We start from the raw sequence: 144,179 nt of genomic DNA on the forward strand, positions 1-144,179 counted from the left end.
ATATAAGAAAGCCCTACAGTATATAGAACTAGTTCAGCCTACTACTCTAAACTCATAGAAACCAATAAAAATAACCCTCGCTACCTATTTAGGACAATAGCTAATCTACCAAATAAGGCAGATTCAGCAGTATCAGCTAACTTTAGTAGTGACATTTTCATGGACTTCTTTAACAATAAAATTAACAACATCAGACTTCAAACACAATCAAACAGGCCGCAAAGAAGTCTGGTACATAAACAATGTGTGCACCTTTTCAGTGTTTTTCAATTAGTTAATGAAAAAGAACTAAATAAATTAATTATCAAGACAAAATCAACCACTTGTCCGCTAGATCCCATCCCCACCCAACTAGTTAAAGATTCCCTAGACGTACTGGCGGAACCAATAATTAATATGATGAACACGTCCTTTGCATCAGGTGTTGTACCTGACCAATTTAAGGTAGCGGTTGTTAGACCACTGCTTAAGAAACCAAATTTGGATCCACAAGTTCTTAACAACTACAGACCTGTCTCAAATGTTCCATTTCTATCTAAAATTCTTTAGAGAATGGTTGCGGCCCAAATTCAGTTGTATCTGGATTCAAATAATATAATTGAGAATTTCCAATCTGGTTTCCGCCAAGGCTACAGCATTGAAACTGCATTAGCAAGAGTTGTAAATGATATTCTGTTAGCTACTGACACAGGGAATGCAAAAGTGCTTGTGCTTCTAGATCTTAGTGCTGCCTTTGACATGGTTGACCATTGTATTTTGTTACACAGGCTTTGTTCTAAGGTTGTCCTATGTGGAACCGTCCTTAAGTGGTTTACCTTCTATTTAACTAACCGTTTTCACTATGTTCAAATATCCAATAATTGTACTGCTTCGTTACTGTCACCAGTCACATTTGGGGTACCACAGGAATCAATGCTGGGACCAGTATTGTTCTCTCTGTACATGTTGCCGCTAGGTAAGATAATATGAAAGACTAATATTAACTTTCATTCCTATGCTGATGACACTCAGATATACATTTCATTTACACCTAACAACAACTTGTCAATTGTCACTTTAGCTAATGGCATTAATGAAGTAAAAACTTGGATGTGTGAAAACTTTTTGTCACTCAACTCAAACAACTAAAACTGAGGTTCTGTTGTTTGGAGGCGACAGTGCGGATAGCACTGCTATAACCTTAGCACTCAACTCTGAGGGTTTAAAATTTTGCCTCAATGATTCCACATGTAACCTAGGCGTTATTTTAGACAAGGCTCTCATTTAACTCTCATCTTAATGCAGTATCGAAGGCGTGTTTCCTAAGGTTAAGAAACATTGCAAAACTAAGGTATTTTCTCTCCACTCAAGACACAGAGAAACTAATACATGCTCATGTATACAGCAGATTAGATTACTGTAATGTACTACTATCAGGGAGCACCTATTGCACTTTCAACACCTTACAGCGAATTCAAAATGCGGCAGCTAGAATTGTTACTACGAGTAGAAAGTACAACCACATAACACCTACAGTATACTTAGCACTCTCCATTGGCTTCCTGTTAGGTACAGGGCAGACTTCAAAATTCTTTTACTTATTTATAGTGTTCTCAGAGGTCAGTAACCTGTCTATTTAATGGAGCTGATTAATGTACAGTATACAATCCAAGTCGCCTACCTAGATCACAGAATGCAGGTATTCTTCTTATTCCACATATTAATAAAAAAAACAGTTGGCGGTAAAGCCTTTAGGCCCCTAGTTTATGGAGCAGTCTGCCAGCCTACGTACAGGATTCTGAGTCAATCTCCAGATTTAAATCCAGACCGAAAACCTATTACTTCAGCCTAGCCTACTCACACCTTACATCATAGCCCGTTGCAACTATGGCTGCTGGTGCTGCTGTACATGTCATTGTGTGTCTATGTGTTGGCTTGCCAGGGAGATACATCTGTTCTGACCAAACTATCCTATTCTTCTCCCCACATGTCTGGATGGTGCCCGAGTCGGGCACCATTTCAGTTGGATGCTGCATCACTGCCAAGTTTCCAAGAGGGACATCACAAATACAGCTAGCATTTAGGAGGTATTTTCTGGTCTACAGAGGTCTGCATGGAGTACTGGCACACAGAAAGACATGATGGAAGGCTTATTACTCCACACTTAGTATTTTTTTACATTGTATAATGTTAGCATGCTCAGGGGCGTTGGGCAGCCAGTTGACCTTGGACCCCTAGAAGTTATATTCTCCTTACTGAGAAATTTGTGGTTCCTCTCCTCCGTTGTCTTCTGGCTTTTTCTCTTTCTGTGTCTTACAAAAGTCTGGAGACCCCTGTATTTAGTAGTAGTGATTATTTTTCACATGCATAACCTACGCCACTCATTCAAAGAAAAAAACAAAAAAGAACAAAGTAGGTCATTAAGGAGAAAGAAAAATGGAAATGTTTTGATTACATAAGTATTTAAACCCTTTCCTGTGGCAAACATAAACTAACTTAGCTGCACAAAAATATCTAATAGTTCGGGGTGCAATAACAGTGGTTCAGATGATTTCACAATAAATGCACTAAAATCTGTATGGTCCTTCAATCCCATGGTGAGTTTCAAGCAACGAATCCACCATGAATGCTAAGGATATTTCAAAACAAATCCAAAGCAAAGTTGCAGAAAAGCACAAATCAAGAAGGAGGTATAAAAACTAAAACAAAACACAGATTATACAGTATATTTGAGTAAGATGTTGTCACCCATCCACTGCCTAGATCTGTCTGTCTGTTCCACCTAACAGAACACCCAGACAAGGAGAATACTGGTAAGTAATGCAACTGTAAGGCCAACCTAATAATATTATGGAACAAATATCAACTGTGATGTGGCTAGCACCCAGCTCATTTTAGTTGATTAACTCAAGGACTTCTATTCTCTCTCCAAGTAACCTGGCAATCTGATCTTACCAACCACGTAGCTGCAAGGAGTCAAAGCCAGGATTTAAACCATTTTTCAAGATACAAGGCCGTATCTTTACAAGACACCTTACAATGATTCCGTAAAGTACTATCACGATCGTCATCCATCCTTCAGAGGGCGCTCCCACCTTGCATTATTTATTGTCATTACGTGCACCTGTCCCCTGTTTCCCTCTTATTATTTAAGTCTGAAGCCTCTGGTGTTCAGGGCTCAGCATTGGAAGACAGACTCCCGGAAGCCCGCCTACCAGCGGGTCCTGGAGTGGCCCAACAACACAGGTTTCAACACGACGTCCTGAACCTCTGAGTCTGGGGCTCTGAGCGCCTGGCCTTGTTATGGTTTTAACTTCTGTGTTCCTGTTCCTGGTTCCACGTCACCATTCCCTAGTTCCTGTTTTTAACTATTTTGGTCTTGGATGCAAGATATTTACAATGTGCAAATATAACATACCTTTTGGTACAGTATAGCTTCCTCTATTGGATAGAGTTGATGAGCTTTATGTTTTCTTGAGATGTGACAAAGAACAAGACAGGAGCTTGAGTTTCTCCCTACTCAGACCCTACTGGAGGTGTCTGACTCCTCTCCTGTAAGAAGGCCTCTCTCCAGTTCTTTAGAGCCTGGTTGGGGGGAGGGTACTCTTGAAGAATTTTGCCTGCACGCTGAACATTCCCAAGAGCCATTCTGTTTACCGTACAAAACCATTGCTTGGTTATCTTTTGGCATGTTTTTCCTGGACATCTTTGAACAATCAAAAGAACATTGTGCCACTTTACACCTGTGTATCTCAATATTTTTTACATCACAGCATGCCGGCATAAATATAAAAAGACTGCAGTACAATGCCCCTCCCTCAATCCCATCACTGGTTCATTAATGAAACTTATTTCATTGTTAAATCTGTTTTTCTTAAAATGTTCACTCAACTTATCCTGGCTGAAACTGCAGAGAGTGAAACTCTAGTTCAGCTGCTCAGACATCCTGTAATTTGCATCCATCTTGAAAAACTTGCATCACACATGATCAGTCTCATGTACACACTACAGAACATGGCATTACAAATTTTCCATGCAATTTGTGGTGTTCTAATGAACAGTGTCGGGAAACCATTCAGAATGTTTTATTGATCAATGCAAAGATGCACATTCTCACCTGGGTGATTATGAGAACGGTGAGGTACAGTAGAATGGGGTTTCATAGAGCTAGTGGTGTTTGAAAAAAATTATAATCCATTATATTACACCCATCTTAAGTAGAAACTAAAGATAGCTTTAGGAAGTCTTTAGACGTAGACGTGTGCAAAAACCTAAAATAATTATGGACAGCAGTCATTTGCATGTTGTGTACACATGTTCACCTTTAACAAGTCCATTAAATTTTCCATTTACACAGAATCTCATGTTTCATCTTTTATTTAAGGAGGCAAAGCAGGAATGACAGGATACAGGAGTAATCAATTCATCTACTTTAGGATAAGCACTAAAACAAATGTAGGCACAATTGGAAACAAGGTAGTTAGAACTGTGTATAAGAAACATCTTTAAGCACCAATGTGAGTGCACATAAACACTTGCTTCAACACAGACGTTAAAGCACTGTGATGGTACTTTTAAAGTTTCCATATCAAACAGCTTACTGCTTTTTGTCCTCCATATTACTGCTATATGGAGGACAGAAGAAGCAAACAGGTTAACTTAATCTCTCACATTCCTAAGGACAGCAGCAGGCTTTTATTCTTGAAGATGAGCAAATTTTTCAAAAAAAACATACATTTACGATTGGTCAGTAGCTGTTTCTTACCAAGATCAGAAAGTTAGCATGGCTTGGGACTGTGGGTAGAAATCAGAGCATCCAGAGAAAACTTCAAAATAAGAGAACATGTCAATTCCAGAGAGAGAGGCCGGTTCAAAGTCAAAATTATGAAGCAACCTTTTGCATCACTGCTACACCCATACAGAGAGTCAGAAACCTAACTTATCAGTATAAATTCTTATTGTATTTGACAGTCATCCACAAACATGATATGACCATAAGTGATAGAGTGAATGGCCTACTCTCACAATTAACATTTCTCAAGTTCTTCAAAAATGCACAGAGGCACATACATTTCTTTTATAGTTACCAGCCACATTCAACTCAGATGGTATTTGTTGTTCCCAACATAAAATAAATCATTTAACGAATACAGATATTTGCTGTTCAAATTCTACTTTACGTCCAGCAATAGACAAATGGTAATGTCTCATGAAAGTAGGCCAGATGCCTGCTGACTTCTCTCTTGATCAAATGAAACTCAGAATGCAGATCTTAAGTAAAAAACAAAAAAATATACTCACTAAAATTAAAACAGACAGCTTACAAAAATACTATATATATATATATTTTCCCTATAACAACTGAGTGAGCTTTCCAAGCCCCTTATATAACATTTACTTTCTCAGAAAGGCGTTCTCCCTTAAAGGAACCACTCACAGCTATGCGATATTTGCAATTATACAATATAAGGGAAACAAAACATCAATATGTATTAATACAAATAAGAAATCCAATTCATTTTCTAGCTTTCGTTTTGAAAATACAAAAATATAAGGTATTCATTTAACTAATTATATACGACTTAACATGATGTAAGCTTTCCCCTTAAAGTCAGCGGCCCTATTATTAGAAAATAATACATTTTTTTTAAATCATCCTATCCCAGAGTTATTGAGACCTTCAATGGGATGATTTGCAAAGGTACAGCAACAAAGTCGGGATAGAAGACTGGAAACACCTTCTCTGCAAATCTGTCATGAAAAGTGTAGATATGAGTCCCATCATTGGGATCAAAGAACAACACCTCTCCTCTGTCATAGTCCAGCTGCACTCTGATCTTCTGGGGTTTGTTCTTCAGAGTGAGTTGTTTTGCTGGTGAGGTCAGCGCACTATAAACCTCATCCATTTGACAAATAGTCCAGAAGCCTTTGTTTGTGCTCCCAGCAGTTGTTGCCTTCCTGTTGACAGACCCTTTGGCCACTCCCAAGGCCCAGTGCACCTTATCTCCCACCTCCACATCCCAGAAGTGTTTCCCTGAGGTGAATCCCTCAGAGCCCAGCACAAACCCATAGTGTTTGAACCTCTCTGGGTTGTCGGGAAGCTGCTGTCTCTCTCCTCTGCATTTCACGTTAGTAAGGTCTTCAGACAGCAGGAGACCTGACTCTGCAGTGTTGGGGTCTAGAGTCACAGGAGCTGGTTAAATAGGTAGAAGATTGAAGACATGAACTTTATCATTTAACTCTCACAAGGTAATATTGTCATTAGCGATAAACTTTCATCAGAATATCAGAAAAGCCACAAATAAGAGATGCCAATTCAGCCCATTTGAGTTAGAACATGTACTTGAACTGGGAAAAACCACTAACAAGTATAAGATTCTGTGAAACTCTTCCCGTAAAAGCATATTTTATAAAAATTTACAGATAAGAAATTTTAAAATGCAACAGAACTGACTATATAATCTGATAGCAATGTAACTTATATATGTTAGCATCATATAGCAAAAGGTTAAGCATTTGCAAGTAAAATTATTGCAATGGTCATTTATTTTTATCCTAAGCCATTTTCCAGGCACACATCACTGTAACAGGCCAGCTGGATCTGGAGTGTTAAATAAGGGCCTCCAGAGGGATACAGGGGTAGAGCATACAGTATAATGATCAAGTATGCACAAGGATAGTAGGAAATTAGTGTCAGCTGTGTGTGAACTTAGTATTCTCTGTTTAAGGGTCTGGTGAATGAGCAGTCCTAGTCAGGTCAGATTTGGTTTGGACCCTCACTGTCAGGGAGGCAGTGAGAAACTTTCCTGAGAGAATGAAAGATCAGAACCCTGGAAGGGGGCCGCTTCTAGCAGCAATCTGGGAAGGGATTGGAGATTGGTTGAAAAGAACAGTTAACAATATCTTTCTGGATAATGCCTTCACAGTATTACAGGTCGCACGGGGGTTAATGCGACAGATTTCCCTGCACTCAGCTACCACTCAAGGGGGATCTGTTATGGTGACCACTATGTGATTTAGACAGTTAGTATTCTATAAATTTGTATTTTATTCTTAGCCTGATACTGTGGCCTATTGTGATGGAGCCAGGATCTCATTAAAGCATCATTGATGGCAAACTGGCTATGTAGTGACACCTTTGTAGAGCAAACTGGAGGAGATCAGTCCAGGGCTCTTGCACAGACAGTCACACTCTCACTGCTTTTATCTGATTGAATCCACAATTCTCAATGTTCCTCCTGTACTGTGAAAACCTGTAAATCGCCCTCCCCCTTGTGATCCTGCACCCAAGTACTCACTGTACTGAACAATCCTCAGCATCTCCTCCCAGACTCTGTACTTCAGAGAGCCCAGGTGCTTGGCAACATTGATCAGTGCTCCTGAAACCAACTCTGGATCCTGCAGTGTGCACTGAGCTCTGCAATAATATTCAGGAGTCAGTGCTGCTGTTGGTTTAAACTGCTGTGGGTTAGGACTCAGTACAATAGAAAAGAGGGAGACAGACTGGACACATACCTGCTCTTTGTGTTCTTGTAGTTCTGGAAAACAACAACATGACCAGTCATTTATTGTTCTCATTAAAAAAAAATGTTTTTGCATTTTTGCATTGTACATTTGAGTTTGACAATGAATAATAATACAGCAGCAATTCTAATACACTAGGTCAGAGTTCCTGTTGCAGTATACATCATTCAGTAAAACACTTCTTTAATTTGCATTTCTAAACTGATTTAAATACACACCACCAACTTTTTAAATAATAACAGACCATGGAAAGGTGAGCATGGTCTACAGCACATGAGTTAAAAATTAGATAAAATTGCTAAATATATATATATATTAAACCATCCAGTGTAATAATAACTATTATGTCCATTAAGTCTATGGTTTATTTATTCCAGAAAACAGTATTATTTTTAATTCTGTTTTAATTTCTACAGCCACCTTCCTTTTAATAAGCAAGCTGCCAGTCTGAAATCAGAAGACTTGTCACAGAGATGTCTCATCTCTACCTGCAGGAATGAAATGTCTTCCACTCCCATCTCCTGTTCTATGGCTCTGATTGTGTCTGACAGGGATGAGATCTCTCTCGTGAGACTCTCAATCTTCTCCTTCATCATCTGGCTCTTCTGCCCCTCTTCTTCCCTCAGTGCAGCTATCCTGGCTGTCTCCTCTTCTCGCAGAAACTGGTGAAGTTGCTCAAATTCCTTCTTTATCAGTCTTTCAGTTTGCTGGACCTGAGTCTGAAATTGAAAAAAAGCAAGATGTATTTCACTGTGGCATCACTGTTGGAAAAATTATAGTTGAGTTTGGTGCATTTTAAGACGTTCAAAACTGATAACCTTGCTGTTTTCTACAATATTACCTTAATGTGCTGTGCTGTCTCCTCGCTTGTTTCCTTAACATTTTCTGAAGCATTGAGTTTCCTGTGCAGTTCCGATAGTGCTGCCCTGAGCTGCTCCTGGAAGGAAATGAGAGTTTACACTTTGATGGATTCGGAAAAACACGGAGGTCAGACTCAGTTGCTACCAAGAGAAACTCAGGGGTCAGAGATAAATCCTGTCAGGTCATTACTGAGATTTTACAAATAGATGGAGTGCAATGTTTATTGATCCTTAATATGGTTGAACCGTCAATTGCTGAGATATTGTCTTTTGGAGATTACTGGGTGTCAGTGTTAAACAGAATCAGAGTAAGAGTTGGTAATATGTGTTTTAAATGCCAGTCTTTTATTAATAATCAGAGAGTGTGTACCTATGGATGGTAGCGCCTCCAATTGTCAAACAATTTCTTATCTGGACAATGTATTGGATTATATTGTAGTAGTGATTCTTCTTGACAGTAGTCCATAAGAACAGAAACCAGAGCACTTATGATTCCTGAACAGACCTGAATAAGACAAACTCCTCGTGAACCTTTTACTGATAACTTGCTGATAGCTTCATAGCTGGCTTTATGAAGTCATACTTAGCTTCTAGAATAAAAACTTTTCTAAAAAGCATACTGTGTATTATCAAAGTTAATTTCATCTGTTACATTTAGAATAAACAATTCAGTTTATTTTTGCCCAAGAGCAAAAGCAAGAAACAAAATATTAATTTAAAACAGGGGCTCAGCACAGAGGTATATTTTCTAAGTCTGGTGCAGTTGCCCAAAGTGAAAGCAAGAAAAGCCATAGGAAAGCATGTTGAGAACATATTTCAAAATGTAAATTAAAAAAATGTATTACAAAACCATGGCAACAGTGTGAAATTACAACTGCATGTTTGCAAATTTACCATAATAAACCTGATTTTAAATGTATGTCACAAATGCAATCATTTTTTTCTTTCTAATAGCAACACATACTATATGTACTGTAGGAGCTGTACTCTTCTAGGTGGTGCGGTGGCTCCGTGGTTAAGGACCTATGGCTATGGCTGGAAGGTTGCCGGTTTGTATCCCGTGGCTGGCAGAGGGATCTTACTCTGTTGGGCCCCTGAGCAAGGTACTGTACTTAACCACAACAGCTCCAGGGGTGCAGTATAAATGACTGACCCTGTGCTCTGACCCCAAGCTTCTCTTCCTGTTTGTGTGTCTCATGGAGAGCAAGCTGGGGTATGCAAAAAGACAAATTCCTAATACAAGAAATTGCATACAGCCAATAAAGTGATCTTATAATCTAGTATAAACTTTGAAAAAGGATGACAACCAGCATGCAGAAATCAATTGCATCATTATTTTAGAAATAATTTGAATGTTCCTTAATAGTTTGGGTTAAAGCTTTGCTGTCAATCTGTTTGCTTTTAATGTTGAGCACACCATGTATTATCAAAGTTACATTTGATAAATATGGAATCAATAATTCAGATTATTTTCGCCAGAGGCATCATCAAGAAAAAGATAAGAATTTAAAACAGGTGGCCAGTACACTGGTAAGTCTAGTGCATTTACCAAAAGTGAAAGCAAGAAACCCTATAGGAAAGCAAATATCACAAATACAAGTCTTGAATATTTTTTCCATGTAAATAAATATGTAGAAACTGTAATCCGGTTAAAACTAAACAAAACTAAAAAAGTATGACAGTCAGCATGCAGAAATCAATTGTATCTTAATTTTAGAAACAATTTAAATGTTCCTTAATAGGTTTGGTTAAAGCTTTGCTGTCAATCTCTTTGCTTTTCATGTTGAGAAACATGTTAAATAAATTAAAATTCCAAAAAGAAGAAAAAACATTCTTTATTCACTTTTGTGAATCACCTTCACCCGAAAAGGAGCAATTATCTCTCAATGCTAAGAACCATCTATATCCCATGAAGACAATTGTTGTATCAGAGAATACAAGATTCCACTGCATCCTGTGAAAATGTTACGTTCAATCATTGGTTTTGCAACTAGGTTTGCAGTGGGTGCTGACTAACGTATTCTAACGTACAGTAGGCCTGGGTTATGTATAGTGTTGTAAAAAGTATCTTGCCTCACTGCATCTATACACACAAACAAAAATAATGAATGAGTAAAGTGTCTAATGTGAGCAATGTCTAATTTAGCCTTTAAATTTAGAAATACATTCTTTTTTACCTTTCTATTCAGTACAGTCTCCTTCAATGGCTACAGCACATGGTATTTGTGTTTTCTTGATTTCTGGCAAGCGTCACAGACAGGATCTTCATCATCCAAACAGAACAGCGTGAGTCTCTCACTATGCAGACTGCAGAGCTCTTCAGATTCTACTGGAGGTCTCGGAGTCCGCTCCTGTAAGTTCTCACACAAATTCTTTATAGCCAAGCTGACTGGGGGCCGGTCTCTTGAAGATCTTCTCCTGCAGACTGGACATTCCAGGGAGACCTTCTGCTCCCAGTACTGCTGCAGACAGGCTTTACAGAAGCTGTGGCTACATAATTCAACTTCCGTAAATTGCTTCTGTTCCCAGAATATTCTCATGTTCACCAGAGTCTAGGTTAAAGAAGCAAGATATTTATATGTTTAGGCAGGTAGATTCAGCACCAACATGTGGAATAAAATTTACACTCATTACAAACTGATTACAAACTAAATTGCACTTAAAAGAGTATCCTTAAATTTTTTATAAGAATTTCCAAAAATCAAATGCTTTTTTTACTGCCAAGGGTAACTATTTAGCTTTATTTTTTTTTTTAATATTTGAAATAAAATGGACATGTTGTTGTTCAAATGAAAACAGATGCAGGAGGGGGATATTACAGAGTAATACTGTCACGCCCTCTGCAGCCAGAGGGCGCTCCTTCTCTGTCCTGTCCCTAGTTTCCTGCCTGCTGTCCTTCCGGTCCCTCTCTTTCCCTTGGGCTATATATTTCCGGGTCTTGCACTCTGCCCTCGCTCAGCATTGACGTTCGGATGTCCTGAGACCCGCCTAGCACCAGGTCGCCCCACGTCCGCTATCTGAGGGCATAGGTTTCTATACGGCACTCCTGAACTCTTTGCACTAACAAGCCCGGGCCTTTTTCCCGTTCCTCCGCTACGCAGATGGGTCTTTATCCGCTCTCCTGCTCTCCACGGTAAGTCTCTTTGGACGTCCGTGACAAATACCCAAATACAGTATTTCTACCAATACTGTCACAGTCGTCATCCCTCCTCTAGAGGGCGCTCCCACCTTTCTCGTACTGTTCTTAGTTTTATTAGTGTCAGCTGTGTTTCATTCCCTTTCCCTTATTTAAGCCCGGTGTCTCCGTAGTTCCGGGCTCAGCTTTTGAAGACAGACGCCCGGAAGCTCACCTATCACCGGGCTCAGGAGTGGCCCGAGGGCACAGGCTTCATCACTGTGTCCTGACTTCTGAGTCCGGGGCTCAGAGCACCTTGCCCTGTTATGCTTTTAACCTTTCGTGTTCCTGGTCCCAGTTCCCTGTTCCTGTTTTTAACCATCTGCATCTCCAATGGATCTCCCAGTTTCTGTTTTTTGGACTGCACCTTACTACCCCTTTGAACTTCCTCTGGACTCATTCGCCTGCGCTCCCCCCATGCACCGGATCACCTCAGTCACTGCCTCCTGTCATCCAGACCTTACCTCGCTCTGCCTTCCCTGAAGTCGTTCTCCAGATACTTCCAGATTATACCATCACACATAGGGTCTTTTACAACACGCACTATGGGAGTTAGATTCGGCTCCCGTGACACATACAAACCAATATAAAACACGTGTGGCTCTATATAATTAAAACTTTCATTAAGACATGGGGGACTGCTTGATAACACAGTGGTTAGCATTGCTGCCTCATTGTGCTGTAGCCCTGGATTCAGTTCTGGACCTTGGGTGCTACTTGGCTGGAGTTTGTATGTTCTTCCTGTGTTCACATGGGTTTCCTCACACAGTCCAAAGACATACTGGTAGGTTAATTGGCTTCTGGGAAAACTGACCCTGGTGTAAGTGTGTGTGAATCTGTGTCTGCCCTTTGATTGTCTGGCATCCTGTCCAGGATGTACCTCACCTTGCGACTGTTGTTTGCTGGGATAGGGTCCAACTCCTCTGCGACCCTGAATTGGATGAAGAGGTTAGAAAATGGATGGATGTCCATTGACAGATTTCACGAGTTACGTGAAAGTGAACTTGGCTGCTGTCAAGTATCTTCTGAACTTTCATTGTAATCTTTGTTAGACTTATAGAAGGAAAATCCTTTTCTACTAACAAGCACGCCTCCCAGTGGTCCTTTGGCATATTTCTTGTCACATTTGTCACATTTGCTCAGGGGACGAGATCACAATGTTCTTCTGCAATTTGTTTAGCTTGTGCAATAATGTTTTTGAAAAGCAAAAAGTGAAGTGTACAGGTTACAGGTCTCAAGTTGGTACAGATTGGTTTGTTATAGTTTTTTGTTAAAGAGGGAGATCAGGGATGATTCTCTCAAGAAACTGTTGAGGTACATTTTCTTTAAACATTCCGTTCAGCATTAAGACAGTGGTTTTATTTTGTATTTTGATCAATATTTGAAGTATAGGTCTCCAGTCCTGATTTTGAAGGGCCAGAATGTCTTTAGGATTTCTAGATCTCAGGTACAGCAACACCTGAAGATCTGGATGAAGCTGTTATATTTATCCAATTAAGCCATTAATGAGCTCCAGCTGGGCAGCAAAAAAATATGACTGTCAAGAGTGTGCTTTCACATGCATGAATCATTCATGTTGACATAATTCAAAATGACCAACTTTGTTGTTGAGTTTATTCTTTCTCTATTGGTTAAGGAGAACCTTGTGAAAACTGTGCACAATAAAGTACAGAAGTACTTTAAGAATACAGCATCATTTTAGTAAATAGTTCTGATCTCAAGAATAGCACACAGCAATAAGAATAGGACTCCAAGAGATTGTAAACAGTGGTAGTGCCCTCTTTTGGACAGTGAAAACACTGCAATACCACAGTCTTTCCAACAGGAAGAAAACAGAAACAATAAAAATATAAATAATGGCAACAGTGTATAAAAACTTTATTAACAAAAATCTGGCTCTTAATGGATCCATAACCTAAAAATCAGAAATTTAATTATGCAACCAGAAACAAAAATACCATTAAAGGATTGCAGTACTGCAAAGTATAACATTGTAGTATATTACAAAGTATATTAGCAAATATTCAAATATTATTGTTTTACGGTAAACATTAAACTGTGAGGTCAGACACCAAGATTTCATATCATCATTCCAAACTGCACACAATGCTGATGATATGCTGGAGACTGATATGGAGCAAAGGTATTCATGCTGTTTTGATAAGGCTATTCATAATATACAGTATGTAGGGTGATAGTGGGCTTGGTGTTTATAAGCCCTACAAATCTGTAGTGGAATCTGTAAAGACTGTAAAGAGTACTGTATTGTTAGGGCATGCCAGACTCATAGGAAACATTTAACAAATGGAGACATAAACCACAGGACATTATCAGGTGGTTTCAGGGATCAGTGAAGCTAACCCATTTGTTCTGGGTAATACAAGAGATCCGAGAATAGCATGAATGTAATTCAGTGATTAAAAATCTGCACTCAATCCCAGTAAAATCTGTACTATCCATGTTTTTCCTGTTGTTCTATGCATGTGATTATCAAATGTTTTGTTTGCTTAATTGATTGAACAGTACCCGTGAATACAGAAAAGTCATTTTATTGTGCTGCATCTCATTAACCCTTAGAATATAATTAACTGCATCAAACTGAGCACAGACTATGATTAATTTACAGTGGTCTCTTTGGATAATGGTGTCAGCCAAATAAACAGCCATTCTCATTTTTATCAGGAAGCTAATGGATTCAGAAATCACCTGCTTCAGCCTATCCTCAGCTGAATTAAAAAACACAAAATTCCTCAATTTAGAGACTTTTACTGTTTAGTAAGTGTGGCATCTGGCAGGCTGACCAGGAACTACGATTCAAGATTGTGCAGAGTGGACGGACTTTGCCACATAGCATCATGACATTACAGGCCTTGGTTTGGGGTTTTGCTCTTTTTAATAATGTAATATTATTAATATGGAGGTGTTCTTGGAGGATTATATCCATGCTCACCTCCCCACCCACAACCACTCAAATGAAGCTAAGAAGCAAGCGGCAGCTGGGGAGGAGGAAATAACAGATTCAAACACTCTGCAAAAAAATGCATCACTTTAAAACCCATTTGCAGGACGAGTTCAGCGATCAAATCAAATTGGCAGAAAGCAGCTCAGGTGGAAAAGATTAGCGCTGGATGTGAGAAGCTGGATGGTAATGCCCACTTCTCTGACAAGTCTCAACCCGTATGGTGGTGAGGTGAAAATTAGTTCCTGCTTCATTCCTTCAGACATACTGTAGGAGCTGCCATCGCAATAAGTAAACAAGATCACAGGTAAACTGAGATGAAATACTCTGCCACATACATGGCACCAGTTCTGGGGCTCACTGGCTTGTTAGAGGTTCCAGCTGCAGCCAGAGTCCCCCCTCAGCCCTGAGGATCAGATCTGGTTTTCGGCGGACCTCCACTGTCTTGGGTGTGACCCGGAAACGGCGCAGGGTCAGGGCAACCACCACCCTCATCTCTGCCATGGCAAAGTTCTGACCGATGCAGTTCCTGCACAACAAAATTACACAAGGAGAGGGAGAGACTTACAGTGAGACAGGCTTCTTTTTCTTGTTTTGTTTCATAATTTAGCATGATCATGAAGTGAAGGAGACATGGAGACATCTGTGTTGCAAACTGGTGTATGATGACACTGTAATCACCCTAGATCAGTCACTAGAGACCACAAGACTAGTCTCACCGAGTGCTCGTTCATTAATAATTGTATAATTTATAAAATGGGCATAGACTTCACATTTTGGGTAATTAGTGATGGTTTGACAATAAATAGGATTATCACTGTGTTAGTGGAGATTGGGTTAGGAAGTAATCTATGGAAACTGCTTTGGGCCATACCCTTCAGCAAAATCTTCTACACTTTGAATTGTTGTCATTGTGAGTTTCATGTGCCCTGTTATCTGGAAATCAGAAAACCATCACCATGTGACACTTGGAAATTCCTATTGAAGGACTGGACAAGACATCTGATAAGATCCAATGCTAATTGCCTTCTCTACACACAATTTTTAACATGCAGTCCTCGTATCATGCTATAGTCTGTATAGAACACTGAGACTGGATGTGGGGGTCTTCACCATGAAAAGACACCCCATAAATGTGACCTGTGAAGATGAATGCCATGCTAAAAAATCTAACCAAAAGAGAAAAAACATTCAAATGTCTGTCTGCCAAGCTTTTTTCACACAACTGAAATTTTGTTTTACTCCTACAGTATGTATTTGTTTCACTCTTTCTTTCTGCACTTCAGTATGGAAGTCACTTCAGCTTTCTTTTGCACCTCTCCCTAGTCTAACCTCTCCTAAGAGTAACTTTTTCAGAAAATCAGGGCTTGGCGTCCCTTGACTTTAACAATAATCATCAATGCTTGTACAGCATATGTTAATACCCAGGAGGATGGGATAAAGCTGTAGGAGGCAGGATACCATACCTTGGTCCTGCTGAGAAAGGGACAAATGCATAGGATGATCTGCCTTCTGAATGCTCTGGGTCAAACCGGTAGGGATTGTAAACCTTTTAAAAAATGAGAGGGCCAGTAAGTAAAAGCTTTCTACAGTATTTCTATTTTCAAACCATCAATGGGTAAGGAAGCTTGATACTCTTCGGAGGCTCACAAGATAAAATGACATCTTGTGGGCTGATTCTTGATGATGAAATGATTCATCTGTGTGGGGAAACCCGTAATTCCCAGATCATTCCCAGATTATCCCAGATCAGACACCACAGCTGCATGAAAACTCAAAGCTATGTGTTTTCATGAACTAGAATGGTGGAAAACCAACCAAGCTCCTATTATCTAGCATTCTAATTTTGGTGAAATGGTAACTAAATTAGTAAACTGAGAATGGTCATGAATCATGCCAAACTTTAGGGTAAGCTCATGTCAAAATATAATGCTAAAAATAATAATTGTCACAGAAATTGTACCAAATGGTACACAAGAATGGTGAACACTGAAACATTAAATACAGATAGTAAAATATAGGTAAACAATGAACAATCAACATTTTTCACTCAAAATTACAAAATATTATTTTGTATTTGCAAAGGTTATATGGAACCTGGCCGATTGGTGCCTTACTGATAATGTGATAAAGTGATAAAGAACGTGATAGAGGTACTCACATCTGGGTTTGGCCACACCTTGGGGTTATGATGAGTACCATAGATGCTGGCAAGGCAAATATTTCCTACACATGAAAATAAAACACAACATTAAAACAGACCCCACAAGCCAATTGAATATTCAGGATACATCCAGGATGGGCACACACAGACACAAAAACAGACACGCACACACTCCCACCAGGGACAATTTTCCCGGAAGCCTATTAAACTACCTGTATATCTTTGTCCATGACAGGAAACCAGTGCACCCCGAGGAAACCCACAGAAATACAGGGAAAACATGTCATCTCTACACAGATCGCACCACAGGTTTGGAATTGAACCCAGGGCCCCAGCAACGCAAAGGCAGCTCTGAGGACCAGTGTGAGAGAGCACTGGCACTTAGGAGGATCTGTCACCAAGCTTTTTCATATCCTTCCACCAAGAACTAAAATAAAAGAGGATGAACTGTTCTATTCCAATTCATCTTGTAAGACAAATGCAAAATGTATGGTATTAGAAGATTTATCACATGACTCCAATATAAAAAGCCAAACATAATAATCATTGTATACTATCCAATCTACAACATTACAACAAGGTACTGTATGTCTTGCTAGAAATCCCGCATTACTTTTTTTAAATGGCTGGAATTAAATAGATCCTCTGTGATCAGATATCGCCGCTAAGCGTGTTGGTTATTCATCTATTAATCAGCGATTGGTGGATACCTGGAAGTCTGCAGTCTCCAAGCAGAACTCTGGCTGAGCACTGCCGAGCCTTGGCAGGACAGTTATGTGGGAGCTTCTAGACAGATGTTTGACGGACTGTATAAGTCAATCAGAGCCATGTGTCTGTCCTCCAGTTGACACTAGAGTCCATGTATTCATATCCAGCAGCTCTTCATTGCTATTTTAAATGTGAGTAAATGGGAATCTTCCTAATTATTAGTATTATACTGCATATGTCTTAGATAAAGTGCTTAAGGGTCACATTTGAGAAGGGAATAGGAAGAAATACAGTGATCAACCCACAGATCTGCCCTCAGCCCTCACCCTTAGGCACCACTCGTCCTCCTGGCATCTTTATGTCCTCAGAAAAGAGACGGGTTACGGCGGTAACTGGGGGGTACAACCGCAGGCTCTCCTTGATGCACATGGTGATGAAGGGGAGATTCGTCAGGTCATTCCTGTACAGAGGGCACACCAGAATCAGGGGCTCCACAGTGAATCAGGGATCAAAGGCCACAAGGGTGAAATTAAGAGGAGGCAGAGCTCAAGAGGAACTTATTTACACAAAGAGTTGTAGGTGTCTGCATTTAGATACACTGTCATGCTGTCAAGGGCATTCCTGAGATCTGAAGAAACCTTGGATTGATATGTTCACATTAATTAGTTTCTAGAACTCCTCTGCTGCTACTCCAAACTGTCCTACTTGTATCTGCTTTCAGCCTTGGTCTGCCTGTCTGATAGTTCTCAGTAAACGATGCCACAAATATCTCCATTGCTTGCATTCTTATGCACTATAACTGTGCATACTGCCAACTGTATTTTTAAAAGCAATAAAGATCAGGATTATGTTATGTAAACTGAGCGTAAGAAAAATAAAGCAACCCCACCCTGCATTGAAAGGTGAGTAATGCAGTACTCAGCAATTAGTGAGTTATTTAAGTAAAATTGAGATCTGATTATTTGAATATTTGATTGTTATTTGATCTATAGTGACACCACCAGTACTGAAAAGTTAAGGAACTCAATTCTTCTAGTTCCCAAGACTAGGCTCTGAATCTTGGGAGTCTTTGATTTCTATTCAGGAATGATCTCTTAGGCTTTAATTGGATCCTGCAAGTTTCCACTTCCATATTTTCCCAAAGTCTTTCAATTTCTTACAACTCACTTTAAAAAATAGCTCTTTAATTTACTGTATTCCTGCGAGCATTCATGGTTCTAAAGTTTTTTACTGCAAAGCACCTTGAGATGATATGTCAGGAATGTATATTGTGCTATATTGTATACAATAAAGATAATTAGATCTGGCTCTGTATTTTAATATACCAACATAAAAAAATGGCTGTGGAGAACTACTTTTTTTAACCTTAAGCTAACATACCATTCGATAAAACAGAAAGAATATTTTGAGAACAGTAAAACTACAGTTACTCAGCCATATCACCCTGTGACTCACAGCTGGAAGCCCACTGTAGCTAAGCAGGTGTGAGCCTGGTTAGTGCCTGGATGTGAGACCTCCTGGGAAAAACTAAGGTTGCTGCTGGAAGAGGCGTTAGTGGGGCCAGCAGGGGATGTTTGTCAGTCCTAATGCCCCAGTATAGAGATGGGGACACTATCTGTAAAAAGGTGCCATCCTTTGGATGAGGTGTAAAACTGAGGTCCTGACTCTCTGTGGTCATTGGAAATCCAAAGGTGTTTCTTGAAAAGAGTAGGGGTGTAACCCCTGTTCTGGACAAATTTCCTATTGGCCTTTACCAATCATGGCCTCCTAATAATCCCCATCTATGAATTGGCTTCATCATTCTGTCCTCCTCCCCACCGATAGCTGATGTGTGGTGAGCGTTCTGGCGCACTATGGCTGCCGTCGCATCATCCAGGTGGGGCTGCACGTTGGAGGTGGTGGAGGAGAGTCCCCATTACCTGTAAAGCGCTTTCAGTGTAGTGTCCAGAAAAGCCCAATATAAGTGTAAATAATAATTATTATAATAAATTAGTTACTTCCCCCGGTTACACCAAAAGAGCTATTGTATTTTATTTCTGCTTTGTTTTTTATATAGTAGTTCAGAATTGTCAATTAATCAATATCAGTGAAATGATTAAGACAATACACACCCTCTGAATATAAAGAAAATAAATACGGTACAGTATGTCTACAGAAACTTTAGCAAAATGAATGTTCTTTCATGTCATTTACAGTAAATGACTTGTAGGAGATGAGCTTGTTTCTTTACAAATTGCAGTATATTAAACTGATGTGAAACTGCAAAAGCTGCAAAACTTTTGCAATCAGTGAACAGCAATATTACAGCTAGCTCGTGGTGAGGAACTGTGTTCATTGTGTCGTCTGGCACAGCGGCTGGAGAAACGACTTTCCAAATACTTGCAGGCACATACAGCTGTCAGAAGATGGTGCTCCTGTACCAGCTAAAATAGAAGGTAGCAGCCTATAGGATTCGTCTTGACCAAAGGTTAAATTACAGGCATGTTACTTAAAACAGCTGTATGAACACATGAGGTCATGTAAAGTGCTACTTTTTCCAGGACCATATACAGTACATACGCTTTATAGGCCATATCAAAAAAATTATCAAAATATTTCAGAATCTTCATCATCATTGTTATTATCATTCCAATCAAAATAATGATTATAAAAAATAATCAAAGATGAATTAAAAAAAACACCTGCATAGAGATCAAAATGGACACTGACCACTCAATCTCCTCTGTGTCCCGGCCCTGCAGAACAGAGTTCACTTCTGCCCGACACTTCTCCTGGTATTCAGGATATAGAGAGAGGTTGTACAGCACCCAAGAAATCCCACTGGCTGTAGTGTCATGACCTGTGAGTGAGAGACAGGGATTTTTGACTCTGCACTCCATTTATGTTAACAAATTTAAAAGACAATGGCTTAATATATTATATTAAAAAAACAGCTACCAAATCAAGTCAAAACCCAGGTTACATCTGTTCTGGAGGACAATCTTACCTTCAAACATGAACGTATCAGCCTCGGCCTTGATTTCTTCATCAGTGAGCCCTTTACCATCTTCATCCTGGAAATGGAGCCAAAAAAATATCTAAGTACAGGCTTCTATTGAACAAAATGAAATCACTTGAAAATGCAGAAATGCACAGAGCCCAGTTTAGGGTCTGGTTTGGATAGGTAGGCCTGGGCTCTCATGGCAAAATGGTGGCTCCTGAGATTTCTTTCATTACTCCACTTGGGGCTGGTCTTCCTTTCAAGCTCTGAGGAACTTGTGGAACCATGTTTCTAATGGGTAGAGAAAGTCGGAAGAGCTTGTCCATCCTTTGATAATTTAGTTAGAAATGTAATTTAATGAAACACCCAAATCCCAGGTGAATAAAAAAATAAAAGTCTTGGGGTACACTACTGTGAAAGACATAAAAATTGCACATGCAAAACTAGAATATGAATCACATCCTTATCCATAGGAAACCTGCAAAACCTATGGGAGATCACCTGCTTTAAATTAAGCATAGATTGCTGGAGCAGTATTTATCATTAATAGTTATCTTTTACAAAACAGTTTGATAAGTCAATAGACTTCACACAAATTTACTGAATGTCCTCTTATTTGCAGTTTTTCCATTGTTCACATTTTACCCTTGAAAGCAGAAGGACGTCGATGAAGTCAGTCACTTTTCCCTTCCTAGGCCTGTAGCTCTCCTCCTCCCCCAGCTGGTGTAGTTTGGCTCTGCGGCGCTGCACTATGTCTGCAGTGAATCTGTGCACAAGGTCACAGGCCCTCTTGAAGCGTCTGCCATCCTCCGTGCGCCAGTACACAAAGTCGAAGTGGTGCAGTAGACAGTACTCCCGTTTCACCACTAAAGTACTCAGCTCGTAGATTGCTGCTATGTACTCACTGGGTTTCCTGGTCCAGAGATTCACAGAGAGGGAGTCAGTCTAACACATGCCTTGCTCTGAAACCTGCACAATCCCAACCCTAGCTACAACCTGCCCAATTTTCAGCTCTCACCTCTGCAGAACATTCAGAGCTTCTTGATCTGGACTGAAATCAATTCAGCATCGGCTGATCCTTGCAAACGCTTTTTTTTCTGGTTTGCTGTTATAGTCTAGAACTCTATGGGATCACCTCAATCCAGATTTCCCCTAACCTCACACTCTGTTCATTTCCTCAAGAGTTTTGAACACATGAGTAAGAAGTGTAATAAATACTCTACTCAAGCAGCAAAAGAAGTATCCAGTAGGGCAATTTCCATCCTTGGATAATAGATGTTTTTTGTTGTGCCAGCAGTGATATACTATTAGTGAGGTTTTCCCTGGCAAAAATAAGAATATAGAGAAAAATAATTCAATGGGATTGAATGGGATTGATAACCCAGCCATGTTATCAAAGCAGACATCCTTCAAGAAGTGGCTGGATGAGATCCTTGCATGAATTACCTACTACAGACCAAACAGGCTAGATGGGCTTAATGGTCCTCAGTCATTTACAACTGTTCTCGTTTTCGTATGGACTCACTCTTGGCAGTTGCTGTCATAACTGAAGTTGCACTTCAGCAGGCTGTCCAATGTCATCAGGCTGACATGCTCAAACATGTCAAAGCTTGTTGTCCCTTCAGAAAGCAAGCGTCGCCACTTCGCCTGGATAGAGGGCGACAACGCATCTAACAAATACCGCATTTCACTCAAAAAAACAAAATGTAATCATGAAACATAAGCAAAACAAGTTCCTGTATCCTTTTTCACAAGGCTCTTATTATTGGATGGCCCAGAAAATCATTCCTTTCAACTCCTTTTATGACTGCTTTCCCTCAGATTTGCTGTATTTTCATATGCTGAGCTATAAATGACTTTTGGATTAAATTCCTATGGAATTTAGCATTCTCTGGCATGTAGCAGTGGCTTGTCCATGCTGTGATAAAATTGCTTTTCTATATTAGTGGGACTAAGCATGAGAAAGCCATTAACAGCTCCTGTCTTATCATATGCATTCCTGTAAGAGCTAAGGTTAATTGAAAATTTGTCCCCTATTCTTTAATAAAATCAGAGCTGAATCTTGAGAGGACAGTGGCAGGGTGGCAATAGCTTGTAAATAATTTTATTGGGTGAATAATGGTATAATTATGCATACATAATTGTATTATGCCAAGAATGTATGGTGCATATTGTCAGTTAAGTGATGGTTAAAAAAGATGAACAGCACCGCTGACACTGGGGCATACAGTCCTGAGCATTTCCCATTGGCAAAGGCAAAGAGGATACAATTTTATAGGAACTGTTATTTATTATAATGTATTATAAGGCCAATTCTATTACACTGTTTCAACAGTTTATTTTGCCCCTTTGACATCATCCATCCATCTAACTGCTTCTTCCAATTCTGGGCCGTGGGGGAGCTGGAGCTGCTCCTGGCAGGCAAAGAGTGTATGAACACCCAGATGGGAAAGCTCTCATTTACATCCTCTCTACTGATCTTATTACAAGACAGCACCCATCCCTGTGTGCAGCTCATGCCAATTTTCACTTGTGAAACAAAAACTACAACAAAATCTGAGTCACGGCAGGATTTTGGCGGTGCGGTGGCTCTGTGGCTAAGGATCTGCACCTGTGGTTGGAAGGTTGCTGGTTTGAATCCCATGGCCGGCAGAGGAATCCCACTCTATTGGGCCCCTGAGCAAGGTACTTAACCCCAACAGCTCCAGGGGTGCTGTATAAATGGCTGACCCTGTGCTCTGACCTCAAGCTTCTCTCTCTATCTGTGTGTTTCATGGAGAGCAAGCTGGGGTATGCGGAAAGACAAATTCCTAATACAAGAAATTGTATATGGCAGATAAAGTGATCTTATCTTATCAAGATGGAGATCGAGTCTGAGAATGAGAACAAGATCAAGATAGAAAGTGAGATCGAGAATGAGCTTGAAATGAGAATGGGATCAAGTTTGAGATCAAGAAGAAGACTGTCTCTGACAGGAGGCTCACATGCATGATGTCGGTGGAATTGTTGAAAATCTCCACGTAGATTTTGAGGATGTCAAAGTGGAAGGCTGGTGTAAGAAGCCTCCGGTGACGAGCCCATTTCTCTCCATTGCTGAGCAGCAGGCCTTCACCTTGAGAGACAAACATGAACAAATCTGTTTGAACAGCATTCTCAAAAGGTGATTTTCAGTGTTTTCAGGACTTATCTTGGCCTGCCATGAAAGGGAAAATGACATGTGTCACATAGAGCAAAATGTCTTTCAAAACTGGTCTTCAAGGGACTAAGTTCAGCTTATTGCCTGTGAAAAGGAGAAAATCAATGAACTGGTGTGAATACTTACTGTAGTTTAATATACTAATTGAGAGCTCAGGCAAAATGAAAACCAGAATACTTTCTGGCCCATGTGGACCCAATTTAAAAATTAATTACCCAGGGACCTTACCTACAGTATATTGAATAATGATTCTTTTTCTTGTCACACTTTACTGTGTACATTTTGCTCAAAGCAGAACAGCCTTTTCCTGTTATTTCTCAAATATGTTGTGTATTTTCCCCTGAGGGGAGCTTGGCTGCGGAAATTAGTCCCCAGCTTGCTACTAAAAATGTTCTCACTGGCAACAAAGTAACAGCTGCTGCCCTCTGGAGGATACTAAAGTACTGGACTTGCTATAGACTAAGCTACAGTACTTAGTACCATACTAAGCTGAGCACCGAATTGAAAGGGAAAGTTCTGAATGCAGCAGCTTACTACTGAAATAATACTCTTATGTAATAATTCATAGCTTCAAAATGTATTATAATATTTAGCTAACTTTGAATTCCAAACACAACACAATAGATCTACATCGCATGTCCTAATTATAAAGAAAAGGTGTCATGAGTATTACACTTACTAAAGTATATAGCGTCTGCAGTCTGCTATAGAGAGTTCTGAAATGTATATTGAAGTAAATATTCATTGGAGGAAAGTGAACTGAAATCTAGGCACATACTGTTACTGTACATATAACATAAAAGGATGTGTTTCTTACAGTAAGTGTGTTCAGTCACACCTGGGTGTTACTCGAATTTCTCAGGTGACACCTAGAATTTGTTCTAATATTTATTCTGACTCCATACTGGTAATTCTTAGAGGGTAGTGGTGATATTGGGGTACAGGGGTACCGTGGGTACAATGTGGTATTTTATGTAGTTAAATGCAAGTGATATATACTTGTAAAGAAAGATTCCTTGGATTGCAGTCGAGACACCAGTAGTATCATTGCCAGAATTGAGGAAACCCAACTAGTTGGACTGGTCAAGATCCACAGATATCAATTAGAAAACACACTGAAGATGAAGTGAAACAATAATAGCATTTGACAAGTGTCAGGCATAACTTTGTAATATTTTGTACACATAAATAAAGCCCAAGCCTATCATAAAAATGACAAGCAGTTCTCTTGAGAGTCTAAAGAATCTCAGTATGTCCCCATTAATTAACAATGAAAATTAAATCTACTGTGATTCACCACATGATAAAATTCAAACAGCATCCAACAGCAGCTGCACTCATTTCTGTGGCGCATTAAAATTGATAGAATATTGTATAGCTAGTTACATGCCTTTATCTGATTATTTCAGCATGCATCTATTTATTAAAAACTAGCATTAACCTATCACAAGCATTCAGCTATGTATAAAATGATTATATATATAAATGTCTACTCACATACCTGTATTACATGTAGCTTACTGGTTTTTATTTAATAGGATGCAGTTCTCTTTTTTGCCTTGTAACTATTAAGATTATAAGGACAGAATTCTGGATTTTTTAATGTCTGTATAAAATTTGGCTCTGAAACTCATGGGCTTGTAAATATTAGCTCAATGTATAATTGCTGTGTATAGAAACAATTATTAATATTTGCCATCAAATGATCTGCTACAAGCCTTAACAAAGAAAAGTCATATTTTTTAATATGATGCATTTAACCCCACATAAAGGTTTTAATGTGTCTTTCTGATTCCCCAAATTGTAAGTTGTTTTACCTAAGGCTTAAACGAATTCTTCTTTCACTGAGTGATTTCGACAAACATCTGTTACGTTTTATCTGAATTACTAGAGGGAGATGTCCCCTGTTCACTAAAGTGAGTTTTACTGAATGATGATTCATCTTTGAAACATCTTTATTCTGAAATAAATAGATGTGATTAACAGTTACTATGTCTGCCATTAGCACACCATTGGCTGACCTCCGGTGCTCTCACTGGCATTCTGTTTTTGGACATTTTACTTCTGGAACTTTCCATAGCCCATGATACCAATAACCAGACAAATAAATCATAGTAGTCAGCAGTTTGTTAAATCATTATTTTATTTTTAATACATATTCCTTATGTTTTCTATACTTATCATTGTTTGTAATCGTGGACTTTTTGATTACGTGTTTTTTTTCTCTCCGTTTTAGGAGTGCACTGCCGTGGAGATGGGAGGTGTTTGTTCTCAGTGCTGGTTTAAATTGTTCACAAAAAGAATTAAAATATAAATTTAAAAAATTATCATATTTTCTTAGTTCCTTAGGACACTTAACGCTTAGGAATTCCTGACTTTGAAAGGGTGGAAATGTAATATTTTTACATTTTGCTTTGCAGTAACAGGTATTAAGACCCGATTCTTACATTGATTTGATTCCTCCTTATTTTAGAATTTTACGCTCTCCTTTTGGTAACAATATGGATCATATTAAAATTCGGATACATACACGTTTCTGTATTTAGCAGAAAACAGTTGTTCTTGTACATACTGACCTGTTGTACATATGAACTCCCATAATTGTAGCTGCATCCAGATTTCAGAACTAAAGAGAAAAGCAATGCATTTCCTAAGAATTAAGAAACATGAGACTTTTTTTTAAGTCTGAGGCTTGGTCAGTTGTGTAAAACAGATTGATTGGGACAAAAACTGCAGTGTTACATTCCCATTAAAATGTTCCATCATGCAGCCTGCCACTCCTTCAAGATAATGACTCATCAACATGCTTCCAACACATGTCTTGTTTTTGGTCTGGAAGTAGTTTAATTTAAGAAGGGTTTGCAAATTTTTTTTTCTTGTAAGCAAATTATGAATCTTGAAGGATCCTAGGAAATTTGAATGACACTAATTAAGTTCTAATTATGTTGAATACTTTAAGAACATACGTTTTGAGTTTTTACGTACAAATTACAGGCGACCATTTGACCCATGTGTCACGAATGTCGGAAAGGATGCCGTGGAATGACTAGGTGAGCAGTAAAGACCCTGTGCATAGCGGTAAAAGGGGCAACATGGAGGTTAGCCCAGGCTCAGGGGGTCAGACGGGGTCAGTCGGTATAGGAACCTATGCCCTCAGGCCACAGACGTGGGGCGACCTGGTGATAGGCGGTTCTCACGACATCCGTACCCTCAATGCTGAGCGAGGAGCAGAGCAGACACAGGAAGTAAACAGGCTACACAACAAGACACACCGGAAAGACATGAATAATCACAGGGAGCTAGGAACAGGACAGAAGTAGAGGGCTCTCTAGGTGTACAGGGTGTGACACCATGTAGGCCATTTGATAGATAGTGGCTATTGTCCAAGAGTCTCATTCAGCTGTTTCTTGAATGAACCAACGGTATTGGTTTCAACAACATGGATGGGCAGGTTGTTTCATTCTCCCACTACTCTTTGGGTAAACAAGTGCCTCCTAGTCTCAATTCTAAATGCACTTCCACATAGTTTCCACTTATGACCTCTTGTGTTTCACTGTTTATTGAAGTCCACTGGATTCTCTTTATTGACACCTGTGAAAATGTCGAATACTTTGAGGCTTCTCACAATCTTAACAATATTCAGTTACTTCAGCCTGTCAGTGTAAGACTTTCCCTTTTCTCAGTATAACAGAAAATACAAAGGGATTTTGAGGCCTTACCTAGCCACGGTCGGAGGAAACCGTAGAAGAGTTCGTCTTTATAAGAGATGGAAGCTGCAAACAGACCACAGATGAAAGAATTCATGAGACATCAAAACCATTTGGCACACATACATTTTTGCAGTATGATGAAACATGTCTCTCCTTCTTGAACAGCGAAATGTAAAAATTAACAGGACAATAACCATCTTAGTGCAAGAATGAAGAAAAAGAAAGGAAGGAACGAGTCACATTTGCTGAGAGGGAAACTTAGGGCTCTACTGGCCACAGCAATGTGCTGAGCAGGTTAACAATGGGGAATTGTACTTTTGCAGTTGAGATAAAATTTAAAAAGAATAATTCTGTTTTTTTTTTAATGTGTTCTAGTGTAAAGTTAAAAGAACCCAGATTTGTTGCATTCCTAGTGCCAAATGAAATGGAGCTATGTGGACATATCTTTCCTTGTTTGTTATCTAAAGTAGCTGCTCAGCTTGCTCACAAAGAATAATTCATTTTCTAGCTGCGTTTGCTGAGGATCTTTTACCACCTTTAAAATTAAAGCGTGTATTTATGTAGTTTGATCAGCTGTGCAATGAAAAGTGTATGTTGGATTGATTAATTTGTAAAGATAGGAAAACGACACCTAAGTAGAAAGAAAGTCACCAAATCACAGAGATCAAATTGCATGCACCTACACAAGCTATAGATGATATTGCTTGATCCAAAACATATCATTGTACAACCTTCTGACTCTCTTTCAAAGTTTCAGCCTTCAAATATGTTTTAAGCAAAAATCTGTACATGTAAATATTTCTAAGTCTTAATTTAATAAGTACGTCTTTTTCTACAAAACAATAATATTCAGAAGATGTGTATTTATGCATTTTGGTTTGCATCTTTGATTTATTGATTGTGACGGGACATAAAAAAAGATACAAGCTGAAGTTGTACACTATTTCTTTTTTGATAAAAATACCATCATTATAATCTTCCACACTAACTAACATAGAACTTATACAGTATGACTACTTCTGTCTGTAATGAATTCCATAAAGAAATTAGTCTACAAATAGGTGCAGAAGGGTTGTTTAACACAAATTAATTAAGAGGCAGGAAATATCACCCTGCAGTGCCATTTTCAATTATTTTATGTTTGCAGTGATTCCTCTGTGATTGCTGGAGAAATTCAGAAATTAGACCAGGAGAAACTAATAAAGAGATCTTGGAGCTTAATTAACCCACAGTTGTGCACTTCATCATTCTTCAGTGTCAGTGTCGGGGGTATACCTGAAGCAAACAGGACAGGTTTGATATAGTCTGGATGGAAGATTCTGATGAGGGAGTAGAATGGCCCAAACCACCAGGAGCATGAATGCTCATAAGTCTTGACAAGCTCATCCACTGCCTTGAGGCCTTCCTCCGTGTTCTTCATCTGAAATGGCAATGGAGCAAAAAAAAATACTGAGTCCAGAGATCACTTTTGCTGAAACAGGGTCACAGGTGTCCCAAATTGCAAGAACTAGAAAATGACTCAGAGTCCTCATTTCAGCAAATATGAAACGATGCAACAGGAAAAAAATCATTAACATCTGCCACCTATGAACCCTCTATGCACTGAAACCCATAAAGATTTTACAGTGCTTGAGTTGAATGAGCAGAATAGATAAATAAGGCAGTGGCCAAGGCCTCTGGCATTCAGACTGTTCACTATCAGCAGACTATGTGTGTGAAAAATTACTTTCGTTTTTCAGTCATACTGCTGACAACATGCACATATGTCCACCCTGAAACTTACCAGAAACCTAAATAAACATAGTAGGGTTCGATTCTGTTCTTTCAAAATGACAGGGTGCAGAATTTATTTGAAGTTATGAGTGTTACCACCTTCCAGTCTGAACGTCTCAGGCCTCCGAAACAAAGATGCACCTATTGAGGACTGTGATGAGAGCTATCTAAGGAAAATCAGGTGTTGCTATAAATGGTGTTGGTGGACCTGTAAGTGGTGCTCCTCCCTCTGGCCTATTATTTCAAACCAGTAAGGTGAAATGTTAGAGTGAAGTCCTGTCTACATGATCATTAAAGATCCCATGGCACTGCTCATAAGAACAGATTGTAGTTTCGGATAAATATACAGTAACTACAATGATTTGGAATGTTTTGGGATGAGAAGTGATATAGAATTGAAAGGGATTCAAAATTTAACACATGTTGCAAATCACCATGCTGTGGCTAAAAAACAGTTGCAATGGGAAATAGATGCAATTCATTATTTTATTAATAAAAGAGCAAAGATGAAGGATCTGATAATACTTTTAGAATACTGTGTACTGTAAGCTTTGTAATTCTTTTAGAAAAACTTCTAGACTTTGAGATAATCTCTGGAGCTTCCATAGGATAAAATAAAGAATACTAAAATATCCACAAATGGGAGGCAGATGTTAGATCTTGGTCCAAGAATTGTATCTACCTATTTCCTGACTGATTTCAGGGTATCAGTTTCAACACTGCAGCAGGACACACAATGCACTTTGTGTAAAGTTGTGTCCTGTTCACAGTTCTAAATACACTTCCTCTTACACTAAAACATGCATTTTCATCACACGTTAACGTTTGCAGACTTAGCGGATTCATGTAGGCGTTCAACCTTTATTAGTTTTGTTTTTTTTAATAAAATCGGAACATATAAAGATCCAATATGTTTGAATGTTGAACCTTTGTGGCTTAGAAGTAGTTGTAGCCGCAGAATTAGTAGCAGTCGTAGCGGTAATAGTGGTTGTTGCAACTGTAGTAGTAGTAGTTATAGTAGCAAAAGTAGTGGTAACAGCAGTAGAGGGAAATATTATTTTGAAATGTGTCTTAGTTGAGTAAGGCCATTTGAAATGAACAGAAAAGCATTGTGAGAGCTGTGACTCTGTTACACTGGGTGCGTGACTCCTGAGAGCGTTAGTGTTAAATGAATGTGGAGGGGCAGTCAGTGTATGGATCCTGTTTGTTTTGTCATTATTTGGTGTTTGCTCAACAGTCACCCATACTACGCTGTGTAAACCGTGCTAATGACTCATATTCCAATCACTCATATGCCAGCGAATACTTAAACACATATATTAAAATGAAATCAAAGTGCTTTTCTAATGCCCTCTCTACTGCAAGCCTCTGCAACCATGCTACCAGAGACAAGGAAGACAATTCCTTTGTGTAAGACAACTACACATAGCTTAACATAAACTAATATCCCATCAACCTCCTCCACTTGGCCACTGCAGGCACTTACAGTATCTCTTGTTGAAGACATTGCATATAATGACATTGAAATACCTGAAAAATTAAAATCTCACAGGAATTGTCTTTTCATCCTTCTCTGAATCCTTTGCATCAAATCAATGCTTCCAAGTGGGCCAAGCTCAAAATGTTTTTTTTTTATTAAGTAGGGAACCAATTTGGAAGTCCTCACTGTCACAATTTTTTTAGACTATATTTGATTGGGTTGAAGCTGTTAGAAATGGCTTTCAAGGAAGAGTAACAAAGAAACTACTGCATTAGTGCATGTGGATTAATTGGATATTTTTTACTGCATTAAATGCACTTCCAAAATGTATTGTTCTTGACCCATCTTGTGATCCAGCAAGTTCTCAGTTATTGCTTCTTCTAATCCCAGTATTTATCTTGCTAATGTAGCTATCTCAATCAATAACAAAAAACAGAACAGAAACAATAAGTCTAAATGCAAACTAGGGAGTTGGGGAAGCTGGATAAATTTCAGCTCCCATTGTTTTATCAATAGGCATCTCAGAAAAGTGCAACCGAAATTGTTTTTGCTCCAATTTTCTTCCTAATCGAATTTAATATTTTTTTTTGATGGGAGGGGGTGGGGGGTAATGTCATGCAGATTTCAGGCTCCTTGCAATGGGTATAATGCAATGATATAAAAATTAAAATGAGACCTTTTTCAGACAGGATACCTTTTCACTTTTATTAAAGAAATAAAGCTTGGTCTCTCAAGATATTTGAATGTACTTTATACACAATACCCTGACTTGCAGTAACTGGAGACCACAGACATTGCCTCAGTTGATGCAGAAACACATGTGCTTTACTTGTGACAGAGCTCACCAAAGCTCATATTACTAATGTCTTAATTTCAGACACAGCACAGGCACCTCCATGCAACATTTTTAATATGCACATTCACAACTGCAATTCAATATGCATATTCACAATTTAAAAAAATTAAAGACTGCAAGTGCCATATCTTGCTGACTCTGCTAATAAAAAAATCTTTTATGCTTCTTATGTGTTATTCCTTAAAAATAGAAACAAAACTTACAAAAGAGGAACATGACATAGAACCCGGCACTGTGCTGTGTTATTGATATACTTTGGACACTGCTGGTGTAGGTTGTCTAGAGCTGAATGGGATTAATATTAAATGAATTTTGCATTCATGCAGCATGTTCCAACAATTACCTCAGAAATTAGGAGAAAACTGGTTGAGAGAACACTACAGTGCATTCCTAAAATCTAGCTAATGCTAGTGTGACAAATCGCACTCGCGCATGCAAGTGCTCCCGCATTCCCACGAGCTCATCTCTCCCCAAACGTACATGCACCAATCTTCTCTGCACTATTTAAACCCTCACCAGTCTTCCTTTCCTTCCCCACGATTGAGGTCTCCTCCCTGAGCTCCTTCTTGGACGTTCCCTCCCGCAATTATTAGTGTTAGATTCCCTGCAATTCGACTCAGCTTTTCTTCTCCGACTACACCTTCGCCTCCCGATTCGGTACCGACGCTACTGCTCTTCCACTCGACCACGTCTTAGCATCCCATCTCTACTCCGAAGTTCCCCTTCTGAAGAGCCACGCATTGGATCCCAATCCTCTGAAGTCAGGTCTACCATGACAGCTAGATTTTCTAGTAAAATGTGTTAAAGTGATAGTTTTATGAAATAGAAAGGAATAAACGTTATCATTAAGATAATAAACCATACAGATTCTGAAACCCTGTGGAACTGATGCTATGTCCATCAAATCGGAAATGGTTCAAAATCAGAGCACGACTTGGAGCACATGATTATCCATCCATCCATTTTCTAACCTGTTTATCCAGCACAGGATCATACTGCCAGTCCATCACAGGGGGACACAGACACACACACACCTTCTCACAGTAGGGACAGTTTTCCCAGAAGGTAATTAACCTACAGTACCAGTATGTGTTTGGATTGTGGGAAGAAACTGGTTACCACTCATGGAAATCTAAAGGGAATGGAACATTAAAAACTAGGTCATGGGTTAAAGTTCCCAGTATGAACACTCCTGTAATAAGCTTGTGCAAGATTCTTTGCTGAGCTTGCCCCAATCAGCCCAGCTGTATAATGGTAGAGCTAGCAGGAGTGGTGTAAACTAAAAAGGTTATTGGAGAAAAATAAGATTCAGAAAGCTGATAGGGGGCTATTTTAGTGGCAGTTATGAGTAAGAAACTATTTTCTCCTGTTACAGTGTCATTTGTATCAGGCCTGCTTCAACTGATAACAGATGATACTATCTCTGCAAAAAGGGGTTGTTTATAATCTAACTTCCTTAACATAAAAAACACACTGAAACTGGTTTCACAACTTATAACCTCAATGAGAGGAGAGTCTACATAGAATGCCAATTGTGAAACTAAATTTCACTTCCTGCTTATGAGCTTGTGCATTTGAAACAGAGTGAGACTTGCTGTTTTTTACTGTTTGGAAACTAAAGAAAAAACTGGTGCAACCTTATACAGCTCAAATGAGCTTGCAGAGATACTTGAAGCAGAAAGAAAGCAGGACTCACAAAAAGTGCTCAGAAGAACTCTTTCTCCTTGCATGTGAAATGTATTCAATGGCTGTGCCCACATTAAATAAAGTTTATTTGTTTTTAATCATCGACTGTGGTTTTCTATTGAGTAAAACTTGGCAAAAGATCTTAAAAAAGAAAACGGATCTGCACTAAAAGTTATTAGCTTTTGTTTGGTCTTGTATTATTTACCAGCTTTAGTGCTCAGTTTTATGCAATCTGGGTGACTCACACTGGAAATTTGAACATTGCTTTCAGTCACGCCTCACCATGAAACTGGTCTAATGCTTTACATCCTGGAACAGTTATAATGAGCACATGTGACAGTTTTTTTATTTATATCTACATGATATAACCAAAGTTGTGCCTGGCAAGGTTGCACAAAGGTAAGCATTGCTGCCTCAGAGCTCTGGAGCCCTGAGTTGAATTCTGGATGTTGGGTACTATCTGTGTGGAGTTTGCATGATCTTTCAAGGGTCACATGAGTTCTGTGCGAGTCTGCCCTGTGCGTGTCTGCCCTGTGATGGACTGTGATGGGGGGGCTCCAGCTCCCCCATGACCCTGAACTGAAAAAAGCAGTCAGAAAATGGGTGGATGGATTACAGAATTATGGCTGTGTTAATATTTGTTCATAAATTTCCAAGATCTGGAAACTGCTCTGAACTGGATTCTCTTCCAAGTTCAAATTTGGTCTGTGATCCCAGTGTAATTAATGTTAATAGTTATACTGGTGTTTACTTATTCAATAAACATGGTATAAGAAAATGGCGAGTAAAGGGCTTCTCATATCAGCACTCATATCAGCAGTAATAAATATTTTGTTATAAAGAGGTTTCTTATCTCAGCAAATCCTTTCAGTATCAATTCTACATACCTGGGATTATATATTATATATTTCCAGTACAGGTGCATGGACCTGGTGCTCATTAGATTCCAAAAGGCTGAACAAGCTCATCAGGAGAGCAAGCTCTGTCATTGGGTTTGACCTGGACTCCTTGGAGGTAGTGGCTGAGAGGAGAATGAGGTCCAAACTAGAGGCCATCATGGACAACTTCTCCCATCCCCTCTTTGACAGGCTGGCAGGAATGAAGAGCACGTTCAGCAATAGACTGATTCATCCACGGTGCGACAGGGAGCGCTACAGGAGGTCATTCTTGCCGTCTGCCATAAGACTGTACAACGCATCCACCTTGCGTCTTGGCAGAGGCAACATCGACAGTGACCTGTTTCTGGACTAAACGCATCTACACATCTACTGCTACATCTGTTCTCTTTCTTTTTCTTTTTTCTTTTTCCCGTTTACAACCACTTTTTGTGCAATATATGCCAGGGACCTGTGCAATACATTTATATTTATATCAATAGTTACATCTATATTTATATTCATATGTGTGATATGAGTGTGATACGATTTTCTGTGTACTGTTCTGTTCTAGTTTGTTCTTGTGCGTCCGGACTGTGAGTAACTCTTGTATTGTATTGTATGTATTGTACTACTATTATTATATAATTCGTTACACTGTGGCTGTGTTGTGTGTGTTAAGCTGCTGTTGCACTGCAATTTCCCTCACGGGATCAATAAAGTATCTATCTATCTATCTATGTACTGAACCACATACCAGCATTTCCTACAAGAACAGCATGAGCTGAATTAAGGCTCCAAACATTCACACCGGTGTAAGGGCAATGCTGTAAGGTGATGACTTGTTCCAGACCTAGAGTCAGCATTTTTAGAATAGCTCCAAGCAAAAGTCAATGTCGGTGAACTTGAGGGAACCTCCCTGCATGAGAACCATGTTTTTACATCATTAGAAACCTGCACCTCCATGCAGGACAAGGACGTTCCCATGAACAAACTATTCAAGTATATCAGCAGTTATAGAACAGCATGGTAATGTACACGGTACAGTATGTGTTAAAACCCAAGATTTTCCCCACAACAATAAAAATAGAATTTATTTATAATATATATAATTTATAATCGGTGATACCTTAAATTAATGGCCGTGGATTACTAATGAGCAGCAGAATGTCTCAGGCACATACTTAATTACTCCTACTTGATGAACTGACAGCAATCTCTACCGGCCCCAAATTCATAATGAACATGGACTAAATTGTCCACTGATATAAAGCACTGTTAATGTATTTTAAAACTTCCTTGAAAAGGTTAACATGCTTTCATGATGCTTCCTATTAAAACATCAAATTGCAATTTAGGAAAGGCTGATCACTCAGTTCGTCTACTCAGAACTTGCAGTTTACAGCTATTGCTTTTGTTAACGGCTCCTGGAATTACAGGAGAAAGTGACTAAAGTCAAATGAGAATCACTTCTGACACAAGCCTTACAATTTTAAGAAGTGTAAAAAAACAAATCACTTTAACATGCATTTTGCAGACCTGCACGTAGCTGTTTGGTAGATTGGCTGTTTCTAAATAAGGGGAAGTAAGTTATGTAGTATAAGGCCTTGATGTAACACAATCACTGAAAATTGTCCATTCTCCTGGAGCTGAAAGTCGCCTCAAACTGGCTGTATTCCATCAAGCAGACAGCATGGGGGACAAACCTCCGTGATAATTTACTGAGAGAAATTAAAAATGCGACAAGTTATGGAGCTGTGAGGCAGCAGTTCTGACAATCACTGTGCCGTTCTGAACAACAAGCGACTAGCAAATAAATGGACCCTTCTTACCTGTGACCTTTCTTATAGTGTTAATGACTAAAGAGCTTTCCTGTAAAGACATACTGTATGGCCTTGCTCAGCTGTCTTTACAGCAGATGTTCAGCACAATGATCATTAATCCCCTGCAATGTTAACAACTTTGCTTTCACTCTTCCTCAGACAGTCACTAATCAGTCATCTTTCATGACCCATAGGAAGCAATAAGTCCACAAAGATATTTTCCTAGAACTTGCAAATTTCTTGCCTGCATTCTGTAAGTTAATAAAAAAGAAAAAAAGAGATGAGAAACCACCACTTCACTGCCAAACCACAGCACCAACATCATCTCACACAACCCTATCTTCTGATCAAGATTAACTTTGTTACTGCTATTAGGCAAAAAATGCAAAAGCTAATGGAGACATTCAATATATGTGTAGAACCTTAAATATCAGTTCATTCGAGAGATATCAGGCTGAGCCTACCCCTAGTTGTATTTAACAGTCTAAAAGGCCATCTAAAGTACTTGGATTTAGACTGAGTGCAAACTTGTGAACGTATTTTCTTTTAACAAACAGTCCCTGCCTTATATAAAGATATTGTTGTAAGATTTTTGGGGGCAACATAATAATGCATCTCTTTGCTTTCAATAAAGGAAATTGACTTTCAGGCCTCCTATAGTTTTCATCACTTCCAGATATTTCAATTAAATAAATAGTGCCACATATACACATAGGCTAAAATATTAGGAACCCCTCCAAATAATGTGACTAACCCCTCTAAGCCGCAGAATTTGTATAGCATCTGCATTAAGTCTACTGGGTTTTGAGTCATATTGCGTATGACTGAGAATGTCAATTCATTTGGTCAAATTTTCCTAATGCTTTGTTCAGTGAATGCAAACGTGTCTGTGGGTGGGCATGTGTTATCACTGTTAGGGACACAAGTTGAAAAAGTCCTGACAAAGATGGTAACATCTGACAAACTGAAATTAAGGGGACACTCTTAATTTATATATCCTTTTTTTAACTAAATTACATCTTTTAAATCACAAATTGCCAAAATGTCTGCTTATGGTCTATTTTTCCCCTTGGAGAGTTTCATGTAAGTGGAAGTTGTAATAGTACACAAGAGATTGAGAATCAATAGTGAAATATTAACTATTGTACCTCTGACACATCCTGTGAAATAAATGGGAATGTTGATAGGCAGGTGCAGGTGAAACAGAGTCACAAAGCTGCCGCAAGGTAAAGACAGTTCTCTTTTATTTACAGTGTGAGACATTATGATGCAATATTCCATAGGATAGGTGAAACAAAAGCCTACGCTCCTGTTTGAGCTTTTCACCAGTCTGCCAGACTGCTTTAGTCCCTCTCTAACAGTATCTTGGCAGATAAACTGCTTACCATTTCCAAAACACAGTTTCTTTCTTATAAACTTTCAAAACTCATACTGTAACTGTTCCACCTATCAGATGGTCAGTCAGTGGTTCTGTCTGCATAGCAGAGGACCAGCTCTCTGTTCCCAGACAGCTTGACCCTAGAAACCTTCATTTCCTGGTTTCTAAACTGTTTCTCAACCACTTGTCATACACTTGTCATATACCAACTGCCAAAAGGTTGGCAGGTCTGAAACCAGAGCATCCAGAGTAAACCCACAGGAACAAGATAAGATCATGCAGATAGCACCCCAGGAACTGAACCTAGGGTCCTAGCACTGGCTGCAAATGCTGCACTACAATTTGTAAAGCGGATTTAAAACAGATGTGCAAGAGGCATCAGACAGCAATGAAACATTGGTTGCTCAGTCAGTGGCACTTACCAGACCAAGATGTCCAAGGAACCAATTGCGTTTGGTTGGCTGAGCAAAACACTTTACCCGCTGGGCATTGCGGGCATAGTGCCACAGGAAACGGACAAGCCTCAGCAAGGCCTTGAACAAAAGAGTGCCAATCAGGAGGAGGAAGACACTAAGCAGGAGTGCCCGTGGGGACGTCGTACCGGAGAGAAGGCTGCCCCATTTGTGCTCCAGAAAAGACAGCATCCTATGAACATAAGGACGTAAAAAGGTTACAAACAAGAGGGTGCCATTTGGCCCATCTAAGTCATTTACTAGTTTATGTATTGATTCAAGGATCAAGCAGGAAGAAAGATAGCCAGTGAAAGGGATAAGCAGCATTTCCTTCTAAAACCTCCCATGTTCCTTCTAAAACCTCCCTCCCATCTAAACCCTCCCATTCAAAGAGGAGAGTTTGCAGTTGATATCTCAAAATTTCCCACTGCGTTCTCCTGAGATTTTGCATAAAACTTTGTTTGGTTTTGTATATTTGGTAACAGAAGGGTAACTTTGCATTTGATAGCAAAATACAGCATAGGAAAAATGTAAAGGAGCTAACAGGAACTAGAAGAAGAAAAAATATTTGGAAAAATAGATATTGGAAAAGTAGCGATAAATTCTACTATAAATCAGAAAGCTTAGTAATTAATCTTGTCTTTGATGCCTGTGGATGTAAATACATATTCACTGATTCAGCAACACATAGAATGTATTATGAATATTAACATTTTGTTTAAAGAAAGTGCTACAGGAGAAAGAACTGTCTTCATTTTCCTATCCATTACAGGTGAAGTCAACAGTCACAGGCAGTTGTTTCAAACTTATTAGGGCTTATCACTATGACACTATCACTATGAACTAACTTTGATTAGTAAGTGAGCTATAAGACAGTTCAGTCTCCTGTAACACTGGGATTGCATGAAATGCTATTAAATACTCATATTCATAGTTCTCTATTCAGGGTGTCAGGGTGAAACACCTGTCCATGACTGCAACCTTTCACTTACTCTATATCAAAAGGGCAGAATGAGAAGTCATAGGACAATGCCATCTCCTGCAGAATTCTGATTGGATGAGGATTAAACCAATAGTCACACCCACAATGCATTGTGATTGCTGCTCTTAAGTTCCATACTAACCTATAATGGTGCTTATTGACAGATGCTTGGATGGATGACTGGCTGCTTCTTGTTTCTGTAAAAAAAAATCTTCATTATCATCATCATTTTCTAACCTCTGACTCCTGGTGAGGGTCACAGTGGAAACAGACTGAGCAGAACACACCAGAATTCCCTTTGCCCAGCAACAGTCTCCTCATGGGAGATTCCCAGGCGTTCCCAAGCCAATCAAGTCAAATAATCCAGCATGTCCTGGGTCTGCCCTGAGGTCTTTTCCCAGTGGCCTAGTACACCTTAAGCTGGAGGCGTGCAGGGGTCACCCTCACACGATGCCTGAGCCAATTTAACTGGCTCCACTCAATCCTCCTGGATTGCTGAGCTCCTTACCATGTCAAGAAAACCCAGCAACCCTACAGAGAAACCTTATTTCCACCCAACTTGCACCCAAAGTCTCATTCTTTCAGATAGGGATATAGATCAACTAGAAAACCAAGAGTTTTGTCTGAAAACTCAGCTCCCACTGCACACTCATTGTTCAGTACAGTGGCTGCAATAATGCTGTAAAAATTTCTGCTGTACTGTAAAATAGTAGTTCTGGAATTTAAAAAAATCCCCTTTGTTCTTGATAAGTTTTCTAGATCGTCTAATATTGCAGATAAAACAGCAGAACAGCTCAGCATAATTCAACGCTACATTTTCAGTTCTTTTTAGACACATGGTTGTTGTTACAACAGAACAAGCATGTTTATTTTTATACTGGACAGACTTTAAGAGCTTTGAACCTACAGACACCCGTTAGCAGAGGAAGTGCTGACTGGAGGAAGAAGATGTTCTGGCTCATACCAAACCTTTCGTTTTCCCTGGGGGTGCTGTGTAAATTCTGTGCCATCTAATTGGCTAATACCTTTTCAAAACCGACATTGTTTCTCAACTATAACCAGGTGCCATAAAAAAACCACAAGGTATTTTGCATTTCTATTTTTAAACATTTCCTTCTTTAAAAAAATAGCAGTTACTCATATTAACTTATTGCATTCTTGTAACCAATGTGTCTCCCCAATCGTCATACAATGTTTCTAATAGAATACAATTTATCTTCTATTGGACTTAACATTTTTTAAAAAGTCTTTCCCATTTTTTGTATAAATTATTAGAAACTAATTACAAATTATTATAAATTACTAGAAACAGGAGACAAAAACCTATCAAATCCATACATGGAAAATGCTTTTAGGTATTTGGTCATTTGATTTTCTTTTTGCATTTGAATTTTGGTAAGTGCATATAAAATGCACTTAATTATTATTTTTAAATTTTCTCATAGCAGAACAGCAGGAGCCAGCTGGGTCTTAAAGGTATGCTCTGATACTTGCACTGGTCTCTATTTCAGTTTTTTTTTCAATCTCTGCATCTGATGACAATTTTTTTATTCTAGTTTACAAGGTGGCTTGTAGTTAATCACGAAACTCAATAATTTTGCCTTTGCTAGATTAAGCTCTACATTTATATCTTTTTACTTCAGTCTTTTCACAGTGTTGTCAAACATTTGATTTCAGAGCAATTAGAAGATGTACAGTATGGTAACTTCCAGCTGACCATGTATTGTCATGCTCACCCTCTCTAGAACACTGTAGAGTAGGCTAGCACTACTGTGGCAACCGGCCACACCTCTACTCAGCTTTTTGTCAGGGCTGGTTGCAGAGGATTCAGACAGGAAGCCTGTTTGACCTGTGGGTAATCACTACCTCCACTGTCTCAGGTGAAGCAGGCTACTTAAAGTCTGATCTAGCAGTGCTTGTGGTATAGATTTTGCTATGACCCTAGCTTTGTACCCCAGTTCATGAGTTCCTGCATTCCTAAATTCTCTAGGTCTCAAGTTCCTGAGCTCCCAAATTCCTGTGTTCCCATGTTCCTCTGTGTCTCACCCTGGATTCCTCACTTTGCCCTGACCATGTCTCCTGGATTCTCCCTGGTATTGCACTGCGTCCAACAGGATAACTAACTTTGCTTGCTTGTCCTGACCTTGATTGCGGATTTCTCTTTGTGTCTACCCAGCTTTGAAGCTTGTTTGGATTGATGACTGTGTTTGCCTGCTGCACACACCATGCTGACTATGCTGTCCTGTTCTGTCCTGCTTGCACTCCCTCGTGCTTGCCTGACTCCCTGCCTGCTCTTGGATTCACCTTATAAACTTAGGACAGCTGCTTTCCTCCATCTTAAACAGTGGACAGTACGCTTCTTTCCTGTTTCTAAAGACTTAACTTTACACCAGAATGACTGAAATGAGCTGCAGGAAGTAGAAACTTCCTTCCACTTTAGAAGCATTGCCACACTACAGTGCCTTTCCGCCTCTAGGTAACAGACTTGAGCTTGCGTGTGTGAGGGTGTGCTTTTGTGCCATGATGCGGACTGGACTGGGAGCCTAAACTAAAGCCTGGATTAAAACAAAATTTAACTAAATGCAAAGTCCAAACGCAGTAGATGCAAAAAATCCATGAGAAACAAATTGAAATTGATGTATTTATTTTTTCATTTTTAGCTATCCCGGAAACTACTAGCTTGATCATTCACTAGACAGAAATTCAATGAATCATTAGCTAATAAATATAAAAGCATGGAAAGGCCTACAAACTAAATGCAGAAATTCAAATCATCCTGTTTGTTTGGCTACTAGAGGCTTAATCTACCTAACCCTTTCCCTAGTGATACCAAACACTGGTACAATCACATGATCTGGGAATTGGTTCTAGACTCCCACAATCTCTATTCATAATTCTGAAAGGAAAGGTAGTTTTATAGCTGTATCAAGTTCCCATAATCTTCTCAGTTACAATCTTTTACAATACTTCCTCTAGTGCAGTAAAATGTTTCTTGCAGCATTTTGACCAAAACTGAACACATAGTTCTGAATGACTTACGTTTTCTTATGCATTTTTCACAAATTATGTATCCAATCTATTACTTTTGAGTTTTCTCTCATTCTCTTAAGATCTAACTAACTACACTTTGAAACAAATCCATTTACATTCTCCCTGTCTTGTTTTGAAATACACAGTAAAAGTGATCATGTCATGGTCAATTTCGCAATGTTTTTCTAATTTCTTCTTTTCTTACTCGAGTTAGTTGTAAAGATTAGCTCGCTATCCCTTTTGGCAAGCACTGCTATGACCCTAAGCACAAAAACAATGATTCACCATCTCTAACATTTCAATTTCAGCATATATACACCCAATTGGCCTATTCCTAGTGTTTGTAGAAAGCTGAAAAAAAACAATAATAATAATAATAATAATAATAAACTTTATTTTATATAGCACCTTTAAAGGTGGCTTCTCAAAGCGCTTTACAGACAACAACAATAAATAAAAAGAATACACAAGATAAAACACAATTACAATATATAGATAGGACCGTGGATGGTGGTACTAAGAAAAGCAGAGGGGTGAAGAATGGAACCAGTTAAGTAAAGGCTTATCTGAAGAAGAGGGTTTTGAGTCTGGATTTGAAGGAGTTTAGAGAAGGTGACTCTCTGATATCCTTGGGGAGAGAGTTTCAGAGCTTGGGGACATAACAGGAGAAGGCCCTGTCACCCATACAATGTAGACGAGCTTGGGGGACAGTAAGGAGACCAGAATTAGAAGAGTGAAGGTTGCGAGGTGGGAAGTAGGGCGATAATAGTTCAGACAGGTACTGAGGTGCCAAGCCATGCAGAGCCTTATAGGTGAGCATGAGGATGTTAAAGTCTACACGGAATTTGACCGGAAGCCAGTGCAAGGACTCCAGGATAGGAGTAATGTGATCATTTGCACTAGACCCGGTCAGGATTCTGGATGCTGAATTTTGGACATACAGTACTGCAGTTTGTTCAAAGTAGATTTATATACCCCAGTGAGTAGAGCATTACAGTAGTCAATTCGAGAGAACATAAATGTGTTGATCAGCTTTTCAGCCACAGTTAGTGAAAGCATAGGGAGTAGTCTAGCGATATTTCTGAGGTGAAAAAAAGATGTTTTGACAGTATGCTGCACATGTGGGTCGAATGTTAAGCCAGAATTGAATATAGCCCCAAGGTTTTTCAATTTAGATTGAAGCTCAAGTACAGAACCATCTACAGATAGGGTTACAGGACTGGCTTTACGAAGTTGATGGGGGGTGCCAATAAGCATGACTTCAGTCTTGTCGCACTTTAACATGATCTCTTCCATGTGATATACAAATCACTTTTACTGTATCACAAAACATCATTATAAAAGTCTGAATTGGATGGTCTGTAGCATCCTTGTATTGCTAAACCTCTTGAAGTTGTATTCTTTAGTTTAATCCAAAAAGATTTAGAAGCACTCGTGGTGCCCCGATTAAATTATTCTGCCTCTCTAACATATTTGATAGAAATCTTTACTTCATCATGAGCTCATTCTTTTTCGTTGCTACTGAAAATTCTGTACTAGCCATGATTAACATTGACACTCCCATCCCATGTAATTACAAGACATTAATTAACCGAGTTTCTGTAGATCACTCTGATAACTAAAGATTAACTAGACTAGTATTTCCGATAGAACAGAAGAAAAACGCATACCCTTGTAATACACACACTAATATTAAATTCACCCCATACTGTGTGTCATAACCACCAGTTCTTCTAAAAGTAACAGCATGTAAATCAATGTTAAAATGAAATACATTGTGATGCATTTGATGAATGTTATAATATAGCTGCTGTCCCTAAGTTGCTCTGAATGATTTTTATGGCTTATGGCTTATGTGATTTTTTAGTCTGATGACCAGATAACACCAACATGATATTTGGAAAACCCTTTTGTTATTAGGTACAGTATATAAAAAAAACTAAAGGGAATAATTGGCATTGGTATTTTATTTTCTTATAATTTTTTTACTAAACTCTCATGTAGTCATTGCTTGGGAAATGTAAAACAAAAATAAAGATACAACATTACGATCGACAACATTGCTTGTGCTGTAACACCGGTTTCTTCCAACCCAGGTCTGTCAGACATTTCCTGGAAGGTGTACTATCATCTTATTCTTGTTCTAACCTACTGTAAGTAGTCTATTAAACAATTAAATTAATTGTTTGCTTAAATGTCTATGGAAGTTTTCTTAATTTCTTTAATTATATGAATTCTTTGAGTAATAACCTGTAAAAACTGATTAGAAGTTTTATAATTATGTATTTAATTTACAAATTAAATGTGAGCACTCAAAAATCAGAAGCTACTAGACTAGAGGTCTCCAACTCCAGTATGGCAGATTTTCTAAAGACCTGGAACTATTTGACTACGATCAGTGAAACAGGTGGTGTGTTCAATCAACAAATTTAGTCCATCCATCCATTTCTAACCACTTCTTCCAGTTCAGGCTCATGGAGGAGCTGGGGCTGGCAAGCAATGGGTACAAGTCAGACTGCACTCTGGATAGGATGCCATTCTTTGCAGGGCACAGACACAAATACACACACCAGGGCCAATTTTCCCAGAAGCCAATTTGCCTAGCACTATGTCTTTAGACTCTGGGAGGAAGCTGGAGCATTCAGTGAAAATGCACACAGACACAGGGAGAACATACAAACTCAACACAGATAACACCCCAGGACAGGCATTGAACCCAGGCCCCCAGCGTTAAGAGGCAGCAATGCTAACTACTGTGACCCTTGCCACCTAACTAGGAAATCATTTGGAACAGAAATCAGACTGCCCGTTTTTAATAATAGGTGATTTGAGATGAACTGTAGGTTTGGAGATAGGCTGCACTACACTTTCCAGGAAGAGTAGTTTTTATATCCTACAACAGGTGCCTACTTAATTGATTCTACAGAATCCCAGGAAATCAGGAGCTATAGGTAGATATACTGTAGTATTGAATCACCCATGTATAAAAAATAACATGGAACAATTTAACTGTGATCATTTAAACAGGTGATGCAACTAATAATTTATAACACATTCAGAACAAAGAAAGGACCCGACTTTGTTTGATTGACCAACGCTTATCTTATTTGATTAATAATTTGCAAGAGTGCTTAAATTCTTAAAAAAATATCTTATTCATGAATATACAGTATCAGTGCAGAATTATTAGGTTGTGGATCTCCAGGACCAAGGTTGGAGATCCCTGTGTTACAGAAACAAATGCACCCACTCAATCAGAAACAATTGGGTTACTTCCTCCTTCCCTAATATAACTTGACATGTTTCTCGCCTTTTAAATTTTCCTCACCTGTGCACTGAGCTAGACTTGATTACACTGATGTTGAGTCTCCCTATCCCCCCACTATATCACCTTCTCTGTTTATTGAACTTGATTTGCGATTGTCATTTCCACACCGGTTCCTAACTATAATTTGAAAGATAAAACCATCCAGAACTCAGCATGACGATTTATATACTAATGTAATTTTTTCAATGTAATTTGTTTTTCAAATTTGCCGTTTAAACTAGAAGAACAATTTCCTGACAACAACTCAAGAACAGTTTGGAGGAAAATTCTGGAAATGACCAACTACAAGGAAAAAGACTCCGCCACCTTACTGAATGACGACCCCAGTCTTCAAGATAAACTTAACCAGTTTTATGCTCGCTTTGAAAAACCTGATGTAAAGGCTTCCTCATTACCTTTACTGTCGTCTACCCCTCTGCCTCCTCCATTTTCTATCCATACCGACAAAATAAGAGCAATCTTAAAAAAAAAACAAAATAAAAGAAAAGCCACAGGCCCAGACAATTTGTTAGCTGCAGCCCTCGGGGATTGTACTGATCAACTGGCTCCTGTGTTTACCAACATTTATAATATTTAACTTTTTCAGCTGAAAGTCCCTCACGGTTTTAAAATATCTACTATACTGTAATACCTAAATCTCCAAAAATCTCTTGCCTCAACGATTACAGACCAGTTGCTCTGACTTCGGTGGCTATGAAAGCCTTTGAGTGTTCAGTATTTAAGCACCTCAGCCACTTCACATTTCTCCTGCTGGATCCTCACCAGTTGCCTACAGGGCCAACAGGTCTGTTAAAGACACCATTAACCTGACTCTCCATTGTATACTCCAGCATTAGGAGAAGCCGAATTCCTATGCCCGCATCCTTTTATTGGATTTTAGCTCAGCATTTAATACCATTAATCCACATAAATTATTCAGTAAACTGATGGACTTGAACATCAACCCTGCTATGTGTCGTTGGATTTTTTACTTTTTAACTCATTACCAACAGACTGTCAGCGTGAATAACAGGACATCTTGAGCAGAGGATGTTTTTTGTTAGGCGACTCAAAAAATACAGTGAACCGGCAACTTTTCCTTCAATTCTACACAGCCATAATTCAAAGTGTTGTGACAACCTCTATTACAGTTTGGTATGGGAGCTTGGATAACTACTCAAAAGGCAAACTGGAAAGGATTGTGTTCAAAGCCGGAAAAATTGTTGGCTGTGAACTCCCTTCCATTTCATCTATCTACTCAAGTTGCACCTCCAATCATGCCAAGAAAATCATTTCAGAACCCTCTCATCTAGCTCAAAATCTCTTTCAGCTTCTACCTTCTTGAAAACGTTTCAAATCCTTCCTCTCAAGGACTGCCCGTTTCAACCTCAGTTTCTTTCCCACTGCCATACGAACTTCGAATTCACGTTGAACTCTGAATTGTATTGTATAATTATGCTGCTACGTGGAAAGTTGTTTACATTTGTATGTGACGATGTTTGTCTTCTGTCCTATTTCAATTTTTACTGTATACAGTATGTTGTATTTATGTTTCATCTGTGTTCTTGCTGTCCAGAAAACAAATTCCACCAACTATTGTTGTGTGGCAATAAAGAATAAAGAATAAAACAGTCTATCCCGATCTCTATCCAATTAAAGACGTCCCAAGTTGTTGCACATGTTAAGTATTGCTTTAGGGTAATAAATTATAATTATATAATATCCACATATCGTAAATCTTAAACTTTGCCTTGATAAAGTAATCATCCACAGACCCAGTAGGTGTTACGGTATTTTCATGAGTAAACGAATAATATACCACAATGTGTCATAGCTTCTTAGAAAGCGATTAATGTAGAACATTTTAACAACCGTACAAGGCAGACTGATCAGGAAAGTGTTTTCGTTTTATAGATAAAAGACGGCGTTAGAATCCTTACCTGCGTTTGCCTATCGACTGGAGATTCTGTGCAGACTAGCTTTCGAAATATAAGAAGAGTGAATAGTGGCTGTGGCTATTTGTACACCACGTAAATTCTCCACCTCCTGTGTTGTGACAGAAAAGGCATAGCGACTTCACGTAGCTTCTACATTAATGTTGCCATCGCAGTCATAACCTGAACTTACCAGCCTGCATTAAAGCTTTGGTAAATAATTTATCAAATACTACAGGAACAGTCCGGTTGTGATTATATGATTTACGTCAAAAACTCTTTTAACACGGGTCCCGTATTTAAAACACTACTTGGTGATTTCCTTACGGCTGCATTAGGGCTCTCCATAACCACGGTTGTAGACCTCCGCACTAGGGCATGCCATTGAGCCTGGGATATCTTTCTTCCCAATATCTTCCGTTTTCTCAGCGACGCGGTGTTTCCTCAACAGGTAGTGGCACTGTATCCAGGTGTCAAAGAATATGCAGCTCTGCCCTGCCCAAATGCGCTCCTGTAACTTTCGAGTTCAGTCTCCTATTTAGACAAACAGAAATTATGACAGACCTTACTTCCAACTTTCGGTATAACTTTATTTCTACCCCGTAAAAGTTAGCTTAATGGGGTGATGAACTTTGGATTCCAGAACACTTGAGAATGGTATAAACTTCCAGACTCGTGTTATGACTCCCCCCGATGATCCCCTGTGCGGCGACCTGCTGACAAAAATAGGCTGCTTTTTTCATCCATCTCCTATTGGATTTAAAATACGAGGAAAAATCGTTAACAATATAGTGGATAATTATTTATAGGGCAGTGTGTTAAGCTTCTTAGATAGGTCGCGATTTAAAAAAGACGGTATATAAAACGCACAAGACTCTGAGAATTACTATCTCGAAAACCTGAAAAAAATCATAAAACTTCACGAAAAAAATCGTGAAAATCAGATGAGCTATTTTGACGTAACCCGCTCTGTCCCAAAACGCAGTCTTGTACTGTACTACGCACTATTTTGTTAGGTGAATTTTTCTGGTTAAATGCTTCCGCTTTGTGGTGATTAGCTGAACTGCAACAGGAGCGTTTTGTACGCAGTGGACGAACAAGAACTGCTTTTTTAGTGTCATAGCCACTACTAATAATAGTCACAAGAACGTGTGATTCGGACAGATGTAAAAATATTAAGCAAACTGTAGTTTAGATCAATTACTCGCGTCTGCTGGAAACCTATATATACGTTGACGATTGCAATCTTCCCTTTTCAATCTCTAGCATAAAAATACAATTCTTGAGGTTGTGTGTGTGTATACCGTATATATTGTTCAGATCGAGCAAATTGAACATTTCCTTCCAAAACGTATTTTTTTCATACTTCTTCCTCCATACAACCTCCATTCATGCTACAGTAGGTCTTACAAAGCCAATATGCTTTTTTATGCTTCAGCTTCGTTCACTTCTTCGTGATTCTGGTGTCCCTTGCGATTCACACCTACTGTCACTCACTATTGGATCTATTTAAAATCCATACATGTATCTTCTAAGCGCTTCTTCCAATTCAGTGTCACGGGGGACCTGGAGCCTATCGCGGCCAGCATGGTACGCAGGACAGGATTCACCCTGCGGGGACACCAGTCCATCAAGACAGACGGTCTGGCACCGCGGTAAAGTTAGCTTTAAGTTCGAAAACGATTTTGGCACGCCTGTAGCGTTTTCACGAAACCTCCTAGAGTTACGAGAACACTTGCTTTATGTATAAGGTATGTTAATGTTTTCACAGCCTTCACTTTGTCGTTTTTACGTCATTTTTTGACAACGCACGAATATTCTTATGTCCATATCTTCGCAAGGGAAACAAACACAAAAAGCCTTCAAACCAAATGCATTTTAAAGACCACGACTTGTGAAAATTTTCACAACCTCTACATAAAACTATCAGTGAGCTAATTATTTTTTTCTGACACTCAGGGTTTTGATTGATGCGCAATTACGCACCATCTGGAACACTGGGGGACCGCTGTGTACATACTGTAACGCTTACGGCCGACAGGCACTGTGTAAGAGCCGGCGTACCAGAGCAGGTGACGTCACCGCCCTTCCCTGTGATAGCAGACTACAGCTACAGGGGTGTATAGAGATCTCTCTTTAGCTCACCGGGCTGGGTCCCTGCTGAGCGACGCGGGAGTCCCGGGTCCCGGGAGTCCCCGAAGGTGGGGGGCCGACCTAATGCGGCAAAGGCGCCCGCCTGAGCCCCCTTTGCGTTACAATACGTTCACAACGCGAGAAATACTGCTCAATAGTTTCATGCGAAAAACCCGTATCTGACCATAGGACGCAGAACAGCACAGTCTCCAATTACCCAGACTGTAAGCACGGGAATAAAGCTTTGTTTTATTTCTGAAACCCTGTCTTTATGTCCTGTTTTCATTCAGGTAAGGGTCAACTATAATACTTATGACAGCAGGTAAAATCGTATTATTTACTCAACAGCTTTTTAAAAACAGCATCCATGATGTTCAAACCGATTTTTTTACACAGAAGACTGCCACAGCTTTGCGTTGTGAATCTCTTTTTCTCAGTGGTTTTATTTAATGTGGCACTATGCACTGGGATAGGGAGGGATGCTGTTCACGAGCCAATAACATTTAAACCACAACACCCACAATGCTGCAACTAAGTGTTTTACACACTAGGCAGGTCCTCTGACCTTTCCAAGCCTTGCTTTGGGTTGTGAAACCTTTTTTAAAATTTTTAAAGGATTTTTTTTCAGTACGGCACCATTAAACATGCAATACACTGGGATAGTGGGGTCTTCTTCATGACTCAATAGCTTTTTAAGCACAACACCCACAATGCTGCAACTAAGTGTTTTACACACTAGGCAGGTCCTCCGACCTTTCACGGCATTGCTTTGGGTTGTGAAACTTTTCTTTATTTTCTTATGTTTTTTTCAATATGGCACCATTAGAAAGGCAGTACATGGGGATAGGAGGGTGCTATTCACAAGTCACTAGCTTTTCAAGCACAACATTCACAATGCTGCAACCAAGTGTTTTACACTCTAGGCAGGCTCTGGAGACTGTTTCGGGCCCTGAGTTTCTTTCGGTGTTGTTCTGCGTTCCTTTGGTCAAATGCAGGTTGTTCGCACGAACCCGTATTGAGCAGTATTTCTCGCAGTGTGAATGTATGTACACAGCGTTCCCTCAGTGTTCCATTTAGTGCGTAATTACGCATCGATGAAAAACCTGAGGTTTACAAAAAGAGAAATAGCTCACTGATAGTTTTATGTTGTGGTTGTGAAAATTTTCACAAGTCGTGGTCTTCAAAATGCGTAAACCAGTAAACCAGACTCATTATATATATATAATTGATCAGAATACTGAACACTATTATTCCTAATTATACGTCTCTATAGCACTATGCTGATTACATCAGTCCAGTTTGAGTATCATCCCATATCTGTACTCTGTTTTGGATGACCTTCTTTTACCTACCTTCAATTTAAGAATTAATCTTTTATGGGGAAATTTATTAAAAGCCTTCAAAAAATCTTAAAATCGTACACTATGTTCTGTTTGTCTATATGCACATATATATCATTTTCTTTAGTCCAGATAATGTAATAGTTGATCATCAGCCCACGGAGAATTAAGTGTAACAATTCTGTCTCTGCCATTGCAGTAGTATTTAACATAGAACCGAGACATATCCTCAGTCCCAGCCGATTTCTTCTTTGGGAGTGAAATTCGTTTTTGTTTGTAGGGGGGGAATTTTCGAAATTCACTTTTTGGAGTGCCCTTAAATTAATGGGTTTTGGAACTAATTCGGGTCCATTGGGCTATACAGTTACTATTCTACCACTCTCATGGTCTGTGACACTCTGACGTGTTTCCGTTAACTGTCAAAGTGAAGAAGACAAGTGGATAGCCCCATTTTTATGTAATTGTTTTTGTCTGGTTAGGGTATTTACACATCTGTTTCTAGGTTTGCTCTGTCACTTAAGACGTGCTTAAGATGCTGCTTACTAATTTAATCAAGTAGTGCAAATTGTGTTTCTTGTTCCGTGTCTGATTTGCAGTATGATTGTCATTTACCTTTTCTCTTTTTTCCGCTTTTGTATTTTTTATTAAAACACTGTAATGTATTTGGCGTATCTCTGGAATAATTGTACGTGGTCTGTTCTATAATTGCTGTTATTTTTTTCTGGAAACGCACGGGACTTTCGTACCGGCGAGTGAAAGGACTTAGACTTAGAAAGCGCATGCACATTTATGAGGGGTACAGATTTCCAAGGGGAACTGAATTGGATACGCCAATGCTGCCGCCTGCTGGTGAAGATTGTGAATGGCATACTTTAGTAGGAGCAAGCACAGCCTTAAAACCACCTTCAATTTTTTGTTCTGAAGTCTAAAATTAACTGCACAGATCTTAGACGTATACTCTAACTGGAATTAAGTGTGTTGTTTTCAAACCGTCTCCTGCGTCAAGGAGCAGACATGGTGTTGGGATTAGTTCCAAGAGACTAAAAGAAATTATATTTTTATTGTCTGCTTAATTTTCCTATTTAGACAATACCTTCCAGAAAATAGTTTTTGTGGAAAAAATGCACGATTGTTCTTCAGGGTTGCACTGGTGTTATCAGTTAACCTGTACGCAGAATAAACAAAAAAACTGTACAAAACGTAAAGCACATTAGCGAAATACTAGCACATCCCTATTAAAAAACTACGGACCCGTGAGAAACGCTAGGCTCTGGTATTCAACAAGTGACAAATACAGGAAAATGCAATTTTAAACATCACATTTCTAATATATTAATTTAAAGTATTGGTTTCACTAACACGGTGTTGGTGTTTTCTTACTGGTTTGATTGAAAATGTAAAATCTTAGCTCCGTCTTTTTAAAAGCGTCTGACAAAAAATGCGCATAATTCCGAAATTTTGAGGAGATTTCTTCGAAGGGTAATTTGTATACGTGTTTCGTAAATTAAAGCGGAAAGGCGTTATGAATTGAATAAAGCTTTGCAAACCAATATTCTATTAAAGAGCCAGATTTGAAATTTAAGAGCATAAATACATATAGTAGGAGCGGAGGCTATTCGGCACCTTTATTTCGTTTGATTGCAGTCGTTTCTTAACAGAAGCCAGCATATCAGCTTCAACATCATCACTTTGTAGCTTGTTCTATACTCCCACAACCCTTTGTGCAAAAAATAAACCTATTCTCTATTTTGAACACACTTTTCTGTAGTTCCTAGTCATTTTATCTGGTTCATGTTTCACTGTTCCTATGTCAAAACGTCTATTGTGTTGACGTTGTCAATGCTTTTGAGCATTTTGAATGTTTAAATTAAGTTCCCTCATAGTCTTTCCTGTTTTTGATGGTTCCTTTAGCCTATCTATGCAGGAGGTTAATTTGAGACCAGTAGTTCTTTTTTGGGTTGAGTCTATCCAAACATCCATTTTCTAATTGCTTCTTCCTATTTAGAGTTGCAGAGGAGTCTAAGGCACAAGGCTGGGTACACCCTGGACAGGACGCCAGTCCATTGCAGGGCACACACAGACACAAACCAGGGCCAGTTTTCCCATAAGCCAATTAACCTACCAGTATACCTTTGGCCTTTGGGAGGAAATCAGACCCAGATGAAACCCAAGCAAACATAGGGAGAACATACAAACTTGATGCAGATAGTTCTCTGGAATTAAACATATGGCCCTAGCTCTGCGAGGCAGCAATGCTAACCACGACACCACCATGCTGCCCTGAACTAATTCAAGAGCAGTTTTTTATTTTGTATCATAATGACCAAAATTGTACATAATGTTCTAAATGAAGTCTTACAATGGGCAAGCAAAATTAACACCCTTTTAGAAAAGATAAGATCACTTTTATTAGCCATATACAATTATTTGCATTAGGAGTTTGTCTTTTCACATACACCAGCTTGCTCTCCATGAGACACACAGACAGAGAGAGAAGGTTGGGGGCAGAGTGCAGAATCAGCCATTGTATAGCACCCTTGGAGGGGTCAGGGTTAAGGGCCTTGCTCAGGGGCCCAACAGAGTAGGATTCCTCTAGCAGCCACAGGATTTGAACCAGCAACCTTCTAGCTACCAGCACAGATCCTCAGCCACAGAGCCACCACTCTGCCCCTTTCCTGCTATTCAGTTCTTTTAACTACTGTACATAGTACAGTATATCCTATCATTTTTTTATTGCTTCCCTATATTGTACAGTACATCTATATAAACACCTACAGTAGGCCTTTTTCAAATGTAGCTTTTTCAGCTCTGTATTTCCCATTTTACGGTATCTTCTACCTGCACGTAAAACTCTGTACGTGACTTAATTAAATGTCATCTGCATGACATGAAGTGGTTGTTTTTCCACTCCTGAAATTTGTATAATTATTTTTAAATTCTTTTGTTGGTTCTGTGATGCATGCTAATTCTCTTATTTTGGTATCACTTGTGCATTTAACTAATTTACTAAGTAAACCAGACTTTATATCATTGGTCAGAATACTGAACACTATTATTCCTAATTATAAGTCTCTGTAGCACTATGCTAATTACATCAGTCCAGTTTGAGTATCATCCCATATCTGTACTCTGTTTTGGATGACCTCCTTTTAACCTACCTTCAATTTAAGAATTAATCTTTTATGGTGAAATGTATTAAAAGCCTTCAGAAAATCTTAAAATCGTACACTATGTTCTGTTTGTCTATATGCACATATATATCATTTTCTTTAGTCCAGATACTGTAATAGTTGATCATCAGTCCTCGGAGATTTAAGTATAAGTATAACAATTCTGTCTCTGCCATTGCAGTAGTATTTAACATAAAACTTTCCTCAGACCGAGACATATCCTCAGTCCCAGCCGATTTCTTCTTTGGGAGTGAAATTTGTTTAATTCATCAACTATTTTCATGTTATCTTTTGAAAGTTAACTAGATTCCAAGGCTGGTACGTTCAACAAATCTAATACCAAATACTAGTTCAGGTGGGTATTAATACCAAATACGTTACGCATCTACTGAAAGTTGTGGTTCTTATTGCAAAGAAAATACTTTTAAAAATGAAATGTAAATGAAGTATTTCCAGCCAACACGTACATTTAATGAAAGATATTTTTTTTTCCGATAGAGTAACATACTGTACAGCCAAATCTCCAGATCTAGCGGCAGCCCTGTCCTTCAGTCCCGACGCTGGCGTCAGGTTAGTATGAAAAGCTTCCCGTTAACGGACACCGCGCCAGTCAGAACATCCTGTCATTACAGACGAATACTGTATTACTGAGCGAGCCTTCCCCTCCTGGCAAAGTCGCCTGTTTGAGCTGTTGGCTGCTACTACTTGGAATTGTCTCACCCTCTGTTTAGGGAAGTTGTCCAGTATTGTCAGTCCATCGGGGAGGAAGTTGCGCGTATTTTTAGTGATTGAGGAGGATGTGTGAATTGCCGCCTTGTGATCTAGTATTTTAGGTTTACAACCCACACCTGGCTGTGTGAGAAGACAAATTTGGCAACAAACAGGAAGCTGCTTTTTGCGCGTCATTTTCAATTATAGGTTGAACACTTTTTCAGACAAGGTTGTACAGCATATTAATTCGCCTTTCTGTCTTTCCACTTAGCCTCTTTTTACTTAACTATGAGATCTACTTAACACATCAACCTGGAGCCAAATGCAACCGTAAACTGCGAGGTTCCTAACACCTATTGTAGCTATAATGTACTGTACAAGTCAACGACATTTCTGTTTTCACTATTTGCTGCGTCTGGACTGTGTTTTATATCCCGTAGTTTTTAATGTTCTTTAGTATTCCGGAAAAGTACTTTTGTGGGAAATCCGCTTTTTTTCTGTTAAGTTTATTGAGTTAATGAGTTAATGCGTGTGTGTAAGATTCGTCTCCATCATTCCTCCCCAAGAACTGTGAACTCTTGCTCATCTCCTAACTGCTGATCCTTTCACTAAGGGTTCCCAAGACTGAGAATGACCTCCGTCTATTCTGCGTTTTGCTCTAGCTAATTTCTTAATCTGATTACTGAGTTTTTCATTCTGTGCGTATTTTTAAAAATTTGCTTTCCTCTCTTGAAAGGTTGGATGGGATTTAGAATTGGAAGCATCCCTACAGCCGACATAGAGTTTCTACCTATTCAAGTATGCTGCCTGAATTGTGACCAGCTGTACTGTACCTCTGCTGAAGGAAAAAAAACAACAACAATCATTGCTTAAGTGGTTTAGACAGTGTTCGAAACTCGTCACTTTTTAGAAGAGCTGTTAAATTAACAATAAGGGTAGACACGTTTGAGGAGGGGTGGCACTGGTTGGTGCTAGGACCCCGATCTGGGGTGCTATCTGCGTGGAGTTTGAATTCTTAATGGTCATGTGGCTGTCCTCCGGGTGCTCTGGTTTCCTCCTGCAGTCCAAAAAAACAGTAATAGGTTAGGTGACTTCTGAGAAAATCCTCTGACTTGTCTTTGTTTCTGTGTACAGTATACCCTGTGATGGAGTGGAATCCTGTCCAGGAATTCCCTTTATGCCCTTTGCTTCCCAGGATTCCCTTTGGAAGAAGGGGTTTGAAAATGAATGGATGGAAGTTTGAAGAGAAAGGTCTTACTTCAACATTGTGCATTTACAGGTGTTTCTGAAACTTGGGATTGAGTGTAGAATCAAGTAAACCAACAGTCTGAACCGGCACAGGGATCAATGAAAGGTGTAAACTGGCACTAGTGTTTTAGAAGTTGGTGGAATAAAAATCAGCAGACCTTACTAGGTTTGAGAACTACTGCACTAAAGAGAAGGAAGAAAGCATGCTGTCTAAATAAAGGCATAAAGGAAGAACTTTTACGTCTAAACTGTTGGTCCCTGGTATAAAAACGTTTGAGAAACACTGATGTAAGAAACCTGTGATAAAATCTTAAAGTTTAATTAGGTTGCACGAAGCTCTTTGCACCCATCAGTGAGTCCCATAATTAATAAGGACACCCGCATTTGGGCTGCGTGGGTGATACTTTATTCCCCCCACGACGCCCACGGCAAAAAAAAAATCACTTGAAAGTTGTCACCCCACTTATTTTTTACATCTCGTCCTTTGAAAATCCTTTTTTGCTCAGTTATCATTTTCTAGTAAAGCACATGCAGCATCACGGTAAGCCTGGCCTGGAGATACATCCCAGAAAGACCAGAGTACGTTTTTGCTTTCATACCGGGAGGGAGGAATAATACGGGCGCTGCGCTTCCCGGCTGGATAAGGGAGGTCCGCTCCTATACGTGAAACACTTTGGGATTTTTAGGATTGAAAAGCACTATATACAGTATATACAGTAAATAGAAAAAAGAAGGGATTGTTAGGGCTGTGCTATTTCACATTAAGGTGTACTCTATATACGTAACATATATATATATACAGTATACTGTATATATAAGATTGTGCTAGTCTGCATTGTGTGAAAGAACGTTTAACACGTTCAACATGTTTAACACGCGGGTTTTGGAATAGAGGCGATATTGTCAGCTGTAAAATACAACAGTAGCAGCGCCCCACCCATATTTGTCCTATGGCCCGGAGGCTGGTTTTCAGGTAAATGGGTTAATCCAAATCGTATTAGCCAAATCTTCAATAAACATTCTCATGCGCATCTAATTCTTGGGCGTCGTTATTGCTTTTAAACTGTCGCCTCTCTTCTACTCTTCTGCGTTTTAGACACAGTCTTTTTAGTCTTTTCTCTGTCCTCAGGTTTTGAATTTGTATTTAATTCTTTTAAAATATTGGTCAAATTGTGTAACAGTATCTATTCTAACAGTGAAACGGACGGTTACCGTTTTTGTCACTGCAACGTTTTAAATGTTTTTAATCAAATCGGAACTACAGTAGTGTCCTGCCTGAATGCTCTGCCTGCTGTATATTATGTTGCTACAGATAAATAGCGATATGCTAGTTTTTGTTTACTTAGCATTCTCTGGGCCAGGGATGATGCTGTTTTAAAATTTTAAATCCATATTAAACGTTCACATAGTGCTGGGAGTTGTAAAAATAATAACACGTTCCAATAACCAAAAGTTTTTCTTATATGGAGGAAAACTTAGTAATATAATTAGAAATGTTCATAAATGTAACGGTTCTGCAGACAGTATTTATGTTAATACAGAAAAGCTTCTAATGACAAAAGTTTATTTAGCATCATTCTTTGTGTCCGCCCCCACATCATGTAAACGAGTACGAGGTTCTCGGATAATACGCTATTTGCATGCGGACGAGATGCTGCTTTTTCCTGATCTCATGTGAATCCATCTAATCACAATCTTCACATGATTTTGTCCTCTGTTCCAGAAGATGGCAGAAGAACGGTTATATTTAACAAAATAAAAAAAGGTGAAATAGCTTTTATGATGTGGATTCGTAAACACGAAAATCAGAGAAAACTACAAGTCCCAGAAGCCCTACATCGGCCTCCTTCGCTCAAAAAAAAAGCTTTTGGGAAAGAATCCCTGGAATTTGTTTCCTGTGAAATCTAGCCAGAGAAGTTGAGTTGCAAAGCGATGGAGGCGGATCGTGCTGCTGTTTGTGTTGACGGAGCGGGGTCCGGCATGGGGCTTCATCGGATCGCCGTCCCTGTTTAGAACGCCAGGGTCCCCCAACTCAGCCATGGCAGAGCCCCTACTTAGAAAGACTTTCTCCAGGCTGCGGGGCAAGGACAGATTCCGGAGGAAAACGGACCCTAAACTCGGAGGTAAGGATGCGAATTTCTAAGGGGCTTTTGTGGTTTTCTTCTTAACTGCATTAGAATAAACTTTTTTTCGTGAGACAAATGAAGTGCACGGCACAAACTTTTATTTTGATTAATTTCCAATATGAATAAATTAAAATATAATGCGCTCTGTGATTAATTGAAATGTATAATCCTGATATTTAAATTAAGAAGTTGTTGCAGCGTTACAATAATTGTTGTTGCTTATTTGCTCATATACGCTATCGTACTGTTTGCTCTTTCAGTTAATGATTGAACACTTCGCGGTGGGGTAGCATTGAGAAATAGTACTGTAGATCATTTCGCAGGGCACAAATTATGTGAAAGAGAAATATTTTTCTTTTAGTCTGTTTCTGACTTTCAGTATTACTGTATGTAAGTTAACATAGTTTTTCACGGAAAACAGGATAAGGTCTCGTATGGGAGGGCACCGTTAGACAGGAATCGAGAACTCCAACTCAAAACGCGTTTGTGCGCAAATATGCGTCTTACATAACTATCCCATTCATGAGCCAGAACCGCTAATCTGTCAGGGAGGGGCCGTGTCACTCTAGGGATTCTGTCCAGTTGAGCTGGGGCGCGGCCTGTCAACAAGGGAATTATTCCCAACGCCGGAGCGGAGTACCCCTTTCGGGTCAGAAAGTATCGTTACGCCCCTAGCCGCCTGTGTGCTGAGCGGCACACGACAGCTCAATGACAGCTACCCACAGTCCGCTCACCTTTGGTGTAAACATCCTAAGTACACAGCAGCGCTGAAAGGAGTTCTGTGCGCAATTAGAAAACGGAAGGCTTCGTGTTTGCAAGGCGTATTGACTAATGAACAGCTACTTCATCGCTTTTTTTAACTTCTTTCTACGAAAGGAGTCCAGACGTTGGAAGAAAGTTTTCCACAGCAATATAAATTAAACAGCCATTGCTTAAGATTTATGCGGCTTTGTTTAACGTAGTTTTAATTTGGAATGATTGATCCGGCACCATTAATTTCGTTATAACGAACTCGCACAGAGAAGCAGTTCATATAACCAAAAGATACAGAACCAGATTATAATTTATGGCTGTATTGTTTGTCAGACATTGCAATGCATGTCGATTTACGGAATTGTAAAACTGATTATAGATAGACGATGTTACAAATTTACATTTCGAAATTGAAAAAGAAACCACTAATACTATTTTATTTTCTATAACTTTTTATATCTAATTATATACAGTTCTCTCTGTTTAACATTATTTGTTGTGCAATAGAAATATATTAATATTCGTTTTGTACAGTACCTAAACTTTTCAGTCACGTTTTTTTATGCATTTCTCAAAGTTGAAACGAGCTGAAGAGAATTATTTTAACTTCACATTGTCTAAGGATCTATAAATTTAATCCTTCTCAATGGTATGAGTCTGCAATTTGCTTTTCCTGACAACTGCCCAACAATTCTAGGAAGGAGTCCTTACAAAATGTTTTTTTTTTACTTTAATGGAACAGTTGTATAACCTGTAGAATTCAGCACATAGGAAACGCAACAAGGGAATTATCTTCCAAGATTACTTGGAAAAAAACGAGGACAAATCGACAGTTTCTTCAATGTTTGTAACAAAGTATTTTTGTACAGGTTAGCAGCTTTTTGAAACATCGAGTAACACTATCTGCAGATAACGTGTACATTATGAGAAGTACTGGTATGTAAAATAACATGCTCATAAGTGGAATTTCTGCTTGGTCATCACTACAGTTTTGTGAAAAAGTGTGGGCACTCCTGGTCAAACTGTATGTTTCAGTGAGTCTCTAAGTTAAGAGATTCTGCAAATTTTGATGCACTGTTAGTATTTATTTACAGTTCTGTAGATATTCAAAATAATAAAACAGTGAATATGGCATGTGCAAAAGTTTGGGCACTCAGTCAGTACTTATTAATTTCTCCACTGCAGAAATCTGTACTTGCTTTTTCAATTTTTTTCCCACTCTTCCTTGCCGAACTCCTCAAGCTCAGAATTAATCTTAGGTCTTTTTGCGTGCACTGCATGACTGATATCTCCTTAAACATTTTTAATAATACTCATGTCTGGGGACTGTGAAGACCGTTCTAAAACCTTAATCTTTTATTCCTGTAAGTACTTCATGGTTGATTTCAGCTTCAGTTTCTTCAGTAACTTTGGGATATTTGCTTCTAGAATTTGTTGATACTGTATTTAGTCCATTCTTCCTTCCACCTACAGAATACTTCCTGTGCCACTGGCTGCCACACAACCCCAAAGCATAATAGATCCACCCCCATGCTAAACGGCTGGCAAGGTGTTCTTTTTTCAAAAATGTCGCCTCTTTTTTTCCAGATGTACTGTATGTTCTGTGGTTGTGGCCAAAAAGTTAAATTTTCATTTCATCAGTTCTATGGGTTCTGCTTTGCAAATCTGACCAGTTTTTGAGTAGCTCTATCAGAGGTTTTTCTGGTTCATCCAGATCTTGCCTTGGCTTCAACAGTTCCCTTTAACTCCCATTTCTTAATGATTGCAACTGCAGTCTCTGACAGTTTAAATTGCAATCTGGAAGCATTTAAAGACCTTTTTATAGTCTTCCCCGGCTAAGTAAGAGTAAATTATTTATATTTTCGAGTTCTTAGACAATTCTGGAGGAGCCCATGGTTGTAGAAAGCAGTCAGAACAGCAGTCAGAACCTGAGATGTTAGAAGGGTAGAAAGGTATTTTTATAACCCCTAAACTTGTCTTTACCTGACTTACAGGTAATTGGCCTAACGAATCAATCAAGTTTTGGGGCTTTTAAAAAACAAAAACTAAAAAGTAGTAATGAACTGGAAGGGATCAACTGGAAGAGTGCCCAGTCTTTTGCACATGCCACATTCACTTTTTTATTTTTTTGGACCTGTTAAAATCAACAAAAATAGTAAATGTGTATTATAATTTGCAGAAAGATGTTGGGTTTAACTTCTGAACCTTCTGTTCACTTTGAGATTCATTGAAGAACAATTTAACCAGCTTTGCCCAAACCTTTGCACACAACTGTATATTCTGTTTAAAATGCACACATTGAGCCAATAGATATTCGGTCCCAGGACGTTGCTGTGTCCTATTGGGAGGGATAGGACATTTGAGACTGGTGTCACCTCTTTAGAAGATAGCAGGTGTGAATAATTGTCCCTCGTTCTCAGCTTGTCAGCTATTCATAGCCCATCCTGCTGACAGTGGAAGTGACTGTGATAGTGAAGTGCCAAAATGAATTCCAATAAGATCGAGTGAGTTCTTGGGCATGTTGGCACTGAGCTGCTTGCTCTGTATTAATAAGTGTTCTTTTTCATATTTGGAAGGTGATAGTGTGACAGGCCAGCAGTAATTAGAATAGGAGTTTCATTTGACCTCTATTAGCCCTTTATTTTAGGTCTCTATTGTGTGTCTAAGTAGGTTATCTGTGATCCATTATTGATTAATTAGTTAATTGGTGAAGGTCAGAGAGCCACATTCTCTAATGGGTTTAATTTACACTAGTTTAAACTATAGGTTTTTAGTTTAAGTTTGGATATGGAATTCACTGTAGTTGGTGAATTCCTACAGTAATAGTTGGTGTTGGGTTGGTTAGACTAGATCTGTATCTTAAAGAATTTTGTTATAATAAAGTGCAGCACAGTGGAGCAATGGTTTGAGTTGTCTTGTATTTCTGGGTCCCTGCGTTTAATTCCCAGGCTGATAGCTGAGCAGAGTTTGTCTCCCCATGTTCAAGTGGGTTTTCCTCCGCAACCCAAAGGCATAATGGTAGGTTAACTGGCTCCTGGGAACTTTGGTCCTGGTGTGGGTGTGTGCTGGTTTGTGTTTGTGTCTTTGAGTACTCTGTGACAGACTGCCCATCCCATCCAGGGTGTATCCTTCCTTGCACCCCTACAACCTGGTATTGGATAAAGGGGTTCAAAAAATGGTTGGATGGATGTTGGACTGAGATCTCCTTATATTTTTCTTTCCATGGTGGTTTTTCTTATGTGCTCAGGTCACTTGCTGGGAGGTAGGAATACCACAGAGGTACAAAATGAAGCCCCAGCTGCGTTGTACTGTCTCAGTCTAGTGGCTGTGATCGTGTAGTACATTCAGTATCCTGATAGAATCCGTAACCCCCCCACCCCAGCTCAAAGAGTCAGAACAGACAGTAGGAGTGTAAAATGTAAATCATAAACACATTTATTATCTTTGCTGAAGAATATATGTACATTGTTAGAAACAGACTAAAAGTAAGTGTTGCTTATCAACATCCTGTTCATCTTGGCCCAGGGGTTTTCTGCACTGGTCAAGGGTTACCCTGTGTGGTCTGTCTGAACTCATTTACTTATTGAATCCTTTAATTGAACTACTTGCTTGAACTACATTTTTTACTGGTTGCAGCTCTTCAACTGTTAGTGTAACAAAAAAAAGCATTCATCTTGCAGCAGGATTTATAAAACGTATTTAGATGGATTTTTATAAGTGGCCAGACCTTTGGATTTTTTTGTTTTGTTTCCTGTTTCCACAGTGTGTGTTTCAAGAATGTACAATGCAAAAGTAGCCACCTCTGTGATGTATGTCACACAGGGTAGCAAGACTGAAGGAACAGCTTGATAGTACAGCTTCCTGTTCTCCCTAATTTAAGGAGAATTTGGCTTTTTTCAGAACTGGAAATGAAAATTCTTTGGTAGCTGATGTAAGAGTCAAGAAGACAATAAGTGCTTTTGTAGTGCAAGATGAAGAGATCAGTGAATATAGCTTGTTCTCCCTTGAGGCTTCACCTCCTGGACTTGCGCTTACTATATGCAATATTAGTTACAATGGTATTGCCTTTAACTGTGATTGTGAAATAAGTGGTATTCCATGTTTTCAGAAAGAAGCATCTTGTGATGTTTACTATGTGCAGAGCAGACACATTTGCAGGCTGTCCTTGTGCTAGGCATTGGTTTGCATTGTTCTGCTTCAGGCAGAACTAGTGGACGTCACTAGTGGAAACTGTTGTATTGTTCACATAGAATAGGAAGCACTTCTTTACACAAAGTGGTTTGGAGGTATCAAACAAGCTATCCACCTATGGTTTTGAAGTTGATATCCTGGATTCTGTTAAAGAAAAGGCTGGATTAGATCCTGGGATTTGGATTAGCTACTGAAAAAAGTTATTAGGTCTCTTTTCATTGGCAGATATGTTTTTAAAAATGGTTATATGCTTAATTTTCAATCATAACCTCATTTTCCTTAATAGAAGACATTTGAAATTCTTCTAGGATCTGGGGATATGTTATTAATCACTTAAACTTTTGCTGCCATTTATACCACAGGCTATTTTACCAAAGTAAGCTGAAAGATCTTTGCTCGAGGGTATAATGGCAAGCTGCCTACTTGGAATTTGAACCCACAACTTTCCAGTTCCAACTGCAGAACACTAACCATTGCTCCACACTGCTGCCTCTTGTGTCTAAAAAGAGGAGACACTCAGAACAAGCTTCTTGATCACTGGCACAGCCAGGCAGTCCTGTCCTGTTAATTTTTAACTGCCTCCTCTGTGCAGTCTGGCCATTATGTACATCACAAATATTTGATTAGATGAAGGGTAGGCAGGGAGGTGAAGGAAAGTGGCAAGGATACCTAGAATAATTCATTAGTCAAGATGTGTCTGTTTAGTCTGCCCTGCCTGACTAAAGTCATAAGATGCCAAAGTATGTCTGATTTCAGTGCTGCCCGTTCTATCTGAACATTGAACCTGCTTATGTTCGTTGAGGGGTCTAAGTGTGGTAATTTATCCCAGAGGATAAACACAGGCTGTGATTCATCAGTACACCCATAGAATCATCCTTCAATAGTCATTCATTGAGTGTGGCACAAAAGAAATATGCTGGCTACAGTAAAAAAAAAAGTATTGTAGACTGATCTTGCATGAGAAAATAAAATCAAATAGTACATGTTTGTTCAATGGAGACACAGTGGCGCCATGGTTAGCATTGCTGCCTCACAGTACTGGGGCCCTGGGTTCTACTTCCTGGGGTGCTGTCTGCGTGGAGTTTGTATGTTCTCCCCCATTCTTGTGGGTTTCCTTTAGGTGCTCTGGTTTCCTCCCACATTCCAAAGATGTACTGGTAATTGGCTTCTGGGAAAATGGCCCTGTTGCATGTGTGTACATGTCTGTGTCTGTCATGTGATGGACTGGCATCCTGGCCAGGATGTACCCTGCTTTGTGCCTGTTGCTTGCTGGGATAAGTTATGGCTTCCCCGTGACCCTGTACAGGATAAAGAGGTTAGAAAATGGATGGGTGGCTTAATTTTATGAAGTAGGTTGAAAATGGATGTATGGCTAAACAATGTTCAGTATTTCTTGGAAACATCTGTGTCTTGATCTTCTTGGAATGTTGAAATTTGCTCAGTCAGCTTCTTCCCAGATGAAACAGCATGATGGTCTCAACACTGTCATACTCAGTTTGTTGCATGATTCTATTGTGTGAAGAGCTAAAGAATTGCATTTCAAAAGAACTGCTTCATATACAGTACATTCCTCTTCTCTTTGCTTTTTTAAATACATTGAGTTTGTTTAATCTCAAAGTTTGATGTAATGGAACTGGCCATAATGAGCTTAATTTGACAGTCTTAAAGTCATTTTCTTTTGAAGTGTTTTAATATTACACAATTAGGGTTTGATGGTTCTGCTTTTAAGTGATACATTTGAAAAAAACAATGATGTAGTGCCAACTTTGTTTCAGTTTTATTTTTTACAGAAATAATCCTTGTGTTGTACAGAGATCTGGCTAATCTAATTTAGTGTATTCTGTGTATTCTGGCTAGTTACACTGGGGTGCAGTGTAGAGTTGAGAGTGGCAATATCCTGGTATGTTAAAGAATATGACAATTTTGTCAAAGAAAGCCTGAAGTTGTACATATCCTGAAGTTGTAATTTCTGTGGATTGCAGGAAAACTGCTTATCATGCCTCAAAATGTTGGAGCAGCTATAAATTAATCATTTTATTATTTTATTGTTTTTATTATGTTTGGCAACAGTGTGAGACAGAATTGCTTAATGGGCTCAACCACTGTCTTGTTTGCCCAAATGCTTCCGGGAGCATTAGGTTCAAATCCTAGTGTGTCACAGTGATGCAGTGGTTTCCCGACCTGTAATCTATCTGCAGATTCCATGTATCTGTGTGGAGTTTACATGTTCTCCCTGTGTTTGTGTGGGTTTTTTTCTGGGTGCCCTGGTTTCCTCCCTCAGTCCAAAAACATGTTGGTGCATTAAATTGCTTCTGGGAAAACTGGCCCTAGTGTGAGTGAATTTGTTTGTGTTGTAATAGTGTGGGTTTGCATGGACTGCCTGAGCGCTTCTTTTCCTTAGCCAGGGAGCAAGCACTGTGCCTGTGTGTACTCGTATCGTAAGACAAGACTTCTTCGCTATATACAAAGAACAGTCTCTCCACTAAAGGGAAAAGTAATAGTTTAGTAGTCGTTTCATTAGAACGCTAGTTCAGAGCTTGAACCCCGTCCGCGATCTCGTGGGGATCTTAAATAGCAAACCTGATGAGCCTCAGGTGCTGTAGCTGCGCATTCCCATGTGCCACAGAGTAGGGAGTGCAGTGGGAGGTGTGCTCCGTTGTCGCAGTGTCTCTGATATGTTGGTATCCCGGCCAGATTGTGCCCTGCCTTGTGCCAGTTGCTTGCCAGGATAATGTTCAGCTCGTGACCCTGAATTGGATGAAGCAGTTAGAAAATGAATGGATGGGTCTGTTTCACGCCGTAGTGAAAGTAATACCCACACAGGCGAGTCAATGGGAGAAGGACTGGTGAAATTGTTTGCCAAATATCAGAAAATGGATGGGTGAATGGATCGCAAAATGGGGATTGCAGTTGTAAACTTGTAGAAATATTAGTCTTTCCATTAGCAATTAGTTGCAATTTTTGTAGTAAAAAAGGTTGATGGATGTGACAGCAGTTTTTTTTAATTGCAGAAAGCACCCGTTTATGCCAAATAATCATTCATCTGCCCTTTATCGGAGAGCTGCTAATTCTTGGTTGCAGCAACCCAGAACTTATTCCAGAAGCACAGGGAACAAAATGCCATTGTGTTACAGGACCCGCATGCACACTATTTTAGAGATGCCATCATATGTGGTGAGAACATGCAAACTCCAAATGGAACGTACCCCCTTGACAGAATTGAACCCAGAGCCCCATAACTATAAGACAGCAGAATTAACTGCCATAAAACCCCCAAACAGAACCAAGAATAAATCCAAAGTAAATCCAGCTCTATGTACAGTACATACGCAATCAAAAGATCCCAAATTGCACAGGGACCTGATTTTGCACAGTCAACTGGTTGATTAATTATTGATAAAGCACAGGCACCCCTTCAAATTGAGTTGGGTAGAAATTCAAATCAGATCTGGAAATGGGGTGTTATTATAACTTTGTCTCTGTTCTTAACTGCTACAGTGCACATTTTTGTAAAGCTGTAGGGAAAAGTCTGCTTTGTAGTTGGAATTTTAGCACTCCCTCTGTTTTTGTTAGTGCAATCCAACTGTCAGAAGTTCTGGCAAGGGCAACAAATTGAACACCCGCTATACAACTGTTGCACTGGACAAATGTAAATCCTTAGTTAAAACACTTTTAGCTGGTGAGCTTTTGGATTAGTATTTCAAAGATCTTTTGGGATCAAACACGTGCTCTGTAGCTTACCAGAGATGTGCACTCCAGAGTAAATCAGTTGAATTGATCAACTAATTTAATAAAAGGATGTCTGTATTGATGATTGAGGGTGATTGATGAAACTTTTTGGATGGATACTCTTCAGACAAGAGCTGGCCACAGTGGGTCTATGGTAACCCCTAATATAACTCCGGCTTAGCAGTGAACCATGCTATGATGTCTGATTTTGTGAAGTGTTTTACATTTTTAAGAAACGCCCTTCCTGCGTCTCTTTGAGAGGCAGATTCTTTGCTTTTAAATTGAAACTTTAAACACACCTTTTCACTGGGTTTATGTTTGATCGTCTTGTCGTGTACTGTATGTTCTTATTTTATTTATTTTATAATTTATCATTATACACAGCAATTTGGGGTTTGGAAAGGAACTTTATAAATTAAAGTTGTTATTATTATTTGATGTGATTCTAAATCTCATTAATGGTTAATGTATCCAAGTGTTGTTTTTGAAGAATATGTTTTTTACATTGTTCTTACACCTAGGAAAAGTGTCCACTGCTTTTACAGAAGTCATACCAATTTAAACCAGATTTAATGCTGTTGGGGAGCTACTAGCACAGTTTCTTAAGGAGCTAAATGCATTTTAATTTCAAACAGAAGAAGAGTGTGTGTATGTATCAGTCCTTCTCGGGTTTGTTAGAGCCAGTGCTATAGTCTCTTGTTCTTTTCCAGCTTCAAACTCCCAGATGTTTTTCTTGATTACCATGGCTTTGTTACAAGTATTGTCGGAGTGATTCTCAATTATAGCAAGTCGTCATGGCAATTCAAATCTTCGTATGCTTGCTGCTATACTGTGCAAATATATTTGTTTTTCCTCTGTTCTCCTGCTCCACCGCTCTCTCCAACTTTCTTCTTTCTCTCTTTTAATCTGTCCTTCTCAGCTTTTTGCTCCCCTCCTACCCCTCCTCTTTAACTCCTCTGTCCTGATTATGTCTAAAATAGGGAAAGTTACAAGCAGGCATGCAAGCACATAAACACTGGAAATTCACTGCACTTAACTGAGGCTTGGCAAAGATACAGTCAATGGCAAACAGCATTCCAGGGTCTACAGAAACGTCCTCAAGTAACCTCTGTATACTGGTATTCTGAAAGCCCCTCGCATCACTTTTTCCATTTTTTTCCATCTTGAAGTTCCCGGCTCTTCCTCGGCATTTATTTCCAAAAATTATTTGTAGATGAAGGGCCTCTTTCACTGCGGCACAGTGGCTCAGTGATTAGCATTACTGCCTCACAGTGCTGTGGTGCTATCTTTGTGGAATCTGCATGTTCACTCTATGCAAGGGATTTCCTCCAGGTGCTCCAGTTTCCTCTCATAGTCCAAAGACATACTGTCAAGTTAATTGGCACCTGGGAAAATTTTGTGTGCCCTGCAGATAGACTGACGTCCCATCCAGGGTGTACCCTGCCTTTTGCCCGTTGTTTGCTGAGAAAGGCTCCAGCACCTCCATGGCCCTGAATTGGATAAAGCAATTAGAAAATGAATGGATGGGTCTGGTTCGCCCCATAATGAAAGTAATGAGCTCTTTTACAAGAGAGTCGATGGGAAGACTGTAGAAATATTGCAATACGTTCACTGAGTGCTCTAGAACTTTTCCAAAGCAAATTGGCACATATGGGTTTAAATGGAAGTGGAATTCAACACATAACAGTAAAATATGAATGGAAATAGAAAGCAGCAATCAAATGGTAAGTTTCATCCAAACCAAACCTTGGAAACCATTAACCTGAAAGCTAGACAGTAGAGAAGCTACCTCCAGCTGTGTCTTGGATTCACTGTCTCTCAGTTGAACTGTTATTCAAACTGTACTGTTTATAGAAAAACCTAGTGCCTGTTAACAGTGTCACAACCCTATTTGCTGCAGGCATTTTTAGATAAAACCATTAGGGACTAATTAATGTATACACACACCTGGATTAGGTTATATTCCACCATTTGATGAGCCAGAGTACAGTCGTTTTGGATGATAGTAAATTAACAGGTAATTCATTTTTTAGCCTCAGTGCCGATACTATATATCGTCTTAAACAATGCCTTCAGTCAAACAAACAGATACAGCCCTTTGTGGTGTTTGTAGTCTCTCTGCAGATTTTTTAATGGTTTTATGACAATTTAACATAATCATTAATGACTTGAAAAGCTGCATTAAAATTGACAATATCAATTAGGAAAAATAATGACGAGGACGAGGCACCTATTATTGAGGTGGATAATATGCTGCCTCTGCTCTTCTTGAAGCTGTTATACATCCAGGCAGCAGGGGGCTCCAGTTAAGTCTCTTTTTCTACTCCTTCATGTATGTTTTTTTTCAATTTTTTTCTTTTTTGTTGCCATTTCCAAGCTTACTATTGCTGGAAATGTGCCTGTCAGTATGAACGATAATGACTTAAGCAGACTTAAAATAAGGAAATGTATATAAAATATATAGTAGGAGATGAAAAGGCACAGATAAGCCCCAAATTTAATTTAAATTTGACATAAAATCTCTCCTCTAAGAAAGGGTGATTATGTTTTGTGGAGCTGTGTCTTAGGATTGTTGCATGGAGCCCTCTTGAATTATTATAGCAAGCCCACAAATAGAAATCTTCCAGAATTCTGGACTTTGCCTGTAGCATAAAGGCCTGCAGTATGCCTGCAGCTCATCTGTTATTTCTGTACTTTTTTCAGTTGTAATTAATAAAGGATTTCACTGGTGTGTACTCCATATAGCCGGGCAACTGAGATTGTGAGACCAGACCTGTAGAAGCTGAAAGCATTTATTTTCTAATTTATTATTTATTTTCCTCCAAATTAAAGCCTTAGTCAAACTAAGGGCAGCACATTCTCTCAGCCTTGTCAGCCTCATGATCCCAGCGCAATGTGAATTGTCTTATCAGTGTGTTTAAGAAGGCTGCCTTGGGCGGCCAGAGTTGAGCCATTTCAATGGGCGGCTTTATCTTGGTCTCCCTTTAGCATGTGAGTCTCTGAGACAGAGGCTGCTCTCTGTCTGTTATCCTGCTTCACAATGCTATAATTAGCAGTCTCTTCACAAAAGCTATGTTAAACCCCCCCAACTTCACTCATTCCATTAAAAAAATCTATCAGAAACAAAAGAGCCTTGTATTCTTGGGATTTTGTACAGGCTGTTAAATTATAATGTGAACTGTTAAAGTTAAAATTAAAAAAAATATATGACAAGAGTATACTGAAGATACTGCATTACTGTTCTTTTAGAGATTATTTGGATGGTCATTCAATCCCAGACTTGGTCTGAAAACACTTGGGAATTCTGGGAAGCATTGTAGGAATGTGTCTGATTTTCAATGGAATCTTTATGACTAAAAGACATAAAGTTATAGTTCTTGAGTTATTCAGAGCTCAAGAGAATTGGAAGAGACTCTACAGTACCTTTGTAAGGCCAGGGCTGTGCTGTCCTATGGTGTGGTTTTTTACCATGATATGTACTGTAGCCTTTCAGAATACAAGAATGAAACTCTTTTGCACAAATATACGAAAACTCCCAATTTCCTTTGTTGCTCAATCTTTGTTGAAGACTTTTGCAGGAGTTTCCTCTTTTTTCACATTTTAGTATTTTGCTTTTGTTCTGATTTTAGTATAGTACATGTGTATACAGTGTATATAAGAGGAATACCTTGTGATTCCCCTTCGATCTCCAGGGCAACTAGTTAAACATTGCTTTCTTGCTTTCCATTTGCAATTCAGCCATTCCATTAATGGATCTGGCACCTTGATTTTCAATGCATTCAGAATTTGGCAAAGACCCAGACCAATACTCATGTTTGAAAGATGGCATCCTAGAAACATGGGATGTGTTCCTAGGAAATATGAAGGCAGATTTCTTTAGTACTAAGATCGACAATATCCGGCATCACCTTCTCTCCACTATGCATATCATTTCCATATCTCCTCCCTCCTCATCCAACTTTTCTGGTTCCCTTCTCTCAAGCATCTCTCTTCTTGACTCAGCATCACTCAATAAACTAGTTACACGCATGAAACCCACCACATCTATTTTAGATCCCATTCCCAACACTTTATTTCAGTCTTTTTTCTCTTCTCTCTGTCCCATTGTCCTCAGTATTATACATGAATCCTTGAGCACTGGCACTGTACCAATGGTCCTCAAAACTGCTGCCATTACCCCTGTGCCAAAAAAATTCTTTTTTCATTTTTCATTTCTAAGCTGACGATACTCAAATATACATCTATACCAAACCTGACACTGATGTGGCTGTCTCTATTCTATCTAATTCCATCTGTGACATAAAAATTTAATGACTCAAAATGTCCTTCATCTTAACTGCGACAAGACTGAAGTCATGCTTATTGGCACCCCCCATCAATTTCGTAAAGCCAGTCCTGTAATCCTATCTGTAGATGGTTTTGTACTTGAGCTTCAATCTAAATTGAAAAACCTTGAGGGTTATATTCAATTCTGGCTTAACATTCGACCCACATGTGCAGCATAGTGTCAAAACATCTTTTTTTCACCTCAGAAATATTGCTAGAATGCGCCCTATGCTATCACTAACTGTGGCTGAAAAGCTGATCAACAAATTTGTGTTTTCTCGAATTGACTACTGTAATGCTCTGCTCTCTGGGGTATCTAAATCTACTTTGAACAAACTGAAGTATGTCCAAAATTCAGCAGCCAGAATCGTGACAAGGTCTAGTGCAAGTGATCACATTACTCCTATCCTGGAGTCCTTGCACTGGCTTCCTGTCAAATTCTGTGTGGACTTTAAAATCCTCATGCACACCTACAAGGCTGTGCATAGCTTGGCACCTCAGTACTTGTCTGAGCTATTATCGCCCTACTTCCCACCTCGCAACCTTTGCTCTTCTAAGTCTGGTCTCCTTACTGTCCCCCAAGCCCATCTACAGTGTATGGGTGACAGGGCCTTCTCCTGTTATGCCCCCAAGCTCTGGAACTCTCTCCCCAAGGAAATCAGAGAGTCACCTTCTCTAAACTCCGAAAGCAAAAGAGTCAAGAGCCACTCACCTTTCCAGCAGTTTTTAGGTGCTAAATGTTTGCTCCGTAGATCTAAAGTAAGCCACCAGGATGAAAGACCCCTTTTGACCAGCAGAAGCAAGCAAAGGTGATCCTGGATGGCACAGCAGGGACCTGGCAGCTGGTTGTGGGGAGAACAAGTTCAGAACAGTGCTGAGGTCAATCTGGAGCAATACCCACAGTATGGGGAAAATTCTTCAAATCTGTCAAAACAGAAACTGCAAGAGATGAATCGTTATGTAGGAGTGGCAGGGCAAAAATGGCTACAGGATTATCATTATGATAATTAAGTTATCTTAAATCTCAGATTGGGGGTCCTGTTGCAGCATATGGCTTTTAAGTGGGGATGTGATTGGGAACCCCTTGACTGAGCCTCATGTGTAAGTGCAGCTTAGAGAGCAGTTCAGTGCATACAGTACAGAAACACTCTGAAGTGAAATCCTCAACGATAGCATCTCTGTTCCCATTCTCTGCTAATTCCACCTAGAGTTCTGTGTTTGGACTCCTCACCAGTGTCGCTCTATGTGACTTATCAGTCCAAAGATGCTCTGCCTCTCTCTGTTCCTCCTGTGTCACCTGGTCCTCTGGATTGTGCCCACATCTTAATCAGTTTATTATCCTTTTCTTGGCCATAGGACATTTCGCTGGCACAGCACTTTGGTTCACTTGCGACACCTGGATGTAATATTAAACAGCAGATCTGACTTCACCTCAAAGAGCCTGGTTTAAGAGAGTATTTCTTAGCTCTGAGTTCTCTGCCATTGTACTGACCAACTTTGCAGTTTAAGGAAACCAGAGCCAACATTTTTATCCTTATTAAATTTATAGTTTTCGCCTTATAAAGTCAGGATATGTGCAAGAAACGATCTGCCAGAATCAAACAAAGGAGAACAAAAACAGGCTTGACAATTTACCTCACAGAGTGTCTTTCAGAAACGGAAATCTCAGCCCATTAGATGTAACAGATGGCTTTCCCATCGCTCGCTCGCTCCCAGCAGTACAAGTCTTTGGTTGGTAGGTGATTTTGATAGCTGGCTTCTGCATGGTGCCATGTGTGGTTGGCTTCTACCACAAATTGACTCTGATTGCTGGTGTCAGAGACAATAGTGTGAAGAGACCACAAAACACTCTAGGTCAGCAGCTGTCTTGATATTTTATAGATGGGAGAAAAAAAGCATTTTAGAAGATGTATTGCTCAGTCTCTTGCTACCCAACAACCTAACCCAGGATTAAATCCTGACTGTCTCTTGCATTCTTTGAAAGGTTAAAGAAGTGGAAGTGAAGTTAAAACCATGAACAGGAGACCATTCCTTGCGCAAAGGGTTGTGGGAGCGTGGTGTTGAAGCCGATACCTTGATTTCTTTCAAAAATGAAATGGATGGATAACATCACCAGACCAATTGGTTGACTACCAAAGAAATTAATTGGCTAATTTGTAACTTTTCTTATGTTCTTAGCCATTTGATGATACGCACACCATATACAGTACCACCTTTTTTGTGAAGTCTTCATTGGGTTTTTTTTGTAATTCAAAAAGTAGAATGTAAAAAATGTTTTGCTCACTTTCAAGGATTAATCATCTGTTTGTTCTGAATCTCTGGAATGTTCCAGCATAGACTGAGAGCTGAATTGTATATCAAGAAACTTTATTTTATGCTGGTACATTTGGTACCTATTATAACACTTGTCTAGCTCTTACATTTGGGGAGTGCTCTTTCTGAATGAGATCAGGGGCATCGACGTCTAATACTGTCAAATCTAAAGCTAATTTCAGCCCTCTGTTTAGAATGGTCTGATATCCTGAGGAGGGTTTCCATTGGATTTTAATTTCTTATTTGTGGACGGAACCAGAAAAGGCCCACAATAAAAATTTGACATTGAGAACATGAGGCTTTTTCACACAAAGTGTTGTGGGAGTGTGGAGCAAGTTACTCAGGAATGTTGCTGACGCTGATACCCTGGCTTCTTTCAAGAAGTGGATGGATGAGTTCCTTGGATTAATTAGCTACTAACTAGTAAATGTTCTAGATAGGTTTAATGGCCTCCTCTTGTTTGTAAATTTGCTTACTAGCTTGTGTTCTTGTATAAATGCCCATGCAGTGCCAAACAATAATGTGAGAGAAATAACAACATATCAGTGAAATAAATGATATCTTTAAGCAAATCGGAGGTAATCGACATACTCCACAACAAAACTCAAGTTCTTCGTCTGAGATAACCTGGAGTTAGATAACTCACTTTTCTGCCTAAGGCAAACTGTCTGTTTGGTTGGCCAGGATAAAAACCTTCGTGTTTTTCCGATTTGTTGGGGGAATAGTCATTTTGTTCCTTTTTGCCAGTACTGCCTTAGTTAGTTCTGAGTTTAAGAACAGGGACTGACTGGAGTTTTATATGTGTGTTTAGACTTTGTGAAGACTTCGAATTCTCAGCTTCCCTCACCCTTTTTTTCTCTATACCTCTCTTTATTTTTAAAGTGATAAAACCCACTATTACAGTTTCCAGTATCTGTGCGGGTCTTTCCCTGACCCACACAGAATTCAGCCTTTTTCTCTTGAATATATACAGTAGATGGTTAGAGATTACAGTGAATGGAGTGTTAAGGATCAATCCTAGACAGAGAAACAGAGCAAAGGGTTTTGGGGAGAAAAGCTTTGTTAGCCTTCTTAATAAAAGCTCCCTGCAATTTGAAAATCTCACCCAAAATAAATATTTTTATTTTGGTGGAATCCAAGGCATGGTTTTGTTTATGCATAACAGTATATCTTTGCAGGAGGAACTAATCAGGAAGTATGATTTCAAGTTGTGAAAAACTTTAAAGTTAGAAAAATAATAGCAGTAATCTGTAAGCAAGCTTAGAAATAATTTTCAAACCACTCCAGATCTCCAAGCTGCCAAACATTTTTCAGTTCTTATTTTTAATGCTACATTAGTTTTAGTCCTTAGGCTTTCTGCAAAAACATTAGAAAGGATTTTTGGAAAATTATAAAACTAAACCAGTAAGCTCACAATATCAGGTTTATTTGATACTTCGGCCAATTAGAACACCAGTTTGTTTCATTGGCAACTTGGTCTTAATTTGTATTTGCAATTCTGGGATTTCTGTTGGTGCTTCTTAGTTTACAGATTGTGCCTCAAACAAGTCTAAGTACAGGGAGTTGGGGGGTATACAACCATTCACAAAAGTTTAGGCACCCCTGGTTAAATTGTTAAAATCTGTGAATCTGGAAGTGAAAATATGTTGACACAACCTCTGCATGGTACAAATTTAAACCCAACATCTTTGTGCTAATTACAATGCAAACTACTATTTGCTGATTTGCAAGATTGAAAAAATAAAAAATAAATATACAGTATGGCATGTGCAAATGTTTGGGCATCCTTCCTGTTGATTCATTCCTACTTTTTAGTTAAGTCAAAGGCCGTAAAACTTGATTGATTCATTAGACCTTAAATTAAGTCAGGTGAAGAGATTTCCCAGGTCTAACCTGTCAGGTTGTGATTGATGTTTTGCAATCAACAACCATGGGCTCCTCTAAGCAGCTTTCTGAGGACTTAAAAATAAAGATAATTCTCTATTACAAAGGAGGGGAGGGCTATGAAAATGCCTCTAAAAACTCCCATCTTGCAATTTCAACTGTCAGAAGTATCATTAAGAAATTGAAGTAAAAGGGGAACTTTAAACATGGAACTGCTGAAGTCTGGGCAAGATCTGGAAGACCCAGAAAAATCTCTGATAGAACTGTTCAAAAACTGGTCAGATCTGCAAAACAGAACACACTGCAAAAGACCTGCAAAAAAGTTTAGCTGACACTGGAGTAGTTGTCCACAGTACAGCATTGCTTACAAAATGATCTGCTTGAGAGAGTTGTCAGAAGGAAACCTTTCCTACAACCTTGTCACAAACGTCAAGGTCTAAAGTGTGCAAAACAAAGTGGAACAAAGTGCTGTGGACTGATAAAGTGAAACTTGAAATGTTTGACCACAAACACAGGAGATACATTTGGAGAAAAATGGGTGAAGTATTTGAAGAAAAGAAATGTTGTTGCTGGCAGAAGAAATCGCTGGTCACACCACGGGTGAGAGCAAGTATTTACGCAAATTATGACTGAAAACCGGCCCTTCCTGCTCACTAGTCGCTGTAAGTGAATGAGAAACATGGTCTCATAAGTTAATCCAAAGCATAAATTAATCCTTGTTTGTCTTTTTGACCTCGCATGTATTTTAACAGATGACTCACTCTTGAGCATTTTGCTGTTCAGAACATACTGGTCTCACACAAAACTGGAGATCGGATCAGCACAAAGTCAAACTGGTTCTTTTTCCAAAGGATCATCAACTAGCCAAGAGATGGGTAATAAACATGGGCAATGATGTTGTCCCCATCGACATGTTGTTCAACAAGATTCAGCGTGATGTACAATCAAATTTTTACAGTTTGTGCAGTAGACAATTCACCCCAAAAATGTTCCATGATCTGCATGCTGCGGTAACAAGTAGTATTTGTAGAAAACACTGCCTTGAAGTTGATATGTTGAATTTAATTCAATTGCAGTCACTGAAATCAGCTATTCAGGTGATATCACAGGCTATGGTACAGCAAGCTGTTCATAAATATAAGTCCTGCTAGAATTTGTCTTTTTGGTGTAACTTACCATAAAATGACCATCAATGGAAGTAATTTTGCAAAACTTAAAAATGAATGGAAGAGTTGGTTTGCAGGTTGAACTTGTTTTGTAATACTTAGATAATGTAGCTTTCATGTCACTGGAAGTTCTGTTGCCTCATTTTGCATTGCAGACAATAATGGCAATATGGCGCTATGTGTACATTGAAACCTCGTCTCTTTTGTGATATAAATTGGAGGTTGTAAATGACACCATGTACTTGGTAGATTCATTGTGGTTTGAAATGCACTCATCATTGCCGATTCATTACAACCCTGAAATGTAAAAAAAGCGTTGTCGTTCCTGTTTAATCAGAGGTGCCTAAATTTTGCACACAACTGTATGTCTTTGACTTTGATTTTACTGTGCACAGGGCACCCATACTGTATGTGAATGTCACTAATACAGCACCCTGTGTTTTTTCAGAAAAATCTCTACTTGTTTGAAGACCCAAAAAGTTTGTGTAGAGCAGAGGTGTCCAATCCTGATTCTTGAGAGCTGGTGTGTCTCAGGATTCTCCAGTTATCTTCACAACAGCTCAGAGAAGATGATAAACTAGTCCAACTAAACCAATAACCATCTGGTTTAGCTCATGAAGAGCTGAGTTGGACTAAAAACCTACATGGCATAGAATTATTTTGGAGATTTTGAGATAAAATCAGCCAATTACAAGGCATAAATCTCAATAACACAAAACAGCATCTGATACAAGTGAAGTGACCTATGTACTATAGGAGTATGGATATTTTTGTATCACTAGCACGCAAAAAGGATCTGTGAGTTCTGATACAATTGTTGGCTTCAAGTTCTTTAGTTCCCTCTAAAAAATAATTCACAAATGTGAATAACGAAACCCATTTTTTTTTACCTTTACTTGTCGAAGTTGAGACAAAGTTGTTTGGCCCCTTAGGATAAAAAACCCTCAACCTCCTCCTACAGTGAAGGGGAATGTCATGTTTGGGTTGTGGAAAAAATCCATTTTTTTGGTGGTTGGAGTATTTAATAATGCAGTGTGTGTATTTTTGGGAATAGTGTGAATAGTGAATGAAGATTTGTTTTTGTGGGGCTCTGGGGCAGCACAGGAATGTCTTTGAGTGCAGGGATCACCGAGGGCGACCATGCTAGGTCAGTGGTGCCTTTTTATTTCTTTTCCTCTGCTGTTTGCCACCTCCCTCCCCCTCCTGCTCTGCTCCCAGCCCTGATCCTCCTTAGAAAGAACAGGAAGACGGCTGCAGACCCACTTCACAGGCTTTAATGCTCCACTTCCTGCCTCTGGCAGGCCGCCCAACAGAGCCTGCCCTCTCCGTCACAAAATGGGGCTTGTGTGAGAAACCTGGTGGTTGCTTTCACCAGGGACAAGGAAATTCCACACAGGCACTGACTCTCACAGTGACCCCCCCCCCCTCCCCTTTATAGCACGATGATCGAACCCTGGCTGTGGAGTGGGCATCAGCTTTGTACCCCAAGAGGCACTTCCAGTGAATTATAAAACCTTCAGGACTTGTGTTGTCGCTCGTTGTATCTCAGCTTCGACTGGATCCACTATGCAGACCACTGTCATACAAAATGCAGTGGAAAGATCTAAAATTAGGACATGATGATAATTTTTTGACAGTGAAAAATGTGATTATTTATTCTTAAACCTAGGGGTCCAAGAACACTTTAGGGCAGAGGAACTCAGCTTGGTTCTGTCTGAGGGCCAAGTCTACAGCCATCCAGCATCCAACACAAAGAAAACATTCATGCAGCCATAAATTGTGCTACTGGAACAAGTTGCAGTGAAACTAGTTGAGTGTATCAAACTTCATCTTATTTTCAGCTGATAAAGAGAGCCACTTAGCCACTCAGCTCGTGCTACGTTTCTTGGATGTCTAATTGCTAATTCCCTTTTCATTTCAGTGGAGTAATATCTCATATTTGCAAAAGCAAAATATCGCAAACATCAGGGATTGATCAGGGACATAACATTCAGAGCATTGAGTGATCTTTTCACATATTTTCTAACTGGTTCATCCAATTCAGGGTCACAGAGAAGCTGGAGCTTATTCCAGCAAGCAATGGCTGAAAGGAGAAATACACCCTGAATGGGACACCTATCCATCACAGTGCACAAAAGACACAGACACACTTACACCAGGTCCATCTTTCCCAGAAGCCAGTTAATCTTACAGTGTGTCTTTGGACTGTAGGAGGAAACCAGAGAACCCAGAGGAAACCCACGCAAACACAGAGAGAACTTACAAACTCCACACAGTCAGTACCCAAGTGTGGAATTGAACCCTGCGCCCCGGTGATGCAAGGCTGCAATGCTAACCACTGTGTCACTGTGCCACCCAGGTCCTACATCATTTAATTAAATTAAAAAATATATTTTAAAAAATAATGATTTTTTTAAATCCCTAAATCCTCCTCAGGCAGCTGGTTTCAAATATTTTGTATAAACTTCAAAATCCATTAGCAGCAGCTGTACTGTTTTCTAGGACTTTCTGGAATAACATCAATTATATTGGAAGATCAGTCCAGGACGTGCTGTTATTTAAAACCAATGTAAACTGTCACTTTTTTAAAAAAAGTGCATTTTGTCTGAGAGAGATCACAGAGCTGTTTAATGCATGGAAACAGCATCAAAGTCTTACGCCCAGAATGATTTTCAAAGCATTTTTCTCCAGAGTAAAGTGTGCTTCCCGTTTTCTAAAGTGCATTGAAAATGTTTAAAGGTTCAGAAAGGAAAAACAACTACTTTGCATTTTTTGATCTTGGCATCTGGGTTTATTTGGAGATCTAAAAGATAGTACCTTCTTCAGCACACTACCTCATGTTGACAATTTGGGCAAGAGTTTTTTTTTTATTTCTCAACCAGGAGGAGGGGTGCCACCTAGTGATCCACCAGCAGCATTTCCAACAGCAGCTGGGATTTCTTCCAATGAACTGTGTCAGGTTGCTTTTTTAAAGTCAAGCCTCACTCACCTATCACCTCATCAGATTTCATGGTGAAAGTCAACAGAGTTATGGAGTGCAAATCAACCCAAGTAATAACTGGGCTTCTAAATCAATACATTTCCATTAAAGGAGCTTATTCAGTTCCTAACACACATTAACAGCACAACTGCTCACTGCCCCAGACCTAATGCTGAGTACAATTTATAAAATGTAGCAAAGCTTGTCAGTCATTAGTATTTTAGCATAATGTTAGAATGCTTTTAAACATACAAAATGCATATTTTGTGTTCAAATACTTAAACCATGGGAATGAGTAATGCAAATAAAAATATTATAATGCAAAGCTACATGCACTCTTGTTATGTACTTTCAAGTACACAATGAGCTCCAGTTCGTTTCTGGAATCCACTATACCTGTCAATAAGAGCACCTTTTTGCCTTTAATATATTTTCTGTTTAGATAAATTGACTGAGCTCCAATTGCATGCTCTGTACAAAATAGTTTTTATTGCATCCATTAATATGGGATTGGTTAGAGAGGATAGAGAGGGCTGCAAGGTGGCACACTCACTGTCCATTTGGTATTGCTGCCTTACAGTTCTGGGGCCCTGGGATCAATTCCAGATCTGTGGGGTGCTATCTCCAAATGTTCTTCCAGTGTTTGTGTGGGTTTCTGCTGGGTGCTCAGGTTTTTTCCCCACAGTCCCAAGCCATACTGGTTATGTTAATGGACTTCTGGGGAAATTGGGCTTGGTGTGAGAATGTGCATACAGTATCTGTGTTTGTGTCTGTGTATGCCCTGTGGTGGACTTCCTGAGGTGTATTCCGTCTTGTGCCCATTTCTTGCTGGGATAGACTTTGAATCCCCCATGACTCTGAATTGGATGAAGCAGTTATAAAATGGATGGATGGTTGGATGGGCAAATAGAGCACCTAGCTTCTACCTTTGTCCCTTTTTGTTGGATGGGAAATTTCATTGAAAGATAGGAATACAGATGCAGGAATAGGAATAGGTAGGCAGCAGGAGACACCTAGGGAGCTGTCACTGGCTTGTGATGTGTCTGCTTCACATGCTAATCTAAGGAGCTCCATGTGCTGTTCCTGCTTTCTGTGCAGATGGAGCTGAAGGACATTAGACGGATCAGAAAAGACTGAAAAGGCCATATGTGTACTGCATCCTCTCATGCGAGAGGATTTGGCATCTGGGCTCCGCTCAAATGCAATGACACGAGAGCCCCAGATGTTCTGCACGGCACAATGGCTTATTAAGGAAACTGCCAAGGATTTGCAGCCAGATATGCTCTCTTTGGCAAAAGCCTATTAATTGGAGTTCTTGGGCTGAAATCAAAATGGACTAGCTTGAGATTCTGAAAAAGGACTACATAGTCTGTCAAGAAAAAAAAAATTGAGACAGAATCAATCTGCACCTCGTTTTGAGATTCAAAGTGATGTCTCCTCTGAACCTGTAAAGCTGAGTTGTAAATTATGTTGTGGAATGTTTTTACTTTCTGAGCAAGCTGTTCAAATTCCGTCAGATGGAAGTCTTAAATTGAACGGTACAAGCAGACTATTTACCATTTTTATCTGAAACATTGTACCGATATTGTTTCTAGTGTGATTGCAGTTTGTTTTGATATCTCATTTCACACACATTAGGTCCTAAAGCTGTTGTCACGTGGTGATAAAATCAGGAGTTTGTGTGGAGTCTTAACACAGAGCCAATAATTGTGGAATACTTCAGGAATGTGAAGCATAAAATGCCCCCCTTAATGTAACACTGGTTGAGATTTTCTGTTCCCACTCTTGAGGTTCCTGGCATTTTTAAGAGTGTAAAAGATTTCTAGTATGAAGACAGGAGCCCTCTAAACAACTGGGAGGAGATTGCTGAGTCTCAGAGGGACAATTGTTTAGTTTTTCCCAGCCCCCAGTTCCCTAGAAAAAGGATTAAAGACCCCCGAATAGATGAACCATTAAAATCACTCGTGTAAAACAGAAAGTGAGCTCAGAAGTTGAGTGCTTGACTCCGTATCTCATTAGCCCATCATGATTCTCCAGATGGTGAAACAAATTCAGGCTGGCTAGAAGCCTTGAGCTGCTTAGGACAGTTTGTGAATGGGCAACAAGAGATGCATCACCCCTTGACTCGATGCAGGAAATTGTTTGTCACAATTGTGGTCCCATGTCAAATTGTGACTTTACATCATCCGTTGGTTACAGTTGTTTCAAACAGATGATGTCATGATGAGTTTAAGGACACATATTTAGTTTATATCCCCCCTGTGTCTGGACAGTAATTAGAGCAGTGAGTCGATTGACAGCTGTCAATTACAAGCATGGGGACTTACCGATACAAAACTGGCAAATCCCACCTGCATATATTGGGTTTGATTTCAAGGCACCGATTAAATTTTATGCAGTTTTTCTTCTTTTTGCGTTTTTACTTGCACAGTTCAGTGGTTATTGATTTTACCCAGATGGAAAACTGTCTTTTCCAGGACATGTTCACTTCCAAAAAATTATGGAACTTCAAAATGACACTGCAGCTGTAAATTACACAGTACACAATTAGGGCATGGTGCATTTAATGAAGAGGAACAGCAAGGATCATAAACAGCACATTCAAACTGTATCCAAGATGTGTGGATCACTTGATAGTAAATTCAGTGCTCCATTTTAAAATTGGCTTTTTTTGAGCTATGCAAAATTCATATTGACCACAAATTTAACACCTTTTCTGTTTGTCTGCAGACATACCATCAAAGACACTGCCTGATTCCTTGTCCGAGACCGATGTTGGGCAATCCCAAACCAGCCAAACAGTAGAAGAACCATGCAAACGAGGGACATTCATTACAGTTTCCAAAAAACAAAACTGGGCCAAGTGTTCAGCTGCTTGCAAGGACAATAGCTGCATACCTAGCACTGATGGGCCTCGTAGCCTAGGCTCAAGGACTCAGGAATTTGAAGGTTGTCAAGGAAAATCCCAGGTCTTGAGCCTCAAATCTGCCTGGTCAAGTTTTTCTATGACGCAGAAGTCTGTCATTGTAGACAGCAAGGAATGTGCCCAGAAAGCCTCTGAGATTCCACCAAAAAGAGAAGCAGTTTCCTACAAAGGTTCCTCAGAACAGTACTCATTCAGCTTAGGGGTCCCTGAGCTCACTAGGCCAAGCTTGAGCTACACAGACCACTGTGTGGCATCTAGTTCTGTGAAAATCACAGGTCAGGGCGCCTACCTCCAGAGCCTGGAACGAAGCAGCCGAGCCTGGGTTCTCTCCACAGGAAAACCCCAGGCATCCGATGAAGGCCTTCAGTTTCCTCCTAACTGTCTGGCAGAGTGGAAGCAGGGGACAGATGGGGAAAGCAAAGGGAATATTTGGTACAACCCTATCCCAGAGGAGGAGGATTCTCGCTGTGGGAAGATGGCAGCAGACTATGGCAATCCATGGAAAAAACGTGAGCTGGAAGGCTCCATGGACAATAAGAAGGAATGTTGGGCCCAGAAACGGGCTGGGATCATAGGGCAACCTAACAGGGTACCGAGAATTGAGAGACACAACAGTGACACCCAGGCTCTTGCAAGCAGCTCAAGTATTTCCAGGACTGCATGCTCTAATCAGCCTGCAATTTGTACCAAAGAGCTCACTGTGGAGAGCACTGGGACTCACAGGAATGACCATTCAGGTAACTTGCCTTCCTAATTTCTGCCACCATTTATGAAGATTTGTGGGAGGTGTTTATTTCATTAGTTTTGACACTTCTGATTTTCATGATTGTTTAATGATTTGCGGAATGTGACATGATTGCATCATGGCATTGTGGTTCATGGTCTTGAAAGGCTATTAAAATAACTGTAGCATTTTGATTGTCTTTATTTTAACCACTGGCCTGAAGGAGGTCAAGGAACAGACCATGTGCACACTGCTGTTATTAAATTTTGGACTGGTAGCTGTTTAGACCTGGCAGCACAAAAATCAAATCAGGAATGGGAGCTGACAGTGGCATTGAGCACATCTTTGCACTTCAAGCAAGAATTGAGATAAGTCATAGAATGCAGACAGTATAAAACAGCAGTCTAATTAATTCCCTGCAGCCCAGTGTTCCCACTGAGGTATATGAATAAAATATCACGCAGTTGAGATTTTGAGACTGGCAGAAAAAGTTTAAATGGAGATTGCTAGTTTTAAATGCAGAGAGGTTTTCTATCTTTCTAACAATGAAGTCTTGAGCTGCTACTGTCTATTGGGAATTCCAATTGCAGATAATAACTATTATATTGATGTGAAAGGCAGTGTTAAGGACACATCATTTTTCTCTCCCTTTCCCAGATGGTGCCCAACAGGCTGGCCAGTCGGAGCCCTCTGGTGCCAGTGGGCCCACGGACAGCCCCGGTACCCAGAAAAAGCCTGGCATGATGGATCGCATTAAGTCGCCTGGCACGGTGCGCCGGCTCTCCATGAAGATGCGCAAGCTGCCCGAGCTGAGACGCAAGCTCAGCCTGCGCTCCTCTCGCAGCCAGCGCCAGGGGCAAACGGAGGGCACCTCCCCGCCCAACGCCCGCAAGGAATCGGGCAATGTCATCAGCCGCTACCACCTGGACTCCAGCGTCTCGGCCCCCGAGCGGCCCCCCAGACGCTCTTCCAGGAGGGGCAAGTTGGCCAGCAAGGGGGGCTACCTGAGTGACGGGGACTCCCCCGAGCTGATCGCCAAGCATGACCCCCAGGAAGCTGCGGGGGTCCCCGATCCATCTGCTTTCCGCCCCTACAGCCTGGCCGAGCAGCCCCGGTGTGCCCAGAGGCTGTCGGGGCTGATGAGCGTCCACCTATACAGGCTGGAGGAGGTGAAGTCCCCCCGCGTGGACTCCAAGGAGGTCTTCTGCGCCATCCAGGTGGACGGGGTGACCCGTGCCCGCACCGCCCTGCTCACCTGCCGGGGCACCTTCCTGAGCCTCAACCACACCTTCAACCTGGAGCTGGAGCGTGCCCACCTGCTCAAGCTGGTGGTCTTCTCACGAGACCCCAGTGCCAGTCGCAATCGGGTCTGCTGCTTGGGGGCAGTCGCCATCCCGCCCCTTTTCAGAGGTAAGGCTGGGTTTCTCAGCCAGGGGTGAAACTGGAAAAGCTTAAAAACTCAAAGCATCATGTACTGATTGACCAGAGAAAGCACAGTTTTGCAGTTGGAGCCACTCTTTTAAAATGCCCAACGTCTGATTTTCCACTTTTGGCAAGCTGTGGCCAAAAATGCTCATTAACAGTTTGAATGGCGTTGATGAAGTTTAGATCACTTCAGAATGAATTGCAAGTGGAAGAAAGCCATTGATTTGAGATTATAGCAATCAAAAGTGAATTTAAGAGGGTGTGGTGACACAGCTCTTGGCTTTGAACCCTGAAAACTGTGGTGCCTTCTGTGTGCAGTTTGCATTTCCTTGTGTATTTTCTCTGGATGCTTCAGTTTCCTCCCACCTTTCAAGCATGTGCTACTGTATATCAGTTATTTTACAATATGTCTAAATTATCCCTGTGTGCATGCATGTGTGCTTGTAGTAGTTCAGGTGGGTAGCTGCGTCAGCATGTGTAGGCTGCAAAGGAACAATAGGTTTATTCCATGCTGAAAAAAAAGAAGAAGGAAAACACAACATTTCAGCCGTGGAGCCTTCTTGAGTTGTGAGAAAGACAAGGCAGTAAGCAAAGGTAATGTAACAGGAGAACAAAAGCTGGGAGAGAGGAGGAGCGAGAGGTGGGAGCAGGGGACAGAAAGAGAGCCCAATCAAGAGGTGTGAAGTCAGAATAGGTGTAGAGAGGTGTGAAATGAAACCTACAATGAATAGAGAGAATTTAGAAGAAAAGTAGTCTGTCGTTAAGAGAAGGGAGAAGGTGTGATCCTAGCTGCAGGATAATTTTGGTTTCTGTAGTCTTTCTGATGTATGAGTTCGGAAAACCGCCTTTGAGTACACAGACGGAGAGATTAGAGTGGTCATGGCCGTCAGAGATGAAATGAGAAACAATGGGCTTGGAGAGATCTTTAATCTTCACAGCCCTAACATGTTCTCTGAAGTGGTCTCTGAGTCTCCTTCCTGTTTCTTCAATGTAGATGGCTGGGCATTTACTGCAAGAGATACAGTAAATAAGGTTGCTGGAGGTACAAGGTGCCATCTGGGTGATCCAGAATTGTCCTGAGGGCCCTTGAATGAGTGTGGTGTTAGATGTGTACTTGCAGGTGTACACATGTGTACACTTGCAGGTGTGTGCTTGTGTAAGTGTGTGCCCTGTGATGTGCTTCTTGGATGAATTCCCAGTTGACATGACCCTCATTTTGCTGATAATAGATATTATAAAAAGATGATAAAGGTTAAAAGCAAGAGGAGGCTATTAGCTCTCTTCTTGGTCATTTTGCTGCTTGTGCCTTATTTAGACTAAGGCTGAGTTCCTGTATAGTACACCTGTGTCAATGCAACGGTCCCTTCTTAGCAGCTGTGCTAGTAGAAATTAAGCTCAAGAAAAATGTTGCTGTGTCCAGAATTTTTCTTATTGTCTTAGGAACTGGTGAGTTGTCGGTTAGCCATAATAGCTTGCGGTCTCATGTTTTATTAAAATATGCCAGCAAGTCTCTCTCCAGAGGGCTCTGGGAACATCTTGCAAATCAGATGGAAAAGAATTAATGATGTTTTATTTTTAGTGAATGTGGCCACAAGGCCTTTCAGGGGGTCAGTTTGGACTTTTTAAAAATAATTTCCTTGTTTTTCAAAACCCACAAGATCATCTCGTTTTAAAAAAGAGAAAGAATGGGTGCTACGTGACACAGGGGCAGGTATGAGCAAGGAATGAATATAAAATATTAAAAGAAAGAAGAATACATTCAGCAAATTCTAGGACACTCCTAAAAGATACATGTTGAAAAGGTGTTTATAGCTTCTCACAGGCAGTGCATACTGTACACAAGAGATTAATGACAAGTTTCCTAAGGAGTGTCTATGACGGTTCCAGAACGCTTTATGGAGAAAAGGTGGATAGATAACCTCACCTCCGGGTGATGTCATACACATGCACTACTGAACGGAGTCGTAAGTAAAAACAGAAAGAGGAACCAGGCAGCTCAGACCGATATTGCAAACAAAGATCAGCCCCAACTTTCTTCTAAAAGGAGATTTACTTTTTCTTCCAATGGTGAAAAGCTAAATGAGAAGTACTTGACAAAAGTTTATGCTAATGAGGAATAGGAAAGTTGGATTGCCTTGTCTTCATGGAGTTCAGGACTCTTTCCACTAAGCACTAAGTCACAATTAAGTACATAAACACTGGACAAAAACACGTTTTCTGTTTATGGGATCACTAGAATTGGTTAAATCTACAGTTTTATGTGGCGTGACAAGAGTTTATTGCCAAATCCAAGACTTTCAGAATGAAGCCAATCCGTTATCATGAATTGAGAAGTTTAAGAATTTGAAGTCGTGCATTTACAACTGAGAACAAGAGGTATTTTCTTACATAAAGGGTTTTGGGTGTTTGGAATCACCTGCCCAGCAGTGCTGCCAAAGCTGATATCCTTTCAAGAAACTGCTGAATGAGATTGTCAGATCAATCACTGGCTAGCAACCAGATACAGTATTTCAAGATATTTCAGCTGCAAGCCCACAGATAAAATGATTATGTTTTTGCAATGGTACACTTGCTGTATTTTTCAAAAAGGTGATGCCGTCTCTCTCTTGTCGTCAGGGTCCCGCTCCCAACAGCTAGCAGTGAAATTGGAACCTCGGGGGTTGCTGTACGTGAAGCTGACTCTTGTGGAGCAATGGGACACCCCAGCCAAGCCCAGTGACCAAGAGCCCAGGGTTTTTGGCATAGAGCTGCGCCAACTGGTGGAGAAGGAGGGTTCTGCAATTAAAGTGCCCCTGATTATCCAAAAGAGTGTCTCTGAGATTGAGAAAAGAGGTCTCAAGGTCAGTCTTTTAGATAAACTCCAGAAACCGGTATAGAAGGATATGTGTGTGTGTGACTCATGCGGGCCAGGGATTCTGCAGTGTTTGTAAGAACAAGACTTGCACTTCACTAGTTTGAAAACCTGTTATTTTAAGGTTTAAAATAAGGTTGTTACATGACTAGGTACAGGACTTGGAAAAACATTCAGTGACAGCCCATGAAATGAACTAAAACGTACGGAGGTAAAAAACAGTTTGAAAACTTTAAATGGAATAGTTGTAAGAATCCTCCTGTTTTTTTCTGTGTGGTTGGGTCGGCAGGTGGTGGGACTTTACCGTCTCTGTGGCTCAGCTGCTGTGAAAAAGGAGCTGAGGGATGGTTTTGAGCGCGACAGCACTGCAGTCACTCTCTCTGAAGACTTGTACCCTGACATCAACGTCGTCACAGGTAAGGGCTTGACCATTCATTGGCCTGGTCAGAGAGAATAAGACTTGTGTGTGGGGAGGACTCGTGCCTGATTCATCCAACAAAATGTCTGCATGTAGGGAAGGAGGTGCCCAGTAGTGTAGAGATTGCCAACTCAAATCTAGGTTTTGCACTTGAATTCAATTCAAGCTTTCTTATCCTCTGGGGAATATTTGTCTTACGGCAGGGTTCAACACAACAATACAACAAAAAGACAAACTTCACCAGCAAAGAATACAGTACAACAGTGTTACAGGACATACAGTAAGAGAGTTATTTTACATAGTTTGAGAGAGAGGTTGCAGAGGGAATGAAAGGTTTTCGGAGTCTGTTACCATTATACCCAGGGACACAGATGGGTCTCCCAGATGAGAGTAGTGGAAATTCACTAGTGGAGAGGGTGAGAGAAACACCATAGTGTTCTTGGCATTCTTTAGAACCCTGTGTTGGCAGAGGGCATTTACGGAGATTTATTTGATTTTCCCCAATTATTTTGGCAAGGCTTTGCATTAGCTATGCTTTTTAGATAAACGTAAGGGGATATGATCTAAGGAGATTTGGCAAATTTGTTTGTTTTGAGGCTTGGAGACAAAGTTGTTTTTTGCTGTTTTTTCAGTAGGTTTCGCTCTCTGTACATTTGAATACAACATGAATGCATGACTACCACCAGCAAAGGTGGTAATGTTTGTAATGTGGCAATGTTTGGCCCTGTAGGAGTGCCTATCTGTTCTATTTAGCCATCACTGTAGAGCATTGGATTATAAACAAGCAGCCAAGAAGCACTTACTAAAGTAGTGATTCTTCTGTCCATTTTCTCACTGCTTTATCCATTAGAGGTTCAAGGGGGAGCCAGAGCCTATCCTGGTAAGCAGTGGGCATCAATGTAGGATACACACAGACACAAACACAGACGTGCCCACACACACAAACCTCGGCCAATTTTCCCAGAAGCCAGTTAATGTATCAGTGGGTTGTTGGACTGTGAAAGAAACCTACATGAACACAAGGAGAACTCGTATACTGTAGCACCCAGGTCTGGAATTGAACTCAGGGCTTCAGCACTGCAAGGCAGCAATGATAACCACTGCACAACCACTGATACCCAGGTTTTAATATAAGAACATGAAAAAGGTTACAAATGAGAGGAGGTGGTCATTTATCCTCTCTAGTCTGTTTGGTAATTCAGAGTTAAATGATACAAGGATCTTACGCTGTCACTCCACCTACACAACTGAACTGAACATGTTTTAATCCCTGACCTGTGGTTGCCACTGTTCACTTGTTCTATTTTATTCGATAGCAGAATAAAAAATGATTGAATCCTAAGAAAAAGCAAAAATGAAAATTCCATAACATCTTTTTTTTGTCTGTCTCTGTGTATGAACATACACTGACAGAGCTGGCTTTGACCCTTAAGGTTTCCTTGTTAAAAAGCAAACTTTCTAGCTCGGAACGTACAGTAGCATCTCTTGTTTCAATATAACTTCTAAATTCACAGTGCTCTGTACTTATCCATCTTGGTCTGTGCACACATTACTGTTATTTTTCTTTCATGTTTTTCTGTAATGTACTTATAGTATGTCAAGAGGCATCAAATATCTAGCACGGTGTTACCTTACGTAAGAGTTTGCAGCTCGTGAACACCTGTGAGTGAGGCAGTCTGAGCTGGGAAGGGAGTCTTAGTGGGTTTGCTCTCATACAACTCTGTTTTTTTTCAACAGGCATTCTGAAGGACTACCTGCGTGAGCTGCCCTCCCCTCTCATCACCAGGACCCTGTATGAGGTGGTCCTGGACGCAATGACCAAGCGCCCCCCCAAGAGCATGCTCAGTAAGAGAGAGTCAGATGCCCAGCGCTCCACCCACACAGTCACCCTGTTAGACTGTCTGCCCGAGGCAGAGAAGGTAAGAGCTGTCTATTGAGAATCGGTATCAGGGGCTCACTCAGTTTCCATTGGAGGAATGGCAGAGGGAGGGATTTGGCAGAGGGAAAGGAGTGGAAGGAGAAATGGAGAGAAATGTTACCAAAAACACTGCGCCTCGGCCTCTTTACTGGGGTTTTCCCTGAGCCTCTGAGGAATTTTCCAGAACCTAATGTTCCTGTAGTGTTATAGGTCCTTTGGAGTGACATCCTAGCCCAATGTAACTTCTGTCTTGCTGGGAAGAGAGGCTCCCTGGATATTTGGAGGGACGTTGTTGCCTTTTACGCCATCTCCAATCCAGGAGGGAGTAAATGGGAATTTGGAGAAATGAGGGGCAGAGAGAGAGAGAACGAAGGAGGGATTCGGAGGAGTGAGAAAGTTGCTCTGTCATGCCTGCTTTGAGAAGCCTCATTCCTTTTCCTTCCCAAACATCCCAGACCTCTCACCCAACCAACCCCGACCCCCCCCCCCCTTTGCCTGGCAGCCTTGCACAGAACGGAATGTTACATTTCCCCACAAACCACTTCCTCTGCGATCTGTTTTTAGTGTTTGTTTAATCGGGTAATAATTTAGCTTTCTGACGACAAGAACATGCTATGCCTTCTCTTAAGCAAGCCCTTCTTGAGAAGAATTAATACTGAGAATATTTTCTTCCCTACTGCCAAAACCTCTTGGATTTGTGGGTTTTATGTATTTTATCGGATGGTATGTCCCACAGGAATGACAGATGACAATGTGGACGTATGCCGCTAAAGACAGGGTTGTGCTCAGCAGAGCTGCCTGACTTGATGACTGGAATATGGCTTTCTAACAACGGAGACACAGATTGACATGACACACGTTTCTAACAGTTGTAAGATTGAGCATTGCACTCTGGGTGCTAAACAGAGGAGAGCCATCCTTCATCCTTCTGTTTTCAGGTTTTTTGTCCAGTTTTAGTAGACTGGAATTATTTTTTAAATAAAACTAATTTTCACTTATTGTAACAGTTAACATGGAATAGATTGATGGCAAACGCATTGGGAAATCAACATTTTTATATGATTATGTAATTGCCCTGTGTCATTCTGCCCTGGAGTATTTGTAGAGCAAAACGGAACTCCATAAACACACAGCGTGATGTTCAAATGAAAGCAGCTACTGTATATCAGGCTCACTTGCTGGTAAGATCAAATGCCCCCCGTCCAGAGAGGTGGGAAGGAACCGCTCTTGAGAAAAATGGTTAAAAAATATTTCTTAGATGAAAAAAAAATTAGATGTCTTTTTCAGTTTAACCTTTTTATTGTTCACATAGCAAAGAAGTCAGAAGTGTGGCCAAGAGAGAAATAAATCTCAGTCTTAACTGTTTTACAAATCTAGACATTCGTTATCTAAGTCCCTCTCTTTCCCTCCTTTTCAATATTTTCTTTTGTGTCCCCCTCTCTCCATTTTCTTCTGCCACCCTCCTCTCTTTCTCTGGTCCCATCTCTAGTAGTAGAGAATATTCATTGCCATATTGTAGGATTTCATTGCCATATGTACAGTACATTGGAATTCTTATTCGCACTGATCTCTCAGGATATACACAGTACAGCAGACAACACAGTACAACAGAGAACACCACATAATGAAGACAGTACATTCCAAACATAATAATAATAACCTAACAATAAATATGTTGTGGAGGACGATAAATATGTAGTAGTGAAAAATAAACTTGCTAGCTGCTGGATTCTTCATCCCTTTCCCTTTTCTCCCCCCTCCTCTCTCTGTGTGCGTTTGTTGTCCCTCCCCTGTCTAATTCCTCTCCCCCCATGCTGTCCACAATTGATCTCCCTTCCTCTCTCGCTCCTCTTCCAAACATAGCTCAATTGTCCATTCCCCTCCCCACCCCCATCCCTCACACAACATGCGGTCAACCTACCTACAAGGCCTATCTGCCTTCTGTGGCCCTTCAACACGCCCAACTTGATACACACTTGACTTGATGCCCAAGGCCAGGCTCTTGGTTAACTGCTGTGTTTGTGTCTGCTCTGTTTGGTGCTTTGGGTTGTGCCTTGCACAAGATGGTCCAGACTGTGCACCTCTGAATTCCAGAAAATGCCAAATCGAAACGTCTGCCTCCCCTTTCTTCTCTCACTGGTCCAGGCCACACTGACGGTGCTCCTGGATCACCTCAGCCTGGTTGCGTCCTACAGCGAGTGCAACCGCATGACCTGCCAGAACCTGGCGGTGTGCTTCGGCCCCGTGCTGCTCACGCCCACCCAGGAGCCCTGGCGGCCAGGGGGCCGCAGCTTTGCCCACAGCGAGGAGATCGCCAGCGCCGTGGATTTCAAGAGGCACATCGAGGCCCTGCACTACCTGCTACAGCTGTGGCCACGTGAGTGTCCCGCGGGTCCGGTCCTTCCTTGTCGACAGGCTTTCAATTTCTACGAGTCCAATGCTCTATATTGCCTCATGTGATCCTCACTTGTAAATCACCTTGGCTCTATGTCTGTATCAGTGCTATTCTCTGAAGGTGTGCACAATCAGAACTGCCCTCTGTTTCTCATGCATGGATCCCACAGTGCCCATGTCAAGGTTAACATGTTTAGGAGGAACAATGCAGCTCCCAGTGGGAATCCTGAAAGTTCAACCGGCACCAAGCCACAAGTGGGTTCTGGTTTTCAGCCATGGCTCCAGTGCAGCTAGCTCTGTGGGTGCTCACTGAAATGGGAGCTGGTGTTTAGAGATTGATAGTCATACTGTAGGTAGACTGAAGCATCAGTTTCTGGGCTATTGGTCTTAGCCGTTGCTTCAAAAAAGATGTCTTGACTAGATGTCTTGAAGAATAATAATAATAATAATAGTGATTAAATGAGCATGTTTATTTGTTTAAAGCCCCCCTGAGGACTATGTTGTAGAACTCCAGTAGGGTCATAACTGTGCTGTGATTTACAACAGTGGTCATTTCTTTCCTGCCACCTGCTTAATTTCCTTTCAAATCCATGCAAGAAACCCAGGTGCCCCCTTGACTTGGCACAATCCGGTCAGGATATTTTTATTTCTAATGAATCAAACTTCCTTTAGTGCAGTTTCCTGCAATTTTCAGTTCCAGTCGCGTGTCCTGTTATGTGTGGGCTGGATCATTGTCTTTTGTTGTCGGATTCTTCTTTTCTGCTCAACAAGGAAAGCTGTACCACACTGTGATTGTTTATCCATTGTACATGGAGTACAGTGTTTGTTTACTGTATGTTTCTAACTGTTTTGTCCCTTGTTTTATTTTCACTGGACTGCTTAAGAAGACATATATATTTTAAAGTGCAGTGTGCAAGTTGTTTTATTACAGGCATTTTAGAATTTTTTGTGTTAATAAAAAACAGTCCTGGCACAAACCAAAATTCAAAAGCCTATGCTGTACCTTAAGGTTCACGGACCTTAGTGACTTTATTCTGTTTCTTTAAGAGTTTTTTTTTTCATCTGATCCCTTATTTCCTTAAGTGATCTTCAGAAGCAGGGCCAATTAAATTAAGAAGTAATTATTTTTCCAGGGCACTGGTTTGATCAGTACCCTGTGCAACCTACCAGAAGACTTTAGCTTGCCTTTCCCTGATAAATCTGAGCACTCTCTCTCTCATTCTCTCAAACAGTCCCTAAAGGACGAGCCCCTGATCCTCCTGACCCCGAACCTCCAGTATCCCAGAGTTCTTTGAGGAGGCGTCAGCGACCAGTGTTGAGGCTGGACCTGTCAAAAGACTCAGTGGTCTCCAGGAGGGGACGTGGCCGGTTGGAGAGCCCGCCCTGTAACCGCTACGCTGGTGACTGGAGCGTGTGTGGACGGGATTTCCTTTCTATGCCTGAGGCAGATTATGATGAAGTAGCAGGGACTGACAGCGATGAAGAGGAAGGAAGAGGTGAACTAGGAAAGAGGGACTGGGACCCTCAGAGGCCTCTGTATGTGAGTGACTTCACCCTAGACCCCCAAGACATTGACCTGGATGCCCCCTTCACCACCAGGCTCAGTCTGAAGGACTTTGACACACTGATATCCGACCTGGAGAGGGAACTGGGCAAGCAAATCAACATTTGTCTCTGAAAGGGTGGCCCCCTAGTGGCCATAACCAGAAATATACAGAGCATCAGTTGAAGAAATCTGAGGTTTTGGTCAACTGCAGTCTGAATTCCCACTGCTGGCATACAATTCAAAAATCATGACATAAGCAGGGGCAGTAATCTTTCACAATAATAAAAACAGAATTTACTCCCAGAAAGTAATCCTTTGTTGATCAAATAAAATAACCTAAATCAGAGAACATTTTTAAGCAGCTATCAAAAGATTTAAATTTAAGGATACTGTTGGAGCTTTCAGGAACTGTGAAAACATATCTAAAAAAGTATAGAATATATTGCGCCAAGCGATTAACTGATACAGATGTAAGATTAGAAATTCTGGAACCCAGTAATGAGACATAGCTCCTCTACTTTTTAAACTAAATTTAATTAAATGTGTGCAAAGTTTTTGCAGTGAGCTCCACAAATCCACTATTGCCAAAGAAGATTACAGATGTTGAAGAAATATCAACAAAAGAACACCTTATCTGCTCTTTGCCACTTATCTGTGGTTTTCTGGGTTACCATAGAGGTTATGTACTGTAAGTTATGTAATTAAGATAACTTGCGGAAAAGGAAAGCTGTGGCTCTAATTGTCCGCACCAGAGATGACTTTGGACAGAGAGAAGATGGGGGGAAAAGAAAATACCAAAAAATAAAAAAATAACCAAAGTCAAGGGCAATTATTCTGCTGTCATCAGAACTGATCAGCCTGGCCATCAGCTGTTTCTCTGCTGAGAAAATGCCAAAGGAAGACGACAAGCAAATTTAAACATTTGCTTCAGTTTTTTTTTCTCCTCCAAACTGTAATGTTGTGACTTTTCTTTAAAAAACAAAACGGCCTTTTGGACATTTATCTGTGAGAAATGAACATTTTTGCTTTTGTTCTGTCAAGATTTCAGGATGCTGATGGCAAAGCTGGTGACAACTCCAAGCCAAAGAGTAAATTCTTCAGCTTCAAAACCCAATATTCAAGGGTCCTCTTCTTGGTTTGACTTTATTTTATTTTTTTTATTTGATTACTATTAAAGCATTAAGAGAAAATGGGAAATACCTTACAGGTAAGAGAGCCATAATTCAATATGGTGGCTAAAATGTAATGTGTTGCATATTGGAATGCTGGTTTTTGGACTCACCTTTAACCATGGGTAATGGTGTTTAAATGAGTTTCTTTTTAAACTTCCATACGTGTCATTGTCAGGCTATTAGTAACTGGTCAGACCACTGCTCAGTGAATGTTTGGCTGGACTGCAGAACAGTATGAATAATACATGTTCCCCTGCCTTATTCCTCTCCTATGTTTTTAGTTTATACTTTTTCCATTCCCTTTGAGGGTGTATTATAGAACTGTTGTCATTTCTTCAGTGCCAGCTAGTCATTTCTTTAAAGAAAGACTTCAAGTTGAAGTCCAATTGGAAGGAAATGTGGTGGGGAAGTGATGTAACATTGCACTTTGTTCTGAACCCATTCAGTATTGTGATGGGTAAAGCAGTGACATAGTCTGCCCTGGTAGCACTATGTGCTTCCTTAAGAAGAACAGATCAGTCAAGCATAGCTGGGAAAAAGAGATGAAATATTCAAATAAGAAACAAGGAGAAAATAAAATTACAGGAAAAAGAGAAATATCTTCATAGAGGAGTTTTAAGAAAAAAAACAGAGCAAAGGACTTTTTGAGATCAATCATTTATTATAAAAATAAATGAAGGCCTCTGAACATTAAAAATGCAGTTTCCTTGACTGTTTTCACACCCAGATTTCCTTCTGTAAAATATTTAGTCTACTACCAAACCATAATTCTGCTAGACTCCTTTGATTGGAGGACTCAAGGACTTTTAAGTCTTACAGAATGTGTGCAAAGTCTGTAAGTATTTAGAGCCCTCAAACCTTCCTGGATTTCTTTTGAATGGGGGGATTTTAAGAGCATCACTGGCATCTCTCAGTGGAGACCTCATCCATTATGCATATCTGGAGCTAGACAAATTAATGTACAGTAGTAACTCATCTTTCAGGGTAAATTGAAAGTGCTGCTTTGCGAAAGGATTTCTGGATATGGAAATAAACTTGGAAACTGATGTTGATTTATATTTTATTGGTTAGAAGCTAGATGACATTGAAGTCTATAAGGTAAAAATGATGCTAGTGGGACCAAAGAACATGTACGATTCTTCAGTCCTTGTGGCTGAAATGGAGAAGGAGGGGATCTGTTGCACCAGTGTGGATTGGAAACAGGGTGTGAAATTATTGCACTGATTCCCTGGGTGGGATTTTCCCCAAAGCACAGATCCAGAGTGTCTTTGGTGTATGAATGCGAAACAAGAACAGGAAAAATCTCTGGATCATTTGGAACCAAAACCGATCAGATTTAAATTTTAAAATGAGACTGTAAGTCAAGGATTTGTAACAAGAATCTCCTAGATTTCAAGAACCAAGGTATTCGGAATTGTCAACCAGACTAACAATGTATAGCCACAGTAAGGTCTTGCTTTGGGAACAGTTCTGTTGCGATCCACACATTTATTACTATGCAAACTGACCAAATTCCTTTGCACACGTCTATCAGATTTTATTGTATTTGCTGCTTTTCATGTCTGTGCACGGTACATATTTAGGAAATGGTTTAATTTTCATGTTTCTATTTATGATGTCCAGTTTTACTTGTGCTTGCTCAGTTTTTCATTTACCCTCCCAAGGCTGGAAGGTTCCTCTCTTGACTTGTTTCACGCTCAGCATTTCCTTCCCTACAGGATGGAGAAATTTGTGCAGCAGGGCTAAAATCTGTCACTGGTGTGTCAGCACTGCAGAACGGTCTGGGCCCTAAAGTGCTGTAGTATAAATCAGAGACCTACCCTTCAGAACTCTCAACTGGGTCCACAGTCCTCCAGAATATGACCCACTGCAGACATTCCCCCTATCAGCACTTTCTAAATGTCAGTTCAGTACCTTGGCCAAATCCTAATTCATGTGACAACAGAGGCGAAGCGCTTTGCGAGTCTGAAACATCATGTATTTCAAATCTGTTTGGCGAAACTCGCCTGTCTGAGGGAACATTAAGGGTAAAGATAGCATGTAGAGAGGAGGTGGGAAAGAAGCACCCAGAGGGAGTGCAGGAGAGATATTTATGCGTAGGAGAGCGGAAGTGGGTGAGATTAGGAATTTGACCTCCTTCCGAACTTCTGTTAAAAACCTCTCTGGTTCGCTTGCTGGTTTACCAGAGCTGGCAGGGGTGTAATAAAACATGCCGATACGCATTAAGTCAAATCACAACTGCTCCTGTTGTGTGTTTTCCTCTCATGTGGCTATTTTTGCACAGTGATTCAAACTTGTTCCATCTCTGAAGTTTATCTCATTCCACTGCCTGTTGCGATGTATAGTAAGGCAAACGCCTCAGACTCTTAATTTTTTTTCTTTGTTACCAATCATATAGCACAGACACCGGTGAAACTGTATAGCCAGACAACATATTCCAGAACTATATGACAAGAAATACCATGTACTGATCAGAAATTGTGTTTTAATTCCATTATTTTACTGTCATAACCCCAGCCCCCATGCTGTGAAATTACCTTTCAGACTGGAGCTCAGAGAAGGACACAGACCCCTTTCTTCACTTTAACAATAAGCTTTGGGTCTTCCATCTTAGAAATGATTTTTGACCTAAACAACAGCAAAGAGGATCCAAGTGGCTTCACACCCCAGTGTTTACGTGACTCGTGCCCTCATCAACCGGTGGTCCACTTCACCCACTTCAGTCATTTTCCGTCAGATATCAGACGGAACCGTCTTTCCGTCAGACGGAACCGTCCTTGTAGATGAGATGTAAAACTGAGCTCCTCACTCTCTGTGGTCATTGAAAATCCCAGGTTGTTTCTCGAGAGAAGTCCTGGCCAAATTTCCCCCTGGCCTTTACCCATCATGGCCTCCTAAATCCCCATCTACAAACTGGCTTTATCACTCTGCTCCCCACTGATAGCTGATGTGTGGTGAGTGTACTGGTGCACTATGGCTGCTGTCACATCATCCAGGTGGATGCTGCACATTGGTAGTGGTGGAGGGGAGTCCCCATTACCTGTAAAGCACTTTGAGTGGAGTGTCCAGAAAAGTGCTATATAAGTGTAAGCAATTATTATTATTATTTTAAATGTCCTCTCTGAGGAGACGTATGACAAGTGAGCTTGATAGCACCCCTCTAGACATCTTTAAGTTTTTCTGGGGGTAGTGAACAGTTGGTACACAATATTGGGATGCTGTCATAAAAAAAATTAAAAATTACAAAGCTAATGTATGTGTTTAATACACAGAGCCTCACACTGCCAGTGTATACCTGGCCATTGGCTACAATGGGCACATTGTAACAGCAGCAGACAGATATAGTCAGTCGTTCCCTGTGGTGTCAGTGCACAGTGCTCCCTTTGAACTCACCTGATTACACCTGCAATGACTAGAAGACGAATATGTAAGGTTGGAAAAGAAAGGCCGTTGAGCACTGCTGTCTGATTGCAGTCTCAGAAAAGCCTTTCTCAGCACCACACATCAAAACTGCGCAATCCCATTAGTGAAGCATTGCGGTACGCGCGGTGCTGATAATCCTGATGGAAAAATGCTGATGGATCACGCCTGCTCCCTTTCGGGTTGTTTTAAAAGCCCATTTTTAGCTTGCTCATTGTGCATTGGCCAGTTCTCAAATCAAAATATCTCCCTGCAGTAGCTCTTGAATTTCCTTAGGAGACATGGAAAGCCCCTGAACTCATTAAGACCATGGGGCAGTGGCCCCATTAAGACCATGGGGCCACTGCAGAGCACCACGCCAGCAAGGGGACTCAATAAAGGAGGCCCGGATGGAGCTGTCTGACTGCAGGACTGCAAGCATACAGTACATGCATACATTGCCTGTGTTGCCTTGCCAGCTAAGACCCGGTCATTTTCCAGCAGGAATCTGCCAATCTATTGGCCCGTTCCTTGGGGAATCCTTGTTGTGGTTGTCCTATGACATAGCTCAGATTCGGATTTGGCAATTCTAGATAAGTAGGCCTAACCTGCACTCAAAACAGGTGCCAGTATGGACTCGGCCACCTGGACATCTGGGTTGAGCCTCTGCTTTAACAGGAATGTTGAAACTCCAGCCTTGGGAGGTTATACAAAAACTCAGACGATGGGTGAAAAAAGGAATCCAATGGCCATGTAAAGGAAAAAGTACCTGCTCCTCTGTTGTGAAGGTGTCTTTGTGAACAGTGTTAAATCTTCAGTATTTTAACTTCCTTTGCTATTTGTATTGTTTAGTTGTATAAACAGTATTTTGTGATATTGCACAACTATAATAAGCACTTATGTTTATGTATACTATTCTTTTTTGTAAATGAGTACTATGCCATACAGTGTTACCAAACAACAAATAATTATAATAATAAAGCACATTGTTATTATGTTGAATACTAATTTCAGATTGGTTGTAATCTTTAAGGATTTTAAATTAAAGCCAATGGGATTGAAAGGATACAAAACATGTTTTGGTGACAAGAGGTACATTATCTGTCCACGTTTTTCACTGCCATATATAATTACAGAAAAATCAACCCTAAATCTTTTGCAATTTGCCTTCACATACCATGTGCTTTCCACTGAGACTTGCTCAAAATGCCCAAAATGCTCTTGGACATACTGTATGTGCCAGACAAGGATAAAAAGTTCTGCTTTTTAACCATCCTAAACACACTGTAGTACGATAGAACAATAGTACAGATTTTGGATCATACACACTATAGGGGTATCTTTCTAAAGCAAAATAATCCTATCTTCCAGTAACAAGGGTAGGAAGATGCAGGAGACTCACACTCACACAAGCAGGTTTAATTAAAATTGATTAAAGCAAAGACAACTCTTTATGGGCATCACTAAGAATCACAATATCTCCCATCTAATTATTCACGTGAATCAAAATACTTCTGAGCACAATGACGTGTTCTTTGCTCTCAATTAATTTTCTAAATGCGTTTGAAAACATAGGCCAACCCACAATTACAGACTGTCAGCAAGAGAAAAGCACCGAGTAACAGCATTGTGCCGCTGGTTCTATTATCAAATGTTTTTTTTTCATATGCAATTAAAAATCAATTTTTGCATTGGCAAATATTGTCTGTCATTGAAGAAAGGAAACAATTACAATCCTTTCTCCTCTGTGAGATAGACTTGTTACATTTGAAAGAATTTAATAGTCTTTCTGCTTAACGGGTTCTTGGATTTTAGAAAGCAAGCAGTATGGGCACAGACTTGTAAAAAAAATCCAACCATTGCAGCTATACTAACAAGAGTCATCCAAATACTAAATACTGTATCTCTTTCTACAAGTTAGACAAATGCAGAAAAATCCAGTCAGCTACAACTGATTTAAGCAGAACTTGCTAATTTTTTTTGCATAATACGTTCATACTTTAAGTGGATTTGTAATGATCCAAGCTTTAATGGGTTAGACAGGGATTTTCAGATTCTGGAAACATTAATTTAGATTATTCTGTCATTTTAAATATGTAGTCTGGAATTGGAGGCAACTCACAGACCATCACCAGTAAATAACTGGTTGAGTATGTAGTCAGATCCCAGACTGGATACTCTCTCTGAGTCACACCTAGACAAACTCAAAGTGCCAGTTCCTTAAAGGAAACTGAAGTTTTGAGAATCCTGGAAGTGCAATGCCACATCTTACACAAGACCTGTTGCACAAGTATCTACAGTCTAGGAAACCCTGCAGTGAATGGTGAACCCATGGTGTTGTCTGCTTCACCTATGAGTGATAAAATAAAAAGGTCAGGGCGCATTGGGAACAAACTGAAATGAGGCTGAAATGGGCGAAGAGGGTGTCATGAGTTTTGATTTTAAATTAAATACAAGCAAAAGCATTTTGACAATTCTGCCAAAGTACAATGCATTTCAGTAGCCTAGCGTAAAGGAGATGAAAGCAAAAGTCAATCTTTCTGCATCAGTCAATAACGATTACAAGCAACCCTTATTACAAGTATGGAAAAACCTTGCCCTTGATGCCTTTTGAACATTAGCCTTGAAGATGAAAGAGGGGTGCTTTACTGCACTTTGCACAATGTTTTTTACTGAAAGGCTGGAGAACTGAAATTACTTAAGAAATGCAATAGATAAAGTCATTATTAGGACTGTTAAGGGTTCAGTTAGGGCAGCATGACGGGACAGTGGTTAGCATTGCTGCCTCAGAGCGCTGGTGCTCTGGATTCAGTCCAGTACCTGGGGTACTTTCTGTGTGAAATTTGTGTATTCTAGATATGTTTGTGTGGGTTTCCTCCCTCAGTCCAAAGACATGCCGGTACGTTCATTGGCTTCTGGGAAAACTGGCCCTGGTGTGTGTGTGTGCTTGGTCATTGAGCGTTTACCATCCTCTAGTGGCTAAAGTCGGCATTGCCTCGTCAGCTGGCCACACCCTGTTATCTATTCTTCGATCTTTAATTTAGTTCAAATTCTTTAATTTTTCAATATTACTGTTCCTACGGAAGCTGCTCCCATGAAGATAATTTTCTCGTAATTTTTTGCGATAAAGTTTTTTTTTATCTTGATGGCAGGGATGTGCTTCTGTAAGTTCCCTACATTTTCACTATGTAGTTCCATTTGTAATATCTAAGCATAAACTATAATCGTATTACAGTTCAAAAGGATAAGTTTATTCCATCTGCTTTTTGCATTTTAGATCATAAAAATATTTTTCCAATAAAATGGTTTGGGATAAGGCAAAACTATAAAAATCACATATAAATTGAAGCCATTCAGCCTCTCTTGCTTATGAATTATAATGACCTCATTAATAATAATAATATAATAAACTTTATTTTATATAGCGCCTTTAAAGGTGGCTTCTCAAAGCGCTTTACAGGATGACAATAACAATAAATAAGAAGAATACAACAATAAATAAGAAGAATACACAAGATAAGACACAATTACAATTACAACAATACAACAATAACAATAGAGGAGACCGTGGAAGGTGGTACTAAGAAGAGCAGAGGGGTGAAGAATGGGACCAGTTAAGAAAAGGCTTTTCTGAAGAAGAAGGTTTTGAGTCTGGATTTGAAGGAGTTTAGAGAAGGTGACTCTCTGATATCCTTGGGCAAAGAGTTCCAGAGCTTGGGGGCATAACAGGAGAAGGCCCTGTCACCCATACAATGTAGATGGGCTTGGGGGACAGTAAGGAGAGCAGAATTTGAAGAGCGGAGGTTGCAAGGTGGGGAGTAGGGCGATAATAGTTCAGACAGGTATTGAGGTGCCAAGCCATGCAGAGCCTTATAGGTGAGCATGAGGATTTTAAAGTCTACGTGGAATTTGACCGGAAGCCAGTGCAAGGACTCCAGGATAGGAGTAATGTGAAGACTTGCACTAGACCTGGTCAGGATTCTGGCTGCTGAATTTTGGACATACTGCAGTTTGTTCAGGGTAGATTTAGATACCCCAGCGAGTGGAGCATTGCAGTAGTCAATTCGAGAGAATACAAATATGTTGATCAGCTTTTCAGCCACAGTTAATGATAGCATAGGGCGTAGTCTTGCGATATTTCTAAGGTGAAAAAAAGATGTTTTGACAGTATGCTGCACATGTGGGTCGAATGTTAAGCCAGAATCGAATATAACCCCAAGGTTTTTCAATTTAGATTGAAGCTCAAGTACAGAGCCATCTACAGATAGGGTTACAGGACTGGCTTTACGAAGTTGATGGGGGGTACCAATAAGCATGACTTCAGTCTTGTCGCAGTTAAGATGAAGGAAGTTTTGAGTCACCCAAATTTTTATGTCAGAGATGCAATTACATAGAATAGAGACAGCCACATCAGTGTCAGGTTTGGTATGGATGTATATTTGAGTATCGTCGGCGTAAAAATGAAAGCTGAGGCCATGTGATCTTAAAAGCTGACCAAGTGGGAACATGTAAATGCTGAAGAGCAAGGGGCCCGGTATTGAGCCCATTGATGGGCAAATCTTATCCATGTCATACCTTCAACACATAATCAGGTACGTTTGTTTCATAACTACAGAACTATTTGTGTTAGTAAATTTTTTTGTCTTAAGTGATTTTCTTTAATTACCTTTAGGGTGTGCAAGTGTCCATGTTTAACTGTTGAACATTAGGTAGAAAAGTACTTGTCAATGACTTTTTAGACCTTGAATACTTATATCAAGGCCCATTGTAGTGTCCTATGTCCAAGACTAATGGAATTTAGTTAGAATAGTTTGCAGTGCAATAGATTTCGCTCTTATAGTAAACATTCTGGAAAACAGAGAGTTAACATGATCATTGAACTAGTGAAAGTTGGAGGTCTTTTCTCCCTGGTGGTACTGAATCTCTGAAGATTCAAGTTACATAACGGCACATCCCAGGCAGAGTTCTTAAGGTATAAGTTAGAGAGAGCCCTAACAGCCAGTATAAAAACCCAGTGTAACTTTACAGTCCTAAGCATCATACATATAAACAACATCAGTCTCTAAACCCAACTGCTAGCCGAATTCACTGCCTTCAATTCCAGCTCAGCAGTCCCAGATGAAACCCACGGTCCTTTACAAATGAGCAGTAGCACAAGACAGCAAATAACAGAACTACAAGAGCCCCAGATCTGAAAAAATCACTAGATGCCATTCAAATAACTATTAACCAAGGTTAAGAGAGATTACTATATTAGCCATATATAATTTCTTGCATTAATTTGTCTTTTCACATACCCCAGCTAGCTCTCCATGAAGCACACAGATAGGGAGAGAGAGAGAAGCTTGGGGTCAGAGTATAGGGTCAGCCATTTATATGGCACTCCTAGAGCAGCTGGGGTTAAGGGCCTTGCTCAGGGGCCCAACAGAGTAGGATCCAGAGCACCAGCCAGCCATGGGATTTGAACCCACCACTTTCCAGCCACAGGCACAGATCCTTAGCTACAGTGCCACCACTCTGCCCAATGTTATTGCTGCAAGCAGGGTTCAAACCTGCACAGGGAGACCCCATTGGATTTCAAGTCCAAAGCCTTAACCACTCGGCCATCACAGCACACATATAGTATATTGTAGGTTACTTCATAAAAATCTCATAACCCTTATTAGCACAGTGGTTGTGGGGGTTATTATGATAAATATGTACTGTAGTGTGCTGACAGAGGAATGTGGAATAATGAGATCAGAACAGACAGCTGGAAGTGGTCCAGAGACCCTCCTCTGGCCAAACAGTATCTGCTGGTCAAATCTACTGTAAAGTCAGGGCTGCAGAAAACTGAGGGTGCTTGAGGAAAAGTAAAATTTTGATTACAAACCAGAAAGTTAGGGATGGTTGGGTAGAAACACCAGGTTTCACTGCAGGGGAGAAAGACTCATTAGAGTTACCAAGAACCCCTCTGTGACAAGAAAAACATCTTTAAAATCTCAGGAACGTTTTAATTGCAAAAACTGAGTTTTAAATGTGTTTTACCTTGTTAAATTTATTAACCATTTTGTCTTTCTGCAGAAAATTGAATATCCATTCATACTGTCCTGGATGAAGATACTTTCCAAGTGGAGCAGTACAAATATTAATATTGAATAAGCATACGAGATTGGAGACTTGACCCCTCTTTCCGTTTGGCAAAGGGCAAAAGTTTTTTGTGTACTGCAGTTCTGTTACTTGATCGATTTAGTTCAGTGGTGCACTCAGAGGTATATAAGAGTTTCTGAGTTAATTCTGAGCTTTCGCTTACTTTAAAGTGAACTAATTACTTGATTCATTGGACCATTTGTTACTTTTACTTCCCCTTAGACTTAAACAAGTCATTTGAAACAATTGAATTTCCCTGCTGTTTTTTGCCTCTTTGCATGTTCTTCTCTGTGTGTGGTAAAGTACAAGAGTGTACTTATAACCGAGTCTTGTCTTAACAGTCCTGTCCTTCTCAGACCACCATTCATATTTTCGTAATAGGTGCATTAAAATCCTCTGTATTTGACTTATAATATGCCCCCACATTGATGAGTACAAGCAGTGTGCTTGGGGAGTAGGAAGTAAGGTCTAGAATTTGATTTCATTTCATATTGCACTCATGTACAGTACTTTGTGCTTGAAGTATGTTATCCACACTTCACATCTTTTACTGGAATATACTGTATATTTTGTTTGGATAGTAGTTAATATTACTGCCTTGCAGCACTGGGATCCTGGGTTCAATTCCTGGATATTATCTGAGTGGAGTTTATATGTTCTCCCCATGTTCACATGGGTTTCCCTCTAGGTATGTTCCGGCTTCCTCCCACAGACCAAAGAAATACTGGTAGGTTCATTGGCTTTTGGGAGAATTGGCCCTGGTGTGAGTGTGTCTGTGTCTGTGTGTGCCCTGCTATGTAATGGTGTCCCATGCACGTGTATCTCACCTTCTGCCCCTTTGCTTTCCAATAGGCTCTGGCTCCCTGCAGACCTGAAGTGATTAGAAAATGGATGGATAGATTTTGCCTGGACAGGTAACAGTAACAGGAAAAACAGCAGAACTGTGCAGGATGAGAGCAACAGAATTTGCTAAACTGGATCACAAGGGGAATGATGATGGGTGAAGATCTTGCAAATACAGTCTAATGATTCCAAGGTCCTCTGCTTGGTTTTGTCTTATAACATCTGTCTGTGTGGAGCTTGCATGGTCTTTTTGGGTTACGCATGGTTTGGTAACTCTAAACTGTCTCATTGGGAGTTTGATCACTGGTCTTGAAGTTCATGAACTTTTTGTAAAGGTTCATAGGCTAGAAACATTTAAGATAGGGTAAAGTGGTTCATCTCCAATAGCTTGCCACATCTTTGAGTGTTATACATACAGTACATGCTGCTTTCGAACCTAATTGCACTAAGTGCTAAAGTATGTTGGTGAGCAGCTGATCTTGTCTGTACTTATTTTGTAGATGTAGCTGCCAGCAGCATGCAAAATGAATTGCTACAGGGGTATTCTGAGTGATGTGCATCTGTTTGCAGCCAGTGCCTTGATCAGTGTTGCTTGTCTGCTGGCTTTGTAGCTGAGTGAATCAGAAGGGGGGACTGTTCAGGGGCTTGGTCGATACTCTGTGTTTGAGCTATGAACCAACCCATCTATTAGTAGACCAGTGTTATTCATCTTCTTATTTGAACTTTGCTTAGTTGGCTGGCTTTTTAAAAAAAAAAACAACAGAAAACATAGAAGTAAAATATTTCAAATGGACTGCCATGCTTTTCTGTTGAGTATATGTCAACTAGAGCAGCATCACATCTGAGTAAAAAGGAACCTTGTGGGGTTTATCTTTTTCTGGATTTACTTTAGTTTTTAAAAACAAAATTGTTAATAGAAATCCAAATAGGTTAAGCGAGTGTGTGTATTCAATATATCATATTACAATTTTGCATTAAATATTCTGCACTAGAACTAGAACCTCCTGAACAGCGTTATTAGTATTCCAAGTCATGCTTTTTTCACACTTCTGCTCTTTTTATCTTAGCTTAAGTGAAGATTAAATGCAAATCTGTATTTTGAAAATGTTGGGAGAAATGGGAGAACGGAAGTTACAGTAAAAGGTATATAATAATAAACTTTATTTTATATCAAAATTTAAAATAAAGTGGCTTCTAAAAGCATTTTTCTGTAAGAAAAAAAACACACATTGAGAGGAAACAGAAGAATTACATAATTACCTTAAGGGTTTGCAATACAATAGAAAAGCAAACAGGCAAACACAGAACCAGTTAAATAAAAGCCCTTCTAAAGAAGAAGGTTTTGAGTCTTGATTTGAAGGTGTTCAGGGAAGGTGACTCTTTGATATCTTTTGGTATAGAATTACAGAGCTTTGGGGTATAGCAAGGGAAGGCTCTGCCACCCATGTAGACGGGCAAGAGACCAGATGATTTTGAACACAAACCCTGATAGGAATCCAGTGCAAGGACTCCAGGATAGGAGTAATGTGATCACTGGCACAAGATCTGGGCAATATTCTGGAATCCAAATTCTGGACATGCTGTAGTTTGTTCAGTGTGGATTTAGATAGCCCTGTGGGGCATTATAGTAATGAATTTGAGAGAAGATGAAAGTGTTGACCAGCTTTTCAGCAACAGTTAAGCTGAAAACGTAGTCTGGCAACATTTCTGAGGTGGAAGAATGATGTTTTTACAATATGTTGCATATGTGGGTCATGCAGGGAGGAGGTGTGGTGGTGACGTGGAGAGAATGATTAAAAAAACACATTTATTGATACAACAATGACAGGGTAACTGAGAAGTGCTGAGTCTGTGAGATTGTAATGCAGTCTCACAGTTCTCTGAGCATGTAATGGGAAGGGACCATGAACCTGTTTCTAGAACTTCACATGCCCAGCAACCCTATTGAAGTAAAATCTTGGTTAACCTTTACTCAAGACACTGGGCAAAGATCAATGGACTCAAACCATAAACCGTGCAAAGATATCTTCAAACTGACATTGAACCAAATAGGACTTGCTTGTTGCTTTGCTTGTCGGAAAACAAAAAACAGTGCTGCAGGATGATACAAAAATATTTTACAGCATGATGTGAAATGTCTTACTGCTAGTTTCTATTTGTGTAAAACACTTGTGTATTTTCAGGCAGAATGAAGGCTGTGTCATTGTCCTTGCCACCATTTTGAAATTACAGTCACGTTTTGCTCTCTCACATACACGGACATCTTACTTTTTTGTATGTGTACGTCTTTCAAAGTTTCATCTGGTTTTCATAAGTGCATGTTAGTTTGTCTCTCTGTATACAGTACTGTATGTGTGAATATGTGTGTCTGCCTGAATGCGGATCTAACCACATTTCTCCTAACTCCTACAGACTCCTACAAACCCCACAATTGAAATTTCAACTGTGGTGGTGGAAGCCTGAAAAGTATAAACATGACAGTGGGGGACTCAAAATTACATTCATGGCCTCCAGGAAGAAAAAAAACACTCCAAAATCTTTACATCACTTTCAATAACAACTTATCCAATTAAGGTCCCCAAGGAGCCAGAGACTATGCTGGAAATAGAATGGGTGCAAGGCAAGCTACATCTGGGCACACCGCAGGGCAGACAGATACAGTAGATACTTTATTGATCCCGTGAGGGTAATTGCAGTGCAACAGCAGCTTAACACAGACAACATAGCAACAGTGTAACGAATGATACAATAATAATAATACAATACATACACTACAATCAGTACAGTGAGAAGTGCACTAAGAAGAGTTACTCACAGTCCAGAACACACAAAGGACAAACCAGAACAAAACAGTACACAAAAAGTTGTATTGCACAATATAAATATAAATTTAAATGTATTGCACAAGTCCCTGGCATATATTACACAAAAACGGTTGTAAATGGGAGAAAGAAAAAGAACAGATGTATCAGTTTACTGTTCAGTCCAGAAACAGGTCACTGTCAATGTTGCCTCTGCCCAGACGCAAGGTGGATGCAGTGTACAGTCTTATGGCAGAAGGCAAGAATAACCTCCTGTAGCACTCCCTGTCACACCTTGGATGGACACAAAGATACAAAGACGCACACACTCACACAAGAGCCAATCGATTTCAAATTTCAAAACCAGCTACTGGTGAAGGATTGCTAGAGGATGTGAATGGAGCTACAAGACTGTAGTTTAAAGGATCTCCAATTTGCCTTAATTTTATCATGGTACAAGTTCTTCACAGTATGTTACTAGGCAACCATTCTATAAGTGGCCAAATCCTGGGCCCTTCTTGTGCATTGTCCATCCATCTATTTTCTAACCGTTTCGTTCTAATTCAAGGGTGGGGAAGAGCCGGACCCTATCCTGGTAAGCAACAGTTATAAAACCGGATACACCCTGAACAGGATGCCAGTCTATCAGAGGTCACACAGACACAACCACTCACACTACGGCCCATTTTCCCAGCAGCTAATTAACCTAACAGTATGCTCTTAGACTCTGGGAGGAAACCCAAATGAAGACAGCAAGAACATACAAACGTCAGACTGATAGCGTCCCAAATGTAGACTTGAACCCAGGGCCGCAGTGCTGTGAGGCAGCACAACTAACCTCTGCACCACCATTCCACTCTGTTCTGCATTGTAGTTAATGTTAATTAAAAGTTTGAACTGTCCACTACCAGCACAAATTCAGATCCTCTTGACAGGCCATGATGACTTCTATGTAAGAAGACTAAGGGAGGACTACTTGGTGTGTATTTTAATAATGGATTTAATTGTAGTTCCTTTGGCTGTTGTTATGTTGGAATATGTGTGGTTTAATGTGTAGTTTTATTTGACCATGTGTGAGGATGTCTGTTCAAGTCCCCCCTTCCCTGTGTGTGACTCACTGTTCTGTATGATTGCTGGTGTATGTGGTTCACTGCACTCTGCGACTATTTTGAGTTTGTGTGCCTGACTGCTCTGAATGACTTTGTCGCTCTGTGCTATTTTTCCATCAGTACTGTTCTGCTTGGCTGGGACACTCTTATAAAAAAATGTTTTAATGCCACAGGGATGAAATAGAGGAAAATAAATAACAATAAGAATAGTCTGTCAAACAAGCTTACAGCTGCTTTGTGAGCAATGGTTAGATGAAAGTGTTCTCTGGGTCTTAGAATTATTGCATTTTGATCTAGTCAGCTAATCATTTTTCTTACATAAGTAATTCAGACTTTATCTAAAAAGAATACTGCTTACAATTTGTATCTTTTGTGGCTCACATTTTTCAATTTATGAGAGAATTTTCAGATTGCTTTCCGATGTGATCAAAAACTTAATTTCACCACAAGACACAAGAATTGGGTTAATATACAGTAAGTGATGCATAAACCTTTTTAACTGAGATTCATTACTTTGAGTGGTTGTTTTTTTTAATTATTGTCTCACAAAGAACTTCTCAACATCCTAAAAAGTGAAATATGAATTGTAGTTTGAACTCTTCAAATGGCAAAATGTCTTCAAAACATATCAAATTTGTTGCACTATTTTTATTTTCTTACTATTTAAACATACTGAGGAGTAGTGACAAAAGATTTGTTTTTTTAAAAAGATTTTTGTTGTTTCATTTTCAGATTAATGTGCAAATGCTATATGTGGTGAAACCTTAAAATGAAAAATGAAATGACACAAACTTTCTATTACTGAGTTTAAATAATCTGCTGTCATTGTCCAGATTAATGCTCATGCACATATCTCATTGGCCATTACACTGCTGAAACACTAATTTTTCTTTCTCTTGCTGAAAACCGTGGAGCACCTGAGACAATGACTTTTTGAGAGCAATGAAATCATAGTTTCTAGAACCTAATCTTTTTTTCTTGGTGACCCTTAAAAGAGGGGATCCTCAGTAGTTGTGCTAAAAGACCAGATTGTCTGCAGGATTTCTTTAAAGCAAGGATATGAAGAGCTGTGAGACACTGTTAAAGTGGTCCAGTTTAGTGAATAAGCAGCTGGGTCAGATCATTATCCTCCTAGCTGGACTGAAAACTTCTAGAAACACCAGCCTCCCAGGATAAGGATTGGAAGCCATTGCTTAAAAGATAGAAATAAAGCATTTTGCAGGAAATTATGTTAGGTGATCAAACTATAGTACTGTATATGATCCAATAGACTGGGCACCATGGTGATATACAGTATCATTACATTTTAGTTTAAGAGAAAGAGGGCTAACTGAGGCCAGTAGTGGATTTGTAATGGTTAATACAGTGTATAGATAAGATAAGCAAAGCACAACCTGGTCAGTATTGAGATGAGAGAACACCAAGGGAACCCAGTTCTCCGAGGACCAGATTTTCCAATCTGATAGACCAGTATGGTGTCTGGGGACACTTTGCTGTAGGAGATGCCATTCTTCAGGTAAGACATTAAATGGAGGTTCTAACTACTTGGTTGTTATTGATCTAATGACACTATTTGTGGGGGTGTTAACCCAAATGTCCTTGCTGAATTCCACTCTGCACTTGAACAATCTAGTTTCTCAAAGACTCCTTTAATTAAATTAATGAACCAGTCTCCCATTTCTCTGCCAGAGGTGCTCTGTAGTGGGAGGACAATGGCAGCCACATATTGTACAGGTGGGAGCAGCACAGCAGTAGTGGATGAGGAAGATTCTCTCCTATTTGACATGAGAAAAGCCAAAACAGGAAGAATTATTCTTAGATTGATACCCTATATTTTGAAAATAGGGTGGCACCATGGCAGAGTGGTTAACATTGCTGCCTTGCAATGCTGGAATCCAGATTTCAATTCTAGACCTGGAGTGAAGTTTGCATGTTCTCCCTGTATCTGTGTGGGTTTTCTCTAGGTACTCTGGTTTCCTTTCACAGTCCAAAAACATATTTGTAGGTTAATTGGCTACTGGGAAAACTGGCCCTAGAGTGTGTGTAAGCCAGTTTGTGTTTGTCCTGCTATGTCCCATCCAGAGTGTACCATGCCTTGTAACCGTTATCTGCTGGGTTAGGTGCTGGCTGAATTGAATGAAGCACTTAGAAATTGGATGGATGGATCTTAATAGTAGGTAAATATGAAGGTTAACAACTATTTTAAACATTGATTTTTTTTAGCTGAGAAATCACCTAAAAAGTAGCTAGTGTGGACAGAAAGCATAATATGATCTATAATGTCTTATGATTCCAAAATAACTTTTCCATTGAAAACTACAGTATGTTTGTGCAGCTGTGATGTATTTACATGTGATAAGACATGTGGTCCTGAAATATGATTGCCACGCATGTGAAGTCTCACTGCCCTTGAATAGAATGGATCCTTGCTACAGTTTGGCCTGAAGTCTGGAAGTAAGCAAGTATCAATTGGTGAACCAGTAGGTGGCGCTCTTCCCCCTGTATCAGAACTTTAAAACCAGTGTTCCTGTAGGGTGATAAGGGACACTGTGCAATTGCATCATTCTGATGAGCCTTTTTTTTATCAGGGTCCTAAATACTTGTTCATTAAAGATACTATGGTAATGGTCAGAATTCTGTTTTTGTCTTCAGCAATATGGCCCATCAAAGTTCCTACCTCTTTAGATTCGTGAATTAGATCACCAGGTGGGTGTTAACACTTCAGAAATGAAGAATAAACTATTCTTATGTATGTTAGAAAAGGCAAGCAGTTGTTACTTCTTATCATCATTTTATCAGTAATATTATATATGAATAATAAACTATAAATTCTTATAGCATGTTCATTTTCATTCATGCAAAATGGGTTTTAATTTGTTGAACCATCAGACGCTCTTTTTTTTCTTTGCGTGATTGTCCGGTTGGGAGAATGGAAGCTTTGCAATGACAAAGCATCCGCCACTAGAGGCCGCCAAAGCGACAGCCAGAAAAGAGGTGGATTTTTTTAATATGTTAACCTTTGGAGTGAAAATTGTATGAAAGCAATTGAACAGCGTGCAACATGCTGTGTTGGTTTGTCTGTGACTCAGGAGGAGGTTGGTAGATGACCATGGTAACCACAGCTGTTGCATTTTTTTTTCATAGTTTTTTGCATGTTTGTGATGGAGAAAAAGTTCAGCTGTTCTGGTGTGTAAACAGGTTACTGCCTGAACTCAAAAACAACTGAACATCCTTTGTTTCCTTGTCAGTTAGTCAGTCAGTCAATCTTGTTCTTATATAGCAGCTTTCAATAAGAGCATTTGCAAGGGACTTTACATACAGTACATATAGATATTGAAATTAAAAGAAAGAATTATGTTAGGAACTGAAGGCCATCAAGGACAAGTAAGTTTCAAAACAATTTCAAGAACATTTCAAAAGATCAGTAGAGGGGGTGTTTTTAATACGATCTGGAAGAGTATTCCAAAGATGTGAGGGAGTTCTACAGCTGAAAAGGCCTAGCAATCAATGTGAAAGCCTTGGAATGTTGAACACCCTGGACCCAGTCTAGCAAAGTGAGAGAACTGGGACATATGGGGTTAGAAACTCTTGACGTTACACAGGAGACAGACTAGGTCAACAAGAGAATTTTAAAGTACTGTACCTGTAAGAGACTGGTAGCCAGTGTAGATTTTTCAGAAAAAGGGAAATAGGTTTGGATATTAGACTTGGTCAGCACTGGAGCTCAGTCTGGTACATACTGTCATGTCAAGTAATTTCTTGGATGATCTCACTGGCAAAGCATTGCAGTAGTCTAGCCTAGAGAAGATGAATTTCTCTGCAACAGTAACAGAAAGAATTAGTCTTAAATCAGATAAGCTTCATAAATGGAAGAAACGTGTGTTGCTGTGGACGTGGTTAAAAAAACAGGGAACAGTCAAAAATAATTTTAACAGAATTTGAATAATGATGATAATTTATCATCAAAAGTGACTTTTAGACTTGATGGGATGAGCCAATTGTTTAATTGGAGATAATTTTGATCTATCCACAACAGTATATCTTGAAGACATTTAATTAATTAGGAACAAGCAGTTTTTTGTGACTAACATTTTTATTGAATTTTCAAACACATTTAATAAACAAAAAACACATGAGAAGAAACAGCAACATTACAACTATAGTTACCAATACATTCAATTTTCTCCAAAGTTCCATGTACAGTAATTCTAGTTTAATACTCATGAATGTAGAATACACTATATATAGAACAGGTGGGTAGCTGCGTCAGCATGCGTAGGCTGCAAAGGAACAAGAAATAGGTTTATTCCTTTGTTCCTGAAGAAGGATCCACGGCCGAAATGTTATGTTTTCTTTCTTCTCTTTTCAGCATGGAATAAACCTATTACTTGTACACTATATATATATCGTATTTATTATTTTAAAGAAACAAGCATAATTCTAATAGCTGTGGAAATCCCTTTACAAGACTAAAGTCGCAATATCATGAAATGTCAGCACCCACTATTTACAGTATATACATGACACAGTTGTCAAATTGTTATTTTCACTGCTTTGATGCCAGCAAAAGCATTATTTTCAGAATTAAAGGAAAATTAATCAAATAATCATCATTCAACAGGCTCAGACAAGGAACTGATTTGAAACGTAAACCAATTATTTTGCTCATTGTAGTACAGACATGAGCCCAGAGTTTGTGAATAACTGGATACTCCCAAAACATGTGAAACACTGTGCCTACATATTTGGTCTGACATAATGTACACATTGGGTTCTGAACATTTGTGTAGCTTGACAAACATCCTATGAAATAATCTGTAGTGAATAAAATGGCAAAAATTTTTAGAGATTATACTCAGATTAGTTTCCCAGTTCAGTCTTGAATGAGCAAAATGAGGATTCAGTGATTCAGTAAAGCATCATCAGCATAACAGCAGAAGTCAATACCATATTTTCTATAGTCTGGCCTAATGGCAGCACATACTGTAAATATTGAAAAGGTAAAAACCAAGGATTGAGTCTTGGGGAACTCCAGAGCTGATACGGGCAGGATCTGATTTACACTTACCAAAGCTAACTTGTTTGTCAAAATGCCAAGACTTAAACCATTGCAGTACATTGCCACATAGAGCTGCATAATGTTAATCAAAATGTCATGGTTAACAATATCAAAAGCTGCTGAAAAAAGGGAGAGCCAGCATCTGAAGAGATGATAAGGCCATTAACACCTTTCACCAAGGTGGTTTCCTTTCTATCATGTGGCACTTATTGAATCACAGTCAGGCCAGTATGAGTAAGGAGAACGGTGTCACAGCAGCGAATGCTTTGTGGTGGATGAATTCAAATCAAAGAAAAAGCACGTGAGTTGCTTATTATTAGTCCTGTGTCAGGACACACATCATCAAGTTTAATGAATAACAGCTGAAAAAGACTCGTGTTTTGTTTTCAGCTGTTACCCCTCATTTTTCTTACAACCAGGCGATACCTTGGCAGCTTTAAGATGAAGTGGATGCTGGTCTCCGGTTCCAAAACATCTGAAAGGATGATAAAATATCTGCTGTTACTACAAATTACTGCTCCTACTTCTACTCTCTGTCTTCGAATAGTAACATTTACACAGTCTATTGGTATTTGTATCTTTGATTGCCTCATTGTTTTGATTAGAATAAAAATGTCTTGTAGCTGTTTGATTCTGTGTTGCATAATTGCAGTTGCCATGGTATTTACTGTAACATAACTGTAACTGTTATGATAGTTGTACAAAAGGTCATAGTAGCTATAATTGTAAATAGACCAAAATATTTCTGTGCACTTCTACACTCAAAAAGCTGCAATGAGTTATTCTTCTGTTTTTTTTTTTTTGTACTGTACATAAATTGTAGTATTGCCTCACATCTCTGGGGCCCTGGGTTCAATTCCTGGGGTGTTATCTGCATGGAGTTTGTATGTTTTCCCTGTGTTTGTGTGGTTTTCCTCCCACAGTCCAAGGACATGCTGGTAAGTTAATTGGCTTCTGTAAATAATTCCCTGGTATGAGGGTATGTGTTTTTTTCTGTGTGTGCCCCGCCGTGGAGTTTATCCTGCCTTTCATCCAGGGCTTCCCAGGATAGGCTCCAGGCCACCTAAAGTGATGTGATGTACCTGCAAAACCTTCCCTGTCTTAGCTTGTTGAGACACTCCAGGAAATGAGACATGATATGTCTTAATGGATTTTGTAGTGAAAAGCTTCAGAAAAGGTAAGACAGTGGCCAAAAAGAGGAAACGCAACTAGTGCAAGCACGATTCTGAATATCTTTTTAAATTAAATTAAGGAGACTATTGTTTTCCAAAGCAACTTGGCCACCTTGTTGATCTTAATGCCTTGTTCTTTTGTGATCCCTGGATCAGTCACCTGTTAAAAACCAAATGAGCTAGACACATTTTAACAGGTCATACAAAAGATGACAAGAGTTGTACGCCGGAGTTAAAATGCAGCAATTTATCTTTTTAATTTTACGTGCCCCCTTGGGAGTGATGGGAGATTACAGGCAGCATTCAAGAGATCGGCGCTAAGTAATTAATGTCTTCCCCTTGGGGGTTGTCTCCTTGCCTTGTTTATGTGCAGAGCAATTTGCTGATAGTGGGGGAGTATAAGAAAAGTGCGTACTGTGAAATGCCCTGGAAGGAGAGCTCACACAGTCCTTCCTAGTACTTCCTTTGCCAAAGCTTAGTATAATCTGCTTGTCTTTTTATTTTTTGTTCTAACTAGTAACTTCATTATCCTTCCAATGAACGCTGTCTGTGCTGCTGTTTTCTTTAGTTCATAACCATACATTCATCTGAAGTGTCTCTTTGCTTCTTCAAATCCTTTGCTCCCAGCCCCGAGTGCATGCTTTGGCAGTGAAGTAGTGCTGCTACATGCTGAGTGCAGTAAGGCAGACTCTCCCGTGGGGCTGTGTTTTGTGCTGTTCTGTTACCACCCCTGCTCAGATCTCTACAGGCAGCGTTCAAGGATCCCATCCTCTCTAAGCGCTTCCTGACAGAGACGTCTCGAAGTCGAGAGGGACGTGTGGCAAGGCTTCAAGTCGCACAGCACAGAGCTGCGGCACATCACAGCCAACACGCCACTGACAGTCTTTCTCTGGGGCCGACTCTTCATATACTAGCTCCTCAAACACGAGAGGCTGTGCACCTTATCCCATTTAATGTAACAAAAGATCTGCTTTTAAGTTTCATCATCCTGTTAAGCCCTGCTTTAACACCAGTTAAGTCTGACATCAGTCTGATTAGGTGAGTTGGGAACTTTACTAATTAACCTATCATATTCAGGTCTAATTAGATACCAGTATTTTTTTGTACTAATAATGTAAATTCAAAAAATACTAAATACCTGAATGACGGGATCAAAATGGGAGCATGCTTCTCTCTTCCACTAATTAATATGTTCTAATTAATAATTCCTTGCATTTATATACTGTAGCACTTTTCATTCCATTTCAAAGTGCTTAATGAACAGAAGGGGACCCACGTTATGAACCACTGAAGTACAGCCCCTACCTGGGTGATGCACAGCAGCCCCACTGCACAGCAATTCAAGTGAGGAACTGCTTCATCAGTTGAAATAAAGGGGAAATAAAAGGAAACCTCATTAAATGAACTTAGAGCAAGATTTAGTCACTGGGTTTCCCACCCCTGCTCTTACATAACATGGAGCCATGGGATTTATAACAAACCAGAAGGCAGGTCTCCAGTTTTCCAAATCATCAGACAGATGCGGATTCCTAGAGCACAGTGTTCCCAATCACCATACTGGGGCATTCACACCTTCACTATTACAGCAAAGAATTTTGATTGGCATTTGTTCCCCTGTCTTATCTATTTTATTCATGACTCTGTGCATCATTTTTTATCCATCTGTCCGTCTATGGCAGGCAGAGCAGGGAGGACCTCTGTTTGTTATTTATCTGATGGCCCACAGGTTTATCTTTTAATCCATCTGCCAGGCACCCCAGTGGAGATAGGGCGCTGATGATGGGAGCTCTGTCTCTCCATCTGACTAATCTCTCTCAGAATGCACTTTTGCTCTCCTGTCATTCTCCCTCCTGTTTCCAGTCTTTCCCACGGTCTATGTCTCCCTCCCCTTCCTCCTTCTCCTCTGTTTCTACCTGTCTTGTTTCAAGTTTAAGCTCCAATCTGCAGGCTATGTGTGTCTTACTGATTGTGGGGAAGTTGAAGTGTCTGTTGAAGTGGGGGTTTACGCTAATAGCCTTAGTTTATATAGTTTAAGAGGTCATACACAATGATTTCTGACATCAAATTCAATTATTTTATTTTGTCTGCCATTTTTCTGCACTAAAAAGGTTTCAATTGACCCCTAAGCAAAGGGTCTTAGCACAATTTAGAAATCCAATTCATTTTACTTACACGTGCAGATATTCAGAAACAAAAAAGCACTGCACAGATTCAAAACATCTCTCTTGGTAAAAGATTCCCCTCCAAGCACATTACAAAAACTGGACATTTTTCTATATCAGCTCTTTCTCTCCTATTCATTACAGTCATACACACTCAAACATACAGTATCTATACTCTACACTCATACCCACATTTTGCACATATTTGTACTTAAAGTGCACACGCTTGCGCACTACAGTATACAGTATAAATGTATATTATATATAGAGGCACACACACTGAGAAAATATTTATCACTTTACAAATATGAAATGTTTACAAACCTGTACAACTCATTCACTTGATACATACTTCTCCGCATATAAATACAAACCAGACTGTTATACAGATAAGCAAATAGCTCTGTATCTACTGTGAAGACAAACTAAAGGACTGTTAAAGAATTACATAAATAGCAGCATTTAATTCAATTGAAACTACAGTACATACTGTTAAGTAGCTGCAGATCAGCATTTAGAGAATAGAATTTTCAGCACCTTGGACAGAGCACTAGTTTGCAAGAAGCTGGATCCTACAGTGTAGATCTCATTTGGAAACATCTTTTTTTCACATCACTGGGATGTGGATTGATAATAGAATATATATTTTTTTTTATTCAATTTGAAATGAATCCCTGCATTAATGTAATTACAGTAACCCTATGGAACCAGTAATACAAGAAATACTGTACTTGTGTTTGGGTTGAGTATGGGTTAATAGAAAACATATAACTGTTAATGCTCAAATTAGGAGGATATAATTAGTGGAATGCCACAGGGATCTGTATTAGGACCACTGATGTAACCAATTTGTATCAATTTCTGATATAATATCAAGTAAACTAGTTACAGTGCCTTGCGAAAGTATTCGGCCCCCTTGAACTTTTCAACCTTTTGCCACATTTCAGGCTTCAAACATAAAGATATAAATTTTTTATTTTATGTGAAGAATCACCAACAAGTGGGACACAATTGTGAAGTGGAACGAAATCTATTGGATTTTTGAAACTTTTTTAACTAATAAAAAAATGAAAAGTGGGGCGTGCAAAATTATTCGGCCCCCTTGCGTTAATACTTTGTAGAGCCACCTTTTGCTGCGATTACAGCTGCAAGTCGCTTGGGGTATGTCTCTATCAGTTTTGCACATCGAGAGACTGAAATTCTTGCCCATTCTTCCTTGCAAAACAGCTCGAGCTCAGTGAGGTTGGATGGAGAGCGTTTGTGAACAGCAGTTTTCAGCTCTTTCCACAGATTCTCGATTGGATTCAGGTCTGGACTTTGACTTGGCCATTCAAACACCTGGATACGTTTATTTGTGAACCATTCCTTTGTAGATTTTGCTGTATGTTTGGGATCATTGTCTTGTTGGAAGATAAATCTCCGTCCCAGTTTCAGGTCTTTTGCAGACTCCAACAGGTTTTCATCCAGAATGGTCCTGTATTTGGCTGCATCCATCTTCCCCTCAATTTTAACCATCTTCCCTGTCCCTGCTGAAGAAAAGCAGGCCCAAACCATGATGCTGCCACCACCATGTTTGACAGTGGGGATGGTGTGTTGAGGGTGATGAGCTGTGTTGCTTTTACGCCAAACATATCGTTTTGCATTGTGGCCAAAAAGTTCGATTTTGGTTTCATCTGACCAGAGCACCTTCTTCCACATGTTTGGGGTGTCTCCCAGGTGGCTTGTGGCAAACTTTAGACGAGACTTTTTATGGATATCTTTGAGAAATGGCTTTCTTCTTGCCACTCTTCCATAAAGGCCAGATTTGTGCAGTGTAAGACTGATTGTTGTCCTATGGACAGACTCTCCCACCTCAGCTGTAGTTCTCTGCAGTTCATCCAGAGTGATCATGGGCCTCTTGGCTGCATCTCTGATCAGTCTTCTCCTTGTCTGAGCTGAAAGTTTAGAGGGACGGCCAGGTCTTGGTAGATTTGCAGTGGTCTGATACTCCTTCCATTTCAAGATGATCGCTTGCACAGTGCTCCTTGGGATGTTTGAAGCTTGGGAAATCTTTTTGTATCCAAATCCGGCTTTAAACTTCTCCACAACAGTATTACGGACCTGCCTGGTGTGTTCCTTGGTCTTCATGATGCTCTCTGCGCTTTCAACAGAACCTTGAGACTATCACAGAGCAGGTGCATTTATACAGAGACTTGATTACACACAGGTGGATTCTATTTATCACCATCAGTCATTTAGGACAACATTGGATCATTCAGAGATCCTCGCTGAACTTCTGGAGTGAGTTTGCTGCACTGAAAGTAAAGGGGCCGAATAATTTTGCACGCCCCACTTTTCATTTTTTTATTAGTTAAAAAAGTTTCAAAAATCCAATAGATTTCGTTCCACTTCACAATTGTGTCCCACTTGTTGGTGATTCTTCACATAAAATAAAAAATTTATATCTTTATGTTTGAAGCCTGAAATGTGGCAAAAGGTTGAAAAGTTCAAGGGGGCCGAATACTTTCGCAAGGCACTGTACTTGTGTCCCATTCAGGGTATACCTTGCCTTGTGCCTGTTGCACAAATAGGTTCCAGCTCCCCCACGATACTAAATTAGATGAAGCAATTAGAAAATAGATAGATAGATAAACTAGTCACACTTGCAGGCAATAGTGAAAGAGGAAGATTAGAAAACACTGTAGAAACTGCAAATGAAATTCAAAGATTTAGAAACAAACTCAGGACTAGGTAAACAGCTGTATTGCATTACATACAAGTGAGAATAAACTATAAATGCAAAAATGGATAATACTGAGATCTTTATGAAAAAGATATATGTTGACACATCATTGCTATCTACTAGACAGTGCGGGAAAGAAATAAAAAGGTAAACAATATGTTCGAATATATTAGTGTACAGTTTCGGTCAACACAATTTAAACAATATTTCTGGTCGACAAACTATCTGGAGAATATCAACCAAATATACAGTATTCTAGGGTCAAGGGAGTGTCCTACATTAACATGCTGAAGGGTTTTAACCTTTTTAGTACTAACCAGAGAAGACTAAGAGAGGACCTGTGACAAGCAGTCAAAATCCTCAAAGGCATTGACAAAGTCAACCCAGAATATTTCATCTGTGTGTGCAGTGAAACACAAAACAGTGGAACCAGGTGGAAACTACATAGATGTGCATTTTAAAGCACGAACATAATCCAGTTTTTGTATTTACACAGATACCTTGGTTTCTTTCAGGGAAGGGCTGCATAAGATCCTTGAATCAATTAACGACCAACTACCAAACAAGCTAGACAGGCTGAATAACCTCTAGTCTGTGACCATCCCAATATTACTCAAACTATGATCTTAAAAAAGGTTGAAGACGCACCCTTATATTAAACAAAATTGCAGAAATGTTTAATGTAACCGAAAGAAAATGACATACTGTACACAAATTGAAAACAATACATTGCATAGAGATCATGTTTGTCACTCATTGCTCTGCAGTGTTGGTATTTATGTTTTTATTGTATTCACGTTAAAGCTATGATTATGTGAGTCAATGATTTAAAAAAGTTATCGCAGACGAACGTCGCTAAAAACCACACAGAATAGCTCTTTTGGTGGATAGCACGGTATTGTGCCAGTGTTGCAGTTGCAGTTCTAATCGGTCCCGCTAGGTGTACTCAGAGAGCTATGTAAAGCCGTACTCTGAAACCCTATGGTTGCACGGGAGGTTTAAAACGTACGGGCACATCATTCTCTTGAGAATGGGGATGAAGAAAAAGAGCCTTATGAAAACTATAATATTTCAGGGGTGGCAGAGATGAGTACGTTTTAATGTACAGATCACAGAGCTTTTCTCCAATCTGACTATATGTAACAAATGGCTCATACGCAGGCAACTAATTCTCATCACCACCAGCTCATACTACCACTTTCAAATCTCCCTTAGATTTAACTGCTTGCATGATCAACTCTCTGTCAGGCTCCCTGATGTAACTAGAAGTCCTTAGAATTGAGTACTGCCATACACTGTCACTTTCCAAGTCAGTCCTGCATGTCTGTGACCTCCGCTTTAAAAGCCCTCCTTATTGAAAGCTGTTGACAATAACCTACCTCTGAGTCCAGACTAGCTGTCTTTCTATCTTGAGGAATAGACAGATGTGAGAGGTAGAGATATTCATGTAATATAAATAAGCATGATAAATGAGTGACACTGCGGATGAAGAGACACACACCTGGTTGAAATGGAAAAGGATTTATATGTTTTTGTGGACTCCTTAATGTTTTTATTCAGAATACAAAATGCTAGGGCATAATGTGAAAAGGGCAGAACTCAAGCCAAAGGAAGTTATGTGAAAATTATACTTGTGAATTTAAAAGAACTTGTGAATACTTTGTAGAATTTTGGTTGCCATATTTCAAAAGGACATTAGTGTTCTGGAATCATTCCAGACCAAGACCACATGGGTAATCCCTGTCCTTAAAGGCAAATATTACACTGGAAAGTCAAAGAAACTGAATTTCTTTAGTTCTAAGCAAAGGAGACTACAAGGGCACTCGATCAAAGTATTTTAAATCCTCGCAAAATCAACCCAGAGGGTTTGTCCAGCACTGCAACAAGGACAGGAGAACACAAGAAAGCTAAGTGTACTTAGAGGTGAATTTTGGGAGCTCATCTGTACACAAAGGGTTGAGGGATTCCGGAACAAACCACCAACATTTTATTGAAGCCAATTCCATTAAAACCTTCATGAAATTGATGGATGTTCCTTGCCTTGATTGGCTACTATAGTAGGTATCAAATGAACTGAATGGCAATTTCTCATTCATATATTATTATGTTCTCTAACCACTAACTGTCACATACTGTACTTCCATTCCTTTAATCTCCACATAAACCAACAGTTTACTTTCCTTTCCTCCTAGACCCTCTGTTTAAAGTGTTAGCCCAGAAAGCTACATTCCCCCAGACTTGAGTGGCTCATGTTCAGCCTCCCTTTCTCCACACACCTTTCTCTGTACAGTAGCACCTAAACCAGAGTATTTCTTGCTTTTCCTTAGCAATGGCAGTTACTAGAGCTCTGTGGATCTCAGCAAGGTAAGTCTGGTGTGACTTTAAGTGCACCAGACTCTCTCTTATCCCGCCAATAGGTCCCCAGAGGGCAATCAGCCATAGGGCTGGAATTAAGTGAGTCAGCGCGGTTATCTGCAGACAAGAGAAGGCGTTAATCACCGCGTTTCTTGGCTCTTCCAGGGCTCATTAAGGCCTTGCAGAGAGAGAGACAGAAAGAGCACACGTGAGGGAGAGAAGGGAGTTCTAACAGTCACACAGAGGCTGGTGCCAAAGTATTGAGCTGCTCTAGCAGAGTGGGAACGAATATCCTTAGCTGAGATGTGTCAAGGTAATGCTCCTGCCATTGTCATCAGCACAAGCAATCAGCGTTGAAATGTCAGCATGAACGTCGCTCGAGGGAGGATTGATTTTCATTTTTCCCCCTCCAGGAGAAAAAGCAGTCTTTGGCATAGAAAATCAAAGAGGCTTCCCAGTGCTTCTTCTGGTTAAAAGCCTCCATCCTGGAGTGAAAGACAGAGGGGGAATCGCTGAACTAGGGTAGCCGAATACAGCCAATCAATCCACTTTACAATCAGCCTTTATTTATTTTTTGAAGGAATCTTTTACTGGGGAGCACTTTCTCAAAGTGTTCAGTAATCGGTCATGTTACACTAAAGGTGAAAAGTGCTTCCCAGGTATGGAGAGCTTACAAGACTGTAGCCCCTTACAATTGTGTTTAGGGAACTGAAAATACAAGAGTCCCTTTACATGGGGGCATTGGTTTATTTCTGGGTTCAGCGATCTCCTGCTTAAAATCTCTCCACGAGTAATCCAGCCTTGCCAATGCCCTGCAGGTTGCACAAAGCAAATTGTTCTGGAATTCGGGTTCTAAAGAAAATAACACAAGAAAGCTTCCAAACAAAAGCATTTGGTGGCTAGATGCTTTCTGATCACACAATCACCTTCTGCCTTTGGGTCTTGGGGCAGTCTCATTACCCATATCCTTTTGTGCAATTCTTTTAGGCCTGAATAAGAATGCTCTTAATTTCCACTTGTGTTCACATAAGGTTATACAATAATTGCAAATATATTTTTCTCATTTGGTTGCTAGAAACTGTGTCTCACCTAGCTATCTGGCAAGGATTCTAGAGGACCTGCTTTAAAAATGAAGCTGGGCAGCTTATTCTAGTCACCCAGGAACAAAGCTATAGACCTGGACGGAGATCTGGAGAGTTTAAAAAATGACAAACCACAGGCATGGCCATCCATGAATGGGAAACGTCCTGCATTGATGGGGCTCAGGACTCAAACCCATAAAGAGAATAGAGCCTCCATTCTCAGCACTGCCCCTCCACATGCTACAATGACCCATGACCAGCTTTGACCAAGACAAAATGTTGGCAGCATTCATTAGTACCAAACTTGACCCCCACCTGGTCAGACCCATCATGGTGCAACAGGAGAGCACAGCACAACAGAAGAGTTATCAGAATGTAGATACTGAAATCAAGCACTGGAAGTTACGAAACTGCAGAAAGAGCATTCAGCCTGCTTTATGTGCTAGGCATGCACATGAATAGTCAGCTCATACCAGAAGTAATAATTTGAAAAAATAACACAAGATGGATAATTAACCAGACTGACCAGCTGAGCACATGCTGACACTGGGCCACGGTATGCTGGGAACAGAAAGAGTCAGCTGTGACATGAAATCCATCAAATGAAAAGTTGTTTTTTTTCCTCCCTCAAACACGATCAGTGACCCTGGGTAATTGTCTGTCAACTCTGCAGTAAAACAAATTGCAATCTCTCGATTACATAAACAAAAAAGAAACTTTTGGACTTTTCACGCAAGTTTGCTGCATGAAACTCCTTCACTTCTGCTCAATTTCCTCCAGGCAAGATTGTGGCTGGTGTATGTGTGCAGTGCTAATGAAATTAGTGGATTTAAAAGCTGGAGGAATGTGTGTGTCTGCGTATGGGGTGTGTGGATGGTGGGGGGGGGGGGCACTGTGTGGAGACGGCAGTTGTGGGAGGTTGTCCTGCGATTCTTCCATGGAAAATCAGATTGTGTATGTTAATGTGATAAATTGATGTTAATGTCTAGGCTTATACGGTAACTGTAGAATACCGCCCCCAAAACTTTCTTCTGGATTCTGAAACAGACCTAGAAAGAGACACTTGGATCCTTACTGAATTACTCGGGGGCGATCAAATAACTGTGCAATCAAAAACCGACATTTTCTTGACCTCCAAGTATTTAATTTAATCACTCATAATCAAGCTTCTCGCCACCTCGTTTCATTACAGAGTCACTTTCCACAAAATGGATTTGGTCTGTGAGATGAAAAGTACGTAACATGCTATGAGCAGTCTGAGGGGGATGAAAGTACCATGGTAATTATCATCAGAAAACTGAAGTACAGTAATACATTTTCGTCTATTATTGTAGTGTTATTATACATGGTGATAATCATGGTGATAATCAATTAATGCTAGAATTTTATAACTTGCCATGTAGTGAACGTTTTGAACAGTTGTACTTTAGTAACTCTAATGTAAAGGATATGGGGTGGCAGAGGTGCAAACCATAGAGCGTAACAGTTGGTGGGGTTTCAGGGTGTAAAAAAGTTTGCAAAGGTTTTAATCAAGGAAGTCAAATGGTTCAATAAAGTCTTGAATTAAGGGATTATGTTTAGCAGGAATGAAAACCAGCAGGTGTGTGAGCCTCCAGGAACAAGATTGGGAAACCCTTTTCAAGGACACAAAAACTGATTTAACACTAGAATGAATATCAATGTACATTTTCACCTGGTAATTAAAAAGTCACCATGTTATAAAAACATAGAGGGCCTTGAAAAGGTACTGTATGTACCCCCTTTCCAGTAATGTTCCATTTTATTCAGTTAGAAAAAATGTATATGCATTGCCCTACAGAGTGATTGGGACAAGAGATCAAGAAAGGGCTCCAGTTACTGATTACTTGCCACTGGAGGTTGCTATATGACCTCTGATTTTTAGAAATAGCCACAGTGGGTGTTGATGATCTAATGATCTTGGTAGCATGGCAGTTTTGGTGGTTGTTTTATTAACGATCTTGAAAAAGGCCTATAATAAACTATTTTGTATTAATGTTCACACCTTACTAACTTTTGTATTTTTGTATTGTATCGGGACCCTTCATCAGCAAGGGTCTTTCACTGTGAATATGTTTTATTAAAACTCTCTTAATCTCAATGTTTTCTCAGGATGATAGACTCCAGAACAAACCCAACATTATGACCAATTCAGGTGGTTTGAAAACTGTGTCAATTATAGCTTTAACAAGCAATTGTTGGACCGGTGGTTAACTTTCCTAACCCTATTGACGGGGATTGTTTCATAAAGTGAGATAAGTCAGTTAACCGGATAACTTTAGTGAACATGATGACAGAAGTCTAAATTTTTGGTTTCGTGAAACAAGATTGAATTGTATACTGTTAAGCAGCATACCCTCTATTCTTAACCTGCTCCAGTGTGACTTTGAGGTTAAGAGCTTGACTCACAAGCAGTCACCCTGCAAAAAACAATGTCACGTTTCTTCACGGATCCAGTTGACATTAGAGCTTTGTGGGGAGAATAAAAATTTAGAGGTTGCCAATACCCTTTACTTTTACCCTTTAGTTCATAGATGATTTCTATTTGAAAGACACCATTTTGGCAGACGGGGTATACTTTACATTCATCAACTCTTACATTGTTAATACTGCTTGTCGTAGCTCAGCATTTAAATACATTTGAACATGGTTTATGGGGCTGAGGTTCCTTGTGAATGCAGTTTTTTTTTTTGTGTTGGTGACTTGGAGAGATTCAGTAAAGCAACAGTGTGTCTTGCAATAAAGAAAGCTGCTCTAAAAGATTTGCATGCATTCATAATGTTTCCCAGCCATACATTAGTGAATACCATCAAACAGGTGTTTCATGAAATAGCTGGTAATATTCTCATATTTAATTCTATCCACTGTTAATGTAACTTCTGTTCTCTGTTGCTATGCACTATGATCTGAACATTTCTTGCAGCATCTCCTAATATAACAGGTGTTCTGCACTCCACAGACATCCTCATTAAAGCTCCCACAGGGCCAAACAAGGCTGATTTTTTTAAAAAAGAAAATCAATTTGCAGCAACAATGTACAGTTAAAAAATAAACTTCCAGCCTGAAATATGAACATTGCTTACCACAACAGACAATAGAAATTATCAACCATTTCCATCAAAAGTGCCACTGATAGGTGTTACCTAGACTTAGACCTTCATAATGTACAGTTTCCATTATCACGTTGAAATGAAATGATCTGTGATGCATTGTGTCACATTGCCTTGCCAACATGTACATGATACTGTACCTTCACACAGGTCTGTGACATCACTGTTGCAGGTGCTGTGCTGTATAACATTGCCACCCTTAGGAAGGAGAGAGTTCCTCCCCTCCACCTGTATACTGTGATTAACTTCCTCCCATTTATCTTAATCAACAGGGCGGCAGAGCTGAGAGAGCCATCATAGCTGAACATCATTTTAGCGAAACTGTGATCTTTTTTTAGGATTTATGTTTTTCTAATTTCATTTACAGTAGGATAATTTGTCCCCATCATAAATAGGTCACATATTACCTGTCTTAAGGCTTTGAGCAAATTGGGGGGAGCCTCTCCTACAGTATATTACTTGATTAACACAACAAAAATGTTGGGAAAAAGACAATGTCCCAATAAAGTGATACATTCTTCATTTTGTTGATGATGGTGATTTGTTCTCCTCCTGTCTTACTCTGCTCATGCTTCTTTTTTGGCTAAAATTAGGGAATATTTTCATTCAGAGATACTGAATGATATTGTACAGTATCACTCCTGGGTGATATTCTTGTATTTTGTCTTGACCTGCTGCCAGGTCCTCTCTGGACCAGCTACTGTAAATGTATAAGTTACTACTACATAAAAACAATATTGTACAACTACACAATAGCTTGAAGACGGGGTCTGCAATGTCATAAAAAAAGATATTTAAGTAATTCAACGTGATTTTTATAGTATAGTTTCTTCTTATCTTGAAATATTTCATTGGATTTCATAATTAATTTCCACATTCAATTTATCAGTGAGTCTTTGTCAGGCATCATCTCTAGCTTTTGCAGTGGCTACAGTAGACAGTATCTCCTCATTATTATAACAGATTTTCTCCTCATAGTATTCCATAAGGAGCTGTAATTCATGGTCACTTGATTAAGATGCACATTTCCCTGTGGCTTTACAGGCGCAGATGAAGAATTCGATGCTCAACCCTCTTGCCTACTGAAGTGTGGTGTGAATGTGCAGTAAGTCAGATTGTTTAAGCCTGAATCACTTTAACCGGACAACCAGAGTTTGCCTTTGTGAAAGAGCAATCCTGACGTCAGTTACCTGGTTAATTCAATCTAGTTAACTTCCAGAATCCAGAAAATTGTGAATAAGTTCAAAAGTGCTTTGCGAAACAGCACCGTGCCTCCCAATCCATCACAATGGCTAAGTTCTTCTCCAGGGGTTTGTCCTGTGGTAAGGGGTAGCAGAGGAAGGTCAGTCCTCTGAGGCTAAATTTGTTTCAGGTGTACAATACACAGATGCACACACTGAAAAACGCTGTCTAGACTGTTTTTTTCAGCCCTGGTCATGTTGTACCTTTGTTTCTACAGCATTTTCTTCCCAATTAGCTCTTGATGTGTTAATTGACCTTACAATTATACTAATAATTAGCTTAATCAGACCTTATTGAATGTGTTCCAGATCTTAAACAGCTGGAGAGTTCAGGTTAGCTATACATTTTCACAAACTCTAACTTGTCAGTTTTCTAGGAGGAAGTACATTGGGCTAATGTAGCAAGTTATTAGTTTAATTAAATCAGTTAGAGCCTCACTGGAATGGAAACCAGCAGATATGAGGTTCTTCAAAGGGTTGAAAAATCATATTTTAGAAGTTAACATTTCTTTCTGAAATTGTAGTACTCCCATTTACCTTATTTTCTTGTCTGCTAAGGCTCAGCTTAAATAACAAATATCAGAATACCAGTCTTTCTCAAATCCATATAGGCTAGTGGCTTTTCACCATGTAGAAGCAAATAATACCAAGAAATCAGAAAGCTCTCATCCAGTGCTGTGGAGCTATATTACATCTTGACTTTATAATCGAAAGCGACGCACTCTTCTTAACAAAATGCACAAATAAGCAACTGTTTTTGGCATTATAAGGAAAAAGACTCAAAGTACAATTCCTCCGAAGTGGATCCCCAATCTGAAATAAGAGAGTTTAAATTAATAAACTCACTGTGCCACGTAACTACTCTAGTGAATTGAGCCAAGCGTGAATTTGATTGTATTTTTTTTAAATGGCCCCAAACACAATTTTCTCCAAAATGGAATCTGGCATAGTTTAAATGTTTAAAAGCAATGAACTTTCTGGGTATCATTTTCTTATATTTTTTTTTTTGGTATGTAATTAATTTTTGCAGATTTTGTTATTGCTTCTCATCTCCTGAGCATATCATGGCACTGGGGAACAATTTGCTGAAATACCAAAGAAGTACCTTCCAGTGCTGTGCACTCTCCAGTATCCCCCATGTTCCCCCACAACAGTAAAAATATCCTACTGCTTTCTCCCAGTCTGCTTGTCCCTGCACTATTAAGGACTCCATTTTCATTAAGCCTTAAATTTCATTATAATTACTCAGTGAAAGTCTCCTTTGCCTGGAGGCTGATTATTTTTGCACTTTCAAAACTCATTAGTTCTCTTCCCCCCCTCTTGTATTGTTTCCTTTCCTCTCTTATTTACTTTTTCCTCCCTCTTCTTCTCTGTTTGCTTTCTGAAGTCCTATCCCTCAACTCTGCCGAAGAAGCACAAAAGGGACTGAACTCTAATTACACTGTGGTTGGAGATGTTTATTAGTTGTGTCCTCTGTGCTGAAGTGTTGGAGATCGAACAGAGGTTTGAGGGTAATTCTTTTTGTTATTTTGGAATACCTATTGGCACAATCTCTTGACTACGGCCCCAAGACATTGAGAAAAAAAACACCTTTTGGCAGAGAAACATTTGAAACTAATTAGCACCTCTGAGAGAATTCAGGAAAGGAGGCTACTGTTGTTGATATCTCCCTCTCTCTCTTTTTCTCTCTTTCACTACTGTATCTCTATCCCATTTAGTTTAGTTAAGTTAATGATTAAATGATGATTATTTAGTACAGGCAGCGCAGTGGTTAGCATTTCTGCCTTGTAGCGATGGGGTCTGTGGTGCTATTTTTGTGGAGTTTGCATGTTTCCCCACGTGTGAAGGAGATTCTTCCAGGTGGTCCTCCCACAGTCCAAACACATACTGGTAGGTTAATTGGCTTCTGGGAAAATAGGCCCAAAAATGTATTGAATTATATATAATTGATTATATTGATAAAATGACAATAAAGCTGGACCTGCTAGAGTCACATAAAACAAAACAAAAAATCATTAGATTTAAAACAATATCACATGCTTACAGATGCAGTATGCCTGATGCCCTCTTAGTATGTGCTCCAGTATTACAGCCAATGAGTGCCTTTTGCTAGTTTTGTTAGCAACATGAAAATTGAAAAATGAGTTTGATGTAGTGGCAGAGTTACTGAAGGATGCAGAAGAGAATGATGTATTTGAGGTGCTGACTAAAGAGCTGAGTCTTGAGCAGGCAAGGAGAGGTGGTCAGTGAACTGTGCTGGGTAGTTGACTCCACCACTGAGGACTGAGGGTGAAGAATGAAGTGACTCTGAAAGTACGGGAGATGGGCTACAGTCTTATGGAAGAGGAGGAGTGGATTGGGAGTGGGGTTGAAGGCAGAGCAGATAAGATAGCAGGAGGCAAGATCTAAGGTTTTTAATTTGAGTTGTGTGGCAATACCATACTGTAACAGATCCTTATCAAGGGTACTCATGAGACCCTGGACCGTTGAGTTTGTGAACCAATTTTGGTCTGATCTTTTCTGAGTTTCCCTTTTCCGTCCTTGAGATTTTAACCTTCCTTTGTTAATTTTTTTTTGCTTCACCTGCAAGAGATCGAAGAGTTTCATGGCAGATACAGTTTGACCAGAGGTCTAGATCAGAAGCTTGACTGTGATTCTCCTACAATCTGATATGTTAACCGTCATTTCTAGCTTGTAAGTTGCTTATGCCAGTCTTTCACTGATTTAGTGTCGCCCTAAGACATGTGTTGCACCAGTCTTAAACCTAAGGGCTGTCTGGCTTCACTGTCCCTATACTGTATACTGTACTAGGAAATCCATTCTGCCATGATGAGTTTTCTACAGAAACCTATTATTTTAGGACACAAAATATACAAAAAATATTGTGTTTAAATGAGATAGCATTGCGTTTTGATGAGATAACATAGTTTAAACACAATAATTATTGCACTTAAATGAGATAACATTGACATAACCGTTTATGGAATTCTTTTTGATTCTAAAGTCCACCTTGCTATAGATCCTGAGCAATTGAGTAATGGGAAGTCTACTCCACAGGGTGAAATATGGACTGACTCTTTCAGTCTTGGAGCCACTTCTGTTTCTGTGAAATCCTGCAGGGATTCCTGCTTCCTCCAGATTCACCAAATGGGGCTCTGGTAGTCAGGTGGAAGTGTCATGCTCTCCTGTGCTGGAGCACCGTAAAATGAGCTAATATTGCCTTGGCAACCAGTGAAATTTTAATTCACCTGTTAGTCAATCAATTGCTGTGGTTAGGATATCAGACAGAAGGCCTGTGCCACCTGTGTGCAACTTGCAACCTGGATCTGGATATTAAAGATCTGCCTCAGCATTACTTAGTGTTCTGTTCTCAAACTGGAGCCTTGCTCTAAACCATACTGTAGTTCTGTTTTAAAGTCTCAAGTTCTCATCTCGTCCTCTGCAACTTTCTGGATTCTTATCTGAATTCTTATCCTTGCTTCATCCTGACTTGGGCTCCTGGATTTTCTCTTTGTGCATTTTGAACCATTTCCTTGGAAACAATCTTTGCTTGCTTGCCTTGACCCTGTTTGTGGATTTCCTTTTTCTGTGCCTACCTGGCTTCGATCCTTATCTTGATCTCCATGCAATTGAATCAAGTCCACATTCAAGATACGTGTGAAAGCTGGTGTGCAACAGTTTCTCCAGAATAAAAGGTGTCCTGCACAGGTATCTTACTTTCCATCACATTCTGGAACATAAGAAAAGTTACAAATAAGTGGGTTTCATTCTGCCCATCTTTGGTAGTTAGTACTCAACTGATCCAAAGATCTCATTCATCTGAATCTTTAAAGAAACCAGGGTATTAACTTCAAGAACATAGGTGGATAGCTTATTCCACACTTATTTCCATGTAGTTTCCCTTTGTGCCCTCTTCTTCCTTGTTCAAAATCCTTTGAAGACCAATTAATGGAGACAGGAGCAGGTTTAATGGTATCTGGAATTTCCTAGTCATGGCAAAGGGCGGGCTATTAAAAAGGGTTGTCAAGCACTTATGGCAGAAGAGTATCTTGGCTGCTGTAACTGCAACTGGGCAGCCCATTTTAGGATCTGTCACCCCTTCGAGGGAGAGGGCTCAAAATGGAACACTAAACAGAGACTACTGTATGTTATCGCTAATGGCTAGATCACTGAACCCAGAGTGCTCTCCTTTATGTCCTATATGAGGACTGTCAGTGAATATCTGTTGACCTTCCAGAGATTCCAGGATCCTAGACCATCTGTGGCTAGAGAACCCAAGAGGTATAATATCAACATTACCACTCAAACTGAAGAAAGCTAGTTTTTCAAATGGTAACATTGTCAAGGAAGGAGTTAAATATTACCCAAAGCCATTTTATTTTTAGATGTCAATGCTCCTTGTGAATTTTCTTTCACTCACACTGAATGGAATCACTTCCACCCCCCCCACCCAGTATGTGTATATCTGTAATTGCATCCTTGTGGGTGTAAGTTTTCCAGCATTAAATAACAGTCAGAAGGGAGTTTTCAGAGTCAAGCAGTTCAACTTGGTGACACTTTCAGAGTTTCTTGTACCATGTTATTTGTCAAAGGAAGAATGCACTGATACCGTATGTTGCTGCTCCTTTTCTTTCCACGTTCCACTGGTATTCTGATGAAGTTTTACAAAGGAGTTAGACCCTTATTTAATCTATTTTTTTTGTGATGTGCTGTTTCTTCAGCACATAGGATTTTGGGGATGAGGATTGTGAAGTTATGGTTGAGCTAGAGGGAGGTTCATTTAATTTTAACTAATGCGAGAGAGTGTTAAAAGATATTGATTAAATATTCTGTTTCTTCTAGTTGTGCTCTGATTTCATTATAGTAGCATTTCAAGTATATGTATGAACTCACTTGTTCTGCCCTTGCTATTAAACATGCTTTATTCTTTAGTTTTTTGGAAGATGTGTTTGACACAAACCACAATTCTTCTAACTTTGTACCAGAGTTATAGTGCAGTGATTAAAGATTAGCACTTACAAGTAGTCCTTTTTCTTTCTCTTCAGATTTTATGAATTTATGGAGTTTTTTTTTAATGCAGCAAGTAAAATTCTATAAATTCCTTTTGTAACTATAGACAAATGACAGAAGCTTGACTAATAAGTGCAAACAAGATGAATTTCAGAAAGCACCTAAGGTAATTACATTGTTTTGCAAAGTATGCTGTGCAACATTGTATTAAATATTTTTTAATATGACTACAGCACAGCATTTTTGCCTTATTTATGTTTTATAGGTCTACATATTGTTTTGAATGTAATTCATCTTACATAAAAAGCATTGCTCATCAATTCGCTTGGGTAACCAGACTGTTTGGATCAGACAAAAGTAACATGGAATTAAATTGTATTTTACAAAGCATTCAGATTTATCACTAGGTTTTGTTTTTTTGGCAGCAGTGTTACCATCTTGTAGCCCATTCTCATGAGATTGCAAAAGCAAAGCAAGATCTGGGAAACCGCCAAGAAAATCTAGGTTGTTGATTGTCCCGTAGGTGGCACTGTTCCCAATTTTTCTATTCATTTTCTAACTCCTTCTTCCAATCCAGGATTGTAGGGGAATTGGAGCCTATCCCAGCAAGCAAAGGACACAAGGCAGGATACCTCTTGCATAAGACACCAGTCTATCATAGGGCTCACACAGACACAGTCACACATAGACTCACACCAGGGCTAGGGTTCCCAAAAACCAATTAACCAGTAAGTTGTGTATGTTATGTATGGAGGAAACCCACACAAACACATGAAGAAGAATGCTAACCACTGCACTACCATCACCCAACATTCTTCACCCTGGACTAGAATTTCTAAACCAATGCCCAAATATGGTGACTGGGGACAATGTGCTGTAGGAGGCGCTGTCCTTCCGGAAGAGGCATTACACAGAGGTCCTGACTACTTGGACAGTTATAATCTCATAGCACTAGTTGTGTGTGAAGTCTTGTGTGATTGGGCCTTCCTTAAGTTGTGTCTTAAAGCAATTTCTCACTTACCCTCCTAATTTGCTGTGTCTTACCTAAGTGGGGGCTACACTTCAGAGGTGGATAAAATAAATTCAGTTCTATGTGCAAAGTGCATTGGGATTATTTGGGATAAACTACAAAGAACTACAGTATATACTGTACATGAAAATAATTATTATTAATTCTTGGCTTCCCCTTGTTTCTGGTTCTGTGCGGTGATCTATACAGTAGGTGTTTGTATTCTTCAGAGGACATTGAGTATGGCTTGGTACATTGAACTTAAAATCTTAATGTTTCCTGCATCCATACAGTGAATCAAATGTATTAGGTTGTTCTTTCTTCCAGAACAAATAAAATAACAATTTCAAGTTTTCATTTTTGTTCGTTATCAAACTTATCAAACAAAAAATAATTTTGCAAGCTGTGCTCTTTTGCATACTTTATGTTTGGCCTCCCTAGATAAAGATGTCTGCTAAGTCGAAGTAATACTAGCACAGAAAATGTTTCTTCTGTAGATGCCTGACACTCACTTTTCCAGAGTGAGATTACAGATGGCTGGATTTGATCTGTTGTGCAACTGCAGGAAGCTGAGAAATTTTTTCCTAAATATAGATGCAGATACAAACTTTTTTATTTTTTTCCCTTCCTTTCCAGTTAATTCTATTTACTTAGAGGTCACCGACAAACTAAAATGTGATTCTTATTCATAAAATACATGCCTGCAGGCGGTCTGTGGGGGTGTTGGAGCGTGGGTGTGCTCAAACACATTATCGTTACAGTACACTAGATAAATGTCCCTTCAGAGTTGATTTCTGCTTTCGGTTTCATTTCTGATTATTACTATCATGGAGTGTGGAGAAAGAACAGGTGCTGATTTGTTTTTCAGAGCTCATGTGAACATGTTTCTCAAGTCCGACTGTTTTCATTTCTGTAAATGCAAGGAAAATGACCTTGAAAGAACAGAGGTATTGTTATTCAGATCTGCCAGCATTATAATCTTTGTCATATAATAACAATGTTCCAAGTCTTCCGTTATGCTCTTAATTGCATTTGGTGATGGCATTTTCTTTTTGTGTGCTTCACAAACCTCCATGCAGGTCTGAGTTAAATACAATATGAGAAAACTACTTTTCCTGTTAGGAGTGTTGTTAACTTAGTGCCTCTGACAGACTCAGAGACAAGGCAGGAGTGAAAGAGCACAGGACTACTCTCTCCCTGGATGAGATGCCAGTCCATTGCAGGGCCAGAGAGAGAGGAAAAATTTAGAGGAGCCTATCCAGCATGTCGTTGTGTCATTGGAAAGTGAGAGAAAACCAGTGAACCTTAAAAAAAACCCCTCATGAACACAAGCAGAGCATGCTTACTCCACACAGAAGGTACTGCAACCCAGAATTAAACCCAGGACTCAAGAGCTGTAAGGCAACAGTACACCTGTGTTATGTGTTGAAGCTTTCCTCCCATCTCCTCAAACGCACACTGTCTAGATGATCAGTGTTTCAAAATTGTCACTGTGATCAAGTGTGTGATTGCGATTGTGAGATGCAGGGACATCACTTCTGGAGTGTAGTTCTGCATGGAACCCTGTGCTTCCTTCATCAGTACTGGGTTGCTGGTTTGCTTACCAGAAATAAATAGCCTTCTGATAATGAATGGATAGAACACAGCTGTGTTAAAATAAAGCCATAAAATGGATATGTTTTTTTTAGGTATGGACATGAGTTGCACGTTGATTGGAAGTTATAGAAATGCTCAAGTAATTAAAAATCAAGCTTTGAACTGGAACTATCTCCTTTTGAGTGTTGTTTGGTATTTAGACCCCAGTTGATGAATTCCAATTAGTTCTTCTTGTCATGGAGTCTCTTATGTGACCTAGAAGAACTGAAGATACACTCAGTGGGCAGGGCTGTTCAAGGCCTGTACTAACCAGTTACTCACTTCCTTTTCATGTGAGCTCCTGTGCAAGAGAGCTACATAAAACAAGTGTTTGATTATTGCAATAGGCTTTACTAGGAGAAGATAATGAAGGATTGATTCAGGGTGAATTTACCTACTGTCACGCCCTCTACATCTAGAGGGTGCTCCTACTCTGTCCTGTTCCTTGTTTCCCTGTGCTTTTCTTGTCCTTCCGGTGTGTCTTTGTGTGGGGCTATATAATTCCGGGTCACCCTTAGCTTCTCACTCAGCATTGAGGGTCCAGATGTCTTGAGACCCGCCTAGCACCAGGTTGTCTCCTCTGCAGCATTAGGGCATAGGTTTGTTCCCAACATTGTCTGACCCCTTGAGCCTGGGATAACCTCCATGTTGCCCCTTTTGCCGCTACGCATACGGTCTCTACTGCTCTCTTTGTCATTCCACGGCATGCCCTTCTGACATCAGTGACACCTACTGATTTTCCAGTGTATTATTTGTAGAAAGGGTATTATTATTATGCAAATAGTCACTGCTGTGGGTTATGTGTGAAGAATACCATTCTGCTTTGTTGCAATATGCTGATCTACCAATAAAACTGTTTCTTGTAAAAAAAAAAAGAATCACACATTCTTTCTGTAATTTATATCCCCCATGCTGGAATTGCTAATCAGGTCAGCTCATGTCCAGAACTCCTCCTCGACTGCACTCCTGAAAGAGATCCAGTGCATACACAGACCCTGGAAAGATAAAGACCATCACACGATCTGGGAAAGTAATTGTTTCTTGTTGTCTGAAATACAACCATAGAACCACAAATGTTTTAGCAGACAGATCAAGAATATACTCCTGATATTGTGAGATTCTGAATGATAAAAGCATTCGGCATCAAATGACTAAAGCACATATTGTAAGGAGTTTAGAAGAGAACCCGATACACAAGCTAAAATAGTTAAACCTTTTCACTACAAGAGGACCCGATCGAAGTATATAGATCCTCATAGAATTAAAACAACAGTGAAACACAAACCAGAGGACAGAAGTAAACATTACCTGGAAGTGCATTAAGAACAGGAGGCATCACTTTACACCAAAGGTTGTGGGAGTATGGAACAGCCACATGACTCATATGCTGGCTTCTTGGATCAATTAGCTGCAAACTATCAAAGACTATATGGGCTGAATGGTCTCTTCTAAGGCTATTTGAACAGTTCCAGTATGTTTGCATTATTGTATTGTTGATTATGTTATTTTCTTATGAGCTCCTTGCAAACTCTCTGGCTCTTTTATATATTTACTTTTGAGTAGAAGGTAGGTTCTACTTACTACTGCATCCAGAACACCCTTTTCCACTGTACTTCCTTTTACACTGTGCTGTGTGAAGTATGAAGTAAAACAACATGGCAGAACAGCTATCGCTATTAGCCCTGTCATTGACTTCATGAGCTGTTTTCCTTTTCTTTTCTTTTTCTTTGTCTCTACAGCTGGAATCCCGCTGGTATCCCGCTGAGCCGGGAGATGAAAAGTGACTTTTATTTACCCTCAGAAAGCCCACACTCATTTCTATCATCCTCGGGTTCTCTCTTGGAAAAAGCTCTGTTAAAACAAAAGCTTTTTGTCTCAGAAATCACGGTCGCTGAGCTAGGGAAAGAAAAGCCCTCCGGTTTGAAAGGTTTGAAATCTCCTCCTGCAAACCCTTGTTATTTCATCATCCTGTGGTGCGAGCTCTGCTTGATTCCCTGTTGATGTTTCAGCTTTATTGGTTATGACTTGCCATCCATCTCACTGCTCTGCTCTAGTGTAAACAGTTTCTGAAAAAGCTTCTCCTAGCTGACTGGGAGGAAGAGATCAGGGGAAGTAAATTGGTGTCGCACAAAATCCTGTTGGTGAAGCAGTATGCTTTTATCACAGTGTGTCAGTGATGTGTTTCCTCTGTGACATTTCTTCATAATTCACTATGTTGGATGAGCTGGAATTTACAGTAATTTAGTTCCTGTGGACAGAGATGTCAGCAAACAAAGCTCCTCATAGACTGTTCCTGTGCAGGGAGATCTTGTCATCTGTTACATACAGTAATACAATTATAATTAATAACAATTTCTTGCGTTTGTATAGTGCTTTTAATCTGAAATGAAACCAAATTGCTTCATATGCAGTGCCTAAGTCATAGGATAAAGATCTTAAGACTCAGCTAATTACTGATTCAGGCAGTGCTTTGGCCAGGGAAAACGACCCCCATTTCACAGCAGTTTGATCCATTTTTAGGTTTGGTAAGCTGTTGCAAAAGAAAACAACAGGTGGATATTTCAGGCTTGTTATCCTGAATCTGCACAGACAGATGGATCCGTTTAAAACACATTCTGTTGCTCACATTTCAAGGAAAGGCTCAAACTGCAAAACTGTTCTCTGTTTCCTTTAGCTAAGGTGATGCCTGCTCCAGTAATTAGGTCATAGCGTCCTTATGATACGTTGAACTTTGCCTGCACTAAAGTGTTGAAAGCCTTTAAGCAATTAACCTTTAACCTTTAACCTTTAATTAATGCTCTGGGATAAATGCTATCTCTGCAAGTTAAGCACATGCAGTACAAAGCTAAGGAGAAATCTTGAAAACTCAATTTTTTATGCATGTGAACCATATAAAAATTATAGATGAAAATAAAATCAGTCATTCCAAATCCCAATAAAAAGCAACTGAGAAGTTAAAGATGCCCCTGGGTTTGAAGTTGTGCAAATTTTAAGATGGGTTCGGTAAGCAGAAATGTATTACTGCTTTGAAAGTTCGTTAATCCAGGGAAATTAGCCCTGCCAGCCTCATTAGGTTTCAAGAACTCAATTGGTGCTTCGGGGGTCTTGAACAAGACCTGATATTTCCCCTCACAGCGAGATCTGTGGAAGGGGGAAAAAGCAATGACACATGCGCACACAAAGTCGAGAAGAGTGAAATGTTGGTAACATTTGCCAATTAAACAAATTGCGGTGCATCTAAGGAGGCTAATTTAGCCTGTGTTGGGCTAAGCTGGGAATTGATAATTACAGCATATTGTGGGGAAATATGCAAAGGCGTTAGGGAAATAATTACATTTAAATGAGGAGGTTTTGCATTTAAATATAGGGCTAAAGAATATATATGTAGCTCACAGTAGTGCGTAATAAATTGTTAGAAAATGGGCTCAGTTTGAGTAACTAGGGATTATAGACAATACAAGGCCACATCGAGTGAAACAGGGGATTTATTTCTAAAGTCTCCTCTCATTCATTTGTCCCCTCAAAGAATTTTAGAGTATACAGGACTAATCAAGAGTCCCATTACATTTACCGTTCTGTTTAAGGTTTTACAAACTGCAGACCATGTTATATAAATGTTTCTAACAAAGATGGAAAGCTCTAAACATCATGCTATTTATTTTTTGTTTCTTTCTCTAAAAACACATTCAAAATACAACAAGAAGTTTGAAATAACCTCAACCTGGTAATATCATATATTAGAGAAATTTCAGTTTGCAAGCATGAAATAGATCAAACTTGCATGCAATGAGAGTCTTATCCTTGCAAACACAGTTAAATTGATTTCACAAAGGATTTCATCACTAAGACTTTAGTCATGTGTTCTCTCTAAGACTCAAATGTATGACTTAGTTTTGAAGAGTTACAGTAGGTGTTTATGCTAACTTGTTAGTGTGCCAAAAATATATGAAAAGTTAAAATTGGGAGAAAGCCATTTGACCTATCTCTCCTGTTTAGTAGGAAGTAGTTAATTGGTCAGTAGTTCTCATTCAACTGTTTTCTTGAATAGCTTCAATAAAATGGCTGGATAGCTTATTTTTAACTCCTATAACTCTCTAGTTCAGGAATGTCCAATCTTGGTCCAGGAGGGCCAGTGTATCTGCAGCTTTTTTTACGTTTTCTTAAAGCAATCAAAAAACTGGGAGAAATGGTTAAATTGATCTAATTAAGTCAATAATAATCTTGTTTAGATCCTTAAGAGACAAATGGAAAAGGATACCTCACCCCCTAGGACCAGGATTTGAGAATCATGTTTGAGATGATGCTTGTACACTAACTGATAAAAACCCCCACATTACTTTGATATATTCTAAAAACTCTTCCATTCAGATCAAGGGTGGTAATATTGAAACAACATACAGTAATTCACTCATAAAGTGCAATATCTAATATAAATATATATGAATGTGCTGAATTTTTGGTTTCTGTTTGACAGAAAACCAAACAGTTAATTACAACAACAACTGCTGTCACTAAAAACACTTTTCAAGAAATCAACCAGAATGATTCTTCGATTGAAAGAGATTTCATACACTGAGAAATTAAAAGAATCCTTGCTAACTAAACAACATTGTCCAAAAAGTGATATTTAAAATACAATAATTCTTTAATAAAAGACATATCTTTTGATTTGCACTGCTGCTTTCATGTCTTTGCTTTCATTATGGTTAATATTATTTTGATAGCTAACTATATTAGTTCATAACCTCCTTAATTTAGTTACCCCAGTTCATACAGAGGATCTTTGCAAAACATTCATAATACTGATCACCTGAGAGGCGAAATCTTTGGTTAATAAAAATGAGTAAAACAAGTGGTTTAAATCCATCGATCTATTTAGTATAAAGGTATAAATGTAGCAAGGTGGCACAGTGATACAGTGGTTAATATTACTCTTTTGCAGTGTTGGGGCCCCTGGTTCAATTCCAGACCTGGGGTGCTATCTGTGTGAAGTTTTATGTTCTCCCTGCATTCATGTGAGTTTCCTCAGTGGCTCTGTTTTCCTCCAACATTCCAAAAACACGCTGACAGGTTTATTGGTGTCTGGGAAAATTAGTTCTGGTGTGAGTGCATGTCTGTGTGTCAACCCTGTGATGAACTGACATCTAGTCCAGGGTGTACCCCATCCATTACTTGCCAGGTTAGGCCCCGGCTCCCCCATGACCCTGCATTGGAAGAAGCAGTTAGAAATTGGATGGATAGATGGATAAAGGTACCGTAGAATGCACGACCTGTTCTGATTCAAACTGTCCAATTGATTCATGGCCAGATTGCAACCCTATCACTAACCATAATGGAATCAGGTTCATTGTTTGCTAATCTTGGTCCTGAAGTGTTCACCTACAAGGTCTATACTGTAGGTAAATAAGGATGAAGCTTAACACTTGTCAGATTGGAGCGTATCCTGATTCATAGCATTAAGCGAACTGAGAGTATGTAACTTTTGTAGATTAGCCAGAGCAATGTTGATACTCATTTTTACAGTCGGTAGGGCTGGAGAAACTGGGGTGAAGAACCTTACTTAAAGGTAGAACAGCACTGTCTGTCACTGACAGGAGCACTAACAGTAAAAGCCTCCATAAAAGGTTTTACAAGCTTTTCAATTAATCAGTTTTAAAGACTTAGAATAATGACCAATTTGCAGGCCTAGACAGGTAATTGGTTTAAAGTAATTTTAGATATCATTTGAAAAGAATACCCTAATAGCCCTCAATTTTCAGGAAAATGACCAAGCAGTTGACATTACGGACTGATTTAAGTAAATGAGCTACAATAAAATGTGTATTATTTCCAAATCTACCAGATCTATTTGTAGTGCTGATTTGGAATTGCCTGGTTGCTCCTGGATTAAACAATACACTCCGGGGGCAAAAACATGTTTTAAAATTGTCTTCCGCTTGGAGCAACACAAATTGAACATGATTAGTTAGTTTGGCTGATTTGCCCTCAACACTTGATTGATCAGACCACAAGGACAGCTGATCCATATTGCTTTGGGGTGTTCGCGCAACTTAGGGTGAAGGACTCATTTAAAAGAAGCTGAAATCAAATGCATGAGATGGCCTACATTCATCTGTCCATTTTCTAACAGCTTCTTCCAATTCAAGATGGAGTCAGAGCCTATCCCAGCAAGCAAGGCAACTGGTGCAAGGAAGGATACACCCTGGATAGGACATCAGTTAACAGCAAAATGAAAATAAAAAAAAATCTTAGCATGAAACTACATGGAAACAATGTCATCTGAGAAAAAAAGGCTTGTTTCTCAGTGTGGTAATTTATTTTAGTTTAGACAGCTCAGCGTCCAGTTATGATGAAGCTATTTCCTTGTTAATTGGGAGACCATCTGGTTTTCAATGGTGCGACACCACCCAGTCTTAAGAACTTTAACAGCTTGTCTTTATTCCTCCTCCTGTAAAGACAATATGAGTTAGAGGCCTGCTAAAGAGAGCAGACAGTTCCTTCCTTTTGGCCATGTTGTTGCTCTCAGTTTTGAATTCAGTAGCAGGTGATTTTGTCTGATTATAGTACAAATTAGTCAGTTGTTATACAACACAATTAGTGGCTGATCGCTTTCCTACAGGTGTTTGCGGTAATTAACTGTTTTCAAGGAGTAATTATCCTATCCTTGAACAAGGGTAGCCAAACCCAATTCCTGGAGAGTCACAATTCCTGTCTCTTCATCTCTCCAGATTTCAGATTCCTTGTGGGCCACCACTCCTGGTTTCACTATGGTCTGGGCTACTTAATTTGTAGTTGAACTGTCGATAATGATTGAAAGAGAGCTTCCACTCAAGAAATATTTGGAAAATTTCATTTTACAAACACTGCTCTACAAACGAATAAGGTAACTGAAAATTCAAAAATGTTTATATTTATTTTGTCAGGTTAAGACCTTTTAGCTTCCTTTTTTCATTTCGGATAGTTGTGATTGACCTTGTTAACCTATTAGATACTGTAAGTAAGAAAGTTAGCAAATGAGTAAATGCTAGTCAGCCTGTCTTGCCCCTTTTGTTGCTAGTAACAAATCAGTCTCAGAATCCCATTCAGTTTTTTCTTGAAGGCTTTCAGGCATCCAGTTTAACTTTTTTAATATGACTGCACAGTTTGCTAGAGACACCCATCTCTCTCAGTGTAAAGAAACGCCTCTTACGTTTAATCCTTAAAACCCTTACATAATTGCCCCTCGTGGTGCTGGCTTCATGTCATTAGTCCTTCATCCTTCAGAAGAGGGCAGACCAGCTACGTAGAATACTTCTTTATTCAGATATAAAATGTAGAAAATAATCTGTGATTCTGAGCCATGAAAAGCAAAGTTAAGGACAAAAACAACAAGAATGGAGGTAGAGGTTAAAACAGCAGCTCTTTGACTGTGGAAGCTCCACAGTCATGAGTTCAAATGGTGACACACTTTTTCTATCCCTGAGTGGCTTACTGCAGCCATCCATCACAAATAATTCAGGGTCTGGTGCAGTGCTGGAAACGAGTAAACAAGCCTGGGCCCAGGCAGTAGTCTCACTGACGGAGGGAGTAATTAAATCCAGGAGCAGTCTCAGAATAAATGAACTGCTGCGTTCCCCCTTCATGTTTTATTGATGTAAGGTTTTCAGTTAAATGTAATATTTTATTCTGTTTGGCCCGCCTGTGAACCTTACTGAGTGATCTAGTTCAACACCAGCAGCCCTCCTTCTCTCTCTTCTGGAAACGTGAGTACACACAGTGACTCAGGCTATTATCTCACAGACTGCGTGCCACAGAGGCAGAACGTGTCATGCAGTGTAAACTGGACTAAGGACTGGAGAACCCTGGAGGGTCACAGATCATAAATTTATGCCAGAAACACTATTTTTATTTCGGGATTGAGGACAGGGTGGTACAGTGGTTAACACAACTGCTTTGCAGTATTGGGGCCCTGGGTTCAATTCCAGTTGTGGGGTGCTATAAGTGTCCACATCCACATGCTCTCTGGGTGCTCTGGTTTCCTCCCACAGTCCAAAATCATACTGGTGAGCTAATTGGCTTCTAGGAAAACTGGCCCTGCTGTGAGTGTATGTGTGTGTGCCCTGCAATGGACTGGCACCATTTCTGGGTTGTATTTCACCTTGTGCCTGTTGCTGGGATAGGCTCCTGCTGCCCTGCAACACTGAATTGGAAGAAGTGGTTAGAAAATGGATGGATAGGTTTGTACAAAAGAGTGCCAAATTAGATGTGGACTGCTTATCTCTCAATTTTCCAAAATCTTTTTTACACATCATTTTAGTCTGCGTATGAATCTCTCTGGTTTGCATACTGTATGTACACAAATACATGCAGTGTAACAGTGTAGCAACTTTTAATTTTTGGCACACTGTATTTAACAACTGGTTAAATGAATTGTTCTTTTTCACATTAGATAATATATAGAGATAGGGGCAACTTTCCTTTTACATGAGGAGTGTGGGAGTCTTTGCTTTTGACAGCACTTTATTTAATCATTACTGGTACACATTTTAAGTACAGTATTATTATAAAACAGAAATACGCCTTTCACCTTTGCAGAAATTCAAAAAGACAGACCAAAATTATGATTAGATTAAAGAGTTGTTTCTTCTAAAAGGAGATATTACAACATGTTTGCACCCCATGAGCTCAGACGTCTCCAGATTGTTCACAAATTTGTAATAGTATTCCACTTGTACTCTGAATTTCACAGGGAGTTAAACATGGAAACAGCAGCCTGAAATTCCTCACCCTCAATTCTGCTTTTCCTGCTAATTAGAAAAGGCAGTCAAAGCTGAATGTCTTGATGTAAATCTAATAGGAAAGTAGCAGTGGTGTGTAGATTTGAACAATGTTTCTGCTTTGTTTTCTCATTAGAAAATCATAAAGGAATCCTATGTGATGAGGTCAGAAGTATGACACCTTTAAAATCGAGTCAAATCAAGGTGAAAATTGAAGTACAACAGCAACAGTCTTAAATAATGAAGTGGATGGAGTAGACGCCCTGGGCCTCTCTGTTTTAAGTCTGCTTCA

The 144,179-nt window shown here is 39.7% G+C and overlaps 2 protein-coding genes, 1 non-coding gene and 1 pseudogene across 4 annotated transcripts; 1 reads left to right on the top strand and 3 right to left on the bottom strand.

Annotated features, from left to right (window-relative positions):
* Window positions 1–3,495: 3,495 nt before the first annotated feature.
* LOC148820879 (E3 ubiquitin-protein ligase TRIM35-like) lies at window positions 3,496–10,903 on the bottom strand (annotated as a pseudogene).
* Window positions 10,904–13,399: 2,496 nt separating this feature from the next.
* cyp4f3 (cytochrome P450 family 4 subfamily F member 3) lies at window positions 13,400–47,830 on the bottom strand. Of its 2 annotated transcripts, none has more exons than XM_088932697.1 (14): window positions 46,838–47,830; window positions 38,703–38,757; window positions 37,549–37,771; window positions 28,531–28,675; window positions 27,265–27,318; window positions 23,334–23,461; window positions 21,875–21,996; window positions 20,995–21,262; window positions 20,356–20,422; window positions 20,079–20,208; window positions 17,696–17,829; window positions 16,659–16,723; window positions 15,964–16,046; window positions 13,400–15,026 (listed from the first exon to the last, which is right to left on the bottom strand). In XM_088932697.1, exons 3-14 carry the CDS (start codon window positions 37,768–37,770, stop codon window positions 14,855–14,857), a joined length of 1,590 nt encoding a protein of 529 aa, XP_088788823.1. In that variant the 5' UTR covers window position 37,771; window positions 38,703–38,757; window positions 46,838–47,830; the 3' UTR covers window positions 13,400–14,854. The 2 variants fall into 2 exon arrangements, with proteins under 2 accessions (XP_088788823.1, XP_088788824.1); XM_088932698.1 differs by having other exon boundaries at window positions 20,995–21,115; window positions 46,838–47,822.
* Window positions 47,831–57,343: 9,513 nt separating this feature from the next.
* Window positions 57,344–93,921, top strand: syde1 (synapse defective Rho GTPase homolog 1). Its single transcript, XM_088933183.1, has 8 exons — window positions 57,344–57,556; window positions 81,632–82,564; window positions 83,209–83,961; window positions 86,593–86,816; window positions 87,117–87,243; window positions 88,983–89,164; window positions 91,309–91,540; window positions 92,790–93,921. Exons 1-8 carry the CDS (start codon window positions 57,472–57,474, stop codon window positions 93,233–93,235), a joined length of 2,982 nt encoding a protein of 993 aa, XP_088789309.1. The 5' UTR covers window positions 57,344–57,471; the 3' UTR covers window positions 93,236–93,921.
* Window positions 93,922–103,205: 9,284 nt separating this feature from the next.
* Window positions 103,206–103,287, bottom strand: trnas-uga (transfer RNA serine (anticodon UGA)). The gene has a single exon. It is a non-coding gene; the product is annotated as a tRNA-Ser (tRNA).
* Between the last annotated feature and the right edge of the window lie 40,892 nt (window positions 103,288–144,179).

The sequence above is a fragment of the Atractosteus spatula genome, chromosome 14, assembly GCF_055471065.1.
Source record: "Atractosteus spatula isolate fAtrSpa1 chromosome 14, fAtrSpa1.hap1, whole genome shotgun sequence".
Lineage (NCBI taxonomy): Eukaryota > Metazoa > Chordata > Actinopteri > Semionotiformes > Lepisosteidae > Atractosteus > Atractosteus spatula.

Excerpts from the sequence above, each read along its gene's own strand:
- cyp4f3 (XM_088932697.1), bottom strand. The coding sequence starts at position 37,770 with ATGCTGTCTTTTCTGGAGCACAAATGGGGCAGCCTTCTCTCCGGTACG. Across the intron at positions 21,263-21,874 it reads TATGACAGCAACTGCCAAGA|GAAACCCAGTGAGTACATAG; the intron begins GTGAGTCCATAC and ends TCTCTGGACCAG. Across the intron at positions 20,423-20,994 it reads ACGTCCTTCTGCTTTCAAGG|GATGAAGATGGTAAAGGGCT; the intron begins GTAAAATGTGAA and ends CTCCATTTCCAG.
- syde1 (XM_088933183.1), top strand. The coding sequence starts at position 57,472 with ATGGCAGAGCCCCTACTTAGAAAGACTTTCTCCAGGCTGCGGGGCAAG. Across the intron at positions 86,817-87,116 it reads TTGAGAAAAGAGGTCTCAAG|GTGGTGGGACTTTACCGTCT; the intron begins GTCAGTCTTTTA and ends TTGGGTCGGCAG. Across the intron at positions 91,541-92,789 it reads CCTGCTACAGCTGTGGCCAC|TCCCTAAAGGACGAGCCCCT; the intron begins GTGAGTGTCCCG and ends TCTCTCAAACAG.